Raw genomic sequence first — 119,550 nt, 5'->3', positions numbered from 1 at the left:
AAATCCTAGTAGATAATCAGTTTCTGAAATCATACTCAGTTGACTCCATCTGGCACCAACAACCAGTCACCCAAATCACTTCTCCATTCTGATGCTCAGTTCATAATGGGTGATGAATGTGTGTGTAGCTGATAAAGTTCAAATGGGCATTGCATATCACAGCTTTTCCTCGACAACTGCTACTCATTCACATGTGCAGAGGTTTTGATGAGAACACTTTGGAATAAAACAGGTGACTAAAAAGTGTTCTTAAATACAAAATACTTGACTGAAGCTTAACAACAGAAACAGACAGGAAAAATCTGCAAAGGTATCAGCCTATACAAATGGACATGATATAGCATGATTTGTTTAAGTTAATAGTATTGGTTACACATATACATGGTTTAAATATCTGTTTGTTTAATTTAATTTATGTAACAAAAGTTAGCCAAAATATTTAGCAAATTAAGGATTAAGGCTTAATTGTTGGAGAAATGAGGATTTTCAGGTATTTGTAACAGAACCCTTCAAACTGAAATGCGTCAGTCTGCGTCAAACTGAATTCTTGTTCTCATTGGTTAAGAAGTCACGTGACAGCTGCCGTTTGACGGCATTGAGACTGCGCAATACCATCATGGGGAGTTTACGTCAGGCGAGCTGATGTTCGCGTCAGTTTTGTTTTAAATATTTAGTGAATTTCTGGTTTTCTATGTATCACATTCAGCCGCTGTAGAAGCCCCTGACCTTGGAAGCTATGCGGCGAAGTAAGGCTGAAGTGGACCGTTACGTTTCCTCTGTGCAGAGTTCCTCTCCCTCACTCAAAGAGGTAAGTTAAGCCCGCCGAGGCTAACGTTAGCATGCTGCTGCCATCATGTCAGATCAGCCGGTATGAGGTACGACCTGTTCACATGTTCAATGAGCACTCGTTGCTTTTTTGATTATGATGACGGTATTTCGGTTGACTCATATATCGTTCTCTGTATAACCCCCGTCCCCCGGATAGTCTTAAAGACTATAGCTAACCGGCCGGCGTGATGACGCCCCGTCGTGTCCTCCCCTTTATACTCGGGAAAATGCGCGGCATGGGATCCCTTGAACAGCGCCAGCTAATCAGCTATGCTAGTTAGCCACGACAGCGAGACAAAGCTAGTTGGATAGGGTGTGCAAGTTTCATTTCTCTGGAAAAGCGAGGTTTCGGTTCAGACAACAATTAAAAATGCTCGTTGCTTCATTGTATCAGGAGCAGCAAGCCTAACTTTGTTCAAAAACTGGTGGTTTTAGCATAATTGCAAACAGACTTGTCTGTTAATCAGGCACAGTTCCAACGTTTCTTGATTTGTTTTCGTTCTTTTTAAGTATTGTTTATTCGTTTATTTATTTGGATCGGATGTGACGGGGGAAACTGCTGCACCCACAGAAAATCAGAATATTTAATGAGAAATAAATGCAGTGTAAGAAAACATTGAATGCATCAGAATTCGGGCTTATCAACAGTCTGAAAGTGGCTTAACTAATAGTGATTAGTTCGAAAGTGTACTGAAATGACAAAGAATACAGAAATATATGCTAGTGTTATTATGAGATCTTGATCATTTGTTTTGTAGATATCTTTTTAATGTTGCAGCTGAAAATGTTGGTTTAATTGCTTATACATATCTACACCTACACCATGGCAGCATAATATGCTAGTCGATCAGTCAATTACTTGAGTAAATGTGGTGCTATGTGGTCAGTGGTCCTAACCATGCTCTCAAGTTGCTTTACCTAGTCAGGGTTTTGTTTTTGCGTAATTCCAACGATATTTTGGTCTTACATCAAAGTAAAGTCATCAGGATTGTGTTGTTTTTGTTTTTTTTTATTGATGTAGTGTGTGTGGTTTAATGTACTCAAGCTTAGAATACACTTTGTGTGCTTAAGATCAAAAGTAATTTAAAAAAATGCACGGACCTCTAGAATAGAATAAACCTTTATTATCCCACGAATGACAAATTTGGGTGTTACAGCTCCTAGAGCAAGGGGAATATAAAGTATAAAAGGAAGACAGTGGTCCTATATACATAAGCAACTGAAGTTCGTGTATATACATGTAACAATGTATAGAAAAAGTAAAAAGTTAGGCCACCCGTTGTGCTTACATGCATAGTCACCCTCCCAGAGGCTTGTTTTCAGTCAGGAGAAACCTTGGTATTGTAAGATTAACAGTCTAGCCCAATGGTATTTGTAGAGTTGCACCAGTAAAGCCAAAAATGTAGTTTTGTTTGACAATAGATTCGCACTACTACACATACTTGTGCATTTTGTTGTGTACAGTAGTGTGTGTAGTCTGGAGACATTTGCCTGAAGAATTAAATCACAAGATTGGGTGTTATGCTGTTCAGAGCTTAAACCTGTATTCTTATCAGCAAAATGCATTCCTAAACAAACATACAGAAATTAAATGTTTTTGTGATTTGTAAGTAAAATGTAATTATGAAGGACTTTTTAAGACGGGAATCTATTTTTAAAAAGTGCGTTACAGGAAATTTAAAAATACATCAGACAAAAACAACGTATTGCACAAGAGCATTACCCAATTGCCTGTCTAAATAGATGAATTTTCAGCTTTTTATTTTTTATTATAAAGAAGCATCATAGTGCGTAGAGGGAGAGGTAAACTGTTCCACAGTTTTGACGCTAAGGTTTGGATTGCGTGATCCCTCTTTGTTTTGAAATGGGTCTGTGGAATAGCCAGAAGAGCACTATCTACTATCAACTTATTCTACGTTGTTCACCTGACACTGAAAAAGTCAGTGATAATAGTTGTAGTGTGGTGGGTAGGAGAAGCTAGCAGTAAATCTGACAATGGGTAATGCTGTAATCACGATGGCTAAGATGTTACTAACTTTAGCCCCTGGGAGGAATAATTTCCCAAAACTACATTTTAGTTAATTCCTCAGGATAAAAGATGTTTTGGTTTGTTGTTTTTTTTGTTTTTTTTTCCTTTTTGTGGGGGTGGGGTGTGTAAATACCACAAAGCTGATCACTTGATCAAAACTAGATAATGAACAAAAATATCTTTCACTATTCTGATGTATTCCCACTTCACAAACTACTTGAACCATCTATAAAAAATTATGGATGGGCATGATTTAACTAGGCATTGGCAGCTCCATCTGCAGGATTTTTTTTTTTTTGTATGGCTAAAAATGGGCCTTTGAGTTTGGGTATAGTTACTAAGCAGGTACTGAGTACTGGTGAGTATTTAAATCCCAGTAAGCCAGATAACTCTTCAGGACATGTGTAATTGCATCTTCTCACTATCATAACAAGATGAATCCATTTCCTCATCCTGGTCCACATATTTTTTTTTCTCTCCACAGAAGCCAGTCAAAGGGTTTTTATTTGCTAAATTGTACTTTGAAGCAAAGGAATATGATCTTGCAAAAAGGTAAGCATGTGAGCCTCTCCATTGTTTTGACCCAATGCTTGTGTGTCGCTATATTGTTTGTAATTCCTGTCTTTCATGCTTTTCCTAGGCATGTGTCAGACTATCTCAAGGTCCAGGAGAGGGATCCTAAAGCACACAAGTTCCTTGGACAGCTCTACGAGAGAGAGGGAGACATCAACAAAGCAGTTGGATGTTACAAGGTAAAAATAACATCTTAGTGGAAGCATTTCTCCCTTTAAAAGTGTGTCAGAATGTGGTTTAAGAAATCATAAGATTCAGGTATGAAATGAGGAAATATTGTTTAAATGACAAAATGATGAACAGCTTCCACAAACCCCGTATTTGCTGTCAGTTGCAAGCTTTGATTTTCAGATTCAGCTTCCTTTTGTTTGAGAAATCAGAAAGATGATTGACCTAAAATTCCTCCAATTGTCTATGTACATAAGTGAATATGTGTGTGGGTTTAAAAACTGCTCTGTAAGTGCTGTCGGTGCAACTGCTGATTCATGCTCACACCAATTTAAATGGACCAACCAAACTCGTATATTTACCTGGACACGAAAGGGAAATTACCCACATGCACTTTGAATAAATTTGGTTAGTTGTGATGAATGCATATAAAAAAAAAAAGTTAAAAATAAGTATCCTCTTTGTTACTATGGGTAATTTCCCACAGCAAACAACAAGGCTTTAGATGTGATTTCTGTCTGCCTTTTGGTGTATGATTCTTTTCCTTTTTTTTTTTTTTTTTTTTTTTTTTTAATATAAAATGCACTGGGTAGTCTATCAAACTGAATGCTAAATGCTCTTTGTTGTTTTACTTTTTAAAAGATGAATCACCAAGCTCTCTGACATTCAGGAATCAATAATCAGCTTCCCAAAGGCACTGTTAGGGTTTTATTGCTATAGCATCAAATCTAGAAGATGAATGATGACAGAAAATTGAGAAAAATAAACTGTGATTTATTTGCTCTCCCTTCTTGTAGCAGTAACTTTTAAGAACATTAAACTCACCTTGAGGGAGTTTTTTACTGATTCATTTGCACCTGAACACTAAAACTGATGTGTACTGTAATGAAGCTGGTTCTCAGTTAATGAGCTGAAACAAAGTGATTCAGAGTCGGTGCTGAGACTCATCAAAACACTATCAGCTATATAATTGCTGTACATTTCCAATCTTTTTAAATGCACTCAAGCTGTGCTCTGTCCACCTGTGGGAAGTGAAAATGGCCCACTTAAAACAGTTTTTTTTTTATTTTTTATGCACAGTTGGCTGACTGTAGTGCAACCTGTTTCTTGGACGTAAACGGCTCCAGTTGCTGCTGTAATAAAGAAATTAATAATCAGCACAGTGTGAGAAAGAAGAGGAGGTGATGAGTTTTTAATTCGTAAAGCAGGGAGAGAGAAAAAACTGGCAGAGCTTTTGATGCATATGTTCAGCTTCAGACTAAATGTTTTTCTTCGCTTCTATTGCAGCGGTCGGTGGATTTGAATCCAGCCCAGAAAGACCTGGTGCTGAAGGTTGCAGAGCTGCTTGTCAGTAAGCAGGAGTGTGACAGCAGGGCAGAGTTTTGGGTGGAGAAAGCTGCAAAGCTGCTACCAGGAAACCCGGCAGTTTTCAACCTTAAGGTGAAGCTCCTCCTTTCTTCTTTAGCTCCAGTAACATTCACTAAACATTGCCTTTGTCAGCTGTGAAGTCATTTGATCCCACTATTTTAGGTTGTTTAACAAACTGTTGTCTAGTTCCCAGCCTGATCCGTCCATCACTTTGCTTAATATTCTTAAATTAAAATGAGTGGGAGTTTTAATGTCATTTAGGTTTACAGTCGAAGAAGAGGGTACAACTTAATTAAAAGTAGAAAGAATGCCACACTGAATGTCTTCTGTTCATTGCCACTGCTGCTTTTAGGAGCGCCTGTTGAGTCGTCAGGGTCAGCAGGGTTGGAACCAGTTGTTCGACCTCCTTCAGACCGAGCTGGCAGCGCGGCCGGCTGACGCCCACGTGAACGTGAAGTTGGTTCAGCTGTTCCGTCAGGATGGCCGGCTGGAAGAGGCTGTTAAACACTGCCTGGCTGCTGAGAAAAGAGCCATGCTGTGCAACAGTCTGGACTGGTACACTGAGGTGGTGTGCACACTGCAGGTTAGTATGGACTTTGCACTAGTGTCCTGCTAAATTAAAGTGTACCTGAATAGGCGGGACCAGTATGCTTTAAGTACTTCTATTTTGGGCCTTATACTCATCCTCCCACCTTTATAAGTGCATAAACTTTTCTAAAGAATGGATGACCTGTGTTTCAGGAGTACCTGGCTCAGCTCAGCAATGAGAAGATGAGTCGATGTATTCGGAGAGAGCTGTTGTTGGCCCACTGCAGCCTGCTGAGAATCACACTATCTGAAAGCAGCGTGCAGCCAAGTGTAGATGCACTTAAAGAGTAAGTTGGGTCCTGGATTGTTCAAGAGAACTGGACTAAAATCTGGGGCCTTTTTTTTTGTTTTGTTTTTTAAATTAAGGAGTAATTTACAACCTAATCTCTCCCGTGTATTCTGGTGACCACGTGTCCTTGTAGTAAAGTTTTAAAAAAACAAAGTTATATGGTTAAAAGTTAACATTCAGATTCTTTTCCTCAAACATTACTGATGTCAGAAAACCTTGCCAACCTCATAAAATGTAATTGAATCACATTAAGTTCTGGTCTTTAGTAAAAGTTCAGTCTGTTTAGGTGTAACAGGTTGTTTGCACCTGATCTACAGGTAAGAGAAGCAAATAAGTCTCAAGCTTTGACTATTTACAAGTCAAAAAGGCTAATTGTTGCAGCTGTTTCAACAAAGGCTAACATTGTTGTTGTTAGTTGTGTTTTTAGCATTCCAACTTTTTTGTAAACTGTTCATCTGCATTGTGCTTGTAGGTTTGACCAAGCTATGCAGGAAGTGAGCAGCGTTGCAGGCCGCAGTGCAGACGAGCTCCTTGAGGTGTTTGTGGAGATGAGAGGGCACCTCTACCTGCATGCAGGCACGCTGCTGCTTAAGCTGGCTCAGGATCGCCAACAAACCTGGAGGGCTGTTCGTGACCTGGCTGCACTGTGCTACTTACTGGCATATCAGGTAGTGAGACACCAAATGAGCAGATTCATTTACTTATGTTGTTGTTACTTTAAATATATTCCAGTAGTTGTACCATCGTGCAACTGTGCTGTCCCTTTTACCTTTTTTTTGCCTGACTTGCAAAGGGTAAAGGACTTAACAGTTCTATAAACTTGTTCAGGACCTAGTCGTGGTCTTTCAGTGAACGCTTTGCAGTTTTGTTTTTGTTTGTTTTAATTAAAGTTTGTTTTTCCTCCAGGTCCCCAGACCAAAGACAAAAGTGACCAAAAGAGATCAGACCGCCCCACAGTTTCTGGAGCTGCTGGCGAATGACCGACAGAGCCAGGCCGGCCACATGTTGTTCAATCTGAGTACAGATTCATCTGCCTTGATCAGTGAGGTCTGACCTTGGTTATATGTGATTTCACATGATTCTCACTGAAGTGTTCTTATGTCAACATGAACATCAATCATTCGTGCGTCAGTGTTTAATTATTTTTCTCTTGGTAGGTGGTGGAAGCTTTCGGGAACCGGATTGGTCAGGACTCCCTGTTTGACCTCCTGCGGGGTCCGCAGGCCTCTGCTGGATTATCTTTTATCGCCAATGATGACATTCATTCCCTTACTGCCATGGCTCCAGAGCTCTCTCAAATGGCCAAATGGGACACTGGTACGAACCAGTTAGCTACCTGAATACTAAAAAAAACTGTTTTGTTTGTTTGTTTTCCCCTGAAATTAAAGAAGCATTTAGTAGTAAGTAGTATAATAACTTTGCTGCTTTCTCTTTAGGCTCCATCTTGCTCCACAGTGGTCAGTTGCAACATCTGAGCTGGTTGGGACTCCAGTGGAACCTTCTGGACCAAAGACCACCGCTGCGGGAATGGCTACAGCAGCTCTTTCCTCGGCTTACGCTGGAAACCTCTAAACTAGATACCAATGCGCCAGAGTCAATCTGCCTGCTGGACCTAGAGGTAAGGTGGTGCTGCTCCTGCTCTGTGTGTACTGGTCTAACATACTCTGTAAACCTCCTCCTGGCCAAAGCACAGAAAAATGTATGAATAGATAAAAGGTTTTACTTGAGAGAAAATCTGGATCTTGGACTTCTGGAGTTTTTCTGTTGCATTTTGGTTCATTTTCATGAACTTATGTTGGCACTTTATTACAGCAGGCTGTGCAAAAGTCTTAGGAGACAAAATTAAGTAAAATGAAACTTCAACAAGCCAACAGCACTGCTTTTAATTTATAAACACAGTTTTGTTCTGGTATTTCTTTCAGTATTAAAGTTTTTTTTTTTCTCTTGTGTTTGCTCCATCAAGGTGTTTCTATATGGTGTGGTGTTCTGTAGCCACTGTCAGCTTCAGAGGACGGCAAAGATCAATGCTGGAGTCAATCAGTCACAACAACAGCTCTTTGAGCCTCGTTGCCTCCCTCTTCCTCTCCTCCGCCTCTTGACCACTGACAGACAGAGGGAGTGGTGGGATGCCATCTACAGCCTCATTCACAAGCGAGCAGCGTGAGTTCTAGTGCTGTCGAGAGCCAAATGGAAAAACATCCAGAACTATTGCATAAGCAAAAGGGATATGATTGGTTATGTTGTGTTTACTTAAACTGATTTAAACACTATTTTGAGGATCTCTCCCGATTTGAATCTAGTTTGTTTCAAATTAGTGTTGTCTTGTTCCTGTATGTTTAGCTCTGTGATTTATATAATTGCATAACAACTCTCTATTCTGGTTTTCAAATTGTTTTTTGATGGATTTAGCCATTTATTTTCCTCAGTATTTTCCCAAAATGGTTCAAATCAGTGGTCACTATCTGTAGTCTGTTTTAAATCTTAGAAAACTGTACTTAACAGGGCTAAACTCATTAAAAATACATTTCTAAAACCTCATTTCATTTCAATAAGCGATATGAACCTATCAAAACAGTACATTAACATTTAACTGCAATTAATTTATAGTCCCATTATTGGCTATGTTCATATATTCAGTGTTTTTGATGTGTGGCCTTTTGCTTTGCAGACCTGGTGTGTCAGGAAAGCTACGAATGATTGTGCAGCATGGGCTGAGCACATTGAGAGCTGGAGAAAAACATGGGCTTCAACCAGCACTGGTCATCCACTGGGCTCAGTGTCTTAGCCAGACGGTACAGAAACACACACAGATGCATACACTGTTTGCTTAAACTCAGTGAGTTGCAGGATGGTAAAGTGATTAAAATTCTAATGTATCTCTTTTTGAATGCTTTTTTATAAAATAAGGCATTTAGAAAGTCCCTTGTACCTTTGTACCCCTTGTATTGTAGCTTCTAATGGGAAAACCAGCATATTCTGACTGTGCTGCATTAATGTCATCAACTTCCTTTATTTAATACTTACTTTATTAGTAAGTAAGTCCATATGCTTTAAAAAGACAGCAGTCATCTACCGTCACAAGCTGCACTGACAGTTAAAAGCATGTAGGTAACTCAGAGCTCTCTCGGCTTTCACACCTGCTCCTTTCTGTCACTCAGTCTGCAGCTGCTAAACAGAATTAAGTGCAAGATGTCCAAACAGCCACATGTGCCACTTCTTTGGCTGCGTGTCTGCTGGATTTAAAACCACTAAGAAATGAGTTGTGACAAAAGGCTTCTGTGTACCATTCTGCTCCTGTGCCAGACTCAATTTCTGTGTGTTTTTTTTTTTTGTTTGTTTGTTTTTTAATAACCAGGGGGATGGAGTGAACTCCTACTATGACCAGAAGGAGTACATTGGCCGCAGTGTCCACTACTGGAAAGTTGCCCTTCCACTGCTGGAGAAGATCAAAAACAGACGCAGTATACCAGAACCTCTTGACCCTCTCTTTATACACTTTCCCTCCAAAGATATTCAGGTTAATAATGTTCTCATTTCTTTTTGCATCCAAGTAGTTGTCATGTTTAGCCTCAGGTTTAGTCCCTAAAGACCTTGACACTTTCAGCTATACCTGAAAATCAGTCTGTTTACCTCTCTGTTTAATGATCTTCCTTTCAGATTTCTTCTGTGAAAAGTTATGAAGAGGAAGCAAGGATAGCATATGCAGTTCTTCTTGACATTGAAGGGAAAACCGAGGAGGCCATTTCTACCTTGGAAAGTATCAATAACATGTCCTCCATATGGCATTTAGCTCAGGTAAGCATAAAAAATATATACCTGGATTTATTGTTCACACCACAAGAAGCACTTGGGTACTATGGTTTTTGTTTGGTTTTGGGGTTTTTTGTTGTTTTTTTTTTTTGTTTTTTTTAAAGACACATTTGTGTCCAAGTCTCTCTTAAAAACAAAAAATTAAAAAAACAGATTTTCATATAGTCCACTGTTATGTGGTTTCAGATGTTTCAAGTTAGTGGTTCTAACACTTGTAGAGGTGTTATATTCTAGAGTGTATAGTGATTTATTTTTTATTTATTTATTTATTTTTTGGCAGATATATCAGCGGCTGTCAGAAGAGGCCAGCAATGGTGTTGAGGAGACTCAAGACAGGTGCATCATGTTCTTGAGAAAGTTCAGGGCATACCTGTCAAAGATCTACAGCGCCAATGCAGATGACATTGAAAAGGTAAGTCCCAATTTGGAAGAATCAAAAAACAAAAACTATAAATTTGTACGACTGATGTTTAACTTGTGACACTTTATTTTGTTTTGTTTGTTTGTTTTTTGCTAAAGTAGAAGCAGTGTGAAATTAAAGTCAAAACTTTTTCTTTCCCAGCTGCCTGTCTCTATGGAGGAAGTTGTGGACCTCCTAAATGATGTGAACCAGCAGCTGGGGGAGAACGGGGAGGTCATGGATGAAGAGGATGAGAAGGAAGAGGGGGGCCTAAGAGGACCAGCCCACTCCAGCCCTGCTCATCTTGGCGAAACTAGTGCAACCATATCCCACATTAAGTTCTCCACTCCCTCTCCAAACAAAAGCATTGTTTCTCCTTCAAAAAGACTGGTAGGTCCATGTTGTTATTTATTTAAATGACTCAGTTTTTGTGTTTTTAGTCAAACACAAAAATCAATTACCTTTATAATTCATTCACATCCTTTCTTTAGATTTCTCCCAAAACACAACCTCATTGGGTGGAGGACCAGAAGAGTCTCCTTCAGATGTTGTGTCAGCAAGTAGAAGCCCTTAAGGTCAGAATTCATTTTTAAGATAATATTTTGTAACATTGTCCCTTGTTTTTAAACTGTGATCACTGTTACTTGTTGTGTTACTTTCAGTTGGGATTAAATCAATACATTTCAGATTGAGTTCACATGATGCTCCTGTTTTACAGAATGAGGTTCATGATCTGAGACACAACTCATCAGGCACTACAGTTTCTCCTCATCATAAAATGTATGGCGAGACTTACGGGGCTGAGGGCCTGCAGGAACCATTTACCCCGGTTCAGTCCTATCATGGAGCCCCCCTAACAGGTCAGTATGATACGCGGATCTGAAACATGATTAATTTTATATTTAAACACAAGATTTAATTTACCAAAGCAGTTTAGTGACATAAAACATTTTTGCATGTCTTTTTTCTTTTCTTTCTTTCTTTTTTTAAGTTGCCACCACAGGCCCCTCTGTGTACTACAATCAGTCACAAGCATACAACTCTCAGTATCTCTTGCGCACAGCAGCAAATGTAACCCCCACCAAGGTAATCATCATTTTAATGCTGAACAAGCTTTAATGCTTTAAAAAAAAAAAAAAAAGGAGTTTGTTAAGTTTATTTTTACTCTCTTTACACAGACCCCAATGTATGGCGTAAACCGCATGCCACCTCAGCACAATATGTATGCCTACCAGCAGCCCACGCATACACCTCCACTGCAGACAGCCCCAGCCTGCATCTACCCTCCTCAAGAACAAGTCTTTGGTGCACCTCTACGGTTTGAATCACCAGCCACAAGTCTTCTTTCACCCTATGGTGAAGATTTTTATGGCCAGAGTGTTACCCAACAAACCAGTAACCCTACCTTACCTGAACCTGGCTATTTCACCAAGCCACCTGTAGTCCCAGTTCAACAACCAAAGAACATTGAGGGAAAGCCCATGGACTTTGGAAAGCTCTCCTTCAGCCAGCAGGCACCCACTGAAGTGCCCAGAGTGCCTAGTTTTGGTACAGGTGTAACTGCCCAGTCAACACCCTCGCCTGCTTTTAAATTCAACTCCAATTTTAAATCCAATGATGGTGATTTTACATTCTCAGCTTCTCAAAATAAGCACAGTGAAAGTTTGCTTGGCCTTCTCACATCAGACATTCCCAGTAAAACAGACACCGTTCCAGAGAAACCACAAACTCAGGAGCAGCCCACCACCCAAACGGGCATCTTCACCTTTGGAAACAAAAATGTTACCAGCTTTTCATTTGTTGATTCTGCACAGAGCACAGCTGCTGGAGGCCTGTTTGGGAAGGTGGATCAACCATTTCAATTTGGGGACATGTCCAAGCCAGCGTTTGGAATGTCAAAGCCTACAGCAGAGCAGGAACGGGCAGGGGAGAGTGACAATGATAGTACTCATGCTGAGGAGGATGAAGATGGGCCTCACTTTGAACCTATTGTCCCTCTTCCCGATAAGGTAGATGTGAAAACGGGTGAGGAAGAAGAGGAAGAGATTTTCTGCACCAGGGCAAAATTGTATCGATTTGACACGGAGACAAAAGAGTGGAAGGAACGGGGCATCGGCAATGTTAAAATCTTAAAACACAGCACTAAAGGCAAGGTCCGCCTCTTAATGAGAAGGGAACAGGTCCTTAAGATCTGTGCAAATCACTACATAACACCAGATATGTTGCTGAAACCAAATGCCGGCTCTGATAAATCTTGGGTATGGAATGCTATTGATTATGCAGATGAGGAGCCTAAACCTGAACAGCTGGCCATCCGTTTCAAAACTGTAGATGAGGCAGCACTTTTCAAAGCCAAGTTTGAGGAAGCCCAGAAGATTGTACTCAAATCACTTGACAAGACAAATCAACAGGAGAGGAAAGATTCTGAATCGATTGCAGCCCAGTTTGCACTGAAAGAAGGAGAATGGGAATGCTCTGTGTGCTGTGTAAGAAATAAACCCACAGATGTACGGTGTGTATCCTGTCAAAGCCCTAATCCCAACGCCTCTTCAAAGCCAGACATTCAGGCTGCTGGGGAAGTTAAACCTAGTTCTTTTACATTCAAATTTGGCACTGATTCAGCAAAACCAAGTAGTTCTGGCTCCACATTTACTGGATTTGGTGGTTTTGGATCTTCTGAAGCCTCTTCATTCACATTCGGTCTCAGCTCCTCAAAATCTGCAGACACTGGTTCCAGTACATTTGGTGGCTTTGGAGCCCTACTTACCAGCAAACCAGGGCAGTGGGACTGTGAATCATGTTCTATAAAAAATGAGGCCAATGTAGACAGTTGTGTTTCTTGCAAAGCTCCTAAACCCTCGGCTAAAACAGCTGCCGCAGCACAAGCTGCACCAGCTGCTGGTGCACCTGCAGCACAACCCGTTCTGTCCAGTGTTGACTCTGCTGGGGTTGCTGCCAAGTTTAGTAAGAAGCCTGGACAGTGGGATTGTGATGTGTGTGAAGTAAGAAATGAAGCCTCTGCTGGTAAATGTGTATCCTGTGGAAGTCCAAACCCTGCTGCTAAGCCAACAGAGGGGGCTTCATTAGGGTCAAATCTTCCAACAGTGTCGGGACCACAAGCAAAGAAAGATGGACAATGGGATTGCAATGCCTGTCTGGTCAGAAATGATGCATCAGCTGCTGAATGTGTTTCCTGCAAAGCTCCAAATGAGAATGCATCTTTAGCAGCTAGATTTGGTAAGAAGGATGGAGAATGGGACTGCGACACTTGTCTCGTGAGAAACGAAGCCTCTGCTGATAAATGTGTGTCCTGTCAGACCCTAAATCCTAACGCTAAAAGCACAAGCAGCACTAGTTCCTCATCGTCGTCCTCAAAATTTACCTTTGGAACAAAGAGTCCGTCAAGTCAGCCTGTTGGAACTGGATTTACAATACCTTTTGTAAGTGGGGGCACCTTTCAGTTTGGTCAGAGCAAAGATAAAAGCTCACCTGCTTCTTTCAAATTTGAAGCTCCCCAGACTGGATCTAGCACAATCAGTTCGTCAAGCTTCTCTTTTTCAATGCCCATTGGGCCTGGTGGCTTCAAGTTTGGTGTTCAAGACCCTCCAAAAGAATCCCCTTCAAATGATAATCAGACTCAAACTGGGTCAGCCTCCAGTATGCTCAAAAGTATAGCTGACAAGCACAAGGAGAAAGAAACTGTTTCTACACCCTCAGTAGAGCAAACGGAGGAAGAACAAAATCCATTAATATCTGGAAAAGCAAATGCGTTCAGTTTTGCAGACTTGGCTAAATCTGCTGGAGGAAACTTTCAGTTTGGCACGAAAGATCCAGAATTCAAAGGTTTCTCTGGAGCTGGTGAGCAGTTGTTCACATCATTCCAAGCAACCCCCACCAAGACAGAAGCCTCAAATGAACTGGAGGATGATGATATGTATAAAACAGAGGAAAATGATGACATCCAGTTTGAACCAGTGATCCAGATGCCTGAGAAGGTGGACCTGGTAACTGGGGAGGAGGATGAACAGGTTCTTTACTCTCAGCGTGTCAAACTGTTTAGATTTGATGTGGGTACCAGTCAATGGAAAGAGCGTGGTGTGGGAGTTCTCAAATTCCTGAAAAACACTACAAATGGTCGGCTAAGGGTGCTGATGAGAAGAGAACAAGTTCTCAAGGTTTGTGCCAACCACTGGATCACCACCACCATGAACCTTAAACCCCTGGCAGGCTCAGACAAAGCCTGGATTTGGTTGGCCAATGACTTCTCTGATGGAGATGCTAAACTCGAACAGTTAGCTGCCAAGTTTAAAAGCCCTGAGTTTGCTCAGGAGTTTAAGGAAAAGTTTGAAGAGTGTCAGAGACTTCTCTTGGACATCCCTTTACAAACCCCCCACAAGCTGGTTGACACAGGTAGAACAGCACACCTCATTCAGAAGGCAGAGGAAATGAAGTCTGGTTTGAAAGACCTGAAATCATTTTTGACTGACGAGAAAACAAAGATAAAAGACAATGACACACAGGGAGATATTGCAACAGCTGGTGACATTTCAAGCCTTGTAATCAAGCCCCAAGGTGACACCACCGGCCCTACCTTGGAGTGGGACAACTACGACCTCAGAGAAGATGCTTTAGATGACACGGCTGACTTGTCGGTCTATGCCTCCCCTCTTGCCAGCAGCCCCCTGAGAAAGAACCTATTCCGCTTCGGGGAATCCACTGGTGGGTTCAGCTTTAGCTTTCAACCTGGCATCAGCCCCTCAAAGTCTCCTGCTAAGCTCAACCAGAGCTTGGGTACTGATGACGAGCAGGATGTCACCCAGGATGAAGAGCGGGACGGCCAGTACTTTGAACCTGTGGTCCCCTTGCCAGATTTGGTGGAGACTTCTACAGGAGAGGAAAATGAGCAGGTGGTCTTCAGTCACAGAGCCAAACTATATCGCTATGATAAAGAGTCAAAACAATGGAAGGAGAGAGGAATTGGAGACCTGAAGATCTTGCAGAATTATAACGATAAACGAGCGAGGTTGGTAATGAGAAGGGATCAGGTGCTGAAGATCTGTGCCAACCACTGGATTAGTCCAATCATGAAGCTGGAACCTATGAAGGGTGCAGAGAAGGCCTGGGTCTGGAGTGCTTTGGACTTTGCTGAGGAAGGAGAGGGCAAGCTTGAGCAGCTGGCTGTGAGATTCAAGCTGCAAGAAACCGCAAATACATTCAAACAAGTCTTTGAGGAAGCCAATGTTGCTCAGGGAAAAAAAGAACTCATGACTCCAGCGACATCTAGAGTGGTTCCACCACAAGACAGTGGAACACCAGGATCTGCAAAGACCACTCCAGCTGTATGTGGCAAAGCAGCCATTGCCGTTCTTGAAGAGACGACTAAGGAACGTACTGAGCTTCCTGCAGACACTGGATCAAGTGCATCTGCATCACACAGTCCTGTCAATCCCGGAAAGACTGTGGTGTCTCCCCCAAAGTTTGTTTTTGGCACTGATACCCTTCAGAAGATTTTTGGCACTCCTAAATCTCATTCTGAACCCGAGCAATCTACAGCATCTGGTTTGAAAGCCAACGGCTCTGGTTATACTGCCAAGACTTCACTTCAAGTTCCTGCATTCAAAATCCCAGAGAAAGGTAAGAATAAAAAAGGGGCGTCTGAATTATATTTGCATTACTTTTGAATGATTGTCTCAACGGTTTCAGTTCATTTCATTTTTACCCGATCGTCCTATTTCATCTGCATCTCACTGCTTCATCATTGCCCACACCTTTCATTTTTAACTGGAACACAACGTGTATTTCCTCCGTCGACATGCTCCCCTTTTATATTTGTTTTGCAACATGCACATTTAGTGGAAATTTTAGAGACAAAACATGACTATACTGCACATATTTTACATATCCATAGGGTTAATAACACTGTTATCAAATCAGTCATTGCACAGCTACAGTATTTCACATTTTTCAGTCAATTTTGGCATTTTCTGATTATGACACCAGCCTCACAATTAGTCTCTCTTCACTCAACAACCCACCATCCTTTAGGGCTGGATTTTAGGCTTTTCAAAGATAACCCAATGGCTTTTTGGACCAGCTCATCAACCACCCAATTTGAAACCCCAGGTACTCTAATCACTGCAGTGTGTGTTAACACTTCTCAGCTGTCACGTGACTGGCCCTTACTACTACAAAGAAATAACCTGGATGCACGGAGTGGAGGAAAAAAAAAAAGCAAAACAGTCAAGCTAATGTGTTGCATGCCAAGTGTGTGAAGGTTTCAGTTTTTATTATTCAGTAATTTTAATTGTAGTTCTTTAAGTAGCACTTGTGTCACAAGATTAAATAGTTTTGCACTGAAGTAATGCAAAAAAGCAGAAAATATTTAATCTGATTTCATCTGAATCATCATGGAAATGGTGTTTAAAGCACTGAAATATTTAAGGAAAAAAATTAAACTTGGAATTAAATGTAACAATCTTTTCATATGAGTGTCATTTTCATAGTGTGGCTTGCAGTTTTGTTTATATTAGCTGAAAGTAGATGAAAGATAGAGGTAGCCCCTGTGTCTAAAGGGTGAAGCTGAAATGTAACTGCCTTAAATGTGGTCAATCATTGACCAGGAGGGGGCAACTATTCTGGTTGCGGAAAGAATTTGGATTGCGTAGACCTGAATGGGGAAAATTACAACTACTCCCTTGATCTATGACATCAGTAAGTAATTTCTTGAAGATCTCAGTCGCTAGTTTTTAGCCTCATTGAACATCATGTTTCATATATTCAATCTAGAAATTGGTCTATGTTACCGGGTGTCAAAACAGGAACAGACCAGCAGCTTTCGGTGACCAAGTGTCAGTGAAGTATAGGCACTTGTACAAATTGTGTGAGTTGGTATAAAAGATGGACGGTTTCTTAAAAGCAACTTCAACACAGAACATTACAGATTTCTATTTAGTGGCCACCAGGGGGCGCCCAGTAGTTTCAGAATGATTTGGGGTTGAATAGAAAATCACTTTCCTGATGCCTTTATGGGCTCAGTTGCTAGTATCAGATTATACTAATTACAACATTAAGTCAATTTTGGAGCAGGGTTAACCACAATTAAAGAGCTGTCAACCACAAATTGTTGACCAGTGAGCATTCAGGTTTGCAGCGAGATCAAATCCTTGTTTTGTCACATTCAGCTTTAAAACACCTAGATGATGAAAGTCCTCAGCTCGAGGCTTTAACAAATAAGTGGCATCATGGCTAGATCCACACTTCTCAACTTGGAGAGAAGTGTGGACCTCAACTCGAAGCTTTACAAACTGGTCAGTGACTTCATGGTGGCTACATCCATCTCTTATAGACAATCTGTACAAAAGTGAAACACGTAGGTTCTTTGATTTGACTTGGCAAAAAACAAATGTTCACTTATATTTATATTATTGTTTCATATGAGTCTTCAGTCTGGATTGAAGGTCTTACACTGCGCTTTATTTCATGTCCTGTATATACCAGAGAGGCTGAATTAAAGAGTACAGCGATGCCACAATTGTAGTGTGGGGCAGTTAGACTAGCACCAGAAAGGTCTTCTGAAAGGTGAGCTGAGAGCAAAGGGCGTTGCTTTAGAGAGGAATGTACTGTGCAAACGTCCCATGTGCCATTTTTAGTGCTGGGTCTGTAGCAACAGCATGGAATGTAATTCCTCATCTGGTTTGATTTCTCGCAGTGAAACTCTAATCAGCAAAGGCTAATTAGAGTTAAAGCTCAGGTATTTATCCTGTTTAATGTTACGATACCATGTGTCCAAGAGTAAGTGGTGTAAACGAGACCATGCAGAAATCCTCTGCTTATAAAACATGTCTCACTGTTGTAAATCAAATGCATGATGTTCTGTTTTGCTGTGCATGATTTTGTGTGTGTGTGTGTGTGCGTGTGTGTGTGTGTGTGTGTGTGTGTGTAATTAACACCTGTGGTTGCAAAGGCTTTTAATTTTTACATTTTGGCCTGTCTTCCAACAGTTCTTTCCCAGCCTGACTTGTTTACTCCTATCATATCCATCTATCATAGGATCCCCTCAGGCAGAGGGAAGCAGTGCTAGGTCTGATGAGGATTCGGAGGTGGAGATTGTGTACGTCAGGGAACCCACAGCTGAGCAGGCAGCTTTAGCTAGGAAGCTCCAGCTGCCCATCACCTTCTTCTGCTACAAGAATGAACCAGGCTACATCAGTGATGACGAAACTGACGGTGAGACCCAAGATATGGAACGAGGGTTTGTTAAAGTGAACATCAGTGGTTGTACATATGACATATGACTCGCTGAAATAAATCTGCTTATTTGTGAATCGTTAACATTCCCAGGAGACGATGTAAGAAAGTGAGAATGCTAAAGTTTTGGACAGAAATGGATACCAGTGTTTAAAATAACAATATAGCACATAGATGCTATATAGACATTTTTTGTTAGCTTTTCAGTTTTTATTCCTTTCTTTTGAACCCCAAAAAATGTATCCAGTGCAAAAATGAATGTGACGCCAAAGGGCTGCTGGCACTGGTAAATGTCACCTTATTTGACAGTTTTGAGAAATAAGGGTGGTATAAGAGATGTACATGACTCTTTTTAATAATTGGTCATTTATTTTGAATATTTGAACTGCTCCCACATATGATGTAATGAGTTATTAGAGCCAGAAGGTAGCAGTAGTGCACGGTATTTCTTTATAAGGATATACATCTGTCCTGACATAAATATCAAAGTGGAACCTTAACCTTAATTAAAACATGTTATTTGGAGTGAATTTTTATTTAAATTTTATTATTTGAAACTGTAATTTCTGCTTTTATAAGACAAACTAGTAACTGTCCCATTCAGAAAGCTAAGAAAGGACTTATTGGACTTTTTGTTTGTTTGTTTGGGAGGGGGGGGTTCTCCTTTGACATCAAAGTTCAGTAATGCCTCTTTGGTTTTAAATCTGAGAATACAAAATTGCCTTTAATCTTTAATTCATTATGGGTTGAAGTCTGAACAAACACTATAATTTTCTTTGCAAACATAATTAAAGGAAACATTTGTTTTAAACTTCAGATGAAGACTACGAATCAGCAGTGAAGGCCTTGAATGGAAAGCTCTACCCTGATACTCCTGAGAAGAACACTGCAGCTTGTGGTGATGGTATGTAGTCTAAACCCTGTTACATGTTATTATAACCAACTCATTTTTCAAAAGACAATTGGTTTGGTTTAATTCTGCTACTATGTTAAAGGGTTTTATGTCGATCTGTTATAGCCATACAGCCCAAAATTTGTGTACCTTAATAAATGTTATGTTGATTTTGAGCCTAAACTTGCTGTTTGCTGCATTCAGAGTCAGACTGTCAGGTGGTGTGGGAAAAGAAGCCAACACCAGAGGAGGAGAAAAAAGCCAAAAGCCTCCAGCTTCCACCCACCTTCTTCTGTGGCCTGAGCACCACAGACAGCGACCCGGACCAGGATAAGCCTGAGGACTTTGAGACAGAAGTCCGCAAAGTACATGAAGTCCTGGTAATGGCTCCGAATTTACATAGATAATTCTGATTATACAAGCAGAAAACTCAACTTTTGTTTTTTAAAAAACAAACAAATGTTAACTTTTTAAATTAATTATTTTACTCTGTCAGTAATACTCAGAGGCATCTTAAGATGGGTATTAATTTGGAACATGTTATTAATTTGGAAATGTGTATCAGGTTGCTCAGTTAGACAAATCTAACGAAGCCTCCAGCAGTCCTGCTGTGACCCCTGAAATGCCAGCATCAGGGCCATCATCCAGCAGAGCAGAGGCTGCCGACAGCACATCTACAGCAGACAAACAGACCACAGCAACTCCAAGCAGCAGCTCTCCCATTGACCTCTCAACTAAGAAGAGTGTCGAGCTGGAGTCCAACACTGAGAGTAAACCTGCATCTTTGACTGCTACAACAAGTCGAGGTAAAAAAGTGTGAAAAACGGCATAAGTATTTTCAAATGAAACATAACTCTCCATCTTCAGCCACATACTTTATGGGTTTTCGCTCCAACTTTTAACTTTAATTTGAAATGTTATGAAATTTTTTTTATAAAATGTTAAAATGAGGAGCTAGTTTGGATGATAAATATTGAATACATTTTTGCACAGACAGAATTTCAGCTGAGGGTTTCTTTTATACTCAGAATGTTTCTGGGAAGTTATTAAGATAAGATAAGACTTTATTGATCCCACAACGGGGAAATTTTTGCGTCACCTCAGCTCAGGTACAGATATATGAAGGAAATACAAAAATACAATTAAGTACAATCAATGAAAAAAAGTAAGATAATACACTATATACAATGGTAGCATACACACTATGTGATTATGGATATAGTTGGAAATACGGAGGACATAAACTATATAGCTTGGAAGGTCATGGAAGGTCCATTATACATGAAGTGGTGACCGTGGATATTCAGTGTCCAGTGACTTATGACATCGTGATTGAGGAGTTATAGAGTCTAACTGCTGTTGGGATGAATGATCTGGGAAAGCGCTCCTTCCTGCAGCGAGGGTGTTTCAGTCTCTGACTAAAGGAGCTGCTCAGCCCACTCACATACTCATGCAGTGGGTGATGTGGGTTGTTCATGATGGATGTCAGCTTTACTAACATCAACCACCTCCACAGACTTATTATGAAGTACGGAAGTATTTAATGTCTTTGTTGTTCTGGCTGCAGACCTCTCCACCTTTGGCTTCAATGCATCTGGCTTCTCTTTTGCTGAGTTGGCCAAAAATACAGATGGATTTGCATTCGGATCAAAAGGTTGGCTTTAACATTAAACATTTTCTTCAGTTGTTTATCTGGACTGTTGTTTTGTTTCACTGCTAATTATTTTAATTTTCCCTCTTAAAAAAAAAAAAAAAAAAATTGTAGATGCTAATTTCTCATGGGCAAATGCTGGAGCAACAGTGTTTGGATCTGCAGTGACCTCTCAGCCTAAAACCAATGCTGATGAGGGGGGAAGTGATGAAGAAGAAGCTCCTAAAAATGTGGACATTCACTTTGAGCCCATAGTATCTCTGCCCGAGGTACATAAATGTGCTAAGCCCTAACATTTTAGTACAATTAGTAAACTTGTATTTATTTTCCATAAAATTGTATTTATCACTGTATTTATCACTCAGGTGGAGACAAAGTCTGGAGAGGAGGACGAGGAGATCCTGTTCAAGGAGCGCGCCAAACTGTATCGATGGGACCGGGATATCGGCCAGTGGAAGGAGCGCGGCATCGGTGACATCAAGATCCTCTTCCACCCAACCAAACATTTCTACCGAATCCTGATGAGAAGAGAACAGGTGCTGCGGGTTTGCGCCAACCACAACATCTCAGAGGCGATGGAGCTCAAACCCATGAACGCCTCAGCGAACGCACTGATCTGGACTGCCACTGATTACTCAGGTATACATACAGCATTGATGTGATGTTGTATTGTGCTGCGTTGTGTGATTTGTCTGTAAATACTCACTAATAATCATTCATCTTGGATTTTTAAACCACTTGCATGTGTTTATTTCTTAAGGCAACATGGGGATTATTTTTCACCTGCTCTCTTTCTCCTCGCCCCCTTTTTGATTATCTAGATGGCGAAGGTGTGATTGAGCAGCTGGCGGCCAAGTTCAAAACCCCTGAAATAGCCGAATCCTTCAAAAAGACCTTCTGCGAGTGTCAGAACCGGATGGGCCAAATTGATGGTGATGCTTCGTCTCTGTGCTCGCCACAGATGTCCAGAATTCAGGAGCACTCCAGAGACACTAACCCACAGGTGTTCCTCAAGCTGGCAGCTGATGGCCAACCTCTGGGCACAATCACTATAGAGCTGTTCTCCCATATTGTACCCAAAACTGCAGAGAACTTCAGAGCTCTCTGCACTGGTGAGAAAGGCTTCGGGCTGCGGGACTCCATCTTCCACAGGATCATACCAGATTTCATGTGTCAGGTGAGGAAAGATCAGGGTTTGGACTTTCAAGATCAGATGAATGTAAAACTTGTTTGATTACAACAAAGTGGAATTTACTCTGGGTTGACAGAAATACACCCTGGTTGCTGTTTGTAATCATAGCACAGCTCTGTAGTTTGATGTATGAAGTATTTTATTGATGCCATGACAAATCAGTCCTGTTGTTTAAAAGAAAACTCTCAGGAGAAAATCTCTAGCATCACTAACAAGTGCTCCATTGGTCTTTCAGGGTGGTGACATCACCAAGAATAACGGCACAGGAGGCAAGTCCATTTACGGCGACAAGTTTGAGGATGAGAACTTTGATGTCCGGCACACAGGCCCGGGCATCCTGTCGATGGCAAATCGCGGACGCGACACCAACAACTCGCAGTTCTTCATAACCCTGAAGAAAGCCGAACACCTGGACTTCAAACATGTGGCTTTTGGCTGGGTTCGGGATGGCATGGATGTGGTGCAGCAGATGGGAGAGCTGGGCTCAAAGGCAGGCCCTCCAACAAAGAAGATCATCATCACAGACTGCGGACAGCTGTAGCGTTTTAATGTTAAGATGAAGCTTTACGGCTTGGTTTAGGTTATTAAGTTAAGATCAGCTGAGACTCTGGATGAGAGCAGTGTGTGCAGTACTAACATTCCTGCTAAAACGGAATCTTTAGTCACGAGGCACCGATCACAGGGCTGCTGGTTAAGTTGTTCGTCACAGAAACTTGTCCACAGTAGCCTTGAATTAGATATTCTTTCACTGTCCTGACATATTCACGAAAACAGAAGCGAGTTGGTAAAGGAGTGGAGGCTTTTGGAACAAATGTTGTAAACTTTTGTACTTGCGTCTTTATCATCTGTCAATAAATTCTCATTTGTATTTTGTGTGTATAAATGTACATGGACTATTTTTTTTCTTTCTTTTTCTAAATGTTTGTTCCTCCTTTTTGTCTTGCATGTGCTCTGTTTCAATGCAGTTGTTCCCTCCATGAGCTCCACTCTGGTATTTTTTTTTTCTCCCCTTTTTGAACAAGTCTTAAGCCACTGCTCCCCTGCCTTTTCCTCCAAATGCTGCCTCCATGTACTTTTAACTGTTGGGTGCCCACAGGATTTTTTTCTGTTTCAATGGATTCCACAATGCAGGTAATTGGACTTCATATGTGCCCATGCAACCTGAAGTAATCTCACTTTGTTGTGGCTCAATGATAATCTGGTTTGAATTTTACGAAGGGGATCCATTTCATGTATAGTTTGAGAGAAATAAAGGCTGAAATGGTGCCACTTGTACCAAAATATGCTTATTATTAAACAATAAAGTTGCTTTACGAATAATCGATGGTTTTATGGCTTGTCCTTGTTGACTTAATTTTGCTCTGATACAGTTTGCAGGTTCACTCTGGGTATTTTTAGACTTCTATCGACTTTATTTCACCACTTAAAAGATTTTGCATTCAGGTATTTAATGTGACAACGTGGATGAGCATCAAACTATTTGGAAACTGGAAACTTGCACTCTTTCTTTCCATTACCAATGGTATTTTTAATTCAGAGCTTAAAGTAAGATAACCTTAAAGCGAGTAGTTGCATTAAGTTGTCTACAGCAGGGGTGGGCAACTCCAGGCCTCGAGGGTCTGTGTCCCTTCAGGTTTTAGATGTCATTGAACCAACGCAGCTGATTTAAATGGCTAAATTAGCTCCTCACCATGTCCTGAAGTTCTCCAGAGGCCTGGTAACGAACTAATGTGATTCAGGTGTGTTGACCCAAGGTGAGATCTAAAACCTGCAGGACTCGGGGCCTGGAATTGTCTACAGCCTGTATATAAAAGATCCACTCTAGACTCAATGGTTGAGTGTTGAGTTAAGCCATAAAGCTATTCAGATAATTGCAGCATTAAAAAGAAGTTTGGGCATTTTTGTAATCTGTCATGCACAAAACAAAGCCCCAGTGACACAGGCCTAGAGACAAGCAACCCCCCTGAAAACTATGGTTGTAGTTTGCTGCCAATTGCTAGTTAAAACTGGCTGCAACAAATATGGTACTACACCAAAAACCTCCTTGTAATTCCTCAGGTTGGTGTCTTTCATGCAAGCTACACCAGGAACTGCTAACAACCAAAGAAATCTAAAGGCTTTTGCTGCAGCACCCCTTAATTTTCCCCAGGAACAACTTGTAAACTGGTCAGGGAACACACATCTTTCCCCAGCAACTAATGACTCCTGGGGGCGATTGCCGACTGATATCTTATTCAATGATTGTGTAAAGATGATTCTTGAAATGCGAATTTGTGCACCATGGAGGTTGTGACATGGGGAACAATCTCAAAGAAAGGGCCTCAGAAGATCATACAACAGATTCTACAAGCTGCTCCTTTTGTGCTGTGATGATCCAGAATTTCCTAGTTCAGAATAGCTGTAGTACCACGTCTGACCACTGCACCCACAAGTGGCAGCAGAACCCGGAGCAGGAGCCGACCCACAGTGACGTCAGCAGGATGTAAATGTAGCGCCTCGCGGCCTGATCGGTCTTTTTCCTCTCCCGTGCTGTTTGGGCGGTTGGCCTGCTCTCTGTCTCTGGGAAGAATTAACACCGAAGCAGCAAAATGATCATCTACAGGGACCTTATCAGCGGTGAGTGACCTTTTTACATGTCTTCTTTCACGCTGACCGGGTAGCGTGACGGTCGCGTGTGTTATTTCACGTTTGTTGTGATGTTATAGGTGAGAGTTGGTCACACTAACGAGCTAACTCGTGTTGTCATGGTTCGGAAGTTAGCGCTAGCTAGCCAGATGCTAACTCAATCAGAAGAGTATGTGGAGTTAGCCACCCTGTTAGGCTAGCCGGTGATTGTGGCCGGTTAGCTTTTAGCTTTGCCCACACTTCGGCTCAATTAAAGTTTTATAAAAGTCTAAAAGAGCACCGGCTCAGTCACCGGTGAGGTAGCTTGGTAGTTGCCGGGGGTTGGGACTATTACTGTTGGGGTTCGTCATGGTAAAGTAACGTGGTGAATGTGGCCTTTCAGCATCCCCCCCCCCTCTGCTGCAGTTTTATTTTTGTCCGGCAGATTTTTCTAGACTTGCCATTGTTGGTGTTTCCCCGCCACTACGCCTTACATTTTATTTTAATCGCATAAGATTCAGCCTTGAATTGTGGATAACTTTTTAGCCTCTGCTGCTGCTGTTTCTGTTCTTTTAAATGATGATGTTAGCTTGGAGTGTTGTAATATGTTCCTTCCTCCCTTTTCCTTCTACAGGTGATGAGATGTTCTCAGATGCCTTTAAAGTCAAAGAAAGTGAAAACGGGATCTTCTTTGAGGTTGAAGGAAAGGTGAGTTCGAAACCACATGTTCAACGGAGGATTTAGCTAGTTTCACCCTTTTCCAACAGCTTGTTCATTGCTGCTTTGCAGCGAAATTTAAAGTGTAGTTGGGATACACCCAAAACTAAGTTGTTTTAATAAAACCTCAGAGAATAAGTAGCTGCTTTAAGCTGCTCCCTTATTAGGGATTTATGCTTTGGTGGGAAATTACACCGTTATCTGACGCAGACCTCACTAGAAATGTAACAACACATTAGATCAATACAGCCCAAGACTGCTGTGTTGGCCTTTTCAGTATTGTCCATTCCTTCTGTGAGTGGCTTCTGGCTACTTTTTAACCAGTTTTTGAGTTCATTACTGAGAGAGTAGCCATCATTATCTCAATCTAAGGAATAATAATCATCGTATTAATGTAACATAGAAACTGCTAATTACTGGAAGGAGACTGCTGAAACTATTGGAATGGATATATGTACAAAGCAATTGGAATTTGAGGGACAAATACCAACACACACACCCAAAAAGAGAAAATGGGGGTGGGGAAAGCTGACCACAAAGGGGGGTGGGGAAAAAAATAAAGGTACTAGCATTTTATTTGTTTCTATCTTGGCTGAGCTTGCATCTAAAACACCGGGACACGATCATATGGTAATTAACAAATAATGCGTACGCTCTTTTTAAATTTATTCCCCAGTTTTGTAATTTTTCTCACAGCTTTGGTATTATTATTCGGGATGGGCCACTACCTATGTTTAAAGTAGATTGGTAGATGTTTTTTGGAGTGAGTCATGTGATTTCTGGCTGTACTTCCATGACGTCATATTGACTATGACTGAAGATGACTCATAGTTGCAGGTCTCCAATAGCGTAACTACAAGGTCCTTAACCTGCCTCAGAATCGGACAAAAAAATTTTTAAATGCTAGAACAGTTTGAAGTATCATGTTAGCTTGGTGTTTGTCTTTAAGCATACTTTAAAATTAGTCAAAGAAACTTGGTGATGTAGTTACCAGGCAAATACTTATAGCTTTGTTTTTAAGTTAATAAAAAGTAACATTTTTAGGTTTAAACAAAAAGACGTGATTCGAAGAGGTTGGGAAACTGTTGCGGGCTACAACATTTAAGTCAGCCGGCTGTTCTTGTTAGTTACCGTATTTTCACGACCATAAGACTCACTGTACTAAAAGGCGCAGTCTCAGTTATGTGTGCCATTACTGTATTTAACACACACATAAGGCGCACTGGATCATAGGGCGCATACAAGTACCGTATGCGTATTTAAAAATAAAGCGGGAGCAAACCTGAGTTCGGTACCTTACTCACATTTCTATTACCGGTAATCGTCATCATCAACAACACACAAGCATACAAGTGTGCGTATTTAAAAATAAAGCAGGAGCAAAACTGAGTTTGGTACTCACATTTTTATCATCAATCAAACCCATCGAAGTCCTCATCCTCTGTGTCTGAATTGAACAGCTGCGCTAAATCTCCATCAAACATGCCAAGTTCACTTTCTTCACTGTCAGAGTCACTTTCCGTGCCGTGCGGCTGCTCGGAAACGATGCCGGCTTTTGCGAAAGCTCGAACAACAGTGCCAGCAGACATGTTAGCCCAAGCATCTACAATCCATTGGCAAATTGTGGCGTAACTCGCCCGGCGCTGCCTTCCACTCTTGGTGAAACTGTGGTCTCCATCGGTCATCCATCGCTCCCAGGCCGCTCGCAGCCTTACTTTGAACGGGCGGTTCACACCGATGTCCAGCGGTTGGAGCTCCTTTGTCAGGCCTCCCGGAATGACAGCAAGCTCACAGTGCATTTGTTTCACTAGTTTTTTCACATCGGCTGTGAGATGGGCACGCATAGAGTCACAGATTAAGAGCGATGGTGATGCGTGGAAAAAAACCACCTGGTCTCCTTACATACACCTCCCTCAGCCACTCTTTCATCATTTCCTCATCCATCCAGCCCTTTTCATTTGCCTTAATGATGATTCCTGCTGGAAACTTCTCTTTAGGCAAAGTCTTTCGCTTAAAAATCACCATAGGCGGCAGTTTCTGTCCATTAGCATGGCAGCCAAGCACAACAGTGAAAGAAGACTTTTCATACCCCGTTGTGCGTATCGCTACCGTGCTGGTCCCCTTCTTCTCCACAGTGTGACTCACCGGGATGTCAAAAGTGAGCGGGACCTCGTCCATGTTAGTGATGTGGCTGGGCTGGATGTTTTTGTCGCCGATGTGTTTGCTGCAGTAGGAGCGGAAGATGGCCAGCTTTTCCTTATAATCCGCTGGAAGTTGCTGCGCTACCGTAGTCCTGGTCCGGATGGAAAAATGGCACAGTTTCGTGAAAGTGAAACTGCTTTTAGCCGAATGGTGACCGTCGAAACGCTTCTCCCGCTCGTTCTTTGCTCGATGATCCACCGCTCGAGTCTTTCCTCCAACTCGGCCACACTTCACCCTTTAGCGTTCTCATTGTGTTATCTACTACGTCCTCATTACAACACACAGGGCGCACTGCGCTATAGGGCGCGCCGTACTTTTTGAAGAAAATCTAAGACTTTTAAGTGCGCCTTATGGTCGTGAAAATACAGTATACATTTTTAAATGGCTCAAAAATACTGAATTGGAGGCCAACTGATCTATTGGTATTTCCCAATCATTTACTATTGCCCTTGCTATGATGCACCAGTAATAATTGTTTTCTTTTTTCTTCCTCTCCTCAACTACAGACCGTCACCAGGACAGAAGGGTTTGATGATTCTCTAATTGCAGCCAACGCTTCTGCCGAGGAAGCAACCGAGGGCAACGAGTCTTCCACAATCTCCGGTGTCGACATCGTCCTGAACCACAAACTGCAGGAGACGGGCTTTGACAAGAAGCAGTACATGACTTACATTAAGGATTATGTGAAGGCGTGAGTAGCTTGATGTGCCAGTGAGAAGGAGTTCTGGTTTTGAATGATCTTCGGCTCTGTTAAATGAACGTGTCTGTTTGCATGTCTAGTGTTAAAGCCAAGCTGCAAGAGACCAAACCAGATAGAGTGGAGAGCTTTATGGCTGACATCCAACCAGAAGTCAAGAAAATCTTGGGGAACATCAAGAACTACCAGGTAGCTATACAGAGATGAAATGGCATTTTAAACCGTGTTCACACTAAATATAAAGTTTTGCCTTGCGAATACAGTAACTACAGTAATTTTTGGAAACCCTTAAAAGCCAACGGGAAGGGTGAGGAGTGTAGACAATGGGTGGAGTTTGAGTGACATTTTCAAGTCTTGTAGGAAGGCCTGCATGTCACTTTCTGAGTGTGTGTCTATACAACACTTGAGTTAAATCATGCAGCTGAAGCTCTGAAAACTGTGGCAATAACCATGTTGGCACCAGGAGAATTCAGTGTATGGGAGAATCTCAGCTGACAGGTTTTTCTTTTGGGAGTCATCATCAATTGCTAATGGATTGCTAATCCATCCTGGAGGTGGATTTGCCTCTATCATTTGTCAGTTTGTAGCTTTATAGACTGTGTGATAACGTAGTGTGAATACTTGACATCTAGACTGGGTGCTACTGTTAAGTAGTGTCAAAAAGACAAGTTTAACCAGCTTGCTTGTTTGAAATAAACATGTCAGTTCTTTGGCATGTTGATCTGTGGCTGACAGCCAGCATCCCGAAGCTTGTTAATGAAACGAGGGTGATGTGGAGACTTTCCCCTGCCATCAAATTCAAGCAAAGCTGCCAAATTTGAAATTAGATTTTATTAGTTTTAAAAAATGTGGCATTTTCTGTGTTCTACTGTGAATAAATTATGGGTTTAAGAGTTGCAAATCTTTGTAATCCGAACTTCTTTTTTTTTTTAATTAAAGATTTTCTGTACGACTGAGGAAGGTCTAATGGTTGCTGTTTGCTTGCAGTTTTTCACAGGAGAGTCCATGAACCCAGAGGGCATGGTTGGTCTGCTGGACTACCGTGAGGATGGCATCACACCATTCATGCTTTTCTTCAAAGATGGCCTGGAGATCGAAAAATGCGTAAGTGCTATGAAGTGGGAAAGACTTGATACATTTCTCAAGCTACAAAGTGTTTCTGCTGGAGAACATCCGTATGCCACAGTACACACACTAATTCAGTCTGGATTTCTAAATGAATGTTCCGTGTTTGTAAAATCATGCCTGCTGTCTACTTGGGTGTAGATTGTTAAATTTAATAACCACACACTGTTCCTCTCTCTTTCAAACAGTAACTACCTGGAATTACATCTGCTGTTCACCTGACTGCTGCTTCCAAAATGGCCTACAAAGCAGACTGGAGGAGCACTACCTTGCATCATGCCTGAACAGAAACATTGTCCAATTTCTTAAATATTCACATTACGGCCCACAGAACCGCTCCCAAACCTGGGGGGTGAATCAAACATGATTAGTCACCAAATACAGTTTTTAACCTTTACTTTTTTGGCTTTTGCAGTGTTTGATTTTTGTCCCAGGATTGGCCCAGTTTTTGTGATTGAAACAAAAAGGCTTGGACAGCGAGCAAAGCTCTGACTGGCTGAAAGAAGACGTTTGTTTTCCTTCTGTCTGCATACTGTTTTAGCAACAATCCATACAGGTTGGCATCACCAGACCCCTTTGAGTTTGGGTTTGTGGTTGCATTAAATAAGATTCCATCTACAAAAAAAGACTTATGGTTTAATTTGAAAATGAATAAAAACGAGTACCACAACTTTCCATTTCATTTCTGTGTCAACCTTCACTTCTGGTGCTGCAAACAGGCAGTTTTGTAGGTTGGATTTCAGAATATCCTTTTTGAATTGCTTGAAAAGATGCTTTTGTAGCGTTGACAAACTGATCTCATGTGCAGTCGTCCTTGGGTTTTCTCTTTCACCTTTTTGATTCTCAGATATTTGTGAAGTGCAGAACAGTCACAGCCAGTAGCTGCTGGCAATGTAATGTGTAAGCTTCATGTATAAAAGCGAAATTCAAGAAAAAATGTTGCCATACAAAGTAATGAATAAACACAGAAATTAGGATGACTAGAGCTGGTAGTACGGAGGTTGTTCAGGAGTGAACTAAAGTGCTTGCGGCTGTTGACCCAAGGTCAGGTGTATGATGAATGCAATTTACTGATGAGATTGGTGTTAAATGTGTGAAGGTGATATGGAGGGCATCAAGTGCCAAAATTAGTTAGTGACATTAAATGTTAGTAATAAAATATCAATACATAATTTCCAATTTTATTAATGACTTAATTCATTTTGATCGTCCATAGTTTTACAGTAGTGATTCAGAGCAGCCTAGTGATCTGCAGTTTAATCCACTGCTCAAGGACTGCAGTACAAAGAAACGTGTGTAGCCAACTGTCGAACTGGTCGTTAGGACAGCACAGACATCAAATGTATTTGTTAGTTTATCTAAGGTGGTCTTTAGTCTCAACAACTAGATAACCTTAAAATAAACCGACACTTGTTGCAAGGTTTGACAAGAAAAGGTTGTTTTCCTGTAGACTTCTATAGGATTTGTAATGTCTGCAATCACAGCTATCACCATCTAGTGGCCTTCATACAGAATGCATATTTAAGACTAATACATAGGCTTCATTTCTAAAACAAACTGCACCCATGTTTTTGTTTTTGATGATGCAGTAAGTGTGAAAGCAGAGCTGTTAATTGACTTGTACATCTTCATTCCTATCCTCACCCACAAGCTGTGGGCAGTGAATTAAAGGAGACTGAGGGTATAAGCAGGGGAAGTCTGTTCTCTCTCTCTCTGGGCTCAGGACTGTAACTTAGCTCTTCTCTACTCTTCTACACCAACACACTAGCAGCTCTTAATGTAGAGTTGGCACTGTCATGGTACCACAAAACTGCCAGGCTGAGAGCTAAGAGAGAGGTTATCAGAAGAAATCCACAAAGGATTCGTAAACACGTTTTTTTCTTTTCTTCTTCCCCATGGATGTTACCCCAACTGCTGTTATGTGGCATTTTCAAAGGGTCTCAAACCTTTTGAAATGTGGGCTACTTCTCAAAAGCAACCAAAGCAGAACTGCTTTGCACTGTGCTGGTGGGGGAAAATAAAAGAGGTAAAAGACAATTCTATTAAAGACTGTGTTTGTCTATACTTGTGACTTGTGTGAAGATGAGATCACATTTTGAAAAAAATAAGCTGGTTACAGAAGAGTTAATACTTTTGTTAATTACAAAAACCGAAATGCATGGCTTTAAAAAAAAAAAAAAAGGAAAAAAGAAAGTTGTGCTCACTACTGATCTCACTCGAAACTAATGGGAATGAGACCCGCTGACACACATTTAATAGCTGGGGTGCAGTCAGACCAGCAGCAGCAGCAGCTGGTGTGATTCATTGTAACCATAGCTTAAGGCTGTTCATAGTTGCCATAGTAACACTCCTAGAAAGAGGCAGCATTACTAGAAGTTTCGAGCCAGTTTGCCCCTTAATCTTTGTTTTCCTCAGCAGAGGACGTTTATTTCTTTCTTTGAATACACACAAAAATTTATCCTACCACAAAAATAATGATTTTACACCACGTGCCATATTAGTTATGTTTGAGTGCACCCAAAGCTTTTTCTCCCCATAATTCTGTCAACATAAAACAAAATTACTGGAAAAAAAACAAATTTGTTGCAAATTTGAGGCCCAGAAGATACTTAATAGGACTCTGGCTCGGCCTAGGTGGTCTGCATCTCCTCCTCGTCAGATTGGTAGTGTCGGTACTCCGGCTTCAGTTCCCAGGTGCTTTTGTGAACGCCTTTGCTGTTGTATGTGCCGATTTCCCTCATGATTTCTTTCAGGTAGGTCTGTGCCAGACACAAGACGCAGCTTGAAACATGGTGCATTTAAACAGATGTGTTGCATGATTTTGTGGACAATTTGTAACTAACTGAGCACAAAGAGCAAACATTTGCACCTTGTTACTTTAACCCACACAAAGACAAAAGTATGCCTTCATTTTTCAGTTCACACCCACTTTCTCCTGTGCTTGTTCTAAACCAGTTGCTAAACCGGTACTGGCCTCATATTTATCTTTAAGTACCAGTTATTAGTATATGACACTACTGGGAGCTGGTGATTGACTCCCTGCCTTTGTCTGCTGCCTGATCCACAATACTCCAAATCCACGTGCCTCTTCCTGCATGTTGTGGTTCCACAGGAGGGCCGTCCCACATACAGGGGTGTGGAGCTCACAAATGGCTCAGAGAAGAGCCACAACTTCGCACCCAAAGAAGTCAGCTCAGGTGATTTAGACACGTGTCTATGGCCCCTCCCAGGTGAGCTGTTGAACTGTGAGGAAACCCAGCGCATATGAGAGAGAGCGTGTCTCTCGATCTCCTCATGATGGACTCGAGCCACTATGGTGGTGACCACTGTTTAGAAAATTTCCCCTGAGATCCACAGGGGAAATATTGTGGGGTCTAATAAATCACTGATCTGTTTCCACAATCACTCTATGCTATAAGAATATGAGATTTCTGGCTTCTGGTGTCCTTTTTTCCCCCTCAGTTATGGATCAAGTATATTCCCAGAGTACTAAAAAGAGCTCCACTGGTAGAAGTAGTTAGTCTAAGGTTAGGTATAATCCATTTTTTGGTTCAGGGGCGTTCACGCAGGAAGCAAACAGCAGAAACTAGAAACCACAAAAAGTCAATGGCATCAGCAACTTCAACTGACAACAGAACAGAAATAGCTGCAGTTTGTGGGTCCCGAGTTAAACTTTTCTGAACTTCGAGGTAAGCGACTGAAGTGTCTTCAGGAAAACTGCCACTGATTGACATGTGACAGGGTGGCAAATACGGTAGTAGGTTACCTAGGCAACTGGATAACCCTAATAATCATCCACCAGCTACAAAGACAAGTGCAGTGAGCAAATATTCCCCTTTAGGCACAACAACAACCCTGGTTTAGCTGTCAGAGGGTTAGAGTGGACCTGATATGCTTTTCCTTATTTTTTTCAAAAGCACCTGTAGCATACTGTTGCAATTGTAACAAACGTATTTAAGGATCATATCAAAAAAGTACATACACGGACTCATTATTTGAAACAAGTGGCCAAAAAGCTGTTTCTTCTTACTTTAAATCATGCGCTAACATTGACTTTTGGTTTAATCAGCAGGCATGAACTCGCAAGCAGGGGCTACTCTTTGGTAGATCAGACAATCCTCTGCAATGACCAGCAGGTGTCTCTGTTGAGCTTGTAAAGATGCGGCCGCCAACTGATGAATAACCGTAATGTGCTTCAAGACTTTTCATAATGGGCATTTCGGTTACTTTAGTTCAGTTAATTTGAGTGCTAGCCAAGTGCTTTAGGAGAGAAATGATGGTGTGGAGTGTATTGGGGCGTTTGACTCCTACTCAGCCACTGGTTATGCAATCAGATGCAATCAGAGGGAGAGGAGGACCTAAAGGTCTCATCAGCACCTACACATTTCTGTTCACTGCGAGCTGGAATGAATCCACTGCACTGTATCGATTCATGCCATGTGTGCGTGTGCACACGTTGGCCCAAATTTCAGCCACAACAGATAGTGTGAACAGGCATGAACGTCACACCGTGGGCGATTTGTTCAAATTTAACAAAGCAAGGTGGATAGTGGGCAGGTGTATTGGTTTTTTTTATGCTTTTTACAGTGATGCTGTTGCATGTGTGCATGTTTGAGTGTGTGTACATGTTGCCTGTTTCACATGGGTTTGTGTGCGTGCACGCTGCTCACCACAGGTTGTTTGGTGATGTCCACCAGCGCCTTAATGTTGTAATACTGGTGCTTCTCGAAGGCCGAGAAGAGCATGTCCAACACGAGCTGACGTTCAGCTCTCACCATCTTCCCTTCAGTCTTCTTTTTCTTCTCATACTCCATCTTAGACCCAAACTCAGTATTAAAACTGATGACAGTAACATTAATGACAGTTAAAATGCTATATAATATAGCCAGACTAAAGACAACTAAACTCATTTCAGTTGGATTTAAACACCAAAAATTGTGCACTGACTGTTTTCTCCTGATTTGAATCAGCAACTGATGGCACACTTGTTGCATTCCCCCCTTGGCTTGTTCAGTTTTCACATAGAATTCAAACTGAACCAAAATGCATTACTGAACGCCAAAGTCTAGGACCTAAACCTGGAAGCGCTTTGTTGTTATCTTGGAACAGGTTCTGAGGTCATATCCCCACAAATTAACCCCACCAAAGGGGAAAATGAGCCAGAGGCAATTAACCTGGAAGACCACAGAAAATACAGATCACAGATGGGTCTAGCGGCTGTATCTGAAAAATGCAAAAGTGGACCTTAAACTTGCATTCTTTCAAACTGCGACTTTTTTAGCTGCAAAAATAAGTATGAGGAAATGACCTGACTGGTCACTTGACCTGAAGAAATAATCTTAAAACCTTAAACAAGGTTTTATTAAGTCTTTGTTGCTCATTAAATTTTCCTTAATATAGAATGATTTTCTTCCAGTAAAATCTTCTAATTTAACCAATAAAGCGGAGTATGCTTTGTTGAAATGCTGTGATCCAAGTTTCACCCATCAAGGTTAAATGGTTATGATCAAAACACTCAAATGGACATCACAAGCCAATGGATGTCCATCTTTTATGTACAGTCTATGAAATTGCTGTAGACCAAAGACGCCAAGTCAATATATAAACCTGTTAGTTTAAAATATTAATAAAATTGTGACCTACAGAAGGTAAAATACCTTTCATACCATAATTATTCCCTTCAAGAGGTTACATTACAAAAACTACATATATATGTGGGTTTTGATTCGCAAAGTGTGGGCTGCAACCTCCTGGTGGGCCATAAAGGTACTGCAGGTGGGAAACGAGAAGTCTTGTTTATTTAAAAAAAAAATTTAACTGAACTATTTAACCTTTTTTAGCACATCGTAGCGGTTAAGACAGTCACCTAACACGTGAAAGAGCCACAACTGGATACAAACAGCTCCTGTAAAATTTCCAAAACTTATAATAGATAAAAATATAATTTAAAAGAATTCCCCTTAATCCTGTAAAAGAATGCGATAAGATGCACTTTTATAAAATGCATTTTTAGCTGTTTTTTTTTTTAGTAATTTAGTTAAAAATTTCCATGAAATATTTATATTTTAAGATGGAACTGAACAAATGCAACAAAGCTGAGGAATTAAAAAACAAACAAAAAAGTTCCCTCCATTTCTAATCTATTTTTAATCCTGAACTCATCTTATATCTCATCTTTAGCTGGGAAAGAACTTAATACTGAAAAGTAAAGGTGCTGATGGAGAATCAAGTTCAGCAAGCGAACCATTAGAAGATCAAAATGCATTAAAGAAAACACAAAGAAAAGTATTATCTGCTTGTGTGATGAAGAGATTGATGAAGTGATGAAGGCTGGGTCATTAATACATTTCAAACTGTGCTGTCTGAAGTTTGATGTGATTCATTCTGGTTGAGAGAGACTTTTAAGTTACTTTATGAAAGACGACCTTGCAGGTGGCAACATTACGTCAGCACAACAGCTTTTTTTTTTTTACCCTACAATGCCAAGTGTATCCTATTAGATCCATGAGTTTTTAAGACTTCTACATCAACAGTGGTATTTTTTCCTTGCCCAGCTACTGTGAGCAGCAAACAGTAATACAAATTAGTTACAGACACATGCATACAAGGACTGCTGATATTACTTCTCACATTGAAATCATGGTTGGCCACAGGCTTGAAAATGGTGGTGACGGCTCTCTCCAGCTGCTGTGACAAACGCTGAGGCTTGATGGACTCTTTAATCTGCAATCTGACACACACACACACACACACACACACACACACACACACACACACACACACACACACACACACACACACACACACACACACACACACACACACACAGAGAGAGAGAAAGTTTCCTCTATCATCTGTGCTCTAACGTCTAATGTGATCTCAGCTGACAGATTGGCCTGTTGGCACAAAACACAACTGTCATAACCTTGGGCTTGAGCTAAGCAAACAAGTAATGGCAGCTACTTTGCTTGAAGATATCCTGCTTTCTATTTATTTATTTTTTTGACTTTCATTAATCTTGACTCACATTTTTTTTTATTAAAGTTCGACCATCAAATCAAACAGCAAAGCACTCTGCCTCCCTGATGTCCTGCCATAATCACTGTGATAACTGATATTGGCCACAAGCACTCCTGCTTCAGTGCTGCCATTAGTGAAGCCGATTGTCCTCCCCATTTATAAATAAACCCAATAATGATCAAATTGGATCTAATGCATACATTTATTCGATTGAATATGTTCACTAATGTACCGGAAAAGGTGGCAAAGAGCTTCATATAATCATTTGAAAATGTAGCGAAACTATTCTTGAATTGTGTCCACACACACAGACGCCACCATGACAACATAATGTCCTTCATTATCCTGTAGCCTGAAATGATGGAGGGCCATTTGTCAGCTGCTGTCCAACTGGGAGATTAAAAAACTGGATCCAAAAGTGAAGAATTTTCTTCTCAAGTTTGTGTCGAAGTACAAATCAGACAGATCTAAGTTCGCTCCGTGCTCTGTGTTAGATAAATACTGCCGTCCTGTAATGTTTAAGGAGGATCTCAGCTTTGTTACGAACACACACCGGCCATGTTAGGGACAGAGGACGTAAGACTGCTTTTTTGCACTTCAGCTTTCAAGGTGCTTTTTGTTAGTTCTAATGTGCCTCGCTGATTTGATGGTCGACAGAGGAAGCGTCTCACACACTGCTGTGTTTTGTGTTTGCCTTCGGTTGGATTGTAGCAGTGCATCTGCCACAGTGATGCTGTTGCTATAGCAATGCCATCCTCCAACTCTGGCTGGAATAGCATAATCCAATGAAGAGGAGACAGAAACCAGTTTGGAAATAAAAAAATTTAAACCCCCCCCCCCCCAAAAAAACAGCCTGAGTGGACTCAAGTGTTTAGTGTACACAAATTAACAGTTGCAGTCGTGATCCTGTCAGCACGCTGCCAACTTGTCTACTCACGCTGGAATTGATTCACAACACTTGAATAGATTTCGTGCTTTTCAGGGGTGAAAGAAGCAAATTCAACAGCACGCTTCCAAAACAACAAATAAAACCCTTACTGCTTTGTGTGTTTGATGTACATTTGTGTTTGATGCTCTCCAAATGTCATACTTTGTTACCAGTGCACCTCTAAAATATCTTTTTCTTCCCAGAACTTCATTTTTAGATGTTTTCTGGCAAAGTCTAATTTGGACTTCTTGAGTGTAACCAGCTTGTTGTGCCTTGCTGCAAACTCTCTGTATTTCCATGCATGAAGGCATCTCTTGGTTGTAGAATGTGACAATGATACATCTACCTCCTCGATAGAGTTCCTAACTCTCTTTTCCGTCTGTATATTATTCTAATCAACTGCAATAAGAACCACTGTAACGTTTAAGTTTTGGGGATTACATCATCTCAAGCAAGATGAATTTAACAGCTTTCAAACTGCAGCATTTGGAAGAGAAATTTCAGCGTTCACTCACTTCTTCAGCTTCATGTAGCTGTCAGTGACGACTGGTCTGCATTCGGCTCGGTGCACCACCATCCCCTCCAGACTGATTTCATCTACAACAAAGACAGTGACTCAACTGCTTAATCATGATTCAGACACACAGATTCTGTAAGTGGAGGGAAGTCTTTGTTATCCACATTTTATTGATGTGTAACTCAAACAACACACACACACACACACACACACACACTTTTATTGAACTGCAGGTATCTTTAGTGCACATTTGGAAGAATCAGTTTACAAGTAACTACCAGAAACTGTTTTTAACCTCTTGAGAACTTGGGTGAATGCACACATTCCTACCTTCAGCCTATTTGAAGTGGACTTGCAATGCATTTCCTTATTTTCTATCTTATATATCTAAACTGTTGCATTTTAGATACTTTAAAAAATGGGCAAGTTTCACTTAATGAGGTATTCATGAATAATCTCTGTTAGAAGTTCAGACTTCAGACTGCTGTAGATGCTTGCTTTCTAACTTAATTTTTATTTGCTTTTTATACTGAGGTTTTCTGACATCATGAGTACATTGCTCGTGAGATGTCCACCATATGGGACAGGATACAGCCACCAGTTGCTAGGGAAACATGTATTCCCCGACTGGTCGGTAGTGGTTCCTTAATGTTGGTTGATATCAGCTGATATCAGATGTTGCTGCAGAAGAAACTTCCTGGTGATTGCTTTGGTTGCTAGCAGATTGTGTGTTTGCAGACTGCTAACAAACTACTAGCTGAGGAGTAGCAAACCTTGAAAAAGCACGATGGAAAGCAGAAATGGAGACGGCTCACCTTTGAAGTAAATGTTGTGTCTCGGAGTTGAAAACAACATGTTCAAAAACTTTGAACGCAAACAGTCTAGCCACAGGCAGTTGCTAGGCCTCATTCCATCGCGACCATGTACGTTCAAAATAGCTGACAAGTTAACATCATGTCACGGTCTCCTGTCTGCAAAACCTCAAATCTTGGGCTTGTTTGATGTTACCTGGCAGGGTTTTCCTCACTCGGTCACAGAACAAGACCACAGCCCACGTTCTTCATCTGATTCAAAAATCTTTTCCCATTAATGTTGCACTGAGTGTTTATGCATGTGTTTGTCCACTCTGCATTTAATCATTAGTTATTATTAACCTCACTCCTAAATAGTCACATCATGTAGCCTTGTAGATGATTGTTAAAGCTGGATCTTGTACAGAGTAAAGCTAAGGGACGAGACTGTGCCATATGTAAAAGGCTACATTGAACTCTCTCAACGTGACTGACAGCAGACAGCAGAAGATGAAGTCTTGAGTGGGGGATAAATGGAAAGGGCAGATGAAGATGATGATGATGAGGGAGACTGCGACAGTGAAATTGAACGCGATAATTAAAGGCCGTTACACGGATGTGACAGTCTATGATGACAGCAGATCACACCTTTTTGCTCCACACCACGTCCTTTTCTACTCTGAAGATTCACAATTATTCACACTGAGTGTTTACCTGCATTTTCAAGCAACAAAAACAACCAGCCTGCACGCCCACTCTCACTACCCCCGTGCATAAAAGCTTTTTGAGGATTCCTCATTGAAGGTCATTTAATGTGGGGGCTGTGGTGCCCCCTGGTTTTCAGAAACTAAAGCTCACTGTGTTTCTAAAAACGTCAGTGTGCATTCGTCGGTGGTACCATTGAGACTCGAGTAGGGCCCAACCTGGACCGATTAGGAGCTTTTCCAACATAAGAGCCAAACCCATGGCTTTAACAAGGAGACACAAAACACAATTTTTTAAAAAAGATACTTGTTGTGGTCATTTTGCATCTCTTTATACTCGTTTCAGCACCTCTCACAGGGAGAGTACAGGAAACAGTTGGAGAGGGCAGTTAAAACGTTTAGATATACTTGCTGTAATCTGTTCAAAATTCAATCATCAGCATTAAAGTTAGTCAGACTCTTTTTTTTGGGAGCGCATTACGTTAATTTCTCCCAAAATACACTTTCTGAGATTTGTGATACACCTCTGAATGTCTTCTATCGCCACAAAGCACCTGAACCCAGCTGCACATCAGTTTAGACACAGACCGCAATTTACCAACACTTTCCAATCCAATCTGTCACAGCAGGAGACAATACGCAACGAGCACAAGTGCTTCAAAAGCCAGGTGTGCGCTGCTGCTGCTAGAAGGAGCCTCAAACATGCTCGTAGCCGTAATTGCTGTCAGTGGAGCGCTACAAATAGCTGAGTGCACTGAATAAACTACGTAGCTCGTTTATCAAGTGTAGCTGTCTCTTTTAAACAAGTGCACCAAACTGCATAATTACTGGATTCGCTCATAAGACTGGAAACGGACAAGCTGCTGTATCTTTATGCGTACGTTTAGATGCAAGGGACTTTTATTTGATCACATCCAGAGAGTTTCACTTTCACACATTTCAACTAGCATAAAGCATCAAGTGAACATACTTATAGTCCAGCCAGAACTCGCAGCTTGACATTTCCTGCCGTTTGTCATTCACCCTGCACAAAGGTTTTTCTTTTGTTAGATTTATTTTCAAGCTGTTCTTTCATTAGGTGCTTTAGCCAATTATCCAACTGCCCAACCCACAACCTTGTTGCTGAACCGTTTGATGCCTCTTCTGCTCCTCTCCAATCATTATCGGGAGCAGTTTTCTGTTTTCTTTTTTTCTGAACGTTCAGGAAATGCCGGAGTCCAGTTGGTGAGCGTTGGCGTCAGATTGGCAGCGGCTCTCGCTATTGTGCATTGTTGGCATCGTTTGTAGCCGGACGCGCAAAAAGGTCCAAAAAGCCACTACATTTTACACTCATCATTTAACAAAACCAGCAGAAAGACGAAGATGCTCTAAGGGTAAACAGAAAGAGCGAGTCTACAGGGAGCTGCAGAGGCCAGCAAATAGTTAATAGTTGGCGAGGCATTCATAATGAATAGCCTGATAGGCCTGAGTGACCTGTGCAGTGGAGAGACAAGCTGTCAAACTTATTTTAACAGGCTCTTCTTATTTTTGAGGTGGTAAATCCTGTAAATCCTTGATGGCTACACACCAACCCTCTCATATCCATCTGCACCCTGTACATTTTTCCTTTTTGTTTCAGTCCCTCCTACTTGAAACGGGGGCATAATGCAAAGAAACGGTCCCCGGCATAGACGTCTTTCCCTCTTGGACGTCATCCAAAGAAACGTCAGTTTCTGATGACGGAGGTGCAGCAGGATCTCCTGTCAGTCGGCTTCTTTTGTTCCCTCATCTGCGTTAGCCCAGATGCAGCATCCTGTCCAGATTATTACAAGGGTGCATATCATAGCTTGCGAGGCAGTTATTGTTTTACCGATCTTCTCCCAAATGACTAAATAACGTAAAAAATATGTCTCTGCATGTTGGCCCATAAAAGCACATGCATATGCTCTACTAACCCATAATGAAAGCACAATTACATTTTAATCTAGGCTGCCTGAAAATTTTAGGATTTTATATACTGAATAAAAAAAAAACCCCACATACACTAACAAATATATACACTGTACTGTCCATATCCATTAGTTTTAACAGGATATTAAATAAGAAACTCTAGAAGTTCATTTATTGCTGATATAAACTGTAGCGCTGTGGCAAAGTAACAGCTATTGAATCATTTAATATGAAGCTCAACCCTTCTGAGGGAAACCTCAGTGCTAAGTTTTAATTATGAAAGTGCAAGAAACAATGAAACAAGGCAAATATAATTGTGGTTCAGATAGGATTGTACAAAAAAAGTGAAAACTATCTATTGGAGCCACTATCTCTGCTGTTTTTGATGATCCCTGATGTCGTCGCTGCCCTTCCTGTTCTGGCTCACTTTTCAATCAGCGTTTGATCTACACACAATGTCATCCATGTTGATACTGATCTGTTGGGTCTTTGGAGGCCTGCACGCAAGCGCACCTACTTAGGTTCCATACCCTTCTGTGTGGGCTCTGCGTAGGCAAATAGACATGAGTGCAGAACCGTATAACAGGCGTGAGACTGCATGCCTCCACCTCTCACTGTGCATGAACGCAACTGAAGATAGTGAGCTTCATTCATAGTTTGTATACATGTGCGCATTTGTGCATAAACAATGCTTATGATCATTCCAACAGCATATCTGGAATGACATTAATACCATTTAATATCAAAATTAATTAATTTATTATCTTGTAGCAGCCTTGAGGGGTCCTTGAGGGGTGAGGGGTGACTAGTGCAAAGACTCATGGGACTGTTCATGTTGATGTTAATCTGTTAATTTAAGATGCTATGACAGTTATTGCATTTATGTTTTGTTGGTCCTTCATTGTTACTGTTACGTTATCATCTGAACTCCAGTGTTTTCTTGTCTGCTTGTCTGAAGGTGACGTTGAGTGCGGCTGCCAATTTGCCACCGTGACTTAGACTGTTGAGGCAATTAATGACCTCTGGTCACTGTTCATGTTTGCAGGGTTGTGTGTTAATGCTAATAAGACGACAAAGAGTGGTGCACAGAACACAAGAGCCGCAAACACACAGCAGCAAGTGTTTCTTGTGGTTTGTGTTCAGATATTTTTATTCTGTTAGGCTTTTCTTTTCTCCACATCAAGTTATTATTATTGTATTGAGTTATTTATTTTACCTGAGCCATAAGTCCATGACAATGTTGGACAGGCGTCTCTCAAAGAACAACGTAATCGCTTCCTTTGTGATCCAGGAAACCTGCTTCCTTCTAAAGAGAAATGGACACGTGGCAGAAAGCAAAACATGGACTGAAACCTGATGTCCCAGAGGTGTTCTTTTGGATTTAGGTCAGGTGAGCATGGGGGCCAGTCAGAGGTATCAATTCCTTCTCTATGAACTGCCTGGATACTCTCGCCATATAAGGCCGGACGTCGTTGTGCACCGGGAGAAAACCCAGGGTATGACAGTGCATCCAAGGATTTCGACCAATAGCAGTCAGGGTGCCACTGTCTAGCCTGTAAAGGTCTGTGCATCCCTCCATGGACATCCCTCCCCAAATCACTCTTGACCTGCTACCAAACCGGTCATGCTGAATGATGTTACAGGCAAGGTAATGTTCTCCTGAGAGCTCCTACTCGCTCTTGAGACTGTGCTGGGAGAGGTATTGTCTCATGCTACCAGTACTGACACTGACCCAAGCCAAATGCAAAACCAGAGTGGAAAAACTAATCAGTCTGTGGCCTCAACCTTTAGAAGTGTTTTGGGGGTTGTCTCATTGTTGCCAATTTAATTACCAGCAAATCAGCTGAAACTGATTAACAACCTCCTCTGTTACGTAACTGACCAGATCAATATTCAAGAAGTTTAAATTACTTGATGCTACACTCTGATTAAAAAGCAGTCCTTTAATTATTTACATTTTGTTTAGTCGTGTAGTTTCCATTTTAGAAAACAGGGAAAACAGGTGGAAACAGTGAATTTGTTGGGGACTATTATAAGCAGTGGATAAATTTGCACTTTGTAGATCACAGAGGCTGAACATGTCACTCAGTGCTGCGGCTCGCTTGTGTTTAAAAAGAAAGAAAAAAAAACAAAAACCTTTTTTATATTCAACAATGGAGCCCTTGTCTGCAAGATAAGTGACTGCATGTATGCATGCATGTATGTATATATGTTTACGTATTCAGTGATGACCAAAGCTGAACAAAAAGCAGATGCAATGCCACAGTCACCATAGTAACCATCACACCACCACCTGACATTATGTGTCACACAACATTTCATCAACTGCCCGCCAAGAGTCCGTTTTTTAAATCTTGAGGGGACAAACACTAAGGTGTCAGAGATTTCTCACTAATGTTCATCTTTTTTTCCCCCACTAATGGATGCAATTATGTGCAATTATTGGCCAGTGAGTGCCAGAGCAACACGCCTAAAAACACACCCACACATGAGAAACGTGTGCACACAAGCACCGCGCCGCTGAGCATCCTTCGCCTTCATCCCCGTTATGAAGTAGTTGCGGTCAAACAGATTCAAGGACAAGCGGATTGTTTTCCTCCTGCCATTCAAGTCTTCCAGTTTCCTCTTTCCGAGGCCCGAAAGGACACTGATTGTAGCAGAGAAGCGCCTTTGTAAACATGAACAGCATGAACAGCAGAGAGAGAGCGAGAGGACCAGCATGGGATGATGACTGACCACATCAAATGTAGCTTCAGGCGTCTGTGTGGGAGGAACACTTGAGACGAGCTGCAGACTCCTGCACAACGGCTTTACTATAAAACTCAAGCGCTACATGAATATTGTGGTCCACACCTTCAACAGACGATCGATATTTTAATTCTCCCACGCACATATCATTCACAGGGCCTCATTACTCTTCAGTGATACAGACATGTCATGGCTGTTACTCAACCATATCAATGAAATCATGAATATAACATAACACAACCACACCGACGTGAACAGATTCTCTCTTTGTCATGCTTTTTATTTTCCTTTTCCATATTAGGATTCCTGAGGAATAAAACACATGTGAATGAAGCAAATCTCCAGGTGAGGATGCTTGAATAAAGCAGCTGAAATTGTGATCGTTATTGTCGGATGACTTGTTTTGTTTTTTTAAATCAACATTATCTAACACAGAAGATGGCTAAAGAATCTCCAAGGGTAAAATCGTGTGATGTTTTCAGAATCAGGCTGTGCATGCCTCTGTATGCTAGCAAAAACTAATCAACCAGCCCTCTCTTCTCTGATTCATCCTGAGCGTGTGCTGACTGGCTGTGGCAGTCCTGTTATCAGGTTTGGATTTATAATTTAAGCTTACCAACACAGGTTTAGAACAGAAGCCTGAATCAGACAGCCCAATGTGAGGTGGGTTTTTAGTCTTCTTCCGCTTTAGTTTGATTTTGCACATGACTCCCATCTCCCTTATTTGTATTTGATCTTTGTGAGCAATTGGACATCAGCAGCATTGCATGATCCTCCATCCATCCATCTTCTTCCGCTTATCCGGGCCCAGGTCGTGGGGGTAGCAGAGAAGCCCAGACCTCCCTCTCCTCAGCCACTTCACCCAGCTTGTCCGGGAAAACACCAAGGCGTTCCCAGGCCAGCTGAGAGATTTAATCTCTTCAGCATGCCCCGGGCCCTCCTCCCGGTGGGACATGCCAGGAACACCTCGCCCAGGAGGCATCCTTGTCAGATGCCCGAACCACCTCAACTGGCTCCTTTTGATATGGAGCAGCAGTGGCTCTACTCTGAGTCCCTCCCAGATGTCTGAACTTGTCACCCTATCTCTTAAGGGGTCTCCAGCCACCCTTCGGAGGAAGCTCATTTCCATGGCTTGTATCCACTATCCTGTTCTTTCGGTCACTACTAGTGACCATAGGTGAGGGCAGGGATGTAGATCGACCGGTAAATCGAGAGCTTCGCTTTTACGCTCATCTCTCTCTTCATCACAATGGACCGGTGCAGCGTCCGCATCACTGCAGCCACAGCACCAATTCGTCTGTCGATCTCCGGCTCCCTTCTCCAGTCACTCGTGAACAAGACCCCAAGATACTTAAACTCCTCCACTTGGGGCAGGAACTCGTCCCCGACCCAGAGTGGATCACCCTTTTCTGGCTGAGAACCATGGCTGCGAACCGTTCCAGTGCGAGCTGGAGGCCACTACCCGATGACGCCAACAGAACCACATCATCCGTGAAAAGCAGAGATGAGATTCTGAGACCACCTGCGTGATCCTGTACATTAGATTCATTTAACCCACAGACACAACCATGACATAGACTTATTGTAGCTCAGGTGGCAGAACGGAAAGGTACATGCATGACTCTATGAGATTAGATGGTACTGCACAGGAGAAAACTGCAACACCAAAGACAACTACAGCTATCAACTGCTCTGAGAGCTAAAACTAACGTAAACCCAGAAAGATTACAGTTGGCAACAGGGGTATAATGGCTGCGAGGAGGAAATACGAGTCCATACGACAGGAAGGACAAAAGTTACTGATGTGGTTACACAGTGGTAAAAATTAAAAAGCTCCACCCAACATGCAAAAACCCAGTGAAAAAGATATTTTTCAGTTTTATTAATGACATTACTGTTCAGCTTCTGTAATGTTACTTTAGTTACTGTTAAACTAAAGTGTTCAGCAGTTATTTTATAATTTTACACCAGATAAAACCAGAGTGCTTACATTCGACAAACGCTGTGTCACTGCTACTGCACTATAATGCTTGGTCTTGGGAGCTTGTGGCAGTAGATTCACACTTTGAGGCAGTGTGTCATCACTGACAACAGCTGATTGGAAAAGAAGGGTGGAAATTGGCCTTTATTTAATTTTGCTGCTGCCTGCGAACTGCAGTCACAGATAAAATGATTTTCAGTATAATTTATATATCGCAAATGTAATAATCATAAAATAATTTTGAGGCTTTATCGCCCACCCTACTATAGATGGTGATTCCACCAGTGACTTTTTCCACATCATCACTAGAGGGTGGTTCATTTTAAAGCATTACACTGTTGGTTAAAATAAGAATTTGGTGGTGTTTTTGGGGGGATAAGGACAATCTCGGACTGATCCCAAGAAGTTGATTCTGTTCGTCTGGGCGTAGCGTTTTCAGTGGGAGAAACATCTCAGCTTTTATGGATTTCCTTAGCTGGATATTTAAGATTACATCAAGACACTTTCTCAGACTGAGTTGAGTAAACTGTACTTTTGTAACTTTCTGCTGTGTTTTACAGTGTTCAAAGAGTTGAAAGTGAGACTTTAAATCAACTGGCTTCAGATAAAGTCCAGGAAACTAAAAAAACTTTTCTTTTTAAGTGCCTCCTGCCTCTTTATGTAATCCCAGACTGACTCACTGATGTTGCCATCGGGGCTCTGTGGGGGGTCATACCACATGCTGCTGGACTCCTCCTTACTCTTTCTATATATTCAAGGTCGCAGTCTCACTCTGCAAAGTGCACTCAAGACCAGTAAAGCGCTTTTCCGGTTCAGCGTCTCTTACATGTGAAGAAAACAGTGGCAGAGACAAATGTCCAGATGCACTTCACTCTTTTTCAGGTTTTAGCTGGAATCACTCGTCTCCCACATTGTTGCGTAACACTCGCACTTCCTCTCTGCCTGCCCATCATGTCATACTATAAATTACAGAGGCCTGAATTTAACAAAGATAACCTAACGCCGACTTACAACACCATCCTGAATACAGACGGCACAGTCCGATCCCCAAAAGGAAAAGGTATGCGCGCAGCCGCTGACAGTGATGTCATCCAAAGACATATTGTGTTGGGTGCCGAGTTCCTGCAGCTTAAAAAGGCCAAATACATCGTAAGTTGCATAATTATTACAATAAAAATAGAAAGCGCTTCAGGTGTTTCCACATCAGAGCTGACATCCGCTGAGCACATCTGCATCACAGCCCGGTCATGTCTTCAATCAGGCTGGCTTTTAAAAGCAGCACTTTTTCTGTTAATGATTTTTTTTTTCTTTTATAACAGCTTTACCAAATTCAAGGACCCTTTCTTCCATTTTTATTTTGCATTTTTATCTCTTTGTTTGAAGACAAACACTCGAACTGGAAATTTATTTCAGACAATGTGTTCCCCCCCCCCAAAGAAAATCCCTCCCTCTGCTTTTAGCCCACTGCTTCACGCACCCTTGTTCTTTTATTTCATACAGATCTATTCAAAATACATTTTCTCTTCTCACAGATGAAGCTCTGCCAGATAACAGATTGGGAACAAAGACCATCAGCGCACACGCTGACTCTAATTGCAGCACATTTCAATATATTCAGCGGTCTTCAGGGTTTGCTTTTTCCAAGGCGCCCAATCGTTATTAATCAAACAGACTTCTTCAATATGTCCTCACGTTTGAAAGTGCAACCAAGACAAAAGAAAGCTGACAAAAGAAGCTCCAGCGAGGCAATTGTTCAAGGGTAATATTTTTATGACCACCAATCATTTTATCACAGAACAGCAGAGCTAACAATTACTGTACACAGTGGTGGTGCCCACAGTGATTTAGGCGAGCAGACAAAAATGCAAAGTGCCAAGAACATTGGCATATTTTCCCTCTTAATAAAAAGCCCACCCATTTACTGCAGTTCAATCTATTCATAATATTAGCACCACTTAATACAAAAGAAGCCAGGAGATTAAGTAAATTAGCTGATTAAAGAGCGGCATGATAATTTAAAATTTACTGAGATCTGAGCAAAGCTTTTAAGAATACGAGGCCATGTCTGATTCAACAACTAAAGCATTAAACAGCTGAATAATTACTAATAAATGACGGAAAAAAGAAAATAAATAGGCCACGGAGAAGTCAAGACCTGTATCAGCTATAATCCAGATGTGTAAATACATTTAATGCCATTACATTTAGCTAATTCTGTAAGAGCAGAGAAGCGAAAAGTGTCCGAGTGAAGACGGCAGAGGAAGAGAGACACAAGCGCGAGGAGGTCACTCGTCCACCCCCTCATGCTCATCTCTTACCTCCATCTGCTCCGAGGCCCTTTCCTCAAAGCTGTGACCTTCCTAATGTTAAAACAACAAACAGCTTTCCGCCCACTAGACCTTCATCCACCAACACCGTCTCTCCATCTGTTCTCATCTGTTTCACTAACATGCAGAAAGCCTGCATATAGAATCAGAGCAATAAATACGTCAAAGAAATTCATCAGGCACGGATGCTTTCTCTTCTCGCCTAACAGCGCATCCATTTAATTTTTTTTTTTTTTTTCAACGTTTATTGACCTCAAGCTTCATTCGGCAGCTACAAAAAGATTTTGCTCTTACAAACACAAGATCTAACCCATTGCATAAGCAGCTTTTGTTACTGTGCTCCAGGCTCTTCAGGTGACCCCGGTTCTGTTTTATTATTATAATTTCATTTCTGCTCAAAAACAGCATTCTTTCCTCTCCTCCGACCTCAGCTGGGATGGGATTGAAGCCCGGTGACCTCCTGGATATATTGCCAACTGTGATCTTCATGGGTTTACACTAGTTTTTGCTCTCAGGAACCGTTTGTAGGCACACGAGTATTCAGAAAAAAAAGCACAATTTGAATAATTTCACACACAAACTGATGTTCATAAAGACAGATGGCGCAGTGAGAACGCACACACGCGCATACACATGGTTTTCTAGAGCCAGCTGTAGGTGATAAGATGAAGTGGAGATGGAAGTATAAGGTGTGAATCTACAATCGATGTATGGTCATGTGAAAATCAGCTGATTTCTTCTAGACTTGTGCACTGCTTACTTTTATACCTTCGTGTGCTGGATTTCCTTATAACACGTAACTAACGTTTTACCCACTTCATTTACAATCATGAACTAAGAAGACGTAAACACAGGGGTGATGTAGTGCAGCAGCAGATCAGATCTCAACTGGAAATGGTTCAATTAAAGCCGCAGTAGGCAGAAATGTACAAAAATGGCCCTTTCTTGGCTTCTCTGTCAACACATATCAGCAGTTTGTCCAAATTTTGTTCATTCTGCGCTCCAGATGGGTTGAGACTGTTAAAAATCTTAATTGTGATGACCGCGTTTAAGCTGCATTAATGCTGATAGTGTTTTTTTATTTATTTATTTATTTTTAATTAGTTCGTCCCCGTTTGTACTTCTTCTGTGTTGTAAACGCGCAAATCAGTCCATGCATGATTACATTGCCCCGCCCATCAAAAAGTCTGCACATGCGCGAATATATCACACATTGTTCGACTGACGATTCCCGGTTGGAAAATTTTTACATATCGCCCAACCCTATTGTGCGTATTATATTCCTTGTTTCAGTTATCACGCTTTCTCCATGTTCCTTTTATCTTGTTGTCGAGTCTCAGTCTGTTTGGTGTTTAGCGCAGACACCGTACCAGTCCTTCTATATAACTTCCAAACATACCAGTCACATTTGTTGAGGTCTATGTCTTTGTGACTTGTACTTTTGGTTTTGGGAAGGTGCACAAAGAGCTATGCTGTAAAGCAAGCATTAGGCAATCCTCAGTTTTGGCTTTGCACAAGACTCCAACCCTGTTATCCCAGGTTCAAGTCCTCTGCAAAGTCTTACCTTCTGTGTAGACCGTTCCTTTTCATACAGATAACCTAAAAGGGTTTTGATTAGCCGAAGTCTCTTGTCACAGACTAGATTAGCTAAAGCCAGTATAACTGTCTAATTCCCTCTCATGCCATCTGAATAAAAAATTTGTTGAAAGGTTATTATGAGCGTTTTGTTTTTTTCTTTTTCTTTTTCAGTGTCAGTGAAAACGTGTGGCCTAACCCAGCTCTGCACTCTGCACTATTACAGCCTCCATGATTTTCCAAGTAGCAGTAGTGACAGATCTATTGCTTTGGGTTGCTTTTAAATTGTATTGTATGTATAGCAAAGTGACTGTGTTCAGTTTTTTGGACAGTTAAGCATGATTGATATTATAACAACAAAAAATACCATCTAAAAGTGCCGCAGTCAGAGCCACAATATAGTGCAGTGGAAAGCAGTGCAGACATGGGAGTTGTAAAAAAATAAAAATAAAAATAAAAAACATGTAGCAGCACAGTTTCTTTTATATAGTTGAGATGCAGGAAAATATGTTTGTTCTAAAAACTGGAGAGTAACATCATGAAGAACAATGCAAACTGTATCATAATTCATCCTACTTTAGTCTCTCTCTTAATTTCATCAGTACAAGTGTATGTACGTAAAGCAGAGCACTGTAGCTTGGGAAAAAAAGACACACAAGCAAATCAATGCTTAAAAAAAAATACAAAAAACACTGCACAATAAAGAAAAGCACTGCAGTTAACAGAGATCCAAAACTCAAACGTTTCCAGAAATATTACTATCATCATATAGAAGTGTTACTCTCATTTAAGTGTTACAAATAAATTTACTATAGCAGCTATATGATATGCAAAATATCGTTAAACCTGGACACTTTACTGAAATCCAAAAAGGTGTTTGTGCATTTAGGCCAAACTTCAATGTCATTGTAGGTAAGATATTTAAGATATTCCATAAAAATAAATATATTATCAATATAGAGTAATATGTCTGGACAGTGGCTTCATTAAACGTCAAGGTTTTGTATCAAGTTTTTCAGATCTTGGATCTTAAAGAATTGCAATGGAGCTTTTATATGTATTTAATGAGTCCGTTTCTGCAGTAGGTGAAATCTTTGCTCAGCATTTGAGCAAAGCTTTCAGATCATCCTCTCCGGGGCATCAACACGCTGACATCACTGGTCTTTGGAGAGATTTAGACTTTGATTTCTCCTTATCAGTTTTTTTCAGCAGGTCTCGCCTTGCTTCAGGATCATTTCGATGCTGAAACATCCACTTCCTTACTTATTTTACTCAGTTAATTGTGGCTTACTTCTTCATTTTTTGCATCCAAATAGATTTTGTATACTTCTTGACATCATCAATAAATGCATGCACCTGAAAGTATTTGTAAATTATTGTACTCTGGTTACTTTCAGGGCCGTAGTTACTGATGTAGGGATATTTTTTTCCAGGTGCTTTGTTGTGAAGCCTTTTTGGTGTTTGAGAAATGTTCATTATTATATGATTAACCTCATGACTTCACACTTGATGATGGTTTATATGTGATGAGTTAATAATATGGGGCTATAAAAAGTCACAGCTCTGCACATAATGACTGCTGCTTTGGCCTTTGTTGGAGAACCTTGACAGCGCCACCGAAGTGGTGAAACCCTATTAACTCTGACCAAAGTATTGTTATTTAAACAGTAAATGCTTCTCCAGGCCTCTCTATGTGTTCAAAAGGCAAAAGATAAGAAATATATATATTAGCATTTGTTTCCAGACTATTTTTTGTAAGAGAGAATATTGAGGAAAAAGCTGCTGATTTGCTGTTTGATCTGCATTCCCAGCCTTACCCTGACCACGAGCTGTGGGCAGTGACCAAAAGAATGACATCATGAGTACAAACAACTGATGAAAAGAAACCAGTTGAGGTGGTTTGGGGATCTGACGAGGATGCCTTCAGGAATCCTTTTAGGTGAGGCGTTTCATATCAAACTGGGAAGAGATCCCCAGATACACTCAGAACATGCTGCAGAGATTACATTTGTCAGCTGGCTCAGGAACACTTCAGTGTCTCTGTTTAGACCGCTACAACCAAAATATGCACCCAGATCAGTGACAAAAATGGATGGATGGTACTACTTCTTGGTTGATCCATGTGATATGTCAGAACTACACTAATGAATATGTGAAATCCATGGAGTCAGATAAAACACACCAATTATTTAAACTACAGGAATGCCTTAAAGACCTGGATGACTTTTATTTTCTGTTTCTAAATTGAGATGAAACTGAGGTTATTGTACTCGGCTTTAAAAATCTTATAAATATGTTGTGTAACTAGATGCTTACTCTGGTACTCTGTTAGCTTGGCCTGCAGTAACACTGTGAACACTGTGAGGAATCTTGGGAGTCTGTTGTTGACCAGGATGTGCTTTTCAATGCGCATACTAAACAAATATGTCAGACTGGTTTTTTCCATTTGCGCAACATCTCCAAAATTAGAAACCTCAGAGTGATGCTAAAACACTAGTTCGTGCCTTTATTACTGCTATGTTAGACAACTGTGAGTCTGTGGAACCAGTTCCCAGGCTGGACAGAAGCGGTCTCTACTTTTAAGAACAAGCTTAAGACTTTCCTCTTTGACAAAGCATATAGTTGACACTGAACTGGAAACCTTTGCTATATTATAACTTATTTTGACCTACCCCACATGGTAATTTGACCCTTAAAAGTATACAATGAATACTCTCTTTAAAGTTCTTCAAGTGAGTTATGAGAAAAATGGATCAAACATCCAGGGCACCAATACTTATTTCTCTTACTTTAACGTTACAACGTTACAATGTTAATCTTACATTACATTTGTGAAGCTTCTTCCTACTGAAGCTATGATATATCATGATAATAATGTAGCTTGTTATGGAAGAGTTATAGAAAAAAAAACCCGCAGTGAATTGTGAATAAAATAGATCTTGAAATATGAAAATATCATGTAGGCAGCTCCCGTACTTAAAGCATTCTGACGACTCATAAATGCTCAAACAATAACATGAATTTTGATTCACCCCTTTGTACTCTGAAGGTTTTAACACCGAAAATATTAATATTATTAAGGCTATATTTTGTACAGCTTCTTAAAACACACCTAAGCTATTGTATATATTTAAAAAATTGGTTGACTTTATGTGGAATAATTGAGTTTGATTAATATTAAAAATTCATACAACAAAAATGCGTGGGATTAAAGTTTAATCATTTTGATGTTTTTGTTTAGGTCTGGAAACTTGAATGAAGTTTATGCATCTAGCTTTTAGACATCATCAAATTTTTATACTTGGGAGTTTACTTTATCAGCTACTAAATACAACAGACAAAGGGAAATAGACATGAACACACTGTGTGCACACATACATATACAACAGCTGTGGCAGGCTAGTCTAAACATAATGACAAGCAAGCAATGAGTTTGCTAGGGTGGGGGGTGGGTAAGGACATGACGGGGGCAAAGTCACTGATTGGATCTCCAAATATAATTTCCCATTAAAGCTCATATCTGCCAAGCCCAGAGGCTGCTTCATTAAAGAAATTTAATGATTCCGTTCGTTAACTTTGAAGTGATTTTCTGACGTTTGCACTTCTACTCAACCCACTCGTTTTGATTTTAAAGTTGATTAGCAGCATCCATATGCAACAAGTAGGCTTTGAAGTGCCGTAAATACACAGAGGAGTGCTGGGCCATTTAATTACGAGTGGACCGGTCTGGCATAAATGAGTCGGTTTCTCACCTTAAAACCTCTTGGGCAAAACGGAGCATTGAGAGTTTTTAAAAAAGGTATAAAAATAGGGTGGATTTTAATGTCAGAGTGGCTTTTATTATAAATCTCACCTTTGTGCCTTTACAGGTATCATACAATCATGCATTTTGGGAGGGGGTCATGCTCTCCTAGAACAGTAGAAAATGAAATATGCCCACCTTATAAACCCCTTAAAGAAGCTTTCATTGATTATTTGCCAACCTCTCAGGACAGTCTTTGTACAAACACACCTGAACTTTAATTGATGCATACAAGCCATGAAAGTATAGTTATGAGCTGAGCAGTTTCCATGAAGATTATAGGCCTTATCTAAAAGATGGATCTGTCTAAATTGGATAAATGCCTTTAAGCTGGATTCTTTTAATCTCCCGCAGAGAGGGACTCCTCACGGCTCCTTGGACCTGTGACCTCAGTAAATGCTTTTCTGACCAATTTATGGGCTCTGTTGATGCTTTGAAGTCACACTAAATACAAGATGATGTTTATTTTGTAAATTATGGTCATTATTATCCACTAAGATGGATAAACAAAGGTATAATCATCAGTTATTGACATATGATTAACAAAGCATTAGCCTTGGTTCCACAGTTTCAGTCAGATCTGCCCTGTGTTCGAGGCATCTGGTTTTAAAGAGCTAAAAACAGAGAGTGATGTCATGGTGGCTACAGTCATCATTTATATACAGTCTACGGTTTCTGGGCACTGCATTTTCAAACTTCTACATTAGCATTTTGGCTGCTGAGATACATTTTTAAAGCCAGAATTCGCCATATTTAGACGAGAGGGTCAAGCGTTAGGTCATCAATTAGAGGTGCAACACATAAAAGCACAAATCTCCTAATTACTTCTAAGTAACCGACTAATTAAGTACTAATATTTCAATCACCAAAACTGGAGCACTGACTTCTTCGGCTTGCTGTGCTACACAGGAAGCCATGTCATAAAATTGCATTAAAATGCTCCAAAAAGGAACCAAAAGCGCAAACACAGTACAAAGGTCCCATTCAGTGGCTGCTGTTACTCGAGGTGAGGCCCGTGGCAGGGACACGTGTCAATTAAAACAACCTCGTCAGTTTCCAAATGAGAAATTGCTTTTTTCACTATCCTGTAAATGTGCTCTTAACCTGGCTCAATTTCAGGTTGCTGCTTGATTCATAAAGAAAATTGAAGACAGTTACGTCCTTTAATCTTGAAATGATGTTAATTGAGGGATCACTGAAACTCAGCTGGGATTTTGTAGGAGCATTGAACTCAGTGACTTCCTGTCGGTTGCCCACAGCTGGCCACGTGTAAAAATTTCCCGAAGGATCACCCAGCAGCAGAAACAATAAGACCTTTAAATTGAGAGTGATGTGCTCATTTACGCATGTGGCACAGCAGCGTTAACTTAATTAAAGGAGTCAGTCAGGATGCAACAGAAAATAATGTTGTTCTGCAAATCCGATCTATACAGTGGACCTGCTGGTAATAAAGCCTCTGAATGAATCTTGACCTCTGAACATTTTTAATAATGTATAAATCATAACGCATAAAATTCATTTATACAGCTTTAATTGTGATGTAGAACACAGGATTGTGGAAGTAAACTTTTTAGCAGCTTGGATAAATCTGAGCCTCTTCCTGACCAGGTCTATGTTAATTTTCTTGGCAGGTACTCACTGAGCACGTTGCAATTAGGTTTTAAACCAAATATCCAATCAGCAATCACACGGCAGGAAGTCTGTGTATTTAGGCGTGTAGACACGGTGACCTGCTGAAATTCAAACTGAGCATCAGAAAGGAGAAGAAAAGTGATTTAAGTGACTTTGAATATGGCACGCTCGTTGGTGCCAAATGGTCTGGTATGAATATTCACAAACTGCTGATCTGCTTGGATTTTCCCAAAGAACCGTCTCAGGGGTTTACGCAAAACAGTCCAAAAAAGAGAAAATGTCTACTGAGTGGCTTCAAGCTGAGGCTGAGAAGAAGCTGAGGCTGAGAGGGTCAGAATTTGGCATAAACAACATGAAAGCATGAATGCATGCTGCCTCGTATCAACTGATGGGGGATTCATGCTAAGTACCATAAGGGCAGTACCGTCAATTCCTCCTATACATTTGTCCACTTGTTTTTTTAAATAGTTCAGAGAATAATTATCATCTCAATATAAGGACTAATTATCCATCCATCCATCCCCTTCTGCTCATCCTTATCAGTGTTGTGGGAGGGCATATAAAACTCTGGGACATTACCACATGGTAGTTAACACATAATGCACCAGCACCAGCATAAATGCCAGCAATGACGTTGGCTGCTTATGTACGTTAAGTCGTAGGCTCTGCAAAGATTCCCTTTAGAAGTCTAAATATGGCGTCAGGCTGGTGGTGTTGTGGGGGATATTTTTTTAGCACATGTTGGGCTCCTTAGCACCAACTGAGCATTTAAATATCAAAGCCTACCTGAGTACTGTTGCTGACCATGCCCACTGTACTAAGCCTCAACAGTCAGCAGATCTCAATCCAAAAGAGCACCTATGGGATGCGACAGAAAGGGGAGGTTGGTTCGTGGATGTGCAGCCGACAACTCTGCAGCCACTGTGTGATGCTGTCACATCAACACAGCTAAAATCTCTGAGGAATGTTTTGAGCACATTGCTGTTATCTGTGCCATGAAGAATTAGGACAGTTTTCTCAGAGCCTGGTTCTGCCCGAGGCTTCTTCCTGTCAAATGGAAGTTTTTCTTTCCCACTGTCACCAATTGCTTGCTCATAGCCCATTTGATTGTTTGGGCTTTCTCTGTATTATTGTAGGATATTTACCATAATAATATAAAGCGCCTTGAGGTGACTACTGTAGTGATTTGGCACTATATAAATCGAAAGGCAAAAAGCGATCCAACCCGGTACCAGCAAAATGTACCTAATAAAGTGGCTGGTGAATGTATACCTGAGCAGTTTCTTTCTATTCAGGAAGTTCTGACTTGTTACACAAAACTGCTCTACACCCATGCCAGCAGCTCTGTGAGGCAAATACTACATATACTACATACAAATACTAATAAACCAATATTTAAGAGGTGTAATATTAAGCATCAGGATAGTTTTTCATCACAAATCAGGCAGCCTTTTGTTGATTTTTTTATTTATTTGTTTTTTATAGAGATGGGAGCTCCGTGTGCATTTAAACATTGTTTATGATATATTTCCCCTTTTCCTCCATGGGTCATATTTGCTTGTTTGTATTACTGAAAAAATAATATTGGTAATAGGGTGCTGATATTCATAAAAAGAAAAAGTAGCTGTGATCAAATCAAAATTCACACAGTCATCATTTTAAAAATACGCTGCTCCCATCTGATCAGCTCGATCCACTGGGACTAACACATGCAGACCCTTTACAGCAGACAGACTTCCATAATGAATAAAGCGAGAGATTGACAGCTCCGAGCTCGCGCAAGACCCCATTTTAAGTGGTTGCCATGCCAGCTTCACAGCAGTCAGTGACTCCATGTTACACCACAAGCTCTTAGAGCGGCTCTATGAATAATTCACCACCTTTAAGAGCGAAGGAGAGTCCTTGCTAGCAGCATTTTGGGGAATTTATTCCAAACATTCAAAAAGCTGTCACTTTGACAACAGCCGCGACTAACAGATTCCCACCGACGTTTGAAGACGACGGCGGTCCCCGGCGAAGCTGTTTTAATAAAGAGAGCAGAAAGCAGGTCAAACCTCCCACAATCCTCTCCGCTGCATCTTGTCCTCGTTTGTGATTCCAATTGAGTGTCGTTAACGATGATACAACTAATCACTTATGAACAGAAAGATCACAGAGGCGACGTGCAGGAGCCGTCGTTTTGGGGATCAACTACCCCACGTAGGCAAGGAAAAGAAGCATTTCAGTCACACATCAATCAGAGAGCGCTCGCATGTTTGAATAAAGTGTTTCAGTTCAAGTGAATCTTCAATCAGTGCACTTGCCTACATGATTCATTTACATCTACAGCAGCAGCAGCAGCAGCAGCTCTGAGGAGTAAGTGGGTGATAACCTGTTGCATCAGTGGAACATACTTGTTGCTTTTTCGGTGGAAAAGCAATCAGTGTAGCCTATTTTATTCATTTCTGTCTGTTATTAAGGGTAAAAGAGCAGGGATAAATGGAGGATCTACAAATAAGCAGACACACATGAAAAAGACTTTTTAATGTAATATACTCTGATTTATAACCTTTCTGCTTCATTATTGATTCTTAAAAGGTGCAGCAATGCAGCTATTTTTCATGCTCACAGGGATTATTCAGTTTAATGTATTGCATTCTAATATATTTAGATTTAACAGCTATTCACTGACATATTTTAAAGCAATCAAGCCAAAATTTTCAGTAGTTACAGAAACAAGTGTGAATATTTGCTGGTTTTCTTTAAACTGAATAGCTTTAGGTTTTTCACACTGGGGTGTAACCAATAATCATTTTGTTGAAGCTCTTAAATTAATTATAATGCATTTTTTCTTTTCTGCCTTTTAATTTTTTTCCCCCCTCATTCTCATTAGATCCATTGTGGGGTAAAAGAGAAGCCATGCATAAGGCAGGACTTCATTTTACGCATCAGAAAGGAAACAAAGAAAAGAAATAAATAGATAACCAACAGATCCAAAAGCACCCAAATGCAGATACAAGTCATTCACAAAACTCTGCAATATTCACAACATACTCAGCACCAAGACATCTGCCCGTTACTGCTGGATTCTGACCTGATCTGAATAATCTAAGCTGCATGGGTAATCTCCCAATTGAAGACCTTGCCTAAATGTTCTATAATTTATGCAGAGGCTGTCATTCATCACATTGGTACCTCACCATAAATAAGAAAATGAGGTGTAATCAGAAACTTGTTTTAATGTCACTACCCACTCTGATTTAAAAGCATCCTTATTGTATTGATTCCTTAATGAACTAAACATAAGAGGATAACTTGATCCTGCTGGTATCCAATAATCCACACCACAAACCATGTCTGGACATTTTTATTCACCTTAAGTAGTTTCTTCAGAAATTTACCATGAAAAACTTCGATAAACGAGATATCTTCACACCTCTGACTCATATACTGGTAAGCAACTGCAGCAGGGCTTCAACAGATAATCCCGAGTCTCTAGCTTTAGTTATCCCACTGTAAAAGGCATTTTTTTAGCCTGCTTTACTCATTTTCGACAAGCTTGCTACCGCTAAATGTTACATCGAGATAACCTAATCTTCCACTACTCGTATAACTGTATTTTCTCACAAGGCAAGTAAATTTAAATGCCTTAACAATATTTTGCTAGTGAGTAATCAAACATAAACACCACTGCAAAAGAAGGCGCCCCGTCTCCGTTGCCCTCCGGTGACAAACCGCCACAATCCAGGTATTTTGTCACTGCCAGACTTCTGTGCAAGTGATGATAAATTATGCAAATTAACTGGCATTGCCTCCCTGGTGTAAAAACACATCTAAAGTAGGTTACAAACCGTCTGCACTGAAATATTTCTGCAGCAGTAGCTGCGCGGGTCAGAATCAAGAGTAAACATGGATTTAGTGTGCAGGCTATCGGGCCTGAGTGTTTGTGTAAGTGCTTGCGTGATAAATAAGAAATGCAGGGAGTTCAACATGGGAGCAATCTGACTGCTGACATTTTCCACTTCTAATATAGAAACACCAACAAGTAATAAAGAGGACACGAGGAAAACCTGTTCTTAAAAGGCGACTGCATAATAAGACTGATGCAAAGATGTTTCTTTTATGGATTATATGTTTACCAAAATCATTAAATCACCACATGGAAGCTGAAGTACACATTGATTTTGCACACTCACACTTTAGAGCAGCTTCTGCTATAAAATGAACACAAAACTGATACGTATCATTTACCGTTATTTATTTAGTAGCTTCCTAGAATGGTAATTTTTCTTCCATTTTCAGCCCAACTACAGTTATTTAACATAGTGTTTAGTGTGTTAGAGTGTAAGCATGAAGCACCAGACCAAATCATCTGCGTGGTATGCGCAGACTTTTATGTTTTTATCACACGCTGTTACCAGTCAGCACTGCTGGAGCCGCTCTGCGTGTTTCCTCGTGTTTGATATGAACTGTGATTTCTTTCACATTTGTAGTCGCGCTGGAGGAGATACAAAAAAAAAAGAAAAAAAAAAAGAAAGAGTGAAACGCAGAACAAAAATAAGCACACACGGACACACGTAAACAGCGACGGCGTGAGTCGTTAGTACCGAGCGACCAGTGGACCATTTTTCCCCTGACAGGAGGCTACAGGCCAAAAGCATTAACCAATTCAAAAGCTGTCCTTCATGACCGGACCACCGTGGACTGTAATTGGTCCATTTCCTTCACAAGGCCCTCAAAGCGAGCGCACACACACACACACACACACACACACACACACACCGCACACATGGGCACGATCAATAAACAATTTGCTAAGACAGAGGGCCCGCCTGTTACCTCGCAAGAAGGAAAGCAGGAGAGTCACATAAATTTACATGAAACGAGGCCAGCCGCCTCCTCCCCGTCATGACCGGAGATTTCAGACAGATTCCAGTTCACATGAAGCGCTGTGTGGTAAAACAGATGGATCTGGCTGCAAAAAGGAGTTTCATATTCAGACTCACACACGCTGAGACAATTTCACACCACAAAAATTATGGAAGCAACCCTCCCCCCTCCATCTGGTGAAAGCATGGCTTGCGTGCATGTGTGTGTATGTGTGTGTTAACTAACAGCTAGAGCTGAGCTTTGCACCTTTTTTATCCAAGATAATTAAAGACAGAGTGAAAGAAAGAAAAAGAGCGAGCTTCTGGAGTCTGTACTCCTCTGATGTTTGCTCACATACTCCCTCTCTCTCCTCCCTGTATGTGACGCTGCCTGCCCACCCACTCTTAAAGAGAGAGAGAGAGACAGAAAGAGTAGAAGAGACAGAGAGAAAGAGAGAGAGAGACAGCGAGAGGAGGGACACGGAGCAGAACAGAGAGCGAGTCTGTTTTCAGCTCCCAGTTCACTGTCGCTCCTCTGCCAGGCAGCACTCACCCATCCACCATCACACGCTCTCAGACACATTTGCTCTCACTATACAGACAGCTGACAACACCTTCTCATTTCCTCTGCTGCCGCACCGACCCACAAAGTCAGATCCAAAGGAGAGGGGGGAAGAGAAAGAAAAAAAAACTGACTCGATTGGTACCGAGCACACACAGACACACACGCGCACAGCTGAGCAGACACACCAGCTCCGAGGCTGGGTCGAGGCTGGAGAGGGCGTCTGGAGAATGGAATGGGACCTCAGCAGGATGGAAAGTGAACTGAGGCACATCAACCCGGACCTGCTGCAGCCCAGCAAGAGCTTCAAGAAGCCCTCCTCGGGCACCATCACCCTCAACGTAGGGGGGTTCCTGTACACGGCCCACCGGACCACCCTTGCCAAACAACAGGGCTCGTTTCTCGAGGAGGTGGCCAACGGTAAGAAGGCGGTCCAGCACACCGATTCCATGGGCAACCCCTTCATCGACAGAGATGGTCCGGTTTTTCGCCATGTGCTCAACTACCTCCGAACAGGAGAGCTCCAGCTGCCCGATGACTTCCGGGAGGCGGGGCTCCTGCGACGAGAGGCCGATTTTTACCGCCTGACTGAACTGGTGGAGGCTGTGGTCGAGTGGGAAACTCAGAGGGCGGCACTGCGGGAACCCGCCTTCCTGGAGGTGACGGATAGCCACGAGAGGTCGCAGGGCCTCAAGGTGTACTGCAGTGACCCCGCCTTCATCGATAAGGTCAAAGGGCGGCTGGTGCAGATCTCCAAGAGCCGCTTGGATGGCTTTCCGGAAGAATTTGTGGTGTCATCCAACGTGATACAGTTCCGACACTTCATCAAGTCGGAGCCTGGCTCGCGGCTCGTTCTGAAGGAGGACAGCACATTCCTGTGCACACTTGACTGTCTGAAACTAGAGACAGTGATGCTAGCACTGAGATCGGGCTTCAAGCTTGTCACCTGCCTTGACAGCAGCAAAGGCTCCGTGGTGGTGGCCGAGGCCCTGCATTTTGTCAAGTAGGATGAAGATGATGAAGGGGGCGGGGAGGGGGAAGATAGAGGGAGAAAGGAAAGAGCCTGTTTCTATATCCACCCTGTGAGGTATTGGTTTGAAAGTGTTGTAAGATGTGCCGAGCTGTAATGCGTCATTGATAGAAGAACTGGTGGGTAGGTCTGTCGTACAGGGCAGGTTTTAAATGTTTACTGCACAATAGTGGCTTACACACACACGGGATACGTTTTTGGGTGATTGTTCTGAGCAGAATGGTATTTTAGCATCACCGTTTGCACTGCTTTGTATTTATAGAACTCAAAATGACCCACATCATCTTGACATTTATAGCATCTTTAACTGCATCTGGTTAGGTATCATGCAAAAGTTTAAGTGACGCGAAAGTCGACGGCGAGTCCTTTCACACAGAAGACGAGCGCGTCGAATTAAGGTTTTAAAAACTGCTTGTGTTGCGTGATGTGCCATTCAGCTTTTACTACAGCCTGTGTGTGCACACGTGTGTGTATGTGTGCTGGCGTGCGTGTGTGTCCACTGCTAAACCCACCCCTGTGTGCTGTGTTTAGTTGGTTTAATAGCTTGTGCTCAGTTTATTACCCTCTGGAGCCTGAAGGGACAGCCACAGCTCATTCGGATCGATTTGGATGGACAAAGCGAACTTCACAACCAAATGTTTGAGTTTTGAGTGCAAAGAACTGTGATTATTGTAAGGGCTTTGAATCTAGCATGATGCATGTGCACTAAATAAACTGTGTGTTTGTTAGTGCTGTGAGCCTCTGTGAAGCCAGTGACACAAAAAATAAAATGCCTATTACTTTTCAATGTGAGTATTTTACAAATAAAAGTGAGACTAAAACTCTTGGGTCAGAGTGTTTTGACGTTTAATGTCGCTGCTTTTGTGTGACAAACCTCACAAAAACTGCTTCTGTTAATGAGGAAACTTATTTTATACTATCAGGCAGCAAGTCTTAGTATTAGATTATTTTTCTTTCATACAATAGCTTAAAAGCTACACTTATAACCATTTAGTCCTGACCCTGCTGAACTTACAGTCTGTACAGAGTGAGACTGTTACCCACTGAGTCAGACAGGAGCATTATTAATGTTACGTATCCAAATGGGAGTTATACACAGACTTGGCTCTTGCTTACAGCCAGTACTTTTCCATGCTATAAATGATGCACTTCTGCAGTTCTCCAAACATGTGAAACACTGTTTTCCACATCTGGAAAATTAAAAGGAGAAGGGAGTCTTTTCCACGGTTTTACATGCCGGCCAGTGGAAACCTGTAGAAATTACCAGGTTTGTGATATTATTTCCTCTGATGCTGTTCCACGATGTACTGTTCAGATCACGCAGCGCTGCAAAGTAGCTAAACATCATTAACTGCAAAAAAACCCCAAGACATGGAAGCAAAAATGTTAGATAGAGGCACAGCAGTCAAAGATCTCAGAAATATAATGTACAGGAAATTCCTAAAGGAGCTTCCAGGGGGTGAAAAGGGTTTCAAAACGTATTTTATGGCAAAGTGTGGAAACTGTTAAAGCAGTTATTAATGCAGTTTCACATCACTGAAATTATAATTAACAAAACGATAATAAATTGTCAGAAAAGTAAAGGTGCAAGACTTGCTTCTAGAAGGACTTTGATTCAATCTGAAACAAAGCTCTATAGTTTCATTTGCCTTCTTGCAATATGCCACATAAAACTATCAGAGGGGCTACAGATACAGTTAGCGGTTAGTACAGAATTTGAATGCTCTGTATTTTTGGCCGCAAAACCACGCTTTCTTAAATATTTTTAAAAAAAATATCTAAATGAACAAACCTCTCTCGCTTATACAGATACATTAAAAAAATAAATAGAAAATAACAGCAATAGGCAACAGGTCCACTCTAAGGAGAGCACCTGACATCAATATAAAAGTCACTACTTCTCATAACGCTGCAGAGTATGCAGATGTGCTGCTGCGTAATCAGAAAGATTTCTACAAGTTAAATAAAGAGAAAGATTGCCGTGGAGCTCTGGTACAAATCTCTGACTGCACGTCAACAGTGATACAGTGAGGCTCACTGTGTGTCCTCGCCAGCGTGTCTGCAAAAAGGGTCCTAATTCAGCCCACCGACATCTGCAAAGTGTAAAAAATTGCAGTGAAGTCTTTAACTAGTGTAATATTTCCGTAAAGTAACCTGCCAGCTGTACGACAGTTGATTGAATCATAAAGTTGCAAAATATTAAAATAGCTGGAAAAAACTACGTGTGATAGTTTTGTGCCTTTCCACTAATCTACATGTAAATACAGACTGTATGAATGTGGAGAAACTGGGATACAGTGTTGAAAAAGCCAAAAAAAAAACCCCAAACAAACACTTTCCTATGGCTCAGGTGAAAATTTTTAAAGCGCGTTTAAAAAAAATCAGTGCTTTTAAAAGCAAAAATCAAACTATAGGCTCAACAAATGTTGCCAATAAACTAAAAGACGCTGTTTTAAATTGATGTTCTGCTTTATTTGAGAATATGAGCCACATTAGTTAAAGTATTTTAATCATTCCTATCATATTTTCTACAGCATTTCTTTTTTATTTTCACAGGAATCCTGCAAGATTACCTCTCTAATATGAGTTCAGTGTAAGTAGCTCCAACTTGGTTACAACGCTCATTATGTTTAAAGCAAAGTCTCCCATTATTATGCAACAGCGTCTGTCACACAGTCTAATCAAAACATGCCCTGCTCTCACCCTCACACCGCCTGCTACAGTAACTGACAGCCCAAGTCGTGCTGCCTCCACAGTGCACCAGCTTCCCCTGCCGCAGCCTCGAGGGAGCCCCTTCAAACCCGTCCAGCTCTAGTGGAGATATTTGGCATTTTAAAACTGGGTCATACTCTGGGATGAATCCTGCCCTCCTCCCCCAAGGAGAATCTCTTTTTATCCCTTTTATCACTGTACCCTGATTTGTGTCATGCATCTAAGCAGCTAGTAACAGGTAACAAGTAATCATTACCTGCAAAGTCCAACTTTGCAATATTGTACTGGTCAAAAGTGCTAACCGTAGGTGTGCTTATTTTAATAGCAGGTGGATTAGTAAAATGATCTAATCAGCCTCCTGGGAGATGATGCAGAAATTTCATAAGTTCGTGACTGCAGGAATGGAAAACACATTTCACTCTGTGAGACCACTGTAATGCAAATCAATGACTAAACATGGAAGACGCTGCTTTGATTTCATCAGGTGAAACATTCCTGGCTCAAACATAATATACATCAGGAAAATCAATGGCACTGATATTACACAGGTACAGAGCTAAGTGATGGAAAACTTCTTTAATTTGAATGCACTGAGAAGTAGAATTATATGCCCCTGAGGCAAATAACTAGACAGTAAATCATCAAATATCTACTCCTACACTTTCACAAAGGATGGAAAAGAACTAAATCAATACAACAAACGGAGATATGCAAATGAGTTTCTCCTATGAGTCTATTTCCTTTCTAAACCGCTTAAATCAAGTTCCTCGTGATGAATACAAACTTAGCTTCAGATCTAAAAGTAGAGGCTGTGTTTACACGGAGCCTAATATTCTGATCATAAACTGTTTAAAATCTAAAACTGGATTCAAATATTTAAACACATAAATCAGGTTAACCAAGCTTGGTTCAATGGTGGTGATCTTCATGTTCACTCCCTCTGTTCTGATGTAAAATGCATGACGATATTTGCCCCGTGTGTCCATCTCTTTCCAAACAAATGGCAGCTTCCAACAGATAGTTACAGTCAAGTTTAACATCCATCTAAATGTTGCAGCAGAAATCGCCGCTGATAAGACCAGGCAATGTTTTTCTGATCTTCTGTTGTCCATCTTTGGTAACGAGAGTTTCCTGTTCTTGGGCGACAGGAGTGGCATCGGATGTTCCGCTGCTGTAATCCATCTGCTTCAAGGTTCAACATGTTCAGAGATGATCTTCTTCATACTATTGTTGTAACAAGTGGTTGTTTGAGTTGCTGCTGCTTTCTGATCAGCTTCAAGCACTCTGGTCATTCTTTTCTTACCTCTGGCATCAACAAGGCATTTTCACCCAGAGAATTGGCGCACACTTATGTTTTCTCTTTTTTGGACCAATCTCTGTAAACCCTGGAGATGACTGTGTGGGAAAATCCCAGCAGATCTGCAGTTTCTGAAACACTCACAACAGCCCAACTGGCACCAACAATGATGCCAAAGTCACTTAACTCCTCTTTATCCCCATTCTGATGTTCAATTCGAGGAGGTCGTCCTGACCGCGCCTACATACCTAAATGCAATGAGTTGCTGCCATGTGATTGGCTGTTAAAATATTTGTGTTAAAAAGCAGTTAATCAGATGAACCTAATAAAGCGACTTGGACGTTTGTCATTTGTAGTTAAGTGTTTGTCTTTGCTTTAAACTTCAACTAACACTCAAACTAATAAAAAAAAAACCCTGAAAAGCTAAACTGATATAAGCAACTGAAGTCCAGAAACTAAATGAAAGTAAGTTGAAATAAAAAGACAACATCAAAAGGAAATAAAAAACTAATGAAAAACCCGACGACACTAACTGAACAAATCCTCTGTGCATAGTTTGCTCTTAATGCCAACTTTTAGATGAATTAGAGAAACAATAACGAGAAACAGTTGAGACAAGATTGAGTAACACTGATGAGGAGAAATATATAACATGTATTTAAAACATTCACTGTGGTGCAGTCATTTCAATCATAATGAAAAAAAAATGCATGGTAGCAACTATAGCTACAGTACTTTCTCTTTAAAATTGAAATTTAAACACATACCCCGAAAGCAGGGGTCTCAAACTCGTGGCCTGGGGGCCACTTACAGCCCGCGTCACCCCTACCTGTGTATTGACAGGAAGAAATGTAATGAAATTTGGCCCTTGAAGTTACCGTTTTTGTTAGGGAGGATTTGCTTGTTGTAGAGTGCAATGTTAAAATAAGTTCTTTAAAAAGCAAAACATTATTTAATATGAAGGCGATATGAGCAGAGAGTACAAACATGTTGAAGGATTGGCTGTGTTAGTTCAGTGAGAGAAAAGCAGTCAAAAAGTAATGTGTACACTTATGTCGCCATTTTCATTTTGTTAAATACAAACAAAATTATAGCAGAAGCGCTGCCACGTGTCTGGAATATTTTCAGAAAGATTTGTGGGTGTTTTCTTGTTTGTTTGAGTTTTATTTATACTACTTGAACACTAAAGTGGCCCTCACATGAGATGATTGTGCCAGCAGTGGCCCACAGGTCATTTAAGTTTGAGACCCCTGCAGTAAAGAAATAACTAAATACCAAATAAAGATTTAGAGAGTGAATTTCATACTATTTAACACACATGTCCTCCCACATGCAGGTTCATTGAACGAGAAAGGGGAAAGAGACATTATTGAGTGTTTGCCTGTGATGGCTGCAGCGTTTAAACAAACGTGCTGGTACTGGGCGACATTTCCGGCACCGAAGCAAACACACACACACACACACACGCACAAAGCCTGGCGTACATTCAAACAATGCTAAGAGGGATGCGTCAAGATCCATTTATGGAAACTTGTGGGAGTGGAAATGTTTAAATTCAATTGTCCCAAATGGTGACAGGCATTCATCTCCTCTTCTTGTTAGGTGTGGAAAATCCTCCACGAAGCAAGTTACATTGCCTCTCGCTGCCTCTGCTGGATCTGTTCGTTACTGAGCATGCCCATATGGAGAGCAACAATCAGCCACCTTCTGACGACTAGCAGCTCTTGTTTTACTTCTAACTGCGCTCCCCCCGGCACGGCAGCCGAAACCATCTGCTCCAGCAGGGGGATGTCGTCAAACCGACAACCCAGGCGCCACCACCTTCCTCCCCCGACTCATGACTCACACGCCCACGTCAACCTCTGACATCAGGCGAACCTAATCCACAGCCCACGCCTCGCAGACAAACACAGACGACAAATACACAAACACACATGGTAGGAAAGTAAAGCGCGAACACCTTGAAGAGGAGATTCGCCCAGTGAAGCTGTGATGCTCACATGTCACTCACGCTTTACTGTCAACAACATCAAACTCGAGGCAGGTTTTAATTGCACATCACCTTCATGCATTTTTTATGAGCGTGACTGCTTCACTTATTAGTTGCGGGGGTCAAAGAGATCCACGCCTCATCAAAAGCTGGGAAAAGGGCGACGAGAGCGGTGGCAGGGGCAGGTGGCGATGAGGAGAGAGGCGGTAAAAGCAGAGAGGGAAAACTCAAATATCAACAGTCTTATCTCAGTCTTTTCACCTGTTGCCAGGCAAACTCAACTCCCTCTGTCGCTCCAACACACCCCTCCTTATCATGACGGCTCAGTCGTGTGGTGCCGCTCAGCCAGAAAATGACTAACATACCTCAGATTTTTTTTTTTTATCTTTCAATCACAGAAAGAGAAGCAAAAGCAAAGAAGAAGGAGGAGGAGGAGGTGGTGGTGGAGGAAGGATGAAATGAAGAAGGAGAGGGGGAGGGGAGGTCAGGCCCCTACTGCTTTCAGACTCAGCGCAGACAGCAGTAATATCAAAAAGAGATATCCAAGTATGAACGTGTAGAATCTGTGGATTCTTTGGTACTGGAAGCCTTGTGGGCTTCTGTTTGCAGCACAGGACTTTTATTTCCCACTTTACAGCCTGTATCATAGAGAAAGCACTGAGTCACGGTTAACACTGTTCACACAGGGCAAAGAGTGGTTTGTAATTAGTGGACAGATACCAGCTGAACAGGTCAAACGTGTTAAGTTCTAACATTTCCATTGGTACTTTATTCCTTTCTCACCCGCTATATGTGTAAAAGCCCCTAATGCAACAGTAGGCCATTTGTTAGTTCTAGCTTTTTTTGTGCATATATATATATATATATATAGAGAGAGAGAATATGGACAGCTGGGACATCAAGCTTTTAATAGACTTGATGAAACCTTGGAAGCGTTGGCTAAAATTAATCTAAGAACCAGTTAAAGATCATTGTCTGATTATTATTTAGCTTTTTATTAACCTTTTAAAAATATATCTGGATCCAAGTCCGATTTTAAACAGCAGCAGCAGCAGCCAGCTCACATATGAGGTTGCCGCTTATCGTCTACAACTATTTCTACTTGAGGCACTCATGACTCACTGCTGTTGCCTCCTAAACGAGAGGCGCATCTTCTCAGGAAAGACAAGCCTTCACTGCAGGATTAGGAACAGAAGTCAAAACAGGAAACAAACAGATTGCAACGTTTCTTCCCCCTTTGAGGTTTTCTTGTCTGATCTTTGCAGACTGTTGCTGATATCCTGGGCTCCTTACACTCATGCACTGACGTATTTTAGAAATGACAACAGAAACAGGACATGCTCACTCAAAGCAGAGCCCAGCAATGCTGCACATGTCTCTGGAGGAAGTTTGGGTTTTTTTTTTATGTGGTGTTTTTATTTGTTTTATCAGTTTTATAGTTTCTGTGCTTTTGAAGTTGTTAAAGCTGTAAAAAGTGGGCAGAGCTCATATTAAACCCTATGGAATAAGAATAGGATGTCATTCAAGTTCATATGCACATGAAGGCAGATGAGGGAATACTTCTAGCATTGTAGTGCACATTCTAAATGGAAAGGTTGAGAGTTTTGTGTCACTTGGCATGGAATGCCATGGAAGATGTGCGTGTTGTCCCATGGAGCAGTGATGGAAACAGGGAAGGTGATCTGCACTAGATCAACATTACAGCTGAGTTTAAACCTCTGCTGAAATCCTGTGAATACCATCTTCTCCTCATCACCCAAATACGGGACCTGGTGTCGGGATAATTAACTGCGGGTTGCATCTTTTCTGCGCAGGAGGTCGGCACCGCTGAGACTGGAGGCCACAAAGAGACACACGTCTCTGCTGCCGGCTGCTACTGGATGTATTTCTGCAGCTCCATAAAAAGACTATTTTTTAATGATCCCTTTATGAATTTTCTCTTTGCTTAACCTTTGGATTTTATTTAGTTAGTTTTATTTAGTCATTCTTATTTGTGGTTTAGTATTTCTGTGTTTTATGGTTTCAGGAAACGTTAAAAGTGACTCCATGGTTACCATCGCTCTTTTTGCTCCTAAGCTGCTGGCTGTAATACTGTTTCTACCTTTTTATTCTCCTGTTAAATTCTCCGTATACACACAGACACACTCATTCATACACGAGACACTACTTGTGATGTCACTTTCACCCCGTGTCACTCTACAAAGAAACAACATGCATAAACAGTCTGTTAACAGACTGACATCCCACCTGATGAAGACCCTGGAGCGGTTGGTCCTGGCTCAGCTTCGGCGCCTAATAAGCTCATCACTGGACCCACTTCAGTTTGCCTACCAGCCTGGCATTGGAGCGGATGATGCCGTCATTCACCTCCTACATCGTTCCCTCGCTCACCTGGAGACCGCTGGAAGCACTGTGAGAATAATGTTCTTTGATTTCTCCAGTGCCTTCAACACCATTCTTCCCTCGGTTCTAAAGGACAAGCTGGAGAACTCTGGAGTGGACCATCACCTCACTACCTGGATCCTGGACTACCTCACCGACCGACCACAGTATGTGAGGACTCAGGGCTGTGTGTCGGACAGGGTCGTCTGCAGTACGGGGGCCCCACAGGGAACGGTTCTGGCTCCGTTCCTCTTCACCATCTACACTGCAGACTTCTCCCACAATTCCACCCAGTGCTTCCTGCAGAAGTTCTCTGATGACTCTGCAATAGTCGGCCTCATCACTGATGGGGACGACAAGGAGTACAGAGGTCTGACCCAAGACTTTGTGGACTGGTGCCAGCTGAACTACCTCCAGATCAACGCCAGTAAAACCAAGGAACTGGTGGTAGACTTCCGCAGGCACAAGCATTCTCCACTGCAACCACTGAACATCCAAGGTATGGACATTGAGGCTGTGGACAGCTACAGGTACCTTGGTGTTCATCTGAACAACAGACTGGACTGGACTCATAACTCAGACGCCCTCTACAGGAAAGGGCAGAGCAGGCTGTACCTGCTGCGGAGACTCAGGTCGTTTGGAGTGGAGGGCCCACTCCTGAAGACCTTCTATGACTCTGTTGTGGCTTCTGCTATCTTTTATGGCGTGGTCTGCTGGGGCGGCAGCATCTCTGCTGGGGACAGGAAGAGACTGAACAGGGTGATCCGAAGGGCCAGCTCTGTTCTAGGATGCCCTCTGGACCCAGTGGAGGTGGTGAGTGACAGGAGAACGGCGGCTAAGCTGTCATCCCTGATGGACAACATCTCCCACCCCATGCAGCAGACTGTGACAGCACTGAGCAGCTCCTTCAGTGGGAGACTGCGGCACCCACGGTGTGGGACGGAGAGATTTCGCAGGTCTTTCCTCCCCACTGCTGTCAGACTCCATAATAAAGACTTTAACTGATCAAGCACACACATCCATACATATGCAATAATACTAAGTGCAATAATCCTTTCTGTCATCGTTGTATTTTTACTCAGTTGTATATAGTATTTGTATTTGTATTCTATTTTTATCTTATTGTATATTTTATTTTATTCTACTGTATATAGTATTTTATTTTATTCTATTCTGTACAGTTGTGTACTGTATTTATTCTTATTGTATTCTAATTTTTGCCTCATAACTTTTGCACTGTCCACTTCCTGCTGTGACAAAACAAATTTCCCACGTGTGGGACTAATAAAGGTTATCTTATCTTATTTTATCTTAAATACCATTTACATAAATGTTGGTGTACATTTATGTAGCTCAATGAAGAAAGGGTAACTGTGGGAAATCAACCATTATGCAGAGATGCTAATCAAAGAGCCTGACGGCAGTGGCACTGTGTGCTCAAATGCTGAGAGCTTCTTCAAGGACATAGCACCAAAAAAAAAAACCAAACAAAAAAAACCAACACACATGGCAAGCACAGACAGTGGCTACGGTGGACAGTTTAATTGTTTCTAATACTCAGTTTCTCTTCACTACAAAGAAGATCATCATGGCAAAGACTAAAGGACTAAAGAGAACAAACACAAACAAGAAAAGAAAACACTGGTTGTTATTAGGTAGCACCTAAAGACAGCACCATGCACGGACCATAAAGTAACCAAATTACAGCAGAACAGTTCCCAAATTGGAAAACCAAAAAAAAAAAAGAGATGAGAAATAGATGCAAGAAGTTGTTTTTCTGATGTCATTAGTTGCATTTTCCTAAACAATTATATTTTTTTCTAAAGGCCTAAAAACTCACTCCTGCAACAGCATTTTTACTCAAATTCAACCCTGAAGCCACTCATTGGGCATGAGACCAATGCCTTTGTTCCCAGTGCACCTCTGCAGCTTGTTGTAGAAACAAATAAACATCCTCAAACTCGCTGTTGTAGAAAACAAGCTTATATCACAGAACCAGTGTGAAGCTGGAAAATGTGGAAGAGACCATATACTGTAAAATGAAAAAGACGTGGCATTTAATAATGAATAAACTCTGAATAAAAAAATAAATATTGAGAGAATAAAATGGGGGCAGGCAGAAACACAGACAATAGAAGTGGTAAAGAGGGCAGATCAGAAATAGAAAGATACAAAAAGGATCTCCAGCAGAGCCGAGGCAGAGCCGGAATAATGTGGAGGAGGAAATCAGAGCAAACCTGCCCTCCACCTTTCCAGAGCATGTGTGAAAGTGATAATCAACGCACTCTGACACAACACGACATCACAGGCCGAATCACACGAGTGTGTCTGAGTGTGCGTGCGTAGCTGTGTGCATTACGTGCATCCGTGCGAATTAATTAACGTCTGTGATTTAAAAAAAAGTCTCTTTGGAGCGATGTTATTAATGCTGCGCTGTTTCCGTTCCATAATTTGTGATCTGTGCAGCGTTCAGGACTCCGAAACGACACGCAGACCTGGAATGACGCGGGTGAAACAAAACGATCTGGTTCACTTGTGCTGAATTTATTCAGGTGGGACCACAACGCAGCACTCACTGCCCATCTGTGGCATTTTTAGGAATTATATAAAGTCATGAGAAATTCATGAGAAATGCAGCAGGGGTGACTTGTTTTTGTACTGATGAGTATCCATTTAGTTTTACGGCTGGAAGTTATGTATTATTACTGGTGTGGCCAACAATTGCTCGCAAACTTGTTGTGCCTTTAATGAAATTAGCCTAAAATTAATATGAATTAGCATGAATTAATTATGCATTGTTTATTACAAGCCCATTTCAGTTTGGGTGAATTAAATTTTTAGATGTCTGCAAACCTTTTTGAATGTGTTTTGATGCACTTATCTGGCAACAAGGGTGGATTAATTATGTATTCTTAACAGCTCATCCAAGAAATTGGTGCTTCATTTTTGGTGAGTGAAAGTCCAAGATTCTATTTATCTGTTACTTCCACGCTATCGTCCAATTATGGACACTTCTGCCTCCAATAAAACAAAAACAAAGTAGCAATGGCTAAAATGCTAATGTTGATGCATCAAAAAGACAACAACACAAACCAAAAAGTGACATCACAGTGGCTACATCCATGTCTGATAGGCTGCAGCACATTTGCTTTGATGCTTTGAGCTGTTCAACAAACTACATGATTGCACCATTTCCAAATAACTCAGTTTTTGTTTTGATTATGTTCTGCAATAAAAATGGCCACATATCAGAAAACACACACTCACCAGTCTTTTTATTAGGTATACCTGTTCAAGTGTTGCAGGAACTGCTGATCTACTGGAATCTTTCCACACAAGCTTCTCTAAGGTTTGCACAAAAAGGCCCAAAACAGAGAAAACATCCAGTGATCATCTGTGGATGAAGATACCTGGTTGATATCGGACAAGGGCCGGACAGCTTAAAGCTATTAAGAAAGCAACAATAACTCAAATAAATGCACTGGTACTGATGTAGTGCTTTTCTGCTCTAACTGAGCACGCTGAGCAACTGAGCACTTTTTACTATAAGCATCATTCATCCAATCACATACACACGATCATAAAAATGCTTTTTCCTATACAGTTTCATCACAGGTTTCAGTATGTTGCCTTCCACATGCAGGCGGAGGGAGCTGGGAAGCTGATCCCCCAGCTTGTAACCACTTGTTATAACCAAAGTATGCAGAAGAGCATCTCTGAATGCACAACACGTAGAATCTTGATGCTACAGCAGCAGAAGACCACAACAGGTCCCACTCCTGTTAGTTAAAAACAGGAAACTGATGCCATTTGCACAAGCTCATCAACACTGGAAAACAGAAGATTTGAAAAACACTGCCTGGTTTGACGGGTCAATAGATGCTCCAACAGTTGGATGGTAATTTCAGAATTTGGCGTAAAACCATATGAGAGCATAGATCCCTGCTTCCTTGTATCAGTGGGTCAGGCTGGTGTTGCACTGGTGTTGGGGATATTGTTTTGGCACATACAACAGAGGCTACCTGAGTATTTTTGCTGACCATGTCCTTCAATGTCGTTTTCTGCTTTCTTAAACGTGGTAATAGGTTCACTGTACAAACACCAGCTCCGAATACAGTAGAGCTGTTTCCAGCACCTTGCTAAATCTTAAATCTGAAATGCAACAAAAAAGGTGTACCTAATAAAGTGGGCCTGAGCGTGTATGGCAACACGGTTTTATCTGTGATAGACCAATATTAGCCGATAATATTGGCAAAGCAATCAATCATGTATTATTACTAGTTTTACTGTAACAGCGGTGTAGAGGTGTGGGTAAGCGAGCAGATTCCATTCATGTACCTGCAGCGTGTGTTATGCAATCTTGATTTGTTTGTGTGTCTTCAATAACTTTGTCTTTGTGCCTTTAGGAGGTACAGCAACAAACAACTGCCCAAGGCTCTACAAGAGATCCTGCCATAAAATATGCAGCAGTCAAGCGGTTTAAGACATCCCTGCCACGCCTGGCTCATCCTCAGCGGCAGAAATCTGAGAACAATGAGCGCAGCACCGGATTTATTTGGAAAATTAAAAGCAACAAATCTCTAATGAAATCCACACGGACGGGTGGGTGAGGAGCTTTTTAAGGCAGAATCCGACAAGTTTCTGCGCCGCTGAGTAAAACCCTCCCACATAAAACAAAATTACTTTTCTTTCTCAGACATCTCACACAGAAAGCATTACTAACGTATGGTTTGCGTGACCCGTGCATAGATAATATTTGATGTGGACAACCCCGCGACTGGATATAATTACATTTTTTAAAAAAAGCACCAATGTCAGCCAGAGTTTCCAACCAGCTCACGCACACAGCCCTGACAATAATGTGATACTTTTTTATTCATGTGTCAGCGTGCATGATCTCTACAAAAGGCAACCGTTGACTCTAATACACCTCTAAAAAGCCACTGCTGCAGGTCAGCTTGGCCTCTGGATGTTAAATACAGAAATGGGCTGTTAGAGTAAATTGGATTCCTCATTTTAAATGCAGCCATGGAGAGGCTGAAATAAAGCACAGTGCAGGCTCAGATACAAAAAGACAGATTGCAAAAAAAATTGGAGCTGGAGAACAGGGAAAAGAAGAGGGAATTATCAGAAATCATTTTGCCATGGAGGCTCTCTCTGTTTCGCTGCTTTGAACACTTTGTCTAAAAGAGCCAGAGAAACTGAAATGCATTTAAAACAACATGCCAAATATAAGCTGGTTGAGAAAAAGAAATCCATTAATATGATGGGCTTTGTAGACAGCAGCATGGGTCATCAAAGTAACAAAACCTCAGCATTTTCTGCATCTAACTTCACAGAAAACATTTCCCTCCAGCATGCATTACTAAAAAAAAAAAAAAAAAAAAAAAAAAAAAAAAAATCTTTCCAGCCTTTCAGCACCCCACTGACAGAGGCGAACGTTGTATCTACTGGCGACAGAACATCACATTTTAGCCCCTCTATCATTATTCAGGGTGTCACGTGTCGGCTGTGTGGGAGCGCAGCAGGGGATGGTTGAATAAACCTTTATTTCAAGAAGCAAAACAGAAACGAGAACACACATGGCATTTCTCTAGCCAAACAATTGCTGGCTCACTCTGTCATATTTTCACCTTGGGCAAAACAAAACATGCTTCTCTGAGAAGAATGGGAGCCAGTGATTCACCTTACTGTGACTACAGGGAAAAACAAATGTGAGATCTGCATTTCTGAGAAACCTGCAGGGTGCAAAAAAAAAAAAAGTTTAATTTTAATCCACATATTTTGATTTTCATTCTCTGCAGTAGCTTTTTTTATGCACAGAGAGGCACAAACCACCCACCTGTCCTAATGCTCTGGGTAATAGAAACATATTGCTAATATTTCAGTGATGTAAAGCTACAATGGCATACTGCGTCCATGTATCCCCTATATGTAACTGAATCAGATAATTTACAATTAAGTGCTCATATTTATTAGTGTTTTATACAATTTAACCAAACACCAACCTCGGGGGTGAAAAATTCAGTGAACAAGGAAGAGTTTAAAAAACTTGAGGCTGGCTCCAAAAGTGAGTCATGTTAAAAACAGAAGACTGTATATAAAAGATGGATGTTGATTCTGGGTCTAAACAGGAAGCCAATGTTTTTTTGCAAGAGTCTATGTGGAAATACAAACCTCATGTCATATGTCCCAAATAAACCCTTTTCAGATTAGAGAACTGGTTAAATTGTGAGTTTAAGCGTTACTGAATATGACTTTATGTTCACAACCTAAACCAAGGAGGTTATGTTTTTGTAGCTTTTTGTGTGCGTGTTATTCAGTTTGTAAACATGATAGCACGAAAAACTTTGTAGGGGTGTAGAGTGGGGTCATGTTAACAATCAACTAAAATCTTCAAGGTCAACTTAATGATTTACTTGGTTGGAAATTGACAACCTGTAAGGCTTGCAAGTTGTGCGAGTTGGTCATGTGGGTAAGCTCAGATGAGCTACTTTTTGGTAGTTTGGCAGTTCTAAAAACAAAATTGCTATGTCAAACTCAACTCAGCTTTTGGGTTAGCCTTTTGGGGCCTTAATTTTTTCAAATAAATCTGCTGGTTTAATGCCACTTTGTGGGTTAATGTGAGCCCAGGACACTTTCACAAAGATTCTTAATCTCAAGAGTTTGACTTTCTATTTAAAATAACATTTTTACCTTATTAAGGGTTTGAATTATACATTATTAGAGGTTGCTTTGAGTGCCAGGTAGGCGCACAGGACCGGTAGCTTTGCTTCAGTTGAACAGTCATAAAACTAGACCTCTTGATTGGATTTGTGGAGTCACGTTCAAAGAATTTTTAATGCAAATATCTTATGAATTACATCAGAAGACCTCTATGAAAAGACTATCGAGGGAACAGTTCACCCTGCCCGGGATAGGGTTACCGGGGCCCCGCCCTGGAGCCAGGTCCGGGGAGGGTGCCCGAGGGCGAGCGTCTGGTGGCCGGGCCTAAGTCCATGGGGCCCAGCCGGGCACAGCCTGAAAAAGGGACATGGGCCCATCTTCCTGCAGGCCCACCACCCGCAGGAGGCATCGTAGGGGTCGAGTGCAATGTGAGTCGGGCGGCGGCCAGGAACGGAGGCCCTGGCGGGCCGATCCCCAGCTACCAAGACTGGCAATTGGGACATCCAGTTGAGGTGGTTCGGGCATCTGACAAGGATGCCCCCTGGGCGCCTCCTGGGGGAGGTTTTCCAGGCATGTCCCACCGGTAGGAGGCCCCAGGGCAGACCCAGGACACACTAGAAAGATTATATCTCTCAGCTGGCCTGGGAACGCCTTGGTGTTCCCCCGGATAAGCTAGAGGAGGTGGCTAGGGAGAGGGAGGTCTGGGCTTCTCTGCTTGGGCTGCTGCCCCGCGACGCGGCCCCGCATAAGCGGAAGAAAATGGATGGATGGATGGATCTTATGAATTATATTGATTGTTACTATTCTGTGGCCCAGACTGTCTGAGACATGAGTCTGTAGGTTTTTACCTCACACCTATAGTTCTACTGACTCATCTAGTCTGTTTTTCTCTAAGTTTTAAATGGTTTAAAATCCAATTTTTTTATTATTATAATCAACAAAAACATCCAGTTAAGAATTTAAAAAAAAAGGGGACAAGATAAAGGACCGTCCCTCCAAGTATCGTCACATTAAACTAATTTTAAAATCAAATCAGCAGTCAGAAACATCCTCTGCTTGCTCTCATTTACAGATAATGTTATAATGATAATGGCTGCATGTTGCCCCACACACACACACACACACACACACACACACACACACACACACACACACACACACACACACACACCTGGGCTGTGGGTCTGTGTTGTGTCATTTATGTGCAGAAAAGGAGACATGAAAACTGCAATGAGGCAGATTTAATTTATTACCATTATAATCATATTAATTTAATCCATCAACGGAAAATAAGATGAAAAATTGCTTTGAATTGCGAGTTACTGACCACTAACGATCCACAAAGTCATCCCCCATTTCCACAACTCTAACATACACAGTGGGTGCATCCTACTAAACAAGCCTGCAACTGTGAGCAGACAACTTAGCACTCCACCTTCTTCTAAAAACAATATGAGAATTCCTGTTTTTAGAAGGAAAACAGGACTTTTCAAACCAGTGGGTGATATCATGGTGATGACATCCATCTTTTAAATACAGTCTATGGTTTTGGCTATATGACACCATTCCTCTTGGTTACATGTAATTTATATAAACATGTTTTTCACATAAATAATCCAAATGCATTTGTTCTTTAGGCATAATTGCACACGCCATCACCAAGTGCACTTAGCTGAAACTGTCCAAACCATTTATATCACAGAGGCTAAAAAAAAAAAAAAAACCCCAACAACAACACAGCAAACCCCACCACCACCTCTCTATATAATTCAACAAAGTTGAAAAGAGCACCACAAACCACACTCTTTAATTTAAAAAATTAATTCAGTTAACGCAAATCTACAACACTTTCAACAGAAATATAACACTTTCATCACAGAGGGATTTACTGCAGGACTGATGCATTAGTTTGAACCATTTGTACCTAATAAACTAGGCACTGAGTGCATTTAAATGAGGCGGTGCTTTCACGATTCTGCTTAACTTGCAAGCAATTGAGCAGGCACTAAATATGTTTTTCATTCCTACGCAGTGGGGTGGCATGAGCTTTTAAAATGTATGTGTTGATTGGTAACAATGGATTCTTACGCTCCCGATGTGCAGCTACCAGCCCAAACGTGACCCGAATAAATGAGAGGAGGGAGACAAAGGAGGAAATAAAAGCACAAAGCTGAAAGTGAGGGTCTCCAGACACATAAACACAGCAAAACAAATGTCAGCTTGCGAACAAATTACTTCCAACAATACCTGTGACATTATATTTTCAGAGATATGCTCTGCGCTGCGAGAGAGCAGTGCAAAAGGAGAGAGCTGACAGCTTCAACCAGCCCTGACTGCAAGGATGCCCAAGAGGTTTGAGCCCAGTGAAAGCAGGCGGAGGGAGCTGGGAAGCCTCCCCACTGGCTTACCGCAGCCTTGACTCGCCTAACAAAACACAGAAAGACTGCTCCTTGACGTCAGCCAAGGAAACGGCCCAGCCTTTCCACTATTCGTGCACAACTTCTAGCATGGCGAGAGGATGGCTGAAAGCTGGAGATGAATACAAACAATTCATACTGGAAAGCCTGCTGAACGCTTCTGAATGAAGCCAGATATAACCAAGCATCGGCTGTTAGTGTCATCTAACTACAAAGCCATGCTTTTTTTCAAGAGGTATCCAGTCAAGAGATATTCCTCTCTAAAGCCTCAGCAATTCATAAACCACACTGGTGGAATGAACCTATAAAGCTAAGCCACCCGCACTCCTTCAATAAAACACCTACGACAGTCTGCCCGGGATCCAACCAGCAGCCTGCGCGCTTCCAGAACTTTTGAGCGTGATGCTACTGTGCAACAGGGATTTCAAATAACAACACAGGACAATTTCTGCTTTATATTTAGCCTGCTCACAGCCCTCTGAATCGCTGCCCACATTTCCACTTTTGTCTCTCTCGGAGATCTGATATTGTTGTTGTAAACGCATGCTTCCTGTTCGGAACAACAGCCAAGCCAATCAGTATTTATCAGTCAGACTACAGATGGTGACTTTATCAAGCTGTCGCACTCCAACACACAGGGTCACATCTTAAATATGGAGCTGCAGAGTGGGAGGAGGCCCTGGTTTTATAGATGCTCTCATAAGGAATCACAGTAGTAGGCATTTAGAAAACCTAAAGCAACGATCGCCATTACAGACACAGTTTCAAATGCCTTCCTCCGTCCGTTCCTCCAAGAATGACTTGGTTGGTGTGAGCAATGACAAATATTGCCCAGAATCCATCTGCACTCGCACTTAAAATGATTTATGCTCATTTCTAGCTCCATATTTCATCTCTTTAAATGTTCTCTTGATAATTAAAGATACTTCTTATTTTGTGTAGCCCCTCAGTTCACATGTGGCCTAAAATTTAAAACACGTGTTTATAGCTATGCTCCCTTTAAGCCAGCTTTCTTCTGATTGGCTGCCCCTCTCAGACAGAAGGTATGAATAGCAGGTGGTGGAAACCCCTGCGCTCACAGCCAGGCTCCTGTGCCTGAGATGACCATTTTAGGTATGTCCCCCTTTTCTTCATGAAACAGATTCAACAAGGTGCTGGAAACATTCCTCAGAGATTTTGGTCCATGTTGACATGACATGTTGTCGGCTCTATGTCCATGACGTGAATCTCCCTTTATACCACATCCTAAATGTGCTCTATTGGATTGAGATCTGGTGACAGTGGAGACAATCTGACTACCAGTTTGAAATGATTTGAGCTCTGTGACATGCCTGGTTATTCTGCTGGAAGCAGGTGCAATAAAATGATGGACATGAGTCTTTGAGTTTAAACAATGCTCAGTTGGTACCAGAGTACCAAAGTATGCTAAGAAGCTATCCCTCACACAGCACACTACTCATCAGACCAGGAAACATTTTTCCTGTCTTCTGTTGTCCAATTCTGGTGAGTGCATGCAAACAGTAGTCTCAGTTTCTTGTTCCTTGCCCACAGGAGTGGCACCTTGTGCCGTCTTCTGCTTCTGTAATCCATGTAGCCTTCAAATCAGCTCAGAGTAGCCTGGCAACTTCTCCTCTAACCTCTGGCATTAACAATTCATTTTCAACAAGAGAACTGCAGCTCACTGGATATTTTCTCTTTTTCAGACCATTTTGTATAAACTCTAGAGATGGTTGTTTGTAAAATCTCAACAGATCAGGAGTTTCTGCCTGCGTGGCACCAACCGCCACCCTGTGCCATGTTCAAAGTCACTGAAATCACCTTTGCCAGCTGCTTTTCTTCCTGGGTTATCTTTCTCAACAGAAAGTTCTCAGCATTGTGATGACGCACTACAACAAATTACACAGTGACATAACATCTCATCAACAACGAAACACAGACACATTCAAGATAAGCTCCTTAAAATATAACAAACCAGATACACCGCAACTGCTTCCTTTGCTTCAAGCTCTTCCCAGTGTTTAGCAAACTTTGTGACATACTTGATATCATTTCAGCATAAATAAATCTATTACTAAAGCACACAGACTTTAGAAATACGTTCATTTGTGGTCTGAAGCCTTCACAGCTTGATACAGTACTGTTCTTTGAACTAAAGGAAACACACCATCTTTACGGTATAACAAAGTTTGTTAACCTTCAGGGAAATCACTGTCCAGGCAGGAAACACTGTGAATCCATTTCACCTGGTTTGATTGTTTTGCAGGCGGTGGCCACAGACTATAGCTTTCTCCTTTTTCCTCCAGACTGATTTTTCTGTCGTTTTGCTTTTCATTACTGCTGGTAGCCTGAGATGATATCTGCAGCCTATTGAAGCTGCACAGCTACTCCAGCTCCTTCAAAAACACAAACACTCCCATATGTGCCGACATAAGGTTTTCTCTGTACCCCAGTTTCAAAGAGTGTGGTACCATGAGACAACAGGAGACAGGCTGTAATATGAGGAGAGAGCTGAACAGGACCATAGAAGGGCATCAACCCAGCAGCACGTTTGGCATCTGCTCCTTTGTGTGAGAAGGAGCAGGAGGAACACTGTCAGAGCCCGAAGACACGACCTCCAGGGGGCTACACATGTGCATGTTTGTGACCAAACTGTCAGAAACAGACTCCATGGAGATAGCACGAGGGCCCTACGTCCTCAAGTTGGGACCTGTGCCCACAGCCCAGCGCCTGTGCAGCTTGACTGACAGTCACCAGAACTGGCAGGGCTGCCACCGGCACTCATGTCTGTCACGTGTATTAAATGTCCTCCTGCAGCCTGTCTGGTAGAATGATTATATCTGTATGAACTGAAATATTACTTTTTATAAAACGTAAGTGGAATCTTTGTAAGGATAATATTAAACACTAAAAGACATTGACACATTGTTACAATGTCTCTACAAACAAAGCTATGTGTTTTCGTAGCACCGTAATTGACTTTTGTGTTTAGGGGGACTATTATTTGTTTGGACATTGCCTAAAAACAGACTTCTGGGCTCTGCAGGGGCTGTGGTGGAGTGCTGCATCAGTTGATCTGGCTCCTAAAAAAAAATCACTTTAACCGAAAAAAAAAAAAAAAAAAAAAAAAAAAAAGGAACCGAAACCAACTAAGAGTTTGGGATGAGCTGGCGTGAGTGAAACACAGCTAATAAGTCCTCAGCATATGTGAGAACTCCTTCATGGCTGTTGTAAAGCTTTCCAGGTGATGACCTGGTTGAGAGTGTACAAAGCTGTTCATCTAAAGTGTTAATATACAGCTCCACAACAAAGAGATCCGCAAATGTGGAGGTGTGCTGATGCTTTGGACTGGTACTCGAGTTTATTGTCATTAACTAGTTTTTCAGATAAAAATTAAACCTGTTATTTTAATACAGTGGACAGCAGGCCACACAGATCGCCTTCTTTCAGCTGCTCCCTTTAAGGGTCGCCAGAGCAAATCATCAGCTTTCATCTCATCCCATCCTTAGCATTCTCCTCTGTCACACCAACCCTCCGCATGTCCTTCTTCATTAGCTCCATGAACCTCCTCTTAGGTTTTCCGCTTTTCCTCCTGCCAGGCAGCTCCATCTTCAACTTCCTCTCTCCAAAAACAGCAGGCAACACACATGGCAGGTGAAAAATCAAACACTGTTTACTTGCTAAACAGATCATCTCAGAATTTATCCTTGCCCACGATTATAGAAGAGTTCTATATTCAGCACTCACAGTTTCATCTACCAGCAAGACAGAAGTCAAAGAACCAAACAACACAGTGTGTACATTTGTTACTTTTCCCTAAAAGTCTAGGGAATGTTTTAAATTAACAAACGTATCCATGTCGAAAGGAAATTAGGCAAGGAGGAGGCGAAACTGGCAATAAATTAAGGGTTTTAATTATTAATTAAACTAAAAGAGACGGACAGGTTGCTATCACCACCAAAAAGGAGAAAACACAACAAAGCTCAAAAAGTTAATCACTAAGAAAAAGAAAGAAAAATCAAAACGGTAAATGATTTGTGCACCGTCCTCTCCACTGAGCAAGAGTAAGCATGCACGAACAGGGAATGAAAACATAAGAAAGAATTCTGAAAATAAAATTCTGAAAAGCAAATAACTTATGTGACAGCTAACATCGCAAACACCTTTAAACCCATGTTTCTGACTTCTAGGGCTGTTCGAGATATATATATATATATATATATATATATATATATATCTCGGATGACGATATAAAAACATCTATCGTTTCATTTTACGCTATCGTTTGTTTCGTGGTGTCGCAAAGTAAACTGTTTATGGCAATAAACAGTTTACTTTGCAATATTTATTCGTCGTTCTGATGGTCACTGTAGTGGCTATGTTAATTTATTAAAGTTCTCTCTTTCTCTTATATGTAATATAACCACACTGCTGACCGACAAGCGCCTGTTTTTACGCGTTGTCATTAGCAACAGCGACGGTAACACCTTCGCGTGTCCGCTTGTTTATGTTCCACATAAACCTTTCACAATAAAGCTCAAGATCCTGTTGAGACTTTTCAAAATAAACTGAATCACGTGAAAGAGCAGATTATTTACGGATGAGAAGTAAAAAAGAGCCGCCAGGTGCTAAAAAATAAACCTTAGACTCAAACGTTAGAACAGGCTTTTCCCCGCAGCACACCGTGTAATAAATACAAAGAAAACGGCGGCCGTTACAACTTATGTCTAAAAATGTATAGTTTCATGCATCGGTTAAAACACTCGACTCCGGGTAAAGGACGCGCAGCTGGAAACACTTCACACAAGTCGAGCTGCCCGAGATTCACAGAAAATGTTACATTTTTGTGATTTATATCGTTATCGGGACGATAGAATTCTTATATCGGGATATGAGATTTTGGTCATATCGCACAGCCCTACTGACTTCCACATATTTTTTAATGGTGCCTTCAAGTGTCAGGAGACAGCAGGAAACCACAAGAAGAGCAGCATCTGCAAAGCTCTGCATCGACTTCCTCACTCGTCAGCAGTGCAGGGTTTGGACTCAAAGATCAATAGTTACCTTCAGAGCTACACATCTTCTTGACTTTGGGCTACCTGCACTTTTCTGTATCTAATCAAGTGATCAGATATTTTCTAACTTTTTAAAACAAGAGTCGTCAACTCTAGTTTCATAAACAAATGCAGGTAAAGGACTGTTGTATGCAGGTGTGAGCTTATTAGAAGTTAACTTTATCAGTTTTAGGAGCATTAAAGCATAGATTAGCATTAAAATGTTTTTACAAGAAAATTTATTCAAACACACTAACGGGGTTCAGAATTGCACGATTACACCGCACAAGAGCGGTAGAGTCAATCCTACAAAATAAAATATCTATTCAGAAAAGACATTTTATTATTAATAGTCTCAACAGACTGTAAAGCGAACCAGAACATACAAGAAGGAAAAGGGACTACACACCCGAGTGTTTCAACAAGTGTGCAAAGTTATAAAAGAACTCAAAGTGAATCCTGTAGCTGTGTAAACACTGATAATAAGAGGACAGACTGTTCTGTGGTTTTCAATAGTTTCAAAGAACTCAAGGACTGCAAAGTCGGAGTGAAAGCTTCACACAGACTCTACTGTAGCAGAGCAGCACATTACATCTGGCTTTTCTTTTCTCTTCTGCACGCTACTGTGGCAGCTAAGCCTGTTGCTTAGCAACCTCTTAATCAATACCTGGTTCTTTTTGCCGGAACAAAGCAGAACAACGAGAGGGGAAATAATGGAGGAACATTTAGCTAGCAGCCTTACAGGACAAAAGGCATGTCAGGCACCATTTGTGCTCGTATCAATCATGAATGGTCACAATTAAAAACCTTTTACAATTGTTGGATCAGTGCATACTTGTATAGCAGAGGTGGAGGAATGCATTATACAGAGTCTGAAATGTTTGGATTATATGGATTAGACACTGCGTGGTTGGCTAAATTACATATTTCCTTACAAGCAGAGATGGATCAAGCAGGCCCAGCCAACTCTGGGACGTTAAATGGAAGAAATGCTTTTGCGTCACAATGTAATTTACATATCACTGCCACACAGTTTTATATAGCGTTATTCCAATTCTTCAACTGAATAACACCTTTTTTTAGGTTTTTAGATAGATGTTTGTCAGTGATAAATAGTCACTTCAGTCACAACTGGAAATCAAGTTTAGAGTTAGTGTGTCATGAACTGAGCCGGACCACATACAGCAGGTGTGAGGGTTCCCAGTTTGAAGACTGGAGTTTGATTTTTGGCCATCGTCATGCGTTAATAATGATAATATATCACAGAGATGATCCCTAAAGGGAGCAGTCAGACATCGAAACTATTGAAAACTAAAAAAATGATCAAATCAACCAAATCAACCAACCAAATAAAATAAACTCGATTGCAAATAGTAAGTACACTTGAATCACAAGATTTTAAGGGAATAAATTGTTATTAAATTAAGACTAGTAATAATGCCGCTTCTGATATTTTCTCACTCTAAAAGGTATCATTTTAGTATTTAGTTTCTTAAAATCTTGCAATTTCAACATCCTGTACTTCTGCTTTGTCATACATATCTACACTGTCCAGTCCTCATGCATGTATAGTAACCAGTTAGTCCATAATTTATCCCAATCTCCACTCTGCACAAATGCACATACAAATATACATATAAATATGCTATACTTGTTATTTTCTGTTTGTCTATTCTACTGAGTACAATGAGGGTAAGGAAAAAGTTCATGTCCCTTGATGTGTAAATATACAAAGCTGAGTCTGATCAAAGACTTTTCTATATAAGGATCTATAGCTGATGACATTCTGTGGATAATAATACCAGCACGTGTAGGTCTGACAGTAATCCAGCTGTGCAGTAAGACTGATTATGACCAAAGGAAAAAAAAAAACATGATATGTATTTATTAAACAAAATTACTCTCAGTGGATTCATTAAAGAGATGAAACATAGCATATTTCCTTAAACCTTAATTACAACTCAAATTAAAAATAAATAATAAAATGTGAACTGAAGTCACCATGCGACAGTCTGGTAGAAAGAGAATTTGAAAGCAAAGCAAATGAAAAGGATGTGCTCAAAGACAAAACAGGAAAACTTTTTCAAAACAAAGCACAACAGTCAGTTTCTCTCGATTTATTAATGTTTGGAAGCCAAAACTGTAACTGAAAATAAAATTCAGTTACAATTCACTTTAGTAGTGATGACTAGAACTGCAGCCATGATATAATTAATGACATCGTCTCTGCCTTTAAGTTAGTTCAGACCAACTGTACTTAAAAAAGGTCAATTTATAAACATGCGACATCTACAATGACTGCAAACATTGATTAAATTGAGTTTAACTAGGATTCAAACCCACTGCGATCTCTAAAAGGAGTCAAGAGAAGGTAATATAGTGGAAATTTAAATGCCAATGGCTGATTATATAATTTCCCAAATGTATCACACAGAAAATCCATTATTTCAAAATATAGCCTGAACCTGCTTTGGCCGAGGTGTCAAGAATCTGTTAACATTTGAGTAGGTGAGGCAAAAAGTGTGAGAGCGAGAGTGCAAGTGCAGATCAAACCCGTGCAGGCGTGCGTGCGTGCACAGGTACGGTTACGGCTGGAAAGCTGCTGTGTAATTGTACGTGTGCGCTTCGGAGTGCGAGACTGTGGGGAAGCGAGTGGGAGACCGGTGTCATACAGTACACCTTTCCTGTGGGCGAGTGGGGGTGGAGCTGAGCGCCGGTCAGGTAAATAGAGACTACACACCACCGCATCTCAGAGGACATTATCCTACGTCTTGTTTCCAGTGCACTCTGGCAGTCAGGCCAGCCATCTGGAGCACCAACACCTTCTAGAAAAAAAATGAAGAGGTTTAAACGCCTCCTGTGCCGTTTCCACATTCACAAACATAAGATTATAATCCTGGTGATCCTCTGACACCTGTGCCCACCCACTGCTGCTTCTGCTGCTGCAGACTAACGCAATAATGTTTCTCTCTTTAAAAAATAAAAAAAATTATTTAAAAAAAATTACAACTCTAAACTTCTGCTGAAAATTTTCACTTCAGCACGTATTAAAGTGTTTCTGTTTCTAGTTTTAATAAAGGACTGAACAAACAGAAAAAAGCCTTGAAAAAGAGAAACTGAAATATCCATTATCACATGTAGGAGGTATTAACATGCACATGCAAGTGTGGGTGCATCTAAAGTGCGTGAAGGCGGTGATAGAATAAACCTCGATAAGGACAACGCTTTATTTTAATTTTCATTACAGTTTGGTAATAGTTTTCTGAGACAGAGATGGCTGATAACGTCGATATTAATTATTATTCTGTGATTTGGGGATAGTGCAAATATTCATAAACACAATTAGGTCCAAAAGGTTTTGAACCATGACAATTTTTCGCAATTTTGCCTCTGTGCACAACCACAGTGGATTTTAAATATTACAGATGTGACTGAGTAGAGACTTTCAGCTTTATTTAAAGGATTTCAACAAAAGTATGGCATTAACTGTTTAAGAAAGAGTTTTTCTTTTTATACAGAGTCATTATTTTCAGATGCTCTAAAGTCATTGGACAACTGACAGGCAGTTTTATGGCCAAGTGAGGCTTGGTACCTCATTTCTTTTTTAAGCTTAAAAAAACATCTGGGGTTGATTCTAAATATTAAACTTGCATTTTGTAGCTGTTTGCTGGCAACTCTCAATACGAGGTTCAAAGAGATGCTAATGCAAGTGAAGGAAGCTATCTCCAAGCTGAAAAACCAAAAATAAACCAATAACCTAATAAACTAGAGACAGAGGAATGACTTTAGGAGTGTCCAAATAAACAACCAGGTGCATTCTTAAAAGGACTGAGTGCAATTGCCAGCTCCGCAGCACAGAAACACCTAAAAGATCCCAGAATGTGAATAATTTAGTCAAATGCTGCAAAACTGTTCGAACAGATAAAAAAAACAAAAACAAATACTACATGTTTGTTACTCGATCTCAACCTAATACAGCATGTCTTTCAGTTACTAAAGAGAAAAGGCACGGTACAGCATTTCAAAGGAGGTTCTAGACTTCAGGCAAAAATGACTGCAAGTATTAAAAAACAAACAAACCTTTTGTAAAAATTGCTTTCAAGCTGCTAGAAATGGAGGACTGTCAAAATGCTGCCAAACAGTTAATGCATCACTTTATTTAAACTCCTTGAATTAAAGCTAAAAGTCTGCACTTCAGTCGCATTTTTATTGTTCGATTTAAAATCCACAGCGACGGTGCACAGAGGCAAAACTACAAAAGCTGCATCACCGTCAGTCTAATGGCCTAAACTATTATCTCTTTACCAAAATTGAATTTTCTTTCCTACACGGGCACACAGGGTCCCATTAAAACATTTAAAAGGGTTGCATAATACTCTCAAATGCTGGAGGACATATTTGTTTTTTGGAAACATGAGTTGTGGAGGATTTGGGAATTGATTCGTTTCTGTGAACTGGAAAATAAATATTGAAAGTGAAATTTTCCTATATTGAAAGAAAGACTGGTTCAGATTTAAAACAACAGGGATTTACTTTAATTAACTTTTTTTTAATACTTTGGCTAAAAAAATGAAGTCAACGTGCAGTAAAAAAAAACAAATAAAGTTTTGGCTTGAACCTGTTTAAAGTTTTAAAGTGTCCATCATTAGTGGCAATGCTACTTTGATATCTAGATCCTCACATTTCTACATGCTATAGCTGTAGACTCACACCAGGGGGCAGTGTTAAAGTCTTTTGGAACAACTTGTCTGAGGGCTACTAACATTTGCATCTGTGCTGTAATTGGTCCTCTAGCTTAATGAGTGTTAAAAACAATTTTAAAAAATCCACTTTCCAGAGTTCTCATGTAAACTTTCTTGATCTTTAATGGTTTTTCTTCACTTCTTTCTCTTCGTGGTGAACTATAAACTGAAATAAACTTATCACCTTTCTGTCCCCGCGCAGCACCAACGGCTGCTGTTGCCAACAGACTGCACACAAGCATGTCTGTGTTGGTTGTTATTCAGGCCTTTACCCTACACAGACAGACATAAATATAGTATCACAAATAACTTGACTCGTGGACTGGATTTCCCAATGGTGCTTGTGGTGTTGAAGCCTATTAATTAAAGTATAAATTAGTATCAACCAATATAAACACATGAGCTCATGTCTGGCTTACGTGGGAGCCATTCTTATAACTGAACCGCTCGTGTAGTAAATTTACTCTATGAACACTGCCTTCCTTTTCAGCAAACTATACACGACCAACATGTCTGCAAATTTGACACGGTGAATGTGTTGGTACTAATGGTTTGGCTACACCGCCATCTTCATGTCAGCTCCAGCTCTTAAAATCTATTGTTACTGACACCCATGTATACAAGCTGCAGGGCTGAGTCACTATTTGCAAGTCAGTCACACAAAGCAGGAGCACTGCTTTGGTTTCTCTGTGACACAGTCCAACATCAGCTCATTCTGGAGTCATTCCACCTCAGATTATTGTGGTCTTTCTGCTCGACCATCCAAATCAGGGATGTCAAATATCGTGGGCCACATACAGCCCATTCTGATCTTAGGCAGGCCGGACGAGTAAATCTCATCATTGCCCAGATTGTCCTGTAATTATAAAACAAAAGTTTAAAGGCTACTATATAGTTTTTGTTAATTCACATGGTATTCACCCTTTTTTCTCTCTCTCTTTTGACACTGTGGACCACTTGTAAAAACTGAATTTTTTAATGACATAAATAGTTGAAAAAGCTACTTATTACATTATTCTGTTGAATGACCATGTGGTAAGTCTTTATCCATGGAAAGAGTTATAAAACTTCTGAAAATAAGTCCAAATATTGTGCCATTCTATACATGGCTGCTTCCCCTGAGCCTGGTTCTGCTGGAGGTTTCTTCCTGTTGAAAGGGAGTTTTTCTTTCCCACTGTAGCTAGAGAGGGCCATCTAATTGTTAGGGTTTTCTTTGTATTACTGTAGGATTGTTACCCTACAATAATACAGGCTCCTAATCGCAGTATGTGAACACGGCAAGTAGACCTTGCAAGGCTACTCACATGAAATGAGTTACTAATTCTTTTTTCATTACGCTTAATGGTTTTTATTTATTTATTTGTACATATGACAACTGTTATATATGTACGTTTTAATGCCTCTTAGTACATTTTAATCTTAACCTGAATTATTAGACTCCTCCAGGGGAATATGCTTGTCTATAAAGTGGATCTCAAGGTTAAATTCAATATATTTTCTTCAATTTTGTGATTAAGAAAGTACGCTGTGTGTTTTATAAATAAAGCTGTAAACCATTCAGAAATTGTCCTTTTTTTATTAGTGTGCACTCAAATATGCAACTCTGTATTTTATCTAGTCAATACTCAGATATTTTTTAGGTATCTGTCCCCTGGTTCATTTTTATGGTGAGAAAAGCCAGTAAAAGTTTCAGGCTTTCACCCGTAATATTTTTTTGTTATATTTATGTTCAGGTATCACTTCAGGTTTCAAAGTCCAAAAGAAAAGGGTCAGGAGCTGCAGTAACCCTACATTAAAGTAACCAAGCATTAAAACTTTGTTTTTCCAATTAGTGTTCTGAAAATATCTTCAAAGATTAAGTTAAAATTTACTTGCGGTGAGGTGTTTCTGTTCTGTTTCTTTGCTGTAGAATGTAATATTAAAAAAAAAAAAAAAAAAAAAAAGCTTTATCTGTCGTGTTGCTGGGGAAAAAAAACCCCACAAAAAAAAAAAAAAAAAAAGTTCTTTTTCTCTCCAAACTGCCCACGAAATGTATTCACTGCTCCATTCGGATTCACACCTTCCACTCTGGACAGACTTCTGGTCTCCAGTCAAAACTAATCTGGTAACGCCCGGGGAGCGCTCGAAATACACCACCACCCAAATGCGTGCCCCCTTATCGGGGTTTAAAAAAAAAAAACAAAAAAAAAACAAAAAAAAAGCACCACCACCACCACAAACAGTTATTTCGTTGTTACTGAGCACCGGCACCCTGGGAGATGCAGAATTGCTCTTGACATTTTGCTGATTTGAGCACCCCACCCCCTGCCATTTATTTACCTTTTCACTAAATGGAAGTTTTCACTGAACTGAGAAAAAAAATTTTTATTCCACGTCAGGGAGCTTTTCTTTCCATTTTCTAATAATTTAACTTTCAGTTATTCCCCTTTGTATTGCCTAGAAATGTTAATTAAAATCCAGTTCATTGTTCTTTACTTTTGATTCACTCGACTTGTTCAAGTGTTAAAATAAAGTTATCCCTTTAAAATTAACACTCTAATCTATTGTAATTCATGGTTCACACACTCCCAGACACCAAACCATACAGTTGCAGCTATTTTTAAGCCCTTGGTCTGATGCAAATCCCGACAAATCCCTTTGGCTCAGACGGGGTATGACACATCGTGCCTGGCAGCGAACGTCCTCCACAAATCAGAAGCCGCTCTCCGAGTATCCTCATGAATTTTACAGTGCAATCAGTGCAGAATATATCAAAAACAGCTTTCCATCAGTGCAAGTAAACCTAAGAGACTCGAAGGCTACTTAAATGTCACATCCTGAGTAGATTCCCAGCTTTTCTTCCCCCTTATATTAGTCGTCAACATGGCAGCTCAAAGACTTTTCTCTTTCTATTCTCCGATCGATCAATACTTTACAATTAGAGGAACCAGAAAATGGCTTTTATGGTTGCTTTGACTGGAACTCATTCCACAGCATTAGCATAATATATTGCAAGTGTGCAAGGAAGCTACTCTAATGCTGATGCCTGCCTTGGATCTAAACCACATTTTTCCTGTTTTTCTGATTATACAACAACTTCTCTTTTCTTAATCAGACAACGCTACCTCAGAAAACGACTCTGCGCCCCATTGACCTTGAAAATTGAGCTTTCTAAACATTTTAACAGAGTAAAAAAAAAAAAATTGTATTTTAAACTTCTCCTAACCATAACATAGTTGTTTTTGTAACTAAACCTAATTTAAGCTGTTGTCACACATGAACTCCAGATAACAGATAAAATCAAGTCTGCACAGAGGTGGTCTCACTTTAGCTGAGGTTTAGATGAAGCTGCTGTCTGGGTACAGCTCACAGGAGGCAGTGCGCACGATGCCTACTTGCTTGCTGTGAATTCTCCATACGCATTACATTCTCGCCTAACTCTGCAAAGCCAGGCTCTGGTGAAGACCCAAAGTGGTCCTGACGTGCAAATTGTTCCCCTGACCTGATTTGAAGTGAAAGACTAATCGATCTCTCAAGCAACTGATTCCCTTCAGGATCCTTGGAGCCAAGTCTTTCTGTTTTACTGGGCAAAGTAAATGACTAGAGGTCTTTGAGCCTCAACAATCTCAATCTATTCTCCAACTTTAAATGCATAAGAAGCACAGCTCGCTGGCTTGTGGCCGGGTGTGGTATATGAAAAGCACAGTGGGACGCTTTTTGTAAGAAGAACTGGAGGGGAGGATGAACTAGCCCCAGGAAAAGTGTGGATACAGACAGTGGGACGGTGACCATGGAAGCTGGAACCAGCTAATGAGTGCGTAATAACTCACCAGCCAAGTCAATTCTGCTTGTGAGTAGCAGCCAATAAAAAGAAAGCTACCTGAAAAACAAGGGTCTCCTTAAAACAAGAGCTAAAACAGGACTGCACCAAGGCCTTGTATAACATTGTTAAATCTGAAAACTGTGAATTATGCAAAGCACTTTAATAGAATCCAAGAATAAAAATACAGAGCTGGAAATGGCCTTAGTGGGTCTCATTTAAAAGAAGTCTAACGGCCCCAGAGTCAATCTCCTGGTCAAAATTAAGACGCGTTTGTTCCACCTCTGCTGCACCTCTCTCTTAATAACCTCTTAAAAGTGGAAAGACACTTGTAGGCTGATTCAGGAATCCTTATGTGCACTGTTACGAACACTGCAAACAAAAAAGCATCACGATTGTTTAGTTGTTGCTCTGAATATGCAGGAAGGATTCGGTCGTATTGAAAGCAAAACCAAAAAAAGTTTCTTTAATTATTAAATAAAACAGAACTTTTATATTTTCTCCCTCTTATATCAAAGCCGATCTTTCTCGACTTTATTATGCACCACCCTGCAGGAATCACATGCACTGTCTATCTATTTCAGTTTGAACCCTCGAGCCAGCTACCAAACATGATCCAGATGGCTTCATGATCCGGCACGAAAGCAGCACGGAGACGAGGGCTGGAACAGCTGGTTTAGACTGACCTGTGTTACTGTGGCTGAAGACTGCCATGGTCTGTCCACCCACTGGGTGCATTGTGAAGGGATGATCCTTTGGGACCTCCAGTGATGCATCGTTCTCCCCCACAGCATCCAAGGCTATCAGCTCGTCACTGAGGCTGAAACATACCTGAGAAACAAAGCTGGAGGTCAAACACGATGCACTGAAATCATATCGATCCATCAGAGGGAGGTGGGTCAGAGCAGCAGCAGACAGTGATGGGATGTAATATAGAAGAAAGAAAGAGTAAAATTACACAAAGCTAGCTGTGATATAATCTTGATTTTAAATATAGAATATATAGGTGGGACTGCGGATATTTGGACAGTGACACGATTTTAATCATTCCAGCTCTGTAGGCCATCACAGCAGATAAAAAACAATCGAGTTTCAGCTCAAATGACGGGCAGACTCTCAACAACAATATTGCATTAACTTTTAAAGTCATTTTAAACACAATATTTTACACGTTGGTAATAAAACCTTTATTTTTAATACTTTGTTGACAAACCTTTTGCAGGCGATAAATACCTGAAGCCTGAAACACTTGACACCAACAAGAAAACTGTTTTCAACTTTGTGATATTTTTTAATTTTTCTTATACAAGGTGTAATTCCTAAAACCCTCAAATTAAACCAGAGTCTGCACTTTAAGTCATTAATTCACAAGATAAGTGCAAATATTTGGTACACAAATTAAATATTAAAAATGATACCCATGTCCAAAAATATGAAACTAACTTGATTTAGTATGAAGGTGTGTATATCATTAGAAACAAGCCATTCCTGCTGATCTAAAAAACAGGAAGAAAACAGGCGGAAAGGCCTTTAAAGGTCATCTCATTGTAGTTAAAAACCAGCGTGTTTTATTCAAACATTTAACCAACAAACCAAATCATCCAAAGCTGACTCACCTCTGTTTTGCCTTGCTTCCTGTCGGAATTGTGAGAAAACAGAATAATTTAACATTTCATTAATCTCAATAAGTCAATAATTACAATTTTCCCACAGCTACAGCCAAGATTCAGTTTATGATGATGATGATGATGATATAAACATTCAAAAACTGCCATTTTTGTTAAAAAATACTTTTTAAAACAGCTGCTGAACAATCAGCTAATCACTGCAGCACTAACACTAAAAACTAATATGGACACATCCACACTGAGGTACCTACTTTCCAATGGCAATCTTTCCAACTTCTCCCTTTTCTGCAGCTTTGTCCCACTGCTGAGATAAATACTTGGGAACCTGGAGAGAAATGCACCAGTTTAAAGGCATCATAAGAAGAGTGCGTTCATGTTTGGGGGAGTTGCTCTTCTGGCTGTTGCGTTTACCTGAATTTTAGTTGACCAATTTATATGCTGATATTTTTCCTACTGACTGAGATCTATAGGTGGTAGGTATAGGGAAATAAAATGAATTAAAATAATCCGCTGTCACTTTGTTTTTGTCCTGGTTAAATGCAATAACACACCCGATGTGCATCTTTAGGGTGAACTATGCATTGGCGGTCATAGCATGGTTGAAGGACGTTTCTCCCATTGCTGCTGTTTTAAATACAGATATCGATAGATGATCAAATGGCTAGTTTAGTCCCCTTATCAAAGGGCTCTAATCATAAGTATCACATGCACTGGGAGCTAGCACCATTAGCTGCCGCCTTGAAGTTGGAAAACAACACAGTTTCTGATGTAATCCCAGAGGTATGAGTCCAAGATACCTGACGAAAAGCTGAAACCACTTCTTGAGTATAACATCATTATCTTTACATTTTCTATACTTATTTTTATGAATGTTTTCATCTTAAACTTTCTGGACTGAGGGAGAAAATGTCTTTGATGTGTTATTTGGGATTAAGATTCATTTACAGAAAACAGATGTTTTATTTTATTACTGGAAATTTGCAGTCATTTAAAATTTTATTTTATATTCAGATGATCTGTGAGAGAAGTGCTCACCCGTTAAGGAATTAAACAATGAATAACCAAGGGAATAAGTCACAAAGCCATCCTCTAATTTATTTTGAATATCAAGCATATGCATTCCTTTTCTCTTTATTTTCTTCTCAAGTCACAATTATTTGTACTTCTTGTATTGCAAGAAATATTTATTAGACTTAGATATTGATAAAGGACAGCTTAAAATCTTGCTCCGATTCTTCCAAGTGGGCTAATCTTTTCCCTCCCCATTACTACGATACCACGTGAATGCACAAAGTCAATGCTTCAGTTGTTTTTTCTCTTGGTCACAAACACACAAACATATTCCGCTTAAACACCTAGCGTAAAACAATAAGTACGAGCACTTCTTAAAAAACAAAACACAACAACAAAAAACGTTTTTCCAAGTTCATGTGAAGTTACCCGCACCCGGAAGCTCGTTTTTCCGATTATTCTCACGCCACATGAATGCGCAATAAAAGTTCTGTAGCTTCAATCCTTCGATCAAGTCGACACCTTTAAGTAAGGTGAATTATTTAAAAAAAAATCACTTTTCAAAGAAGTGCCTGTGTGTTACCAATAAACTGATAACACCTGTGAACGTCTGTGAAGATGAAATGACGTCGTGATTTGATCATTTTCAGGTAAACAAACCTTCACAAGCCACACGCCTTTACTTTGTTTGACTCCAGTCAGGTCAACCTCCATTTTCTCTGACATCGTTTTAAACAGTAATGCGAGAATTGGCTAAATAAACAAGTACAAACAGGGACGCCTGGTGACCGTTCAATTTACTCAGGAGTATCCAATTAGGCAGGGAGGCTTCAAAATAAGACTTCCTGTTCTATCTTTCAAAATAAAACGGATTTTTATGATTAAAAAAAAAATACTTGCACAGAAATGTTAAGTCTTGGCTTTATTATGTAAAATAGCCTGAGGCTGATTATACCTCGCTTCTTATCCTTTCATGGAGAAAAGAAAACCACTTTATTTTCTTCCATTATCTGCAGGTTCACACATAGATTAAAAAAAAAGTTTCTCTTAATACTCTTAATTTTTATTATGTAACGTCCTCATGCGTGACCATTTCTGTGGACAGATTTTCAGCTCTCAATATTTTGATTAATGTGGGACTGTTTGCTCTTTAAAGACTTCATTTATCACGGATCTGCTGGGGGAGAAGTAATGACATGACGGGGACAAATGCCACAGGCTTCTGTGATTTTATGAGCTACAGGCTGCCTATTAAAATTACATGACATCCCATGACCAAGACAGTGATTAAGGGTTGTGATCTTAAGCCTTCTCCATCCAAGTCTTAGACTATTTCTTCTAAAATAAGCCTTCAGTATGTGCATATTTAGATTAGATTGAAAAGTAAAGAAGTTAAAATGTTAAAAGGAAGCTCAACAGCTAATTATGTCCACTTTTTTTTTACAATAATTCAGCCATAATGGACAAGTAATCATATGGTTGCATCAAGCAAAATATACTTAGGTCAAATAAGGACTGAACGACGGTCTAGACCTCTGAATCATCACTCTCTCAACATTCAAAGAGAGCAAAGAGAGTCTGATTGTCAGGCCACTAAAGTCCAGGGTCAAGCGCTGCAATGAAAGCATTATATGTGCACGCTGTAGGTGGCTTTAAAGGACACACTGCTGAAGCCCCCAAGTTTCTTATATCACAGCATAAACAACCTGGTGAAAAGTACAAAATTGACGGACATCTCAGTCTGCAAAGGTGTGAAAATAATGATCGCTGCAAATTACTGTGCCTTAAGTTTAAGATTTCCTCAAGTCTTCAGCATTAAAATGCTGCATTTTTGGACATTACATGTCTAAAAACAAGAGAAATACAGTACCAAAGGACATTAAAACCAACTATATTAAGTATTAATGCAGTTTATGACTTGTTTCATGTGTACGGAGATCATAAAATTATCATATTGCCCACTTTCATTCATCCTAATCCTAATCTCCATATTTATCTAATTGTTTTAATTCAAAACCATTTACTGACTGGTACCATCATCATGTGGATCAACAGGAAACCTGGAATCGTTCAAAAATGAAACTAATTATTATTATTTTATCTAATTTTCACCTCCTCATCTCCCTCCTGCTTGTGACCCTTAAATTAATCTCAGTAGCTCAATGCTGAACGATGTCACTCAAAAACGCATCTTGAAGTGAAAGAAGCTATCCACTGTAGGAAGCGATAAGATGAATACTGCACAGATGTGTGAAAATAGGTGTTGAACACAGCTGGAATGTACAAACCATGAAGGGAGGAGTCACCTGTGATAAGCTGTGTGGTCATAAAAAACAACTGCAGTTGAGCTATAAAAAAAACCTGTTTTGCTTAGGCTTAAAAATGATTCTCCAAGGGAAGGATGTCTCATTTTTGTTACATGTCTGCTGTCTCATCTCCTCTCTCTTTATTGGTCTTCCTCACATCTTTAAAGGAAAGCACAGAGACACAAAGAGACCAAGTGAGGATGTGCAATTTGAAAGGTTAGGTGGCGTCTGTGTTGTTGTTTTGTGCTGTGCCCTGTTTTGTCCTGCAGGAACTGATTGGAGGGCAATTAGCTGCATGAGCTACACCTGAGCCCAGTGTGCTCAGATATGAAAGCTTCTCATTTCCCTGATTCCTCTCCTTGCATCTTACTCTCTCTCACCAGTGATGGAAATAGAGGAGCTGAACAAGAGACGGTCGCTTAATGAAATGAGACGCCCTCGCCTTGGAGCAGCAGCAATTTAAAGCAGTGTCAGTTAACTGTGATGCTTGATATTATTTTGTAATAATAAACACTGCAGCTATGTTTTAATATCTCAGGTGTAACTGAGCTCACGACTGTCTGGAACCTCTTTTAATTAAACTCAAAATATGGCATATATATAAATGTTATCCTTGTTTTTAATCACACACACAGGAACACTTAAAAAGCTGAAAGTGTGACCATCTTAATTAACTAAAACAATTTATGAATGCAAAGATGAGCTGTTTAGTGAGTCCTTCCACCCTGGTTTGTATATTGCAGCATCTTTTGTATAAACTGAAAGTACTGCTGTAGAGGATAGACCTGTGCAGCTTCGATTATATATCCTCTGGTTAGCCTCCTCTCTTCTCCAAATGCATTTAAAGTGTTGAGACACACTTCAGTGTGGGGCACTGAGATTGATTTCCAGGTCACAGGCAGGAGGTGAGAGGAGAAGCCCTCTATCTCCCACTATGATCAGCCTGGCTACAGCAAGCTCCTTAGGTTTCTTTATTTTGCTTTCCCAATACACTGACACTTCATTAGGTATGCTCCTGCTGCTCAACTGCTCGTTAACACAAATATCAAATCAGCCAACCACATAGGCACAACATAAAGATTGTTAGGTCAAGGCAAACTGCTAAAGTTCACACCGACCATCATAATGGGGCAGAAAGGTTATTTAAGTGAGACTGAACGTGATATGGTTTTTTTACTTCTATTTTATCGAAATTGTTGATCTTTTCGGATTTTCCAACACAGCTGTCTCTGGGGTTTAAAAAAGAGAAAAATGTCCAGTGAGCCACAAACCTGTGGGCCAAAGTGCCTTTGTGATGTCAGAAGTCACAGGAGAATGGCCTTGTGGACAACAACCAAGTTGGCAGAAGAGCATCTCTGAGTGTATAACACATTGAACACAATTTGACCCAATTTGCTATTTCTAGGTCATCTCTGTTTACTTGAACATGACAGCAAGTACTCAACTGTCCTCCACACTCATCTCAATCAATCAGTCACTCTGAACAGGAATGTTGCAGGAAAACAGGAAACTGTTTGAAGCATGCTGGACCAAAATCTCAAAAGGAAGACCTTACACGAATACAGAGAAAGTAGAGAAAAAACCCAACAAATTACCCCTTATGAGCAAGCACTTGGCGACAGTTGGAAGGAAAAGCTCCCTTTTAACAGGAAGAAACCTCTGGCAGAATTAGGGAGGGGCGGCCATTTGTCACGACCGGTCGGGGTTAAGGGGAAGAAGCTGGGACAAAAACAAGCTGTGGAAGAGTACCAGTGATTAAAATTAGCTAATGATTAAATGCATAGTGAGTGAAAAAGAAACACTCGTCATGGGAAGCCCCCAACTGCCTAGGTCTATTGCAATGTAACTAAGGGAGGATTCAGGGTGACCTGATCCAGCCACAACTAAATGCTTTATCAAAAAGCCTAATCTTAAATCCAAACAGGGAGAGAAAAGATGCCTAGAAGCTGAAAGTGGGTTCAAATTCACATAAGCAAAATATACCCAGTGAAGTCACAGGTATATATACATGTTGTCTTAATGTAATAATGTTTTCGTAAACACATTTCATGTCTCTCAGTCCCCGTTTGAGATTGTGGGCTGAGTTTCACCGTTTTTTCCTAAACCACTTCACTGAATGAATCACCTCGAACAGTTTTCAGCTGCATTTAGACACAATTTGCAGATCTGTTTTAACCTTTTACAAAGCACGTTTTACGCAGTGATTCACTTGTGATGCGTAATGACAACAACAGGTGGCCCAAATTAAACCACAACACAGATGCCATTTCTGAAACACAGCAACTCAAAATTGTCCACACTTGTTGCTGCTGAGCCGGCTCCAGAACAGCAATTTTACATAAAACCTGGGTTTTTTTTCATAAAAGTGTCCTTTACATTTTTCTTATATAAGATGATGTTTACTTGAGTCATCCTTCATATAATTATGAGAAAACATGGTCACTTTCAAAAGAAAATTATAGTATGAGGCATATACATGCATTGGTGATCCTCTGTTGCCACTTTTACTGTTTCCTGATGTTTCATCACTTTGTATTGACAGAGAAAGCTGGGGAGGGGGGTTGTTTCTGTTTTACTTCATATTTTTTGCCATTTTAGTCTAAATGGTAAATGGCCTGCATTTGTATAGCGCTTTACTAGTCCCTAAGGACCCCAAAGCGCTTTACACTACATTCAGTCATTCACACACACTGGCAATGGCAAGCTACATTGTAGCCACAGCTGCCCTGGGGCGCACTGACAGAGGCGAGGCTGCCAGACACTGGCGCCACCGGGCCCTCTGACCACCACCAGTAGGCAAACATGGGGTTAGTATCTTGCCCAAGGATATTTGGCATGCAGCCAGGAGGCAGCCTGGGATCGAACCACCGACCTTCTGATTAGTGGCTGACCTGCTCTGCCACCTGAGCTACAGCCACCCCACAGTAGTCTAATCCAACCACGGGGAACAGCTGCACATCCTTCTTACTTGATCTGGTGTGCGATCGCTGGTCAGCTGTGTTTTTAATATGACTGGCTGTGTGTGTGATCTGAAACATTTATTTGGTTTTGAGCATAAATAAAACTGTTCCGGCATGGTTGAAGTTTTTCTTTTCTTTATTTTTTCCAAAGGTGTTCAAGGTTTTGTGAAACTGAGCTTTGTGTTTGGAGTCTTTGGAACAGATGGAGGGTTTCAAAGACTCCAGGAAGGCTGAGTGCTTCAAAGGAGGCGAGAGAGGATGACAGTGTGACCTATAGTTCTCCTGATACTCTGCAAGATTTAACTTGGTGAAACTTTAACTATAGATATACATTTCTACACACTTGTTTTTTGTTATTGTTATTAGTGATATTAATGACTGAACCACCATAATAGTGATTTTATTATCATTATAACAATAGAAATGTGAATACACACACTCACTAATCTAAACCTGTTGTGTAGGTTTAGATTAGTATAAAAATAACAATAATAATAATTCAAAAAGGCAGAACTCAGACCAGACCCAGCATAGAGGAGCTGTTTGTTAGTTTAGGTATTAATAATTAAAACATGTTAAAAGTTTATTTTTATATTGCAAAAATGGGAAATATAATTCTTTGTTAGGATAAATAGATAATAATTATTGGTACCCAAGTCCAGGCTCTCTGAGTTTGGATAATAAACAACCTTTATTTTTGTGGGCTAGACCCATTAAAAATACACAAACAAGGATCGAGTAAGGCCTTTTTCAGGGTTTCCTTGGTTATGAGTTGTAGTTTTTTTGTCTATAAGTGGCGAGCTGAGCAGAGCTCTACTCTGGAAACTGGGAGAGAGAGCAGCAAACAAACACAATGACACATGAGGAGAAGATGGTTAAACATGAACAAGATGAAGAAAATACAAAATAAGAGTTGTGCTACTGTGACGTAAACATGTTTTTTTTGTATTTTCTTCTGCTACCACCTTTATAATCTTTACAGCCTGGCCAGCAGGGGCTTAATTGGAGAATAAAATCACAGGTTTATGTTTAAATAGTGCCAGTCCACAGAAACAGTCATCTCAGAGCAGGTAAAGACCTGATGAATCAGTGATCCCTTATGAGCAAGCGACAGGTGTGCAGGTGAGCAAACAGCATGTAGGAGACGAACAGAGAGCCACACCTGGACACACAGAGAGAAAGAGAGCTGAGAAAGGGGAGGCAAAACAGACTAGGAGCCTCAAACCTCTCGTCTCCAGCGGCTTCCTGCGACTCTGACAAAAAAAAAGCCCTGCAGGTGTTATTCATGCGTCACCCTCATGAAAGGGCACAAATACATTTTTACATTAATGCACCATGATAAACACCATCATCAGAAATATCAGTAACAGGAACACAAATGTGGATGGCACTGTGTAGGATTATGACTGATTTACTGACCTTTATCCTTCAAAAGAGAGCTGTGGAGATTGTTTCTGATACTTCACCGTTTGCCCGGTATGTGCACTGTGATAGTCTGCTGAGTGTTTTTGCCACACTTGCATTTCAGACTTAACATCTGATGGCTTCTTAAATAAGAGGTCTGTGACTGCGAATCAGTAGGCGAGGTAGCCGAGCTCTGCAGTGATTATTTCACTGCATAAATTATGCATGTAGAGCTTGAGCCCAGAGTAAATCAAGATTAGCTTTCGAGGTCATTAACATGAATCATCGGCGTGTGACTTGCATGTAATTAATGCAAACTGCACTGGCTCAGAAAATTTGGAGACTATGATAAATTCATGGAGATACTGAACATGTGCTCTCAATATTGCTTAATATTAAACACCTTACTTGATTTACAGTTTGATTAACTGTGACATCATAAGTGATGATAAACTTAGACGGTGGCTGTTCTCAGCACATCATGAGTCTAAATCAGAGTCGTTTATCACCCTCATGTTGTTGTGAGTAGTCAAAGAGGCACACCCAGAGGGGCACAGCTTATCTGAAATGACATGTTCTCTGAAACTATCTTTAATTAAGTCGTGGATTGGGCGTTCATACTTCAGCACTGAAGCTCATTTGTATATACTGCCATCTTGTGGACAAATCCTAGAACTGGAACGGAATGCAGTGAATGAGTGAGTGAATGAACAACAAACTAAATGTGGGATGAAGAGTAAGCTATATTTAGGATCCCAGGACTTGCAAACTGAATTCATGGTACTTGGGGAGGATGGGTGCTGGTCATGTTGGGACATTCAAGGGAAAACCAATAAGACGACTGTTAGGTTAAAAGGAGAGAGGAAGGAGCTAAAATGGCTTGTTTCAGGCAGATGATGAACTGAAAGCACTGTATAGGATTAATAAGGATTACTCTGAGCTGTGACTCAGGCAAAACTGCTCTAATAGGTAGTTAAAAATGTAGAGTTAAGGTGTAATCTTTTTGCCAGGAAAACGTTTTAGAAACACCTTTTAAATGTAAGACAAGACCCTCATGTTCAGATGATGGGTGTTTTTTCATAACAAACAGCAGAAAGAACTTCCTGTAACTTTCCTAAATACATCTCTCAGCAGTGTGACCTGCAACCAGCATCCATGTTTTTGTAACACAAAGACTTGCCTCAGAGCCGCCGCACCTCTGTCAGCTGTCCGGTCGTCAGCACATTCACATAAAGTCGAACACAGTGAAAGCTGCCATCTACATCAAGACCCAGAGACAGAGGGTCCAAAGTGACCGACCCGATGACCGCAGATTATCAGCATCATTGGAATGTGTTGAAAGTGAGACGACAAATCCTAAGTATAACTTCCTCTTGTAACACAAGTTCAAACTCTGTGAAAATCCTGCAGTCCTTTATATGTCCTCTGCTGGGTGAAAGATTCAAAAACGCCTTTTCATCAGGGATAAAATGAACTTGGCAGCAACTTGGCTGCAGTTTTGGCTTTGCTCGCTCAAGGTCGTCCTCTCTTTGAGTTAGGTGCAGTCTGAATGTATATCAGCGAAAGACAAGGATGATAATTAACCCGGTGAATTAAATGCCAGAGCTTTGATTTACGTTAAGACGTCTCCATCAACAAGATCTCACCTTCAGCTCGGGGGAGACATTCTGACATGAAAAGTTTTGTTTTATTGTAATTACCTGCTTTTTCACTTCAATGAGAATATCTCCTGGCTCTGACACACTTGCTGTGAGTGTGATGTAAGGCATGATTGTTATAATTTTTTTTACAGTTAAGTGCTTGCGATGGGCTGCAGGGTTTGTTGCCATGGCAGCCCCTATTAGACAGATGTCTTTAAAAGGAGAAGAAGAAGAAGGAAATACTGAGGAAAGAGCTTCTAGTGTTTATTACAGCTACTTTACTGTTAAATATTAATTCTCTGCAATGGGCAACAAAGATTCTTGAACTTTTCACTCAAACATTGATGTAGCCAGGTCACTGAAACAAAGTGACAACAGAGAATGTTGACTTGATATTTATACATAGCCACAGCTGTGTATAAATATCACAGTGTTCGCTGGAGTGTGATTACATTTGGATGTTAGACAGAAACCGCTTAGGCTTAGAAAAAATTGTTTGGATTAATATGTGTGTGAATGAATCAATGAGGCTTGTATTATAAAGCGCTTTGAGCGCTCAACCAGAGTGGAAAAGTCCTATATAAGACCGGCTCCATTTACAATTTACTCTGTTTAATGTAAAATATATAAGCTTGTAAAGGTCCAGTGCATTTAACAAATGACATTTATTTGAAACATATCTGGCTGCAGGAACATAATTACAGCCTGAACTGCTTTTATTAAAACTTTTTTATCAACATTAGACACAGATGTTAGACAAAGATATCACAGATTTTTTAATGTATTTATTCCCTGTTGTTAAACAAAGGTTGACTTAGTCTACTCCTTATTTAAGCTTTAAATGAGTCTATTATGCATGTTTCATGTTCATATTTTGCTTCACAATTCAATATCTGTATCTTATACTGGGCCTTTGTCATAGATAGGCCTTTGTAGATAGATAGGCCCCTAAACCCCTAACCCTTTGTAGAATATGGACATATCCACTAAACAACAAAAGCTGGTTATAAGCTAACCGTAGGCCAGTTAATGTTAGGCTCAAGTGTTCTAAAAATCACACCCTACCTCTGATAAACAATTTGATTTCATTCTCATATTATATGAGAGTTTATTTGCTAAGTGTCCCAGTCCAGCAATGTTAGATCACTTTCAAATGACGTGTTACAAAGCCAACTAACAGCAGCTAAAAGATGCTCATAGCAGCTAACAGCAGCAAAAACAGCAGCGCTTACTCACAGAAAAGTTCAGGATATCCTCAAAAACTCACCAATGTATCACTATCATCAGACAAAAATTAGCTTCACTAACTCTTTGACTCATAGTGGACTCCTTTCACAAAGTTTTACAGCCTCCTCAAGAGAAAACAGAAGTGGACACATATTGACAGCTGAGGTAAACACCAGGCCAACAGCTAACACTCGCTACAGATGACCAGCAGCCAAAGTTATTTATCCTACTGACATCTAGTGGTGAGATTTTGCACGCTGTACTTCTAAGAAAAATTTAGCAAAGTACCTTAAATCTGCATTCATACTACTGGCTAGCAGGGGGTGAGCTCTGTCATTTTGGATAAATTTCAGTAAATTTGCAGCTCCCTTTTTGTTTGTTTGTTTATTTTTATAATTTGTTTTATGGTATGATGCCAGTTACATTCAAAAACTGCACACAACCAACACAAATATGCTTGCATGGAGTCCTCCAAAGACCTAACAGCATGTAGCTCCACATTGAATATCCTATTTGTAGGTGAATGTCTTGTCTGTTACTGTGTGAACTCTAAAGTTGTATGATATAACCTCACTCTGCTCTACAAGTGGGTAGAGGACCAACAACAGGTCAGTTCAGGATGAGTAACCCACAGTTATTAGAACATGTTTGTACATCTAAACTGTTTTTTGAAAAAAACAACAATGACTCCTGATCACTTTTGATGATGTTTTTCCAAGGTTTTTTTTTTGCTATCACTATTGTATAATTCATGACACTGCTCTTCTACATACTTATAAATATCCCAGCGACACAGCTGTCTAACTGTCTCCTCAGCCCCACATTATATTGAAAAACAACAACATGATTCACTCTGGAGGAGCCGAATGTTTGCTGGTAATTAGTATGTGCAATTTTTAAAAAAGTAAGCCACTGATTACATGTGTTTACAGGCTGAATCCTCCATCTAATCAAGAGATTGGCTTGGGTGTAGTAACGCTCTGAGGACTCAGTGAATATTTTCTCTCTGGAATGTGATTTTCTCTGATGAGAACATTTTTTTCAAAGTGTGTAAAGTCACAAGGTAGATTTGTATGAAACATGAAAATGTAGCTGACACAGGACCTGAGCGACGCATCTGACCATTCGGTTTACACATCTACCATTCACTAAAGCCTCATCAGAAGTGGTTTCTGTAGAAACGTGGCTGCTTTTTAAATTAAGGCTGAAGACTTTTGTTTGTCTCTGCTTTTTATTAAATCAAGGAATTACAGATTTATTGTACTTTCCTCTTGTATTTCTTAAATTCCTGTCTAAATGTCAAACCACTTAGCATTGCTTTGCCCCATTGAACCTTTGATGTATCAAATACCCTGACTAACCTGATGAGGGTGCTGTAATCAAATCTCACCTTTTAGTTATCATGTTTTTAGAGATTTAAAGACAGGAGTTAATACTGTTGTACAAGTGGTAGTCAGGATTGTCTACAGATGTAGAATTTCAAGTGTGATTTAAATTTAATCAAAAATGCCATTTTTGCATGTACAGCATCAAAACAAGCTAAAAGTAACATCAAATTTAACATTATTGTTATGAAAACAAGGACAAATGGCGGTGGTTGAGTATAATTCTGCCACTTGGTTGAGTGTGAAAATCCTTAAAATCTGGTTATATTAAAGTTTTTGATTATTTCACTTCTTCACTGACAATGTTTTTGTTTCATTAAATGCGAGTCTGTGGCATCTTAAATCCTCTCCTTCATTATTAAGTGCAGTATTTCCACTGGCTCCTCTCAGGTTTCCCCTTTCACTCATCACTCAGGCATGCAGCTCTAAGGTTACTGCTTTGTTTAATTCATTGTGCTGACTCTATGTTACTCTATCAATGCAATAAGGAATAAACAGCTGTTCTTACTGTGGCACAAATTTTTAAACCCCTTTGTCACATCTCATTCTTCTAAAGGGAATCTCACTGGCCTTTAAGCAGCTATAAATCGGCGAGGTGAGGCCTTACAGTGTATCCTTATTCACTGGTATAAAGGAAAAATCAGTATGTTAGCATTTAAGTTTCACTGATGAACCCACGAGGCATTACACCACAGCTGAGTCACCTTTTAGCTAAACATGGCTTCTTAAAATAGGAAAACAGCCTGTAGATATCTTACTTTATTTAAAATCAAAGCATTTTAAGAACAAAATACGTTGGACGGTGCATCTTTTCCTATAAGCTGCAAATACTGGGAATACTAATGTAGAAGACAGAAGGACCCAAAAGCATGGCTCAAAGCTCCAAAAAAGCTTTATTCCTGGGAACTTGCAAAGTAAAGCTGACATAAGGGCAAACAAATAATCAAAAGGAATTAAACTAGTGACACAGGATAAGAAACACACAGCTTGAGGGAGAAGGCAACAAAGAGCACGGGAAGACAATGAATCCACACATGGAAGACACAAAAAGCTGAAACTAATATCAGATGATGACCCAGAGGTAGTACAACTAGACATGCTGCAGAGACTAAAGACCGCCAAAGTATAACAGGGAGAGACAAAACACTTGACGCAATGACAAAAATGTAAACAGCCACAAAAAAGACTGAGTCAGATACAGAAATGGGGGGGGGTACAAGGGATAAATAAAGAACCATAAAACCAGAATATTACAAAATATTCTTAGAAGCACAGAACCAAAAAAAACCTCATACATCCTAAAAACTCAAAACCCTGGGTCCAAGACTCAGAGACCATGACGACTATACCCACAGCACTACAAACAAAATCGACTCTCTCGCCACCTCTATATGGAACAGTGATTAATCGAAAAAGTAAACTCACTTCAAAATGTGTTTATGTACTCATGGTTTTTTGAGAGTTTTTATAAATGGGCTTTAATTTTTTTTAAAATATGTAAACGCATTTTTGATGATTTGATGAGCATGAATTGTGTGCTGAAGATGACCATACAGACTGTTGCAGGAATGGCCAGTGATTCTATATATGAGTGGGACTGGCTGCCTGTGTTTCCATTAGCCCTGCAATGGACTGGCTCCAACCCCTGAGTGACCATGAAAATCGACAAGTGGAAGAAAATGGAAGGGACATAAAATACTCATGTCTATACTTTGTCCCATAAAATGTGTTTGGTAAGAAGTGGCTAAAAGGAGCTGCAGATGTCAGAAATTCAACTCAGGTTGAATGGTGTAATGAGGGAAAAGGACAAGGAAGCACGAGGTCCTTTTTCATCAGGTGGCGAGCAGCTAGAAAGTAAAATGTGGTGGTAGCCAAGAAGTACAAAACTAAACTGCAGCAGTTGACATAATTTATTTACAATAAAACCATCCCAGGGAATTTAAAAAACTAAAACTATAGGTCTCACTTATATACAGGGGCGTAATTTCCAGGGGGGTTAGGGGGGTTATGACCCCCCCAATAATCAGACCCAACCAATACAACCCCCCCCCCCCCCCCAATAAAATTATGAATTATCCTACATACATAGGCTGTTGATTTTCTTTACTCATTTCAGTTATTACCAGCAAAATAGTTGCATGTTTAATCATCTGGGAATTTACCCAGACTACCCCAGGTGCAACAGTCTTGAAACCATCACACAAATCATTCTTCCCCAGTTGGGTCTCATTTGGAGAGGCATTCTTACTGGGTACAACTCCTCCACCACATCTGAATCCAGTTCCACAGACAATTCCAGGCTAATCTCCTTGGCATCCATCGGGCCAGTCCAACCTGTTGCTCTCATGAAGCTGTGCCGTCTTCATGTTTGTGCCACTTATACTCTGACACCTCTCTCTGATTGCCTTCACCTGCCATCTTTTATGTAATATCAATTCAATAAAACTTTATTGATCCTGAAGGTTGGCCCTGAAGGAAACTGGGTTAATATCAATTTCTGGTAATATCAGCAGGTGTGGATAATTTCTTTGATTAAGGCACGAAGTAACAGTGGGAAGGAAAAACTCCCTTCTAACAGGAAGAAACTGAATCAGGATGATCAGTCTTGCAGATGCTATGCACAACAGCATTTCATGTGTGGTGATTGCATTTGGATATCATCAAAGCAGAGCCAGTTTGTAAAGATGATCATTTTCTGAACATAATATACAGGAAACAGAAACTCCAATTGCTCACAGAGCTTGTTTTTCTCAGTAATCTAAAAAGTGTTTGAAAAAATTCCATTGACCTTTTTTGTTAAAGGAACTGCGACGATGCAATCTCTTGTTTTGGTGCACACAAACACGGTCGTCCCTGTGCCACTGTGGCCCTCTCTTTACATCATATTCAGCCAAGAGGACAACCCCAATCTGGATTATTTATACAGGCACTGATCTCAGTATTTGAAACTTTGACCATGTTTAAAATGGACAAATTGTAACAGTGTATATTCACTGTTACTATATAAGTATATGTCACAGGAAATAATTCAAAGAATAATAGAGCTGCTTTAAATTTCACTAACAATACTTAAAGAAATTGGGACCTTGCTGCTAAACAAACATGTCTTCAGGCCTTTACCCTCATCCATTTTTAAGACCAAAAAAAAAGCATAAAAGGTCACGTGTATATGTTCATCATATCTGGGTTTCCATGTGACATTTGGCCTAAAAAGTGCAACAGATGGTTGTAGAAGGAGCTTTACTCATCACAATCTATAGCATATTAACTAGACTTTTGATTTTATTATTAGTAACAAAGAAACAATGCATCTCTTCATATGCAAGAGAGAATAGGGAAATAGATCACAGGTAAAATGTCTAAATCAGCAGAAGGTATATATGTTAATTCATTTTGGGGGGTAATGTGTCAATACAACCCTGCTGCAAGGGATTCGGAGTCTAATCTTTCTTTAGTCAAGCTCAGCAATGTGGGAAAACAGGCTCATGAATGAATGTTGTGGCTCCTCTGGTTGAAATAAAGCTGGCATCTATTCTGGCCTCCATTCACATCAGTGGACACAAGCCTCAGACAGACTCAGCTACCCTGGTTCTCATCACCGGGCATTCAAGCATTTTAGCTCAGTTATTCCACCATCAGTGCCACTCGTGTCTGAAAGATCTGCTACCTTATCATTAAAGCTCCACCAGGATACTTCGACAAGCAACAAAGACTAGATTCAGAGCAGAATAATCATTACCTGCTGCTACAGTTGGTTAAACAAGATAACTGAGGTAACTACTATCTAGCATCGCACATTTTGGAAACGTGCAGCAGAATGCAGATGTACTCACAAATAAATTAGGTTATCAAAACTTTATTTGTAAAAGAATAAGCTTTTTTTTTAAAAGGTTTGTTTGTATTTTGCAGAGTTACAAGGACAAAGTAAAATATTTCCCAGTTCTGAAAGATTGTGATGATCAGAAGATGGAAATATTTGGGGTTTAATCATCTCAAAACTGTGCAATGCACCACAGAGCTTCAGTGCTTTGAAGTGCACTTTTCAGAAATCTCTTGTTAATCAAAAGGCTCTTTTTGTTTATGTAGAGCCTTTCATCCCTCAATTAATTTAATTTTCGCATAATAGTCACGTCTGTGTTTGGTCTGGGCTGTGTGCAAGCACACTGAAAGTATTTCCTAGCTTGTGTGGACGCAGTTCTGATTTGATGAAAACACAATCACATAATAAACTTAAATGGCCCCAAATGGTTTCCAAAAGAAAACATGCAGTGTTTTAAAGCTTTTGCGGTCCACACATTATCACACTAATGTTCCTCTGACTGTGCACCGCATAATCAAGAAACGCTGAATTACCATTGTTATTTTTGGACCTTTTATTCCTCTTTCATTTATAATTTGGCATTGTAACAACAACCACATTGGACAGAAATGACGAAGTTTCTATTAAATAACAAAGTCCAGGAAGTCCTGTTGATTGGTGCAGGGATAACAGGGCAATATATCTTCAAGTGAAATCACATTCATTTATTCTTTAACCATAGAGGCAGCGTAACGCTAAACTTTTATCAGGGTTGGAGAGTCTTGTTCTATCCCCAGCAGTGTTCTTGCTCCACTTCCTGGACTTTTTTTTGTTCTGTCTGCACTTCTTATGAGCACCTGTTCTTTGGAAAATAAAATTTTCTTGTTAACCCCATTTACATTACAGCTTAGAGAGAGGGGGGAGGAATCAAACTGCCTGCTCAAACTTAATAAGCGAACTCACCTTCTGCCCGAGATACGTCTTCCCTAACTGCCCGGGTGTTCTTGAATTAAATTAGGAAGAATCGCTTTAGGGCACATCCAACAGTCGGATGTCTTTCAGTCGGATATAAAGAACAAAACATGTTTCTCCTTTTTCTCTGAAAACCCTTTGAGTGATTACTTTTCTTCATAGCAGGGCAAAGAAAATCAATGCAGAGTTCAGAGTATAAATTACTCATTAGTGCTAGAGCCACAGCACAATAGTGCTGTGTTTTTTTGGGGTTTTTTTTTTTTTTTTTGTGGAGTGCCAGGATGATTTAAAGCTGCTGACAGCACCAGGCGCTTACACTGCAATAGGCTCCTGCTGTCCCTCTTGTCCTCTATCATTTGTATCGATGGGTATAGCCTGTCTGCTTGCCTGACAGTTAATCTCTTCTTCTCTTCCCTCCTCCTTCACTAACTATTACTCTCTCCTTTCTCTCTGTGAGCCACCACAACTCCTCCTCTTTCTATTTCTTGCATTACCTCCCCTGTTTTGTTTTGTTTTTTTCTCACAGATGTCGTTATGATGTATGATTTCACAGTAGCTCAGACAGCCAGTGTTGCTTAAACTCTACAAGACATCTATTTTTTCTTACATGGGGACCTATTCTGGTTTTTTCCAGTATTTTTTCTCTTATATGATTCATAGTCAATTATCTTCTACATTCTGAGTTAATCTAGTGGTTCTCAAACCACCAGCATTAATTTTAACACCATTGTTTCCCCCAATCATGACCCTTTTTTAAAAAGAAATAACCCACATTTCAGCATCAACATCATTCGACTTGGCTCTGAAAGCCACTGCTTTAACCCAGCTTCCTTGTGACTGGCTGCTCAACACAAACAGAAGGTTTGAACAGCAGGTTGGTTTGACTTCTGTGCTTATTGCTGTGTACCTTAGATGACCATATTAGGTATATCTACTCTGTTTGACATCGTTCTGATCCAATAGAAAAATATTGGGGGAAAAAAAAAACAAATCTCTGAACCTGAGAGTTTGGAGCAGTCAGGGATTCCTTGCAAATATGCTGACCTCATTATTTGAAACCTGCGTCATGTTTAGAGCATCTACCTCTGTGGATCATGAACTCTGACCTCTGGTTAGATGTGAAAGAAATGCAATTTCCCTTAAAGCATGCTTCTGATAACCAAAATACATGCAAAAGAAACATATGCACTGTAATTCTATGCCTTTATTAATTGAACTTAACATATTATTTAAAAATTTCAGTGCAAAGAGAAGAGAAAAGAAGAGACTGATTGAAAAGAGCTAGAACTGGTTCTGTATATCCAGTGATGAACAGAAAACACCGGAACACAGAAAATGGAGAAGCTCGAGTTTGAGATCAGAGTTCGTTGACCTGCTGTGGCAACATTACCAACCAACAAATGTGTACATTTTTCTCTCTCTCCTGTGTTTAAAAGGGAGAGAGTGAGGGTGAGAGAGGCCCCAAACAGCACCTGCATGTAGAATAATCCTTCAGTGTAGTTGACACATGTGTCTGCAGAGGGATCTAGCAGCTCTCTGTCTACCTTTGTTTCACAAACACTGCTGTGGGGATGTTTTGCTCATACCACAACAAATGTTTACACCCTCCATCATTTTCCCTCTTCTTTTCAGTATTTTTCACTGTCAAAATAAATCACATTTTTCTTTAAATGAGTACAATAAAAGGGGAACACGATAACCTAACAATGGAATTACTTATTATTTCCCATGTATGTTAGCATAGACATAAAATTAATCATTACACAGAATTCAGGTTTATATTATTTAGTTTATTATTGTATTGTTTAGAAGTTAGTGCCTGAAACTGCAAGCCTTTGTTTTTAACAACGGTCTCTCTTTAAACTAGTATTAATGTAGGTAACTGAGTTATTATACTCCCCCAAAAGTCTTTTTGTTAATTCCACCATCTCTAAGAGATACATCATAGCAGGTATTACTAATACTCACTCACATACTGTCTTGCTTTTTCTCACTTTCATTCCTCTTCTCTCCAGAGAATACCTCCACCTCTCTGGACTCTCTCCCACCTGCTCCCTGCTCGCACTAAGACCACAACATCATCTGCAAATATTATAGTCCACAATATACTTCCTGATCTCTTTTCCATAGTTTTATTGTATGGCTCAGCAGCTCTTCACATCACTCTTGCTCTTGAAAACTAGTACCAGCACACTTCTGCTCCGTTCTTCACAGACACTCTCTCTCTAGGATTTAGTTTGGTGAAAAAGCCCCTTGCCCTCTCTCCTAGACATCTCTATACCTCCACATGTATGTAATCCATCACTTAAGGTGGATGTTGATTTTCAGTTAAGGGTCTAAATTCTTTTTTTCAACTAAACAAGAGTATTTTGTGTTTTTGTAATTCAAAAAACTTCCCTTGATTTAGAAATATGTTTAAATTTACTTCCATTTTCACTCCTGTGTTATGTTGGCATCCCCTGTGTCAGAAACAGTAATGCATTTTATTTATAAAACTGGAGTATTTCCTGCAGGTTTTTCCACTCTCCAAAGAATATTAGAGTGAGCCATACTGGGTCTTTTGACTAAGGTTGTTACAGTGTACCACTGGTGTAATGCTACTTCTACTTTTTATAAGAATGGTTTATCGTCTGTTTTATGTATGCTGCTACAACAACTCAATTTCCTTCTGGGCTTAATAAAGTTTCTCTGATTCTGATTCTAAAACAAAATAAAACCTAACTGAAGCAATTTTGTGAACTTGGAAAACTATACAAACAAAAATGAAATTACCTTACTTTAATATGTTAGTTTGGTATAAAATGTTATTATGTTATAATTAAGACTTTGGATGTCTATAAGACTTTGTAAAAGTTATTTTTATTGTAAAAACGTGTACTCTCTGTACTCTCCAGAGAATTAAAAAACAAAACAAAACAAGAAAATCCGATCTGAAAACTAACTGAAACTAAACTGAATGAAAAATAAAAAAACTCAAAATTAAATAAACTTTTAAAGTAATGAGAAACTACAAAACTATAATGACTCCATACTGATTTCCTCTGGTTCAAAAAGACCAACAAAATCTATTGTGATGGCCCTAAACTGGTTTTCGGAGGGAGCGGCTGGGCTCGGCACTTTCCGGCACGCTTCGTGGATATTGACGTGAGCTCGTGGCCGCCTCTCCCAGACTGCTTTATGTCTGGCAGCAGCGGCCATGCGCGGTCGCCATATTACTGCGCACCCCTCCCCTCCGGCCCCGTCACAGACAGCGCAGACCACGGCAGCGGTGCGGGAGGCTCCATACTGAACGACGCTACCGCCGGGGCGGACCAGTGATACAGCAAAACCCAAACGAGGACCCAGAGGAATGGATTTAACCCGTGTACGGCGCTTTTATTAGAAGTGTTTCGCCTTTTAAAGCTTCTAACTGCGGATTAAAGGTGGCTCGCTTTCACTTCGTTTCCTCTTGTTAAAAGAATAAGAATACAAAAACCCAGCAGTTTAAACAGCCGAGTTTGTGTTTAGCTAGCCGGTGATGGAGAGTGGCAGCTAGCTAGCTTTTAATATAACGCTAACTTACTCAGCAGCTTTTTGCCCGCTTTTTGTGTTCATTGCAGCGTGGCGTCTTTTTCTCTTCAACAAAACATACAGAAATGTTAGCTTGTGTTTAATAAAGGCGCAGACGGACAGCTCTGGTAGTTAACCGGCGAACTGGCATCAGCTGACGCTAGCGGTCACTAGCTTCTTTTGCCTCGCTAGGATAACGCCGAAGCGAGTGAAAGAAGACAAGGGTGTAAATATCGGCACAACTTTTGCCTCATATCTGCGCACTTCGTTGAAATATCTATTGTTTTTTTTCTAGATAATTTTTTTGGTCGTTTGTCTGTTGAGCGTAGTTTTGTCAAAACGGCGCCTTTAACGAGCTGCAGCCTTATTGCATACTGTCAGAGACCAACTACCGCCCGGATCTTCTCGAAATGCATCATCCGGACCCTGCAGGAGACTCTGGCAGTGTTAGAAAGATGGCGCACCAGGCTGTCTTTCACAGAAGGGGGAGCAACACTGGTAGCGGGAGCGGCCCCGGGCTGTCAACATCAGCTAACCCGGTGGTTAATAACAGCCACGTACCAGGCGATGACTACCCGCCCTCCCTGTTGATTCAACCTCCTGCTGGCTCATCCTCCCCGGGTCCCCATCATCCTCCTCCCCCCCACAGCCTAAATCTGCTCTCCCAGCCCCAGCCCACACAGTCCACTGGAGCTCAGATAAAAAAGAAGAGTGGTTTCCAGATCACAAGTGTGACTCCAGCACAGGTATCTGTTAGTACCAATAACAGCATTGCAGAGGATACTGAGAGCTACGACGACCTGGATGAGTCCCATACTGAGGATCTGTCGTCTTCTGAGATTCTGGATGTGTCCCTCTCCCGAGCTAATGATGTAGTTGGAGCAGAGAGAAGCTCCTCAGAGGAGACGTTGAATAATTTCCATGAGGCGGAGACCCCTGGAGCAGTCTCTCCAAATCAGCCTTCACACCCCCACACCTTGAACCAGGCACAGAAGCAACACGGTGGAGCCATGGTGAATGGGACTGTACACCATCAACATCCTCCACATCCTAACCATGCCCAGGTCTACCCTCTGTCCTCTGGCTCCGGGATCACCGCGTCTGGTCTCACCTCTGGAGCTTTACCTTGTGTCACCCAGAAAATGCCTTCTAATATGGGCGGCCCTCAAGAGAGAGTTTCCCAGGCTGCTCCTTCAAGTATCCCCACTCAGCCTACGGGGACTGCAGTCCCGGGATCCATCCCTGGAATGCACAGCTCTGCTGCTGGCAATACAGTTAGCATAGTTAATCCCCAGACCAGCAATGTTAGTAATGTGAATATGTTGAGCTCTGCCAACGTGCCTGTGAGAGGGGGGATCAGCACGAGTGCTAGCACTAGCAGTGGCGGCTATCCTCTCAATGTGATGAGCAGCAGTGGAGGGAGTGGAGGAGGAGAAAGTGCTGCTGCTCCAGCGGGGAGCAACCTAATGGCCCCCACTAGCATGATCCAGCAACACCAAAACTTAAACTCCAACATTGCTATGACTGCTACAACTACTGTTGCTGTGAGTGTCTCTGGAGGCGTAGGGCTCCCCAGCGGGCTCCATGGAAGAGTTGGATCAGCTGTGCAGCAGCCTGTGAGTGCAACTGCTACAGCTGCAACCACAGCTCCTGTATCAACTGCTCCTGCGGCCCCTGTGGTAGCCACCACCACAAGCTCTCGCTTTAGAGTGGTGAAGCTGGACTCTAACTCTGAGCCCTTCAAAAAGGGCAGATGGACTTGCACTGATTTCTATGATAAGGACACCCCAGCTCCTGCCCCCACTTCTTCTTCTGATCCTGGGTCCCACAGCATACGACAGTTTGTCTCTGAGAGCTTTGCTGGGGGGTCGGAGAGAGAAAGCACAAGTGGGAGTTCTGTGAGTAGTACTATGAGTACATTGAGCCATTATGTCGAGAATGTGTGCAGTGGAGATGTTGGTGGACCACAGCATGCACAGGATTACAACTCCCCTCCTCAGGGCTTTCAAGGAATCCTCCCCAGCGGTTTAAGCATGGGAGTATCTCACACCCAACCCCAACAGCATGATAAAACTATTGCGGCCCCCTCGGCACCTACAAACGTTCATCAGCCTCCATCCATGCCGAGCCACCAGACCACCATGGGACTCACTGCTGTGTCCCAGCAGCAGCTCACTTATGCCCAGGCAGTTGCTAATCAACCCCCAGTAGGTGTTCAGCAGCAGAAGATGGGTTATGCCACCCTACCACAACAGCCAGCTGCTGCCCCCCAAGCACACACGATGTCGATGAGGCCACCTGAGTACACACAGCTGCAGCAAAGCATCCCTCATTCTGCTGCTGCTTCCCAGCCTTTGTCCAACCAAGCTGGAGCCACATCTGCTGGGATGGCTAACGGAGCCTGCCATATGATGGGAGGTCCTCAGCAGCCCCACTCTCTTCAGTCTACCACCTCTAGTATGTCCTCTCATGTCGGGGTAGCTGGTGTTGGCCAGCAGCCTCAGAGCCATCCAGGCCATTTGGATTGCCAGCAGCAAAAGCCGCAGTCACTCCCAACACAAATCCAAAACCAAGGGCTGAGCACCCAGCTGCCAACAGCGGCCCATCAGAGCCAGGCGTCTGCACCAAGTGTGCCTCCCCCCAACCCTCAGAGCGATCACCAGGCCCAGGCCCAACCCCAATCTCACAACACTGGGAATACTGCTCGGATGCCCCCGCAGGGAGTTCCCCATAGCCAGCCGTCTTCTGTGAGCTTGACCCATGACCACAGCAGTGCCCAGGCCCTGGCTCACGCTGCACAGGCCAGCGCCCTGTATGCCAGTCTGCCGAGCTTCACCACCACTCAGCTGCAAGATGCCCAGCGGCTGCTCCTCCAGCATCAGTCGGGTTTGTTGGGGTTGCCCAAGCTGTCTGGGGGAGAGACTGGATCCAACACTGGCCATGGTCAGGAAACTGAGGGCAACGCTGCCACCGCCAGTGCCTTAACAGCACCAGCTGGTCTCAAGACTGTAGATGGAGAAGAGGATGGGTAAGAGACTTCATTTTTATACTTTTCTCACTTATATTTGTTTGATTATCTGCAAACGGTTTATGGCTTTCTTTTTGTTTTGTATTAAAAAAAGAGTTTTGTGTGATGGTACTCAGCATTTTAAGTCTGTTTGAAGCTGAATGAGTTCACTGTTTAATGTTGCAGCTGTGAGGGAAGAAAAGTGTTGTTGTTATCCTAGATCACCAGCCGACAGAGGCCAAGCTGCTGCACTCTCTCTGTCCTCTGTCAGTGGGATACAACGCAGGGCTCAGCTGGATGTGACGTTTCTTGTCTTTATCAAGTGGCTGCAGTGATTCAACATTTTACCTCACCCGCCCGCCTGCTTGAAATCCCGGCTGTCTGCCTTACAGGGCACATTTTCTGCTGGGCGCACAGTTCCCTGTAGAGACTCTCAGCACATTTTGTTGTTGAAAAGCAGAAATTACAGTAGCAGTTGTCGATGACTTAATAAGCAATAGAATAAGACAGGTATGAAATAAACTGACAGCCATTGTCAATTTTGTGTTGTAGTCAAAGCAAGTCTTGAAATGCCCTTTCGTCTTTAGGAAAGAAACAAGAGTTGCCAGGTTGCTTATTCACATGAAAATGAAGGCACATGGCTCCTTTTTTCCTCAGTGAAAGCTTATCGATTTCATTAAGAGCCTTTTCCCTCTCTCTCTCTGCTACTGGCAAACTTGAAATCCTTTGGAAATTCCTCACAAGAAGTTTTAAGAACATATTTTGAGGTTAGACAGGAATTTTAATCACTGTGCAGCACGAGGGACTTGCTTTCATTTCCGTCACCCCTAACAATCTGAAGTCTTACGAATATGTTGGTGTTACTGTCACCTTTGCCCTCATAGCTTTAGGGATGTTTAGCATATCTGAGTCTCAGTCAGCGCTTAGCGAAGTGATGCCAGGTACAGCTGGGAATGTGGAGGGTAACATGGAAGTTATGTTAGTTTGTTTTTTTTTGGAAGGGGGGGGGGGGGGGTTGCCTTTATGGGTCAGCTGGGTAGATACTAAAGGGTGACTGTTTTTATCACATGATGTTTAACTCTGAGGAATTTGAAATCTATGTGGGATCAGGTGGATTATTGTCTTTAATCAGCACTCATACCAAAGCCCTGCTTACAGATTATCTCTGTGAATTATACTCATTCTGTCTAGTTTACCTGCTATCAGTGGTAGTGGTAATATTTTGACTCTGTTTTCTTACTTTTAGACTAGTCAGTCTGCACCATACAGTGGCTTGTGTGGCTAACATTAACAGTGCTAGGACGAGCTACCTTCTGTGCTTGCAAACACCTGTGCATAGTGTAAATAAACATGTCTCCGGTCAGGTGGTTTTAAGCGAGTTTACTTTGATGCGGCCTACATTTTGCAGATGAAAATAAAACAGAACTGTGCTGGTTTGCAGGGCTGTTACCTGCCCTGTCTAACATTGTGCTTCTTTACAACTAAAGTGAGACAAAGAGTGGGTCCAGGACGCTGGGCCCGACATTCGACAGGTAACTTGGCAACAACTTTAACCCAACAGATAACCGGCACTGTACATTAATGCAACATGAGAAATTAGTTTAACTTAAGGCTTTTTGATTATGGCAAAATAATGATTATGGCAAAATAATAATCCGAATTGTTGGTTAAGCTCAGTTATTTAACATGCTGCTTGTTATTGTCAGTAATTTCAACACTGTACAGTTACAGAAAACAGACTTTTTACAGCAAGTTTCCTTGAAGATAGGAAGAAAAAAAAATTGATAGGGGGGAAAAAGAATAAAAGATATGAGCTTGGTAGGAGACATGAGG

At 40.9% G+C, this 119,550-nt stretch overlaps 5 protein-coding genes across 5 annotated transcripts in view; 4 read left to right on the top strand and 1 right to left on the bottom strand.

The window, feature by feature from the left end:
- The first annotated feature begins 586 nt into the window (after positions 1–586).
- Positions 587–23,355, top strand: ranbp2 (RAN binding protein 2). Its single transcript, XM_082509022.1, has 29 exons — positions 587–808; positions 3,342–3,409; positions 3,498–3,609; positions 4,886–5,038; positions 5,319–5,549; positions 5,708–5,841; positions 6,316–6,511; positions 6,750–6,890; positions 7,001–7,160; positions 7,280–7,461; positions 7,807–8,003; positions 8,512–8,635; positions 9,199–9,360; positions 9,501–9,638; positions 9,934–10,065; positions 10,216–10,443; positions 10,545–10,628; positions 10,772–10,913; positions 11,045–11,139; positions 11,232–15,687; positions 18,103–18,279; positions 19,118–19,204; positions 19,397–19,572; positions 19,758–19,998; positions 20,760–20,846; positions 20,958–21,112; positions 21,209–21,482; positions 21,665–22,020; positions 22,271–23,355. Exons 1-29 carry the CDS (start codon positions 737–739, stop codon positions 22,574–22,576), a joined length of 9,066 nt encoding a protein of 3,021 aa, XP_082365148.1. The 5' UTR covers positions 587–736; the 3' UTR covers positions 22,577–23,355.
- A 1,166-nt stretch (positions 23,356–24,521) lies between these two features.
- tpt1 (tumor protein, translationally-controlled 1) lies at positions 24,522–30,050 on the top strand. Its single transcript, XM_082508661.1, has 6 exons — positions 24,522–24,651; positions 25,274–25,347; positions 28,065–28,249; positions 28,339–28,444; positions 29,243–29,359; positions 29,569–30,050. The coding sequence occupies exons 1-6, from the start codon at positions 24,624–24,626 to the stop codon at positions 29,569–29,571; spliced, it is 513 nt and encodes a 170-aa protein (XP_082364787.1). The 5' UTR covers positions 24,522–24,623; the 3' UTR covers positions 29,572–30,050.
- Positions 29,937–96,292, bottom strand: LOC309691112 (general transcription factor IIF subunit 2-like). The gene is made up of 8 exons (XM_082508660.1): positions 96,129–96,292; positions 94,709–94,782; positions 94,446–94,464; positions 93,516–93,660; positions 37,844–37,925; positions 36,011–36,110; positions 34,051–34,194; positions 29,937–32,139 (listed from the first exon to the last, which is right to left on the bottom strand). The coding sequence occupies exons 1-8, from the start codon at positions 96,192–96,194 to the stop codon at positions 32,011–32,013; spliced, it is 759 nt and encodes a 252-aa protein (XP_082364786.1). The 5' UTR covers positions 96,195–96,292; the 3' UTR covers positions 29,937–32,010.
- Positions 60,631–62,579, top strand: kctd4 (potassium channel tetramerization domain containing 4). Its single transcript, XM_082508659.1, has one exon. The coding sequence runs from the start codon at positions 60,974–60,976 to the stop codon at positions 61,748–61,750; it is 777 nt and encodes a 258-aa protein (XP_082364785.1). The 5' UTR covers positions 60,631–60,973; the 3' UTR covers positions 61,751–62,579.
- Positions 96,293–114,323: 18,031 nt separating the features above from the next.
- tsc22d1 (TSC22 domain family, member 1) overlaps positions 114,324–119,550 on the top strand; it is a 41,669-nt gene continuing 36,442 nt past the window's right edge. The window contains exon 1 of the mRNA XM_082508627.1: positions 114,324–117,738. Coding sequence (XP_082364753.1) covers positions 115,121–117,738 — 2,618 coding nt within the window. The 5' untranslated portion in view covers positions 114,324–115,120. The remainder of the gene's footprint in view (positions 117,739–119,550) is intronic.

Source organism: Aulonocara stuartgranti, assembly GCF_965226115.1.
Source record: "Aulonocara stuartgranti genome assembly, chromosome: 16".
In the NCBI taxonomy this organism is placed as follows: Eukaryota; Metazoa; Chordata; class Actinopteri; order Cichliformes; family Cichlidae; genus Aulonocara; species Aulonocara stuartgranti.
This window is presented reverse-complemented; position numbering and strand designations above follow the sequence as displayed.

Coding starts and splice junctions, on each gene's coding strand:
- kctd4 (XM_082508659.1), top strand. CDS start 60,974: ATGGAATGGGACCTCAGCAGGATGGAAAGTGAACTGAGGCACATCAAC.
- LOC309691112 (XM_082508660.1), bottom strand. CDS start 96,194: ATGTCAGAGAAAATGGAGGTTGACCTGACTGGAGTCAAACAAAGTAAA. Junction 37,926..93,515: donor CTTCAGCCACAGTAACACAG/GTCAGTCTAAAC, acceptor TCTTTGTTGTAG/ATGAAATCAGTCTGGAGGGG. Junction 32,140..34,050: donor ACATCACCAAACAACCTGTG/GTGAGCAGCGTG, acceptor TGTCTGGCACAG/ACCTACCTGAAAGAAATCAT.
- ranbp2 (XM_082509022.1), top strand. CDS start 737: ATGCGGCGAAGTAAGGCTGAAGTGGACCGTTACGTTTCCTCTGTGCAG. Junction 19,205..19,396: donor CACTGCAGCTTGTGGTGATG/GTATGTAGTCTA, acceptor TGCTGCATTCAG/AGTCAGACTGTCAGGTGGTG. Junction 19,999..20,759: donor GACTGCTACAACAAGTCGAG/GTAAAAAAGTGT, acceptor TTCTGGCTGCAG/ACCTCTCCACCTTTGGCTTC.
- tpt1 (XM_082508661.1), top strand. CDS start 24,624: ATGATCATCTACAGGGACCTTATCAGCG. Junction 24,652..25,273: donor CTACAGGGACCTTATCAGCG/GTGAGTGACCTT, acceptor TTCCTTCTACAG/GTGATGAGATGTTCTCAGAT. Junction 28,250..28,338: donor ATTAAGGATTATGTGAAGGC/GTGAGTAGCTTG, acceptor TTGCATGTCTAG/TGTTAAAGCCAAGCTGCAAG.